Source organism: Vigna umbellata, chromosome 5 (genome assembly GCF_029865625.1).
Source record: "Vigna umbellata cultivar VRB3 chromosome 5, Vumbellata_1.0, whole genome shotgun sequence".
Lineage (NCBI taxonomy): Eukaryota > Viridiplantae > Streptophyta > Magnoliopsida > Fabales > Fabaceae > Vigna > Vigna umbellata.
This window is the reverse complement of record NC_142169.1, coordinates 36,106,808-36,207,901: the sequence shown is the minus strand read 5'-3', so window position 1 is coordinate 36,207,901 and position 101,094 is coordinate 36,106,808. Positions and strand designations below refer to the sequence as shown.

Genomic DNA, 101,094 nt, shown 5'->3' with positions numbered 1-101,094 from the left:
AAAATTTTAGTTCCAATTTTTTTAACTTACTTTCATTATTCCAAACGTTTTCAATTTGATCTATTTTTAAAAACAATCAATCAATAAAGTATTTTTCATCAAATGGACAAAAAGAAGTTCTCCTGTACCTCCAAAATTTCATCTTGTATTTTCATAATTCTAAAAATATCCTTGTCGGCATTCAAAAACCGGTTAAAAAATTTACTTAACTGGTTTTGAACGCCCAGTTTAAGTTTTTTTCTTTTTAACTTTTGATTTTATTTATTATTAATAATAAAAATAAAAAACATATTAAAAATATTAAAAGTTTAATATTTTAAATTAAAAAGGTAAATTTAAAAATTATTTATTTGAATTTTATAATTAAAAATTATTCTATTAATATAATAAAGATTCAATGTCTCCTAAAGTCCCTATTTTCGTCCAAAATCTTAAATAGGTCTCCTTCGGCGTCTCAATTGGATCTTTATTTTTGTAAAATTGGATCAAATAAAGACTTTTCGTCAAATTGATTAAACACCGTTAAATAGGATGATACGTGGCATGCTTACGTGACTAAACTGTGTTTTTTTTTAATTAAAAAATGAAGGATAAATAGTGCTGAAAGGGCAAAGTTGAAAATGAAATAAAATTAAGGGGTGAAATAAAATCAAGTGTCGAAAGGGAGTGTTCTCTTTTCCCCTCTGTTAACTATTCTTAGTGCATCTCTTCTCCTTCAAGGTCCAGTAGACACCACCATATCCAAAATCCTAAAAAAAAAATGTTTCCCTTTTCATCCATACGATTCCTCCAAAACCAGCTTTCCCGAAATTCTCCATGATTCCAATTTCAGCTTCCAATCTTCATCCCATTACCGTTCTTGCTCTGATAATGGCTCGCATGGGAAAGAAAGAAGCTGGAACGATGGTGTGTGGTGGCACTTCCAGTGCGGAGGGCGTCGTCGGTGATGATTTTGGCCGGCCAGAGAGAGTCACAGTTGGACTGGTTTGGTAGAGGCAGGGGTTGCCGTGGAAGGGAGTGAAGGAGAGAATATAAAGAAAAAAAAATTACATATAAACTTAAAACTTAAACTGTGTTGAATTCTGCAGGTCTTCTTTCTGAATCATCATCCCCTATCCCTTCCTATTATTTTATTCCCTCTTCCAAACCTCACTCCTCTAACATGAACAAGGGAAAATGGAGAATTTTTCTCAAACCCCCTCCCTAACGGTATTATCTCAATTTGACGGAAAGTCCTATTTGATCCAATTTTACAAAAATAAGGACCCAATTGAAACGTTGAAAAAGAAGGAGGCCTATTTGAGATTAGAGACTTTAGGAGACATTAAACCTATAATAAATATTTAATTAATTTAAAAGAAAAACTTAAAAAAAATATGTAACCGAAATTACGGTTAACATGTTCAATTTCAAATTAAATGTTTAACCGTATTTTGATTTACGGTCTTTTTTTTTTAATTTTGTAATATCTTTTTATAATTTTTATAACTGAATAACATTTTAATAAAAAAAATGTCAACATATTTCTTTTTAAATTTTAAATATTTATTATATTAAAAAAATATTTTTTAATTTTGGAATTCAAATAAATAATATTTAAATTTAGTTTTTTACTTTAAAATATTTAACTTTTAATATTTTTAGTAAGTTCTTTATTATTAAACAAAAGTAAAAAATAATCTTAATCGAATCGATTAAGTGAATTTCTCGTAATTCAAACGGTTAAATAAATTTCTTAAGGGTGTTGCTCCCTCACCTCCACAGCCTTCTTCCTCCACCTCCCCAATTATCTTTAATTCCAATTATATCTTAAAGTTAAAATTTTTTATTTTTATTATTTTAATATTTTAATATTTAAATATAAACTAATATAAATATACATTATTAAAATACATTAAAAAGATATTCAAAAATAATAAATCAAAATATTAAAATATCTAATAAAATAATAACAGAAACATAAAATTAAAACAAAGTTTAAACGAATGACATCCTTCAACGGATGTCAACATCCGTTTAAGGCGAAACGGATGTCGACATCCGTTTTGCCTTAAACGGATGTTGACATCCGTTGAAGGATGTCATCCGTTAGGCTTCGTTTTCATTTTATGTTTTAGGGTTAAAGGATTATTGGAAAGATTATTGAAAGGATTATTGGAAGGGTTTAGGGTTTAGGGTTTAGGATTATTGGAAAGATTATGACTACGTACCTGGAGAGGAACCACGACAAGCACATTACACCACAAACGCACTGCACCACGTACTGCACCACGTACTGCACCGAAAGCAAGAGGAAGATTGCTTGATAATTCTTTTCACGATCACTGAGCTTTGCAGAAAAATATTTTACTCATACAAGGAACTACGTAGGTTATCAGTGAAATATGTTATAAATGAGTAAAATTAAAAAACAATAATTCTAAAAATAAAAGTTTACTGAGGGGCAAAATAGTAAATGGGAGGTGGAGGGAGAAGGCTGTGGTGGTGGAGGGAGCAAACCCATTTCTTAATCGTAATTCGAACGCCGGTTATATTAATTTTTTAACTGTAATTCGGACGCTAGTTAAGTAAATATTTTAAGCGGAACTTTTGGTATTATGGAGGTGGAAGATGGACTTTTGATGGTGCAGGAGAAACTTCTCATAGACAAAAGGTCACATTAATCAAGGCACATTGGTGGCAATAGCATGCTTCCTTTACATACATATCATATAAGCATACTTCCCTCTCCGTCTTTCCCATCTCAAACTCCAAACTTCCACTTTCATAGACTTTGTCCTGTTTGGAAATGGATTTTCCTCCTCTCTGTGATTCCTCCTCTAACCATGATCAATGTGTTCTTCTTTTCTTTTCATAGTTTTTTACCTTAATTTCTCTCATTCTCATGTAATCCTTCAATTGTTTCACAGTCCTCTTCAAGACACCATCATCAATATCCCCAACGACAATCGTCTTCAGACATCGCAGCCTTGCCTCCTTTATCACATCAACAAAATCAGAATCATCAGACACAAGAATCCATGACATCCACAATGTGGCTTTGCAATGTTCGATCTGCAGCTTGCAGCCTTCTTATACTTTTCCATTTTCATACAATACTTAGCCACCAACTTCACCTTCTTATACTTCCTGTTCCCATGCAGTTGCTTGAAATGGTTGACATGCTTGTCATCAGTATAAAACTTTCTCCCACAAACCCGACAACGATAAGGTTCATTTGACTTGATGTCACCCTTGTTCTCTAAACGATGAAACGCGAATCGGAGCACCCAACCGGTCCAGCAGGAGAAGTAGAATGAGGGTGGGGAAGGAAGAGGTCAAAAGGGGAGCGAGCAGCGAAGGTAACGGTGCAGTGAGGAAGTGCATGGTTGGGCTTCAGTTTGTACACACTTATTAGAGCGGCCCAACTGTTCTATCATAATTTAGGCCCAAGTTACGGGTGTTGCTCCCTCCACCCCCACACATCTCTTCCTCCACCTCCCCTTTACTATTTTGCCCCTTCCTCCACCTTTCCTTTACTATTTTGCCCCTCAGTAAAATTTTATTTTTAAAATTATTGTTTTTTAATTTTATTCATTTATAACATATTTCACTGATAACCTACGTACTTTCTTGTATGAGTAAAATATTTTTCTACAAAGCTTGGTGATCGTGAAAAGAATTATCAAACAATCTTCTTCTTGTTCTCGGTGCAGTACGTGGTGCAGTGCGTTTATGGTGTAGTGTCCTTGTCGTGGTTCCTCTCCAGGTACGTAGTCATAATCCTTCCAATAATCCTAAACCCTAAATCCTTCTCATACTTCCAATAATCCTTTTAATATCCAAGCCTATAATCCTTGCATGAGCCGCAAAACGTAGTAAAATAAAAACGAAACGTAAAAGGAACACTGCCTATGGACGGATGACATCCTTCAACGGATGTCAACATCCGTTTAAGGCAAAACGGATGTCGACATCCGTTTAAGGCAAAACGGATGTCGACATCCGTTTTGCCTTCAACGGATGTTGACATCCGTTGAAGGATGTCATCCGTCCAGTGTTCCTTTTACGTTTCGTTTTTATTTTATTGGTTTATTTTATTTAAAGTAATTTATATTTAAATTTATAATTTTAAATGTTATATATGGTTAGTTTTTAAACGTAATAATTTTGTTAAAATATGAATTTGTTAAAATATGAATTTGTTATAGGTGGAGAAGAAGCTTAACGGAAGAGAGAAAGGTAAACGAAAATGGAAGAGAGGAAGAGGTGCAGAAGGAAGTAAATCAGAAGTTTTAAATAAATTAAAATATTAAAATAATAAAAATAAAAAATTTTAACTTTTGAGGATATAATTGTTATTTTAGAAGGATATAATTGGCATTTTAGAAAATTGGGGAGGTGGAGGAAGAGACGTGTGGGGGTGGAGGGAGTAACACCCCCAAGTTACATAGGCTCATTTTTTTTCTATTGAATGGGTTTATCGATTTCTTCCTAAATGGATGTTTATTGTTACTTTTTGTACCTCCAATATTATTAACTGAACCCATAATAACAAGAAAGGAAGACTGTTATAGAAAAAGAAAACAGAAAATGTGAAAAAAAAAAACTCAATTGGAGATGTTCTTTCCGTAAAATATTTCATATATGTTGGAAAGCTTTTTTTAAAATGTATTTCATTTAATTCAGAAAACCCTTTCCGAAATACATTTCATATAAAGATAATTTAGAAAACTTATTTTAAAAGACATAATGTGTTCCAAAAACTTATTTCCGAATGTGTTTTATACATTTCAGAAATTTTGATTTAAAAATCTCATGATTAAAAAATCTTACTCTGAAATTTAAAAACTTATTCTGAAAATTTCCTACAACAGAGATAATTCGAAAGTTAGTTTTATAAAAGATAAAATAATCATTTTAAAAATTCAAGCGGATACGCCAATAAATTATAAAGGTGCAAGAAGTAAACTCTATGGATGTTTAGTAAGGTTTAATTAGTCTTTATAGGCTTCTGATTCATTTTTTCGTATTATTTGTTTTTAGTTGAATTTAAGTCTTTAAAGGCATCATCAGAGTCACGTATGACACCATAGCTAGATAGCAGTGGTTGCATGCATCCTCCAAACGTGGCAGTCTCTCAAGAACATGGTGGCTTATCTGTCAGTCTCTCACAAAACCACCAAATTCACAATGTTACGCTGATGCATGGAGCAGGACCACGCCATGCACCACCACCATGTATATTTTGTCTGTCATGTCCCATGCCTTGCACCAGAACCCAATGGGATATAGATAACTCAATTATTCTCTCACAATCAACAACTCCATAAAACCTCATCCTGCATAAAATACGCGGCAGCACATCCTTTTCCTCTTACGTGTCCAAACCAAACACATGCAAAACCTCACTATATATACATCTCTCATATTCTACACGCTTTCATCCCACTCGTGCTTACTATTCTACGACCAAGTTGAACAAACGTTAGAGAAAAACTATTAAGGTTAATTACTTCGATGATGGCTGTGACTCTCACGATCCTGGTCACCTTGCTCTCGGTTCTTTCTTCTGCATCGTGTGCTCGATTGGTTGGGGGGAAGACGGAGATCCCTGACGTGAGGAACAAACAGGGAAGTGCAAGAGCTCGGGAGGTTCTCGGTGGAGGAGTACAACCACGGTTTGAAGCTGTCTTCGGTGAACGACAGCGATAACGAGAGAGAGAAGTTGACCTTTACAGAAGTGGTGGAGGCGCAGCAACAAGTGGTGTCAGGGTTGAAGTACTATTTGAAGATCTCTGCTACTCATAGAGGGATTCACAAAATGTTCTCCTCAGTGGTGGTGGTAAAGCCATGGCTTTCTTCCAAGAAGCTCCTCCACTTTGCACCTGCATCCACCACCAACACTAACCAGTGAAGAATATAAGAGAGAGAGAGAGAGAGAGAGAGAGAGAGAGAGAGAAAGAGAGAGAATCCTTGTAGAATAATAACCATGGAGGTTAATTTCTTGACTAGATATGCATGGTAATAATTTTTTCCTACATGTACTTTTTGTATGGTGTGTGTGGGGAGAACGGGAATTTTCGACTAAAATTTGAAATCTATATATATATACATGAATACTAATCATGTGTACCAGAGAAAATATGAGTATTAATATAATTATTGTAAGTTTGTGTCCTAAGAAGTGTTCTGAATATATGTTCTGTAGTGAATGTAACTGGAACCAGGTTTGAGTGTTTATTTGTGACATCATGGTATGTTTGCCATTTTTTGAAACAGCAAGAGGTTTGTGTCTGGTCCTCCCTAGGAACCTTATAAACAACAAAGTGCAGTTGTTTTTTTTTTCCACTATAGTTGATTACATTTTTCTTTATATAATTACATGTTTAATTTTTGAAATCCATAAATAATCGGATATAGCTTTTTGAAATAATCTCAGGTCTACACAAAAGTCTAAGTTATTAAATACTTTTTTAACTTCATGTGTTTATACTTTTAAGCTGTATCAAAATAAGAAACACAAAAGTTTAAACCTGATTATTGATAATCATTCAAAAATAAATTTATTTTTAAAAGTATATTATTTTTATTTATTAAGTATTATAAAAAAATTATATTAAAAATAAACTTAAAGTTTGGCTTTTTTATCAAAATAAAATAGGCAAAAAGAAATGATATATTATGAGAATAGGTGAAGTCGTGCACCCAAGAACGACTTCGATTACAATATAATCGATTACACAGTGTTGAAATCGTGACTCCTGCACAATTCAGTGTTTTCAGTGTGGTAGACAAAAATGCTACTGATAATCGATTATAACACTTCTATAATTGATTACTAGTGTTTTAGTGTTTTAAGTGTGGAAGAACCACCTTGGTAAGCGATTACAAGCTTCTTGTAATCGATTACGAGTGTCCTTATACAAAAAAGAAATTGTGGGAAATTGTGGTTATTATTTAATGAATGGAGACAAATTTGAAGAAAAGAGAAAAAAAATATTAATAAGAAATATTAATAGTAATATATTAATAGTCGATTTGATTACAATTGGGTAAGATTAAGAAATAACTAATGATGAAATGGACAATTTTTCCTGTGACCTTCGTTGCGGCAGTAAGAGCATTTTTTTTGGCTTATCTGGATTGGATTGATCAATTTCATTATGAATCCTATTTGTAGATGGTCTTCTGGATTGCTTGCATCGCATTATAGGATTTGGTATGAAGTTTGGACCTAGTATACGCAGACCAATAATCTTGATTTGAATTTGGTGAAATTGTACTTCATATGTCTTGAAAATGTTGTTAAGACTGTACACTGGATCAATTACATTAAATAATAACCACAATTTCTTTTTTCGTATAACACAAACAATACATAAAATATGTAAACTGCAAAATAATTTTAAAAAACCAACCAAAACACACTGGTGATCGATTACAAGAAGCTTGTAATCGCTTATCAGGGTGGTTCTTGCACACTTAAAACACTGGTAATCGATTACAGAACGTAATCGATTACCATTAGCATTTTTGTCTACTACACTGAAAGTCGTGCAGGGGATCACGATTTCAACACTGTGTAATCGATTATCAGTATATTGTAATCGATTACAGGATCCAGAAGTCGTTTTTGGGTGCACAACTTCACCATTGGTCAAATGCACAGTGTGAAATCGTGCAGGGGGACACGACATTTTCATTTGAAGTCGTTTTGACCTCTCACAACTTTATATTTAATCAAAATTTACCCATTTATATAATATTCTAGGCAAATATGTCTAGTTTGGTGGAAAAGTCCTTAAAGTTTAGCGCATTAATTTATGCAGTATTTGTCAAATCTGACCAGAAAAAGACAAGTGACATATTTATTGCTATCCATCAAAACAAATATTTTATTTTATTCGTTGGAATTTGCTTTGCCAACTCCAAATTACGAAAGGGTGGCAAACACTCATGCCCACAATCTTAAATTCTACTCTTTTGATTTGTTTGTCTTAAAAGATAACATACAAAATTAAAATATGATCAATAACTTCTTTCTTGTAATTGCGAACGCATGTCTCTGCATTATCTAACAATATAAGTTAAAACTGAAAACAGAGGGAGAAAATCAAATAACCCATTTAACTTCAATTGTGATGTAGACGTTTTTTTCTTCTGATATCACTGCTCTCTCTAATTGGACTTTTATGAATACTTAATTACTTCTCATAGTTAGAACTCAATTACTTATGAATACTTAATTTAACTTGCTTTAGTTCATATAATTTTCTGTCATTCACTATTGATATATGCACTACTAATGGAAAAAGTTCATCAAAAAGCCGTATGTAATACCAGACAGCGAATTTATTGTACGGATAATTCCCGTTAGAACTCAATTTCTTTGTTAGTTCATATAAATACATTTTGAATATAACAATTTTATAGGTACGGGAATCATATAATTTAACATAGTTAAAATAACGCAGCTGAATAGTAACCGGTAATTTTTAATTAATTATCTCTGTCATTTATCTTTTCCAGAATTTATACGTCGATGATAGCATAGTATTCAGTTCATAAATTAATTAATTATAATAGATAATATATGTGTGTGTGTGTGTGTTACGTACGCTTAGTACGTAACCATAAAGTTTTCTTCATGGAGATAGAATATAAGAGTTTTAAGATTGTTAGACTTAAATTTATATGAATTTTATGAGATTTGTCATAGTAAGGTTTCTTGGATTTATTATGTTGATTGTTATTTATGATAAGGTTTATGGTTTGTCGTGTTGTTTGTTATTTATAGTAAGGTTTAATAGATTATTGTTATTTGCTTATAAGTGTATATTTTTTTATACAAGAGGTGTTGGTTACGAAGGGCTATGTTTGAAGTATGACAGATTGTTATAGTAAGGTTTATTGAGTTTATCATAACATTTTTACTAAATTATCCATAAATATCTATAGATACTTGATATCTACAGTTAAATGATAATTCAATATTTGCTTATAAACGGTATGATATTATTAATATTCGTGAATATTCACTATTCGTAAAAAAAATAAATAAAATTTAATTTATATTTTATTATGTTAAAATTAATTAAAATTAAAATTAATTTGTATTCGATCAAGTTAAATTTAATTAGAATTAAATTTTATTTTATATTTTTTGGTAATTTTATTTTAAAAGTTTATAAAATATAATTTTTTAAATATTTGTGAGTATATGCGGATGTTGCGAGTTTAAATATATTTTAAATGAAAAGTAAAATGTAAATGAGACAACTATTCATGTTGAATCCAATATGTTTTTGTTTCTAAAAATTTCTTCAATGTGACATCTTTTAACATTAAACAATTAATGTAATTGAAGATAAAATTAATGATTTTATGCAATTAATGTACTCAAATAATTAAACAGTTGTACGAATGTAATTATTTTTTCGTTCACATATTTAACATGAAAATATTGTTAGTAAAATTTATATATCATACATCTCTCTATTTCAACTTGAACATAGTGTCCTTAGCTTAATGAGTATTGGTGTTTTCGTTTTGATTTCTATTTAATTTTGACTTATTTTCTAATCACAAAGTTTTTTAATATAATATATTCAAAGTAATCTTCATTTACTTTTTTATTTGATCTCTATAGCAAATTTCAACATCATTAATTGTTAATAATTACAAATAGTTTATATCAATCTCCGTGTATATTACAAGCACATAGTTAATTTATTATGATAAAAAAAAAGTTAACTAAATTAGTTAACTTTAGTTACTAATATTATAAATTCATAATTTAAAAAATATATAAAGTTACCATTTTAAACTATAACTATATTTAACAATGCTTCTTTATAATTTAAAATATGATATTTTTTACTGACAAGTATAACTTTAGTCAATAAGTAAAAGAAAAAAAATTACATTTAGTTATACAGGGAATGCGTGTGTTTTTTTAATAAACTTATAATAAATTAAGGTACACAAATAATAACTAGTTTACTTTTTTAAAGTAAAAAAATTATGTCTGTTAAAATTTATTTAGTATATACGTGGATTTTACTATTATAATATTATACGTAATTAAGCATCTTTTTGTATAGTGGTTCTCGAAACATGGGATTGATTACACCACTTGAGAATTATGTTTAATCAGAAATATTATTTTTAGGCTTACTATTTATTTTTAATTTTAATATTTGTAATACTTGTGTAATATATATTTTTTAATTATTTTGACCTATGATTTCAATATTTATTAAGAGGAGTCTATTGACACTTCTAAATGATGTTGACCATATAAAATGGTACATTTAAGTTTTTATAAGACAAAACGTTCATATCATTATAAAAACTCATCATTCTCTAACATTATTAATATGATAATACTGATTCCTATTTAATCATGGGTTACGTGATTTAAATTTACACAATTTCTAAAGATCTAAGAAATTACTGAAATTATTTGTCACAAGATAATTCCAAAATTAAGATTATAAGAATCATTAGTACTAAATTTCATAATTATTTTTAATGTATGATTAACATACCTTATATACTTTCACGAAGAAGATACTGGAAGAGAAATATTGACGAGACGACAAATATAATATAATTTTAATTAGTGAATCACCCAAAATTAATGAGAAGAACATTTAATTTGATAATCATATTTAAATTATTAAATTCCATTTTGTTGTTAGATTTTGTTTTCTAGTTATTTTCGAGTTATTTAAGTTGGTAATGAAAGTTTCTGAAAACTTAACTTAGAAGTAGTGACACAATATTGTTATTGACATAATTGAATTTTATAAAAATCCACTTCCATTAATATTAAAGCGATGATGATATCAGTTGTTTAGTGAAGTTTATTTAATATGGTTGAATTTAAGACTTTGTTAAGCACTATAGTCTAAGCTAGTAATAATTTAATGATACACATAATGATAACAAGCAGTTTGGTTTTCAATGTCGGTAAGGAAAAAGAAAGGGTCCAGACCCGAGTTCCATCGGATCCTTGTGTTTTCCGGGTATCCGGATCCAGTGAGACGCTCCAGATCCAACACAAATTCAAAAAGTTAATTTCGCTCTCTATTATCTTTATTCTTTCTTCCTTTCTCTGTCAACTCAACTCTTCTCTCTAATAATTCAAATCCCTATCCCTCCAACGGCTCTTTCCAAACCCCATCATCTTTCTTCTTACCTTTCCCCATTTCGTTCGCTTTCTGTGTTCTTCTCCTCTCTGCCCCAAAATGAAGCACTTCATGCTCCCAAGAAACCCTCTCAGGGACGCAGAACTCGCTTCTGCGGCCACCACAGCCGCCTCTCCTAGCTCCGCCAAAACCCGCCCCTCTCGCAAGCACAAACACTCCAAAGAGAATGACCCTCCCTCCGATCCCAATCTCGCCGTCCCTTCCCCCGCTAAGTTCAAGAGTCCCTTGCCTCCGAGACCCCCCGCTTCCAACCCTCTCAAGCGAAAGCTCGCCACGGCTGCCGATGCCCTAACCGACAATTCCCTCCCCGCATCCTCCGATTCCGGCGTCAAGGTTGCTTTCGCCTATTACTCTTTTCGACTTCTTAGTTTCTAATGTCTTCTATCTGACTTCCCTTTCTCGCTTCTTGCCATTTTTGCAGGTTATTGTGAGGATGAGGCCTCTCTGTCCCGACAAGGACGAAGGAGATCCCACCGTTCAGAAGGTTTCCAATGATTCATTGTCCATCAATGGCCACAACTTCACTTTCGATTCCGTTGCTGACACTGCGGCTACTCAGGCAGGGTTTCTATTTTTAGTCATGCTCAGTACCGTTCTTTTATCCTCTGTTTGAAAGAGATGTTCCCTAACGCGATTTTTCGCCACAAGGACTGTGGTCAAACCTTAATTTAAAACCGTGGTTTATCTTCTTCAGAATTATTGATTTCGGTGTTTGATGCGCTTTGGGATCTTGTTTTTCAGCTGGATATTTTTGAACATGTTGGTGCGCCACTGGTGGAGCATTGCTTGGCTGGTTTCAATAGTTCGGTTTTTGCTTATGGACAGGTTTTTCTTCTTCCCGTTGACTTTTAATTTAACTTTTAGTTTTGTCCTGTTGCTGCCGCTCCTGTGCTGTTGAGTTTGATGATGTTGTGTTTTTGATCTTGCTAGACGGGGAGTGGGAAGACTTATACGATGTGGGGTCCTGCTAACTGTTTGTTGGAAGAAAACGATCAGCAAGGACTTGCACCCCGTGTTTTTCAGCAACTATTTGCACGCATAAATGAAGTAAACATTCCATTTTGGTTTCTTGTAAAATTATTTGAAGTGTTTGCACCATTTTCGTGACGTTTACTAACTGTTGCATTTCTTGCACAGGAGCAAGCTAAGCATTCTGACAAGCAACTCAACTATCAGTGCAACTGTTCTTTTCTTGAGGTTGATTAACTCTAAATTGCTTCTTCCCTGTTGGAGACTTGTTTAACCTTCTCAGTAAGTCCATTTGACACAAAAGGTTTTTTTGCAGATATATAATGAGCAAATCATGGATCTATTGGATCCAAGTCTGAAAAACCTACAGGTAAATTCTAAAACACCATTTGTGTTAATTGCTTTTCTCGTGCTTAGCAATTTTGTGCTGGAACTGATATTTTGTTTTTTGTCCAGATTCGAGAAGATGTCAAATCTGGTGTCTATGTTGAAAATCTTACAGAGGAGCCCGTGTCTTCAATTAAGGATGTAACTCAGCTTTTAATAAAGGTATTTGTCACAATTACCACCGGTGTTGTATTAAGACATATGTTCTCTTTATTTTATGACTCAGTTTTGAGCATTGTCTTAAGGGGCAATATCATTAACCTCAGTAACTAGTTATAGCCTGGTGTTGTACAACAGCTATTTTTTATGCTTTCAAACATGATGCTCAATGGAAAGCAGTGAAGTTGCTAGAAGAAAATGGAGAGATTTTATGTCATGCATTGCTATGATTTTAATTAAATAATAAACTTTTGGTTTCACTTGTGTAAAGTTTTCTGGAAGAGTAAAGACTCTTAAAGAACATTTGTGTAGAAACTCTGCTTCAAACGCTTATTATTGTTTTGCTTCAATTAAACAAATTTAATACAATGTAGGTCGTATGGCTGTAGAGAATGCCACAACATCCCCTTCCATGTAACGTGTTTTACTGATATCTGCCTTTCATATTGCAGGGATTATCAAACAGGAGAACTGGTGCAACCAGTATAAACTCAGAGAGTTCCCGCTCACACACTGTTTTAATTTGTGTAGTTGAATCTCGATGCAAGGTGATACACTATCTCAAGTGTCCATAATGTTCACTTTTAGTAATGATGAGTGGACTGCTGATGTTAATGATAGAATAATAGATCCTATGTTAATGCAGACAGTTGAAAGTGTTTGATTAAGCTAATATGAAAGCTTAAGAAATCTGTTCATCCTGAATTTTTGTCCTTCTCAACAATTGTTTGCCAAAAGAACTTTTCAGTGTTTTGAAGTAAATTCATGTTTGCAGAGTACAGCAGATGGTTTGAGCAGATTTAAAACAAGTAGGATCAATCTTGTTGATTTAGCTGGGTCAGAACGACAAAAATCTACTGGTGCTGCAGGAGAGCGATTGAAAGAAGCTGGGAATATTAATAGATCACTCTCACAGCTTGGGTATGGTTTAACTTGTGAGTGTATTATATTGAGAGCAAATAGTGTTAAAGATAATTACAAATGGTGAATTAAAGCTTTGAATACCAAGCCAGAAACACGAAAAAGAAGAAAATCTTGTATGTGATTTGTCGAGGCTTTAACGAAAGCCCAGAAATAAGCCAAATATCATGGTATCCTTAAGTGCCAGCTTCAGGTGCTAGGATAAATGTTAACAAAGACAGTTCGGTACTGAAAGTTACATTTTCTTAATGTTAGGACACTTATGAATGTAATTTAGATCAGTAAAACAAACAAATGGCAAAACTAGATTATTACAGAGATGCAAGTGTTTTTTTGGAATCATGGATTTCTTTATTATAAGCTAGTACTTTACTGAGGTTAAATTGTACTGCAGGAATTTGATAAATATTCTTGCGGAAGTCTCTCAATCGGGAAAGCAGCGGCATATACCATATAGAGATTCGAGGCTGACATTTCTGTTGCAGGAGTCTCTTGGAGGAAATGCAAAATTAGCAATGATTTGTGCTATTTCACCAGCACAAAGGTAGTATGTGAAGCACTGCTCATTTGAAATGTTTTACCTTCTAATTCTTTTGTACTACAGATTTTTTTTAAATGTCTTGGTCCTGCAGTTGTAGGAGTGAAACATTTAGTACACTGAGATTTGCGCAACGTGCAAAAGCTATCAAGAACAAGGCAGTTGTTAATGAAGTTATGGAAGAAGATGTGAAACACTTGAGACAAGTGATACGGCAACTAAGGGTATATTGTTGTGATAATTTTAAATCACCTTCTGTTTTTCCATTCTTCATTTTGCTTTTGTATATCAACAGGATGAGCTCCACCGAATTAAAGAAAATGGCTACAACCCAATGGGCTCAAGTGGAGGTCATTCAGCAGCTTGGATCCGGCGAAGCTTGAATTTGTTACAGTCCAGCCTCAATCGACCACCACCATTATCGCGTGTTGATGAAGATGGTGATGAGGAGATGGAAATTGACGAGGAAGTTATTGAGGACCATGATGAAGCTTCCTGCAATACCAATATGCCGAGTAATTGTAATATTGCATCTGACAATGACAATGGAATGAACACTGATGAGCAGGATTTATCTCAACCTAGTGAGGAGAAAAATATACCTGGCAGTAAAAGTCTCAGTGAACCGTCATGTCCAATGGGTGAATCTGACATTGGAAGTTTTACAGGTTTTTCAGCCCCAGATGTGCCCAGTGAGTCTCCTAGTGCAGCAATGAATTGTGTCTCACCTGCCAGTCTTAGCATAGTTCAGTGTGATTTGTCCCCAATCCTTAAATCCCCAGCTCCTAGTGTTTCACCTAGAATCAGTACCAGCAGAAAAAGTCTGAGGACATCAACAGGGTTGTCTCCTTCTGAGAACGATCTTCATGTTGAAAAAGATTTGGGAATTAGAACTAGCAATAAGAAAAACTCATATTCTGCATGTAGTAGTCAGACAGCTCCAAATTTCATTAGTAAAACAGAAAATTTAGCAGCAAGCATACGCCATGGTCTTGAAATTATTGATAGTTACCAACGCAATTCAGCTTTGAGGCAGTCAGCAAACAGGTTTTCCTTACGGCCAAGAGAATCTAAATTAGTTTTTCCAATTGACAAAGTTGATGTGGGGCTGCAGACTTCTCTTGATGATAATGTTGGAGAGAATTCTGTTTTATTCACCTGTAGTAATTGTAAAAGCAGAGCACAACTTGAGGCCAACGAGACTGACAATAACTCAAACCTACAGTTAGTACCGTTTGAATGTCCTGGGTCTGTTGATAGGCCAAAGAAACAAGTGCTCAAAGTAGGTGTAAAAATTCAGTTGCATTTCTTTTGTAGAACTTGAATTCATTATATCACTTATAACTCCATTTACTTCTGTTAATTAGGCAGTAGAAAAGGTTTTGGCAGAATCTATAAGGAGAGAAATGGCACTTGAAGAGTTTTGTGCCAAGCAGAGTTCTGAGATATTGCAGCTTAATCGCCTGGTAAATTTCTTTCTTATTTACAACCATCTCTCTTTTTTTTTTTTTTTTTTGTGTACGATGTTATTAATGAATGCTTCCCTTGTACTTGTAGGTGGAACAGTACAAGCATGAGATCGAATGCAATGCTATAGTTACACAGACAAGGGAAGATAAAATTCTTCGTCTTGAGAGCCTCATGGATGGTGTTTTACCCACTGAAGAGTTCATGGCAGAAGAACTAGTGGCTCTTAACCATGAACACAAGGTAGAAATATGTTCTTTTGCCCTTCACATTTATGAACAGTAGTCTGATATTTTATGCTCATAATGTGTGATTACTATCAACAGTTGTTAAAGGATAAGTACGAGAATCATCCAGAAGTTTTGGAAATGAAGATAGAGTTGAAAAAGGTGCAAGATGAATTGGAAAAGTATCAAAATTTCTATAAATTTGGGGAGAGAGAAGTGCTGATGGAAGAGATACAAAGTTTGAGAAGCCAGCTTCAATTTTATATTGAATCTTCATCAACATCATCAAGGAAGCAATATCCTCTATTGCAATTGACGTTGTCTTCTGATCCCAGTACGGCAGCAACCCTCGCTGCCATTCCAGAGTTGACAGATGAGAGAGAGAAAACAAACGAAATTCTAGCATCATCCAATAACGATATTGAAGCAAAGGAAATTCTAGAATCCTCCAAGAACAATAATGAAGCAAAAGAAATTCTAGCATCATCCAAGAATGATATTGAAGCACAATTTGAACAAGAAAGAATTAAATGGACTGAGGCAGAAAGCAGGTGGATTTGTCTTTCTGAAGAACTTAGAGCTGAGCTTGAAAGTAGCAGGTTGCTATCTGAAAAGAGGAAGCGGGAATTAGATGCTGAGAGGCAGTGTACTCAGGAGCTTCAGGAAGCCATGCACATGGCTATAGAAGGGCATGCAAGACTTTTAGAACAATATGCTGATTTGGAAGAGAAACACATCCATTTGCTTGCAAGGCATAGACAGATCCAAGAAGGAATTGAGGATGTCAAGAAAGCGGCTTCCAGAGCAGGAGTAAGAGGTGCAGAATCTAAGTTCATAAATGCCCTTGCTGCTGAAATTTCAGCGTTAAAAGCGGAAAGAGAAAAAGAACGAAGAATCTTAAGGGATGAAAATAAAGGGCTTCAGTCACAGTTGAAGGACACTGCAGAAGCAGTACAAGCTGCTGGTGAACTGCTTTTGCGGCTTAAAGAGGCTGAAGAAACTGTCACTGCTGCACAGGTTAGCAACAATTCAAATACCCGCCATGTTTGGTTTTATCAACTGGATGACTTTTTATTATGTTTAGTTGCTGTGATTGTAATTTCACTAACTGAGCCTCACTTTTTAACATGTAATTGCAGAAACGGGCGATGGATGCAGAACAGGAAGCCGCCAAGGCCTACAAACAAATTGACAAGTTGAAGAAGAAACATGAGAAGGAGATCATCACACTTAATGAGCTCCTTGCAGAAGCACGTTTACCGAAGGGATCGGTACGACCAACTTATGATGACGATGTTGTCATGCCCAGTTATGACGACTCAAAGGAACAAAACCGTTTTAATGATCAGTTTGAGCCATTTCATAATAATGCAGAGTACGGCGAGCTTGCAAAACTAGCAGAACCATCATGGTTCTCTGGTTACGATAGATGTAACATATAAATATATCATCTCATTACAGTGTGTCATTTGTATTAATTTGTCCATATATGATTTGAAAAAAAAGGTTGTATTCTTTCGTTCTTACTTTTTGTGAGCATAAACGAGTTTCCCTCCCCATTGCAGAAGCACGTTGAGTAGACACAATATTTACCCGATATCGATTGTCGGTTGCAAAGTCGATGATGCAGCTCTTCATTCTTTGTTATTCTTAATTCCAATTTATGAAATTATATTATTAACATATTTCCATTTTTTTTGTCTTAATAGCTGGAATTTGGGTTGGAGAAGGAAAATAATTGAATTGAATAACCTTAATATAACTTTTTTGCCTTGTAGTATTCATGTTCTTTTAATAGAGTCATGACGCATTTCCATTCATTTGATATAATTTACATTCATTTTACATATATTATAAGATTAAAATAATGAACTTGTTTCTCGAAATGAATTTTCAAGTATTGTTTAAAGTATTATAAGTCAAACCGTCTTAATATAAACGTCTTAGCATGTACTAAATTTAAAATTAAAACTCATACTTAACGAAACAATAACAAAAAATAATATACACAGCTTCATTGTTGAATTTTTTCTCCTGTAGAACTTCCTTAATAAAATAAATACAACGTGTTTATGATAGGCTAGGCTTTACAAAAAACGATGACATGAAAAAAAATTCTCTATATTTCTTTACTCAAAACAACATATTATTACATTATAAAAAAATAGATTAAATAATCATATAAAAAGTTACAGAATTTCAATAATCTTCTTATTCTCGCAATTAAATATTTTTCATAAAAGAAAACTATATAACTATGATCATATCACGAATAGCCTACGTTGTTTTGAAAATCATCCACGACAATTCTTTTATTAAGGACACATTTTTCAAATAAATTTAAATTTTTAAATTTGAATGAACCGGTTCATAAAAAAGAAACGCTATGATTATTTTCCCAAAAGTTAAAATCATAGAAAAAATTGCGTTTGTGAAAAATTGGTACCAATTACAATTTTCTTAAAACCTTTATGTAAAAGTTCTATAATCGAAATTAAAAGTTATAATAATATATTCAGATTTATTTGAGAGAAATTCAAACGATCATAACAAACGAAGTAAAAAGTTCTAAAGATACATAGGCTAAGCGTAAAAGATGTATATTCTGATATTGAATTTTTAGATAATACTGTATTAGGTATTTCGTTAAACTTATTTTATCATAACATTTGAATTAATTATATTTTAAAAAGTATACAGTATAATAAAAAGTATTTTATATTTTAAATTATTTTGACTTAGCTTTATTAATGTGTATTATTTAAAATTATTTTATAGCGTGCGAGGCACAGATTTCCAATCCCGTTTGAAAAACGATACTACTTTTTTGTTGTTCACTCTCTCTTCGCGCAGCTGAAGCAGAGAGAAGTTGAATAGAAGCATGGCGCCTCCCATTCCGAAAGTTCTGATGGTCAGATAAATTCAGTCCTCTCATGGATATTGTTTCCATGTGGTGTTCTTGCTTGTTGTGGTTGTTGTGACCTTTTGTTTTGTGATTTTCCTTTCAGGTCGCAGAGAAGCCGAGCATCGCTCTCTCTATTGCTTCTGTTCTATCTCGCGCTCAGGTACTCGTTTTCGCATTTCGTATACACACTGTTTTACTTCAAAACCTATATGTGTTTCCTCAATTCAAATCCTATACAGATGTTTCCTCAATGCAACCGAGTCTCATATTACTATTATTATTAAATTAGAATTCACTGCAGATTTTTACACTGTTGTTCAATCACATATTGCCATGTATGATATTTGTTTTTACTTTTATAATTTAATTAGAACACAGTGACAGTTTTTACTCTGATCTAATCTCATATTGTCAAGTATGATAGGTTTGTTAACTTTTATAATAATTACACATACTTGAGATGATATGTGAATGTGACTGATTTTCAGTGTAAATATTTTGCACTGAGTATAAATATTAGCTACGTAAACATTAAACTTTTTGAAGCACATCATGTAAGCAGATGTTTACGAGGAGGGGAAGTACGGAAGTTCATGAATTTGACGGGAAGTTTCTTGGATCGCCTGTAAATTTTAAAGTAACATCAGTTATTGGACACGTATTCAGGTATTTTTCTTATCTTTTTTCGAGGAGATCACTTATAAAGATTTTCATTTAAGCTTTTATTTTTTATTTTGTATATCTTTTGAAATATTATGAGGCATTTGCACTCCATTTGTCATGTATCTCTTTGAAATGGAAGTTGTGTTAGATTAAATGTTAAGGAATATTACGATGCTGTTCCACAGCTTCCATATGATCAAAGGAACGAAAGGATAGTGCATAATATATGATTAAATCACTGGAGTTGTTTGACATGAACCTCTATCTAGGTCGTGGTTTAATTTCATTGTCATTGAAAGTGTAGCAAGTGTCTTGTTTTCTACTAATTTTTTCAAGGTTGGAACAGTTTATGATGCAAACTTTGCTATTTGGTCTCACTGCACGATACACATGTCTTAAATCCTGAGTGTTTTGAGTATTCACTCTGGGTTTTCTATATTTTGTTGATAATCTAGTGTAGATTTTCCTGCTAAATATCAAGATTGGACAGCCACAGATCCGTTAGATCTTTTTCAGGCTCAGGTTATAAAGAATGAGTCAAACCCAAAGGTATTCCTTTAAATATATTTCCTAGTACTATTTCCTGCTTTTCTGTCAGATCTGTGGTTTGTCGGTGAACATGATTCACAAATCACAGTAGAAGAGGCTCAGTTGTTGCACTGGCTCTTCTATGTCTTCTCATAAAATCATTTATACATTATCTGGAGTAATTGGTAGCAAGATAGATCACTTTGTGTTTGTTTTCCTAACTGAAACTGAAACCCAATTTCATGATGCTTTGTATGCTCACAGTTGGTATGAAGTTAGAGGAGACAATAACATTAAATTTTTGGTAGTGATCTATCTGTCTATATACATTTCCTAAAGATTGATGACGGTTTTCTAAATGTGCTTAGAAATTCACTAGGGGGAAATGTTCTGGAACTTTTTTTTTTTAGTTTTCATGTGTTTTTGAGTTCTTCTTTCTTTGAATACTACAAAAGGGCTGCAGGTCTAGGCATACACGGGATTTTTTTTTTCAATGGCAAATAAATATAACTTTCTATCACAAATAATTACGTATTTGTAACATGTATCATTAATAGGTTTTCATAAGTCATTGGAAAGGGATAGAGGTAAGGGTGTGGAAGGTCATTTTGTGTGCCTCAGCTTGCTGCAGAAAAGTTAACTCAGTTCATAAACTTTTAGACACATTCCTTTTAGATGCAAAGTTGTAGAAGCTTTGAAAAAAAAAATGAAGCCAAGAGTTGCTTTAACTCCTAAATATCCTATTAAGTGAATATAGTGGCCTTCAAAAATGGGCAGTGCACACACTTTTCACAGTTTTGTTGAGTTTTAACTAAGCTGTTGGGTGTAGATTGCTTGATCATAAAAGGTCTGGTATCATTTCAAAGTTTCACTTGATCTTGACTGTTATCAAGGGTGATAAGTGTTCATTTTATAATTTCGTTTAAGCTATCTTGTTTATTTATTCTAGCAGTTTCTATGTCAGTGGTGTGAGACATGATAGTGTTTTAAATGCTTTTCACAGGGTGTTGTAAAGGCCTGATTATATTGAAATGAGTTGAGCTGTTTTTTTTTGCCTTCATTTCATTCTATACGTTTTGAAGAGTGTTAATTCCATTGAAGCCTACAAACTTCTTACAAATCGAGTCATAGCACATGGCAATTTCTCATCTATAGTTGACTTTGTGATGATTTCCTGCAGTTACTGACACATTTTTTTTTTTCATTCAGGCACATATTTGTAGACATTTAAGTCAAGAAGCTCGTGGATGTCGTTATTTGGTATTATGGTTAGATTGTGATCGTGAAGGAGAAAATATATGTTTTGAGGGTAACTGTATAATATTTCATTTTAACATATATGTCACTACCCTTGTTATTCTTCTTTATTTTTTGGTGATGATTATAACCAGTCTATGCTATGTTATTGCAATGCAAAGTTAGTAGATGTGAGTTTTTATTGTTATTGAAAAAAAAGCTCTTAGAACAAATCGACTTGTAGTTGTCTAAGGTAGCTTGTGCAGAAAGAATAAATTGAATCTTAAAATGTAAAAAAAGGCTGCCACAGTACCCTTGTTTTAGGATGAACAAAACTCTTCAGCCCAATCTCTGTCCCTTAGAAAGACTATTAGTCAATAATATTCTATAGGTTTGTTTAATACTGGCAGCTTAGTATTTGCATCTAATTTTTTATCCTTTCTTTGTTTTACTTTCTCCTTAAGGTACTATGAAGAAATTGCCAGCTAAGAGTGGCCTTCTGTGCAATATTTCAAGTTGTTTATATTAAGGAGACTTAATATTTTCTATTTTGTTTTTCGTGCTTTATGTGTATCGGTTACACCACCAAAGGTTGGCCTTCCCTACATTTCAAAATTTTCCTTTGCCATTTGCAATGAACATATAATATTGCCTTGTGTTATAATGGACCATCTTGTTTTCGTGCAGATTATGCTTTCAAATTCAGTATTTTTTGGAATGACTTAATCAACTCCAAAATTTCAAATCATATTTTGAACCATATAAAATATTGAATGTTGTTGCAGTTATACAGTGTACTGGTTTCAAAACAAATGACACTTACCGTGCCCGGTTCTCTTCTGTTACTGAGAAAGATGTTGTGAAGGCCTTAGACAACCTTGTCAGACCAAATAAAGATGAGGCGATGGCTGTAGATGCTAGGCAAGAGATAGATTTGAAAGTTGGAGTTGCGTTCACTCGATTTCAAACGAGTTATTTCCAGGGAAAATATGGGAACCTAGACTCCAGGGTCATCTCGTTAGTTTTCTGCTCTGTATTTCATTATTTATTTTTTTATTGTATTTTCTCTGTTTTGCCATATTTGTTATATTTCATTTGTAAAGAATGACAGCCTTTGATTTTTAACCGTGTTGAATGATATTGTGTGATCCATGCAGTCAATCTCTCTCACCTAATGAGATAAAACTTTGTTGTTGTTGACGATGATGATGATGAAGAAGAATCATAGTCATATCTTTCTATTTAGAATTATTTGAAAACAGAATATGTAACTTGTGCATATCCCAGAGTAGCAACAGCTGAATAGAGATTTGCATTATAGTGCTTCAACTGAACCTTGCCACAGGAATTGTGTCAAAAATAAAAAAAATTAGCTACTTGATGTTGATTGCAGTGAGGGTTTACTTAGTTTTTGGCTTGTTAATTGCCAGAGAAAGGTCAGACAGTTGAGACCTCTAAACCACACAAGGCTGCTAATAATGTCTTAAGTTCAAAATGCTTAAAGCCTCATTCTGTTTCTGCAAATCTCAAAAGAAAGAGACCGATCAACTTACTATTCTTCTTGCAATGATACTGTTGATTTCAAGATCAGCTTGGTCTATATCATGAATCCATTTTCTTGTAGCTGAAGCTGTTGGAACAACTAGTAATGTAACGTGATACTAGTTTAATTCTCTTTCATTTTTTTTTTATTCAAGTAGCAATTAATCCCTTTGTAATAAATTAATGACTATGTTATCATTATGTCTTTGGTGTGTTTTGTTTTGTTTTGTTATGCTATTCTTGTTCTTTTATGCATTCCAGACTTGAGATTGGTTAGGTTCCTAGGCTTGACATGCATTGCCTCCTAGAAATGCAAGCTGCAATATCTTCTCTAGATCTACTTGCATCTGAACATTATTTGTTTAAACTTTGATGAAGTTATTGATTGGGGTAATTGCTGCCTATTTCAGCTATGGTCCGTGTCAGACTCCAACCTTAGGATTTTGTGTGCAGCGATATTTACAAATAAACACTTTCAAGCCAGAAAAGTTTTGGAGTTTGCACCCTTACATAATTCAAAATGGCTATGAAATTCAGCTAGAATGGCATCGTGGCAGATTGTTTGACATAAATGTGAACAATTCTATTCCTTTATATTTGTGTTCTTTCTTTGTCTCAAACCAACAGATGAAGGACATCCTTTAGACACTTTTATTCCATTTCAGGTTGCTATGATGTTTCAAAAGCTTGTTTCTGAAGATGGACTTTTGGAAGTTACTGAAATATCAGAAAAACAGGAAACCAAAAGTCGTCCTGTTGGTCTAAACACAGTGAACCTTCTAAAGGTTAAATCACATGCAGAAAATAACATTTTTAAACTATAAATAATGGATATATTTGAATTTTCTTTCTATATATCAGATGCAAAATTTCACTATTATGTAATGATGCTTTATTCTGTGGAGCTCTTTTAATGTTTGTTCTCAAATCGGCTGTAAAAATCAGACTATTTCTATATTTCATTTCGAATTCAGTGTTTATTTCTTGAGTTAGTGCAAAATAACTTGGGTACAATGTTCTTTTCAGGTTGCTTCAAGTGCTCTAGGATTTGGCCCTCAGATGGCTATGCAACTAGCTGAACGGTTGTATACTCAAGGTTTCATCAGGTTTTCTCACAATCTCCTGGTCTTCAACATTAATAATGTTATATTTTCTTAATTTGTAGGATGTACTAATGTTTGATTGGTTTCTGCACATTGTTTCTCAAGTTATCCACGCACAGAAAGCACAGCATACCCTCCTTCGTTTGACTTTCGTGGTGTGCTCTCTGCACAAACAAATAATCCAACATGGGGTAATTATGTACACGGGCTACTTACCAGTGGTTACCAAAAACCTCGTCAAGGAACAGATGCAGGTGACCATCCTCCCATTACCCCAATGAGATCAGCAGCAGAAGATATGCTGGGCAATGATGCTTGGAAGCTGTACCAATATATTTGTCAACACTTCATAGGTACAGTTTCTCCAGACTGCAAGTATATAAGGTAAAAAGTTATACTGTTTCTACGTTTCTTGATTATCGCCTTATGGTTTTGACATCATTCTAGTGTTTCCACAGTTGTCCTGTGCCTTTTGTTTGGATTGTTTTATCTGAGGAAATCTTGTTAATTTATGTTTGTTGTGGATCTATTTGGATTATTAAACATTTTGATAATTTTAGCAATACTGCAGACTGGGTATAAATGTCAAACGTTTTATAACAATGTACTAAACCAGGGTAATATTTCATCATAAATTCATAAATAGATAACTCTGCAACCTATTAGAATTTTCTCTCTTCCAATTTCTTATTGTCCAACTGTATCAAAGTGCACGTGGTAGAATATTCAGGATGTGGCTTCCCCCATGTTGTTGTCATAATCATAATAATATAATGTTTACAGAATATATTGGCATCAGATTTCTGCTTCTTTCTTCTTAACTCAATCTTTGCCTAAACTATTGCAAATATTCACATGCCCTTGCAAAATGGACTTGATAAACATTTAGTTTTTCCTTACATTATTGTCATCATTCCAGGAAAAAGGTTGAGTTTTCCATTGGGGGAGAGTCCTTTCATTGTACAGGGCAGCATGTTGTCACCAAAGGATTTACTTCTATAATGCCTTGGTTGGCCTTAAATGATAAAAATATTCCGTCATTTGTAAAAGGCCAGAAAATAGAAGTATCAAAGTTGGAGCTCTATGAGGTAACTGTGGTGCCTCCTGACTCATTCAGATTCTGTATGCATTATTTTAGATTTGATCCTAACTTCTAGCCATTTCTAGTCTTTTTTGTTGTCTTTTTTGGTGATGGTGTACGGCCATAAAGGGAACTGTTCAGTTTTATATTCAAATAGATAGTTGAATCATATATCCATTTCTGGGAAGAAGAAAAATGTTGAAAGCCATTTTGCATTACAGTTCTGTATATTTTACGGATATCTAACCCCACAAGTTCTACAGGGGAGTACCAGTGCTCCAGATTACCTAACTGAAAGTGAGCTGATATCCCTGATGGAGAAGAATGGAATAGGAACAGATGCTTCAATTCCTGTGCATATTAACAACATATGTGAACGGAATTATGTGCAGGTAATGGATATAGACATGTAGCCTATATAGAATCATCATTGTGTGGATATTCATCTAGTCAAATTGCAGGTACAAGCAGGCAGAAAGCTTGTCCCAACCCCATTAGGCATTACATTAGTAAGAGGTTATCAAACTATAGATCCAGATCTCTGCCTGCCTGATATTCGTAGCTTCATTGAGCAACAAATTACTCTTATTGCCAAGGGTCAGGTAGATCATCGACATGTGGTGCAGCATGTAATCCAACAGTTCACGCAGAAGTTTAGTTACTTCGTCAAAAAGGTTGGCTAATTTTGGTTTAGTGCTTCTTCTTGTGTTGGTGATAATATGGTTGTGTACAATCGTTTTTTCAATTTTCACAACACATTAGACTTATTTGTTTATACTAGATAGTTTCTGTTTATTCTCCTTTCTCCAACCTTAACCTGAAGATCATGTTGTTTTGAACTTGTTTGGGTAAAAATTTACTCTTTTTTTCTTTCTAATTTGGTCAGGTCAGTTTATCCTGTATTTCCCTTGGTTCATTACATCTTTTGCTTTGGTTTTACAATGTATGCTTACTGTTGTTTGTCAAACCTTTTATTAATAACATGCTTTTGTAAGGCTATGAGGTTTTGGACTTCTCCTTTGAATGCATTCTTGAGTTGATGCATACTTGATTTATTCCATATCTATCCGTGAGAAGAAATATTCCATGTCTCTATATTCTTTCCTTTCAAATATTGTCCATAAAGAGTCCCCGTGACATTTGCTACTAAGTTGCACATGGATGTAGTTTACATTGTTATACTAATTCTGTTACTCTATCTTGGTCAGATTGAAGATATGGATGCATTATTTGAAGCACAGTTTTCTACTCTTACTGATTCAGGGCGTATTCTGAGTAAATGTGGTAAATGCTTGAGATATATGAAGTACATTTCTTCTCAGCCTCCACGATTGTATTGTGGTACATGTGAGGAGGTTTATTATCTCCCACAGAAGGGAAACATCAAGGTAGTATTATATAGCCTGTCTAATAATATCAACTCTTGACAAACTGTTGAATTTTGGTAAATTAATATTACTGTGAATTCGTTTCTAGAGTATTTTGTGTGATTGTATTAAGCAGCCTTTTCAACATTTCTCCACATCCTATCTTTCCCTGTTTACAATTTATCTCCTCTTCCTTCCACTTTTTTGTCCTAAGCTAATTTGTTGTTGGGGATGACTTCCTTTGAACCATTTGTGCCTTTTTCCTTCAAAACAATATCATATAACAAATCCTATGAGTTTCAGACCTCTGATATGCAGGCATAAAATGTCATTTCTGTCAGAAAACTATTGAGAGATATCCGTTTCATTTTCAGAATGTGCTATAGCTTTCATACTTGGAGTGGTTAGATTAATTTAACAACTACCATATCTATATAATTGGAGGATGACTATATAAATATCCCTTTTAAGATTACTACGGACATACATTATGTATGCTATCATGCACAGTGGCTTCACTGTTTATTAGATCGCGAGCAAGAGGACTTTTAGTGTACCTTCTCACCATTAAGTTCCTTCCTAACTTGTCTAAACTTGTAATCATCATTATTATTTGGGCTTCTCTCCCTCAGAGAAGTGGAACAAAGATAAGAAAGAAAAGAAAGAAGGGGATTGGGGTAATATTTGTCAAACACTCTGCTCTGGCGGATTGAGTGTGAATATACTTGGGAAAGTTAAAAGTAGTTGAGAAGGAATCGTGGTAATACTATTTTGCAAGAATGATTGATATATTTCACAAATACAGAGTCAGTAGCTTATACAAGATCCAAGCTGAAAGAAAAAAAAAACAATTATACAGAATACAGTTCTAGAAATTAAGGCAAAACAGAATGCAGTTGTAAGAAACTAATCAAAAAATTGTTATTCTCCTAATACATGTGCTGCCCCATTGGATATTTACTGTTTCATTTAGTCTATTTTGCTGCTATGTTGTTTGGTGTGCCAAATGCCATTCATTCACATTTCTTCAACTTTTTCTGCAGCTGTACAAAGAATTGTCTTGTCCTTTAGACAATTTTGAGCTTTTAATTTGCTCTATGCCTGGTCCAGATGGTAAATCATTCCCACTATGCCCATACTGCTACAGTAATCCCCCATTCGAAGGCATTGAAGCACTCATCAATACCGCTAAAACTGGTAGTGCTGGCAAGATTGGCAAGGGATCCGGCATGCCCTGCAGCCTATGCCCTCATCCAAGTTGCCCAAATTCTCTGGTTTCCCAGGGTGTATGTGCTTGTCCAGAGTGCAGTGGAACACTTGTCTTAGACCCAATAAGTGCTCCCAGATGGAAACTTTGTTGTAATATGTGTAATTGCCTAGTTTTTCTTGCACAAGGCGCTCACAGAATCTCCACGACTAAAGAGCGGTGCGGTGAATGTGACTCTTCAATCATAGAAGTAGACTTCAACAAGAAAACAACTCCTCTGGAAGACGGAGCAACCTTGCACCGAGGCTGCATTCTATGCGATGAGTTGCTTCATTCCCTTGTGGAAATGAAACATGGTAGAAGTTTCAAGCACATGAGCTCAAGAGGAAGAGGTAGAGGAGCAAGAAAAGGTGGAAGGGGCAGAGGACGCGGGGGTGGAAAAATCATGGATCCGAAAATGAGTTTCCGAGATTTTTAAGTAATGCCAGTTCTTCATCAGCGTTGTTTGAAGAATTAATGTTTTAGTGTTTTACAGTTACGGTTTTGTTGAAGAAATAATTTGTATTTTTGTACAGAGTTCTTGAAATATTTATTAGTAGTAGGCAAATACTTTCAGTGAAGGCTTGTTACAAAATTTGAGATAGTGTACACAATATGCCCGCCGTAAACTATGTAATTGTATCTGCTGAGAGGGCATATGCGTCTATTTTAATCTTCATAATTTATGATTAAATGTAATGACTGGAATCCCTTGCCAGTATTCCTGTGTGTAGAGAGATTAGGTTATGTCGTGGATTATGTTTATTCTACATCTTTGCAAGACTTTAATTACATTATCATGAAAAAGTTAATATTTTCATATTAGGTCTCAAAATTCCTTATCAATCACACCTAATTAACAAGAAAAAATTAAAATCAAATACTCAATTAAAAAGTTTTTAATTTTCTTAAAACTTAAACCATAAAAATTTATTATGAAATTAATTGAAAATTCTCACATTTATCACGTAATAAAAACTTAATTAAACTTAATTTTAATGTACATAAAGAGATATTAATTAATTCTGAACTTGTTTAATTATTGATTTTGAAATAGAACTATCCTGATTAAAAGACTTAAAATTAAGAGTAACTGATATTATCTGTCATATTTATTATTTTTTGTCTCTTTCCTAAACACTTGTTAAAGTATAATAGTTTCTCCTTGTTTCCATCATTTTGATACAATATTTATTATATTTTTCAGTTTTCTTTTTCTTCAATTGGGCAGAAGTGAAAAAAAAAAAATCAGTCAAATAAATTTTGATGAGAAATATTTGTTTTAATAAATACAATTATAAGTATGAATATCTTTAACTTTTTAAATTGATAAAAGAATAAACTTTTATATATATATATATATATATATATATATATATATATTAATCTAAATTACTAAAATACTGATAATATTTAATCAGATAATATAAAAATTTATTTCTGTTGATTTATTTTATTTATATTTTTAAATTTTTTATTTTCTTACAATACGATTTTTTATTTTCTCATATATGATCGAACTTGTTAAACATTCACAAAATTCAGTTATATTTTTAATATTTTTTTATGAGTGTCTTAATTACACATGAACATGATTTCTTGTCCTGTTTCTTTAGCATGTTGATTTTCTTATTCTTTTTCAAAACATATTCACTTGTGGAGAAGTGGAAAAAGAACACAATATTTTAAACTAAAGTTTAGAGATGGCAAATAAATTCTTTCAGAGTATTATTTTAACACATTCTAATATTAATGAAAAATCCTTGTATTAATCAAATATAAATATAAATACGGATAATATAAAATTTTAAATTAAATACGAAAATGGTATATATATATATATAATTTTTCTTTATACTGGTTTATCTTAAATTACTTACTGCAACATCCTTAATATATGAAATTTGAAAAACGGAAAAAATTAATCGAAACTGTTTTAACACTTTCCGACTAGGAATCTTTCCATTGATCTCGGGTTGCAGAACCGAACACTCATGTTATCTAACTCAGGAACAAATACCAGAATATTTTATGTTGTGTTGGCCAAAGTAACACATAAATAAGAAGAGACGTAACGGGTATTATTGTCATTTATGATCTGGATTTTGTCCTTGTTTTTCCCACTTTCCATTCGGTCTCAGCTCACGACAGCAAAATTATTCTTAAAACGCACCACACAACACCCACCCTTTCAAAGCGCTGCGTCTGTGCTCTCTCCACTACTCTCTTTCTCTCTCTCTCTCTCTCTCTTCAGACTGCGAGTTTCGTTTGGTACTCAATCTCACTCCTTTCACTTCTTCAACTTTCAAACCACAGTTTCATACGCTTCAATTCCGCTATAGAATTTTTAACATGCATGTTTTTAATTCAGGCTCTGTTTTGTTCATCAATTTGGGGTTCTTTGCTCCAATGGCTGCTTCTGGATATATATCTGCTGCCAACTTGAATTGCCTGCTTGGCGCCAGACACATATCCAATCCCAAGCTGGGTTCTGCAGATGCCAAAATTTCGTTGTCGTTTGCTGGGAGCGACTCTATGGGCGTTAATGTGCGACCCGCTTCAATTCGTGCTCCTAAAAGGAACCATTTCTCTCCTCTGCGTGTCGTTTGCGTCGATTATCCACGACCGGAGCTTGAAAACACCGTTAATTTCGTCGAAGCTGCTTACTTGTCTTCCACCTTTCGTGCTTCTCCGCGTCCACTAGAACCGTTGAAGGTCGTTATTGCCGGTGCAGGTAATAAGCAAGCTGTGCCTATGCTTGCATATTTCGTTTTATGCATGAAAAGTGTGTTTTGGCTGCCAAATTTTGTAGGCTATCTTGCTTTAGTTTTTCTGGGTGTTTCAGATTAGGACCTGTTATGCCCTTTTCATTTCATGCATTATCTTCTAATGTTGACGTGTTAAACTTAGGAGCCTGCTTGGGACAGGCATCAGGAATTTCTTCATTTGTGATTAAATAGATGTACACACATATATTCGTTTCTTTAAGTAAAAAAAGTTGCGGAATTACAGCATTTTCAATTTTTAGTGAAATTTCAAATTAAAGGGGTAACCCCGATATCGTGTTTGATATTTAAAGATAAACTTGTCTGTAAAGTAATCTTTGGATATGAGTTTTGATCTCTCTGTCTTTGGTGGGCTGATGCATCTTTCAAATAAGTGCAGGATTGGCTGGTTTATCGACTGCAAAGTATTTGGCTGATGCTGGGCATAAGCCTATATTGCTGGAAGCTAGAGACGTTCTAGGTGGAAAGGTTTTCTTGCTAATTAACCCCTTTGTCAATAAATTGTCACTGTTTACGACTTCTGTTCCTCATTTTAGCGTACTGTTTGATTAGATAATAAATTTGTTGTGTTTATACTATTATTCATTTTCTAAGATTGCTGCTTGGAAAGATGAGGATGGAGACTGGTATGAAACAGGTCTACACATCTTCTGTAAGTTCATCAATTTCTGCTACGCATTCGTTTCCTCAACTCTTTCTTTAATATTTCTGCTTTGAAGTTAATACTATCATGACTTTATTATAATTTTTTTCCATTTGATAAAAGAGAATTAGAAGAAGAGTAAAAAATTGGATGACCAGGAATATTTCTAGAACTATGAAATAAATCATATTATTTGATCAATAAACATGTTTTAATTATTTGAATCCTTGTTTTGTAGTTATCTTTTCTTCATAACCTTTTCCCCTTTCCCGCAGTTGGGGCTTACCCTAATGTGCAGAACCTATTTGGCGAACTTGGCATTAATGATCGGTTACAATGGAAGGAGCATTCCATGATTTTTGCTATGCCAAATAAGCCCGGAGAGTTTAGTCGATTTGATTTTCTCGAAATCCTTCCATCCCCGTTAAATGGTAAGATGTAAGACTTATTATAGTTGTGCATTTTTATATATACCTAACTGAAGTTGAATGTCGCTATAAAAAGTACATTGAATGTGTTTATCTTTGGGAAGCCTATCATGCAGAATTTGCAGTTGTCTACTACCAAATTTGTAATACTGTCTAGCAACTGTCCTGTCTATGCTATGGGTAGTGCCTCAAAAACCAGAATCCAGTATTTTTAGTTTCCTTGGAGGCTTTAACCCAATTTTCTGGTCAAATTTTGATTTTGAACATATGTCAATGAATTCAATAATCATTGGAACCAGAAGGGTTAAATTGATTCCATTTTATGCACGTTAAAAACTGCAAAGCGAAACAGAGAACTAGCAATTTAGCTTGGTTTGCATATTCTTATGGTCTCTTATCTCTATCTCTTTCTTCATCAGTCTGGTTTACAGGACAGGAACATATTTTCTGTTCTAAAGATAGACAACTGATTGTTAAATGTTTACCAGTATTTTGTTTCATTGTAGCTTACGAGCTAAATTTTAACCAGTATTTATAAGTTGCATGCCATGAATCTGATAACAGGAATCTGGGCTATATTAAAGAACAATGAGATGCTGACATGGCCAGAGAAAGTCAAATTTGCAATTGGGCTTCTGCCAGCTATGCTTGGTGGACAGGCATATGTTGAGGCTCAAGATGGTCTTTCTGTTAAAGAATGGATGATAAAACAGGTATAGCAGTTGTATAAGCTTACCAGTAGATTGATAGATTGAAGTAACTTGGGTATATTACCTCGGTCATGACCTAATTCGACTTAAAAATTGCAGAGAATAGTCTTGTTTGCTGTTCATGGAGTCTTGACCATCTTATGACTATTCTGAAATGGGGTTATTTAGGAATAAACTTTCAAATGACTTGATGATGATGTCAATAATGGATCCTTTTATCATTAGAATTTGATTGGTTAACTCAGATGAATGTCATGTTACTGTCTTAATGCTATACATAGTTATCAATTTGAAACTCAAACTAAGATATTTATATTTGTATAAAATAATGTGCTGAGATGTTTTCATTACAGCACTTACAATGAATCAATTAATGATTCATACGTAGAATTTATAATTGAAATTTTGTATAAGTGTGTATCTGTTGTAACCCTTATGCTGGAATTAGGGATGAGGATTAAGGTAGGTGTCATTTCCCAACTCAAGTAGAAATGTTGCTGGTGAGGTGATTGAGACAAGGGTAGGATTTGTATTACACAAAGTTGGTCTATTTTTTATCTAATGGACCAGGCCCCAACCACTTAAGTTGATTATCTCCAAAAACTCGTAGCCCAAGGCCTACAAAAGGAGGAAAGGGAATGAGTTCAGGATGAGAGAAATCAGAAGGGGTTAAGATTCTTTTTTTTTTAAATTCATGGATGAAGTCCAGACTAATCAAAGAGAAGAATAAGAATTCTGTAAAGGGAAGTCATTTTCTAAGATTAGTTATTTTCTATGGTGGAACTCATTTGTGTTTGACTGGAGAGGATTCAAAGTTATTTGTAGCTGCCACAGTTATTCATTTTCTTTTAGGAGAGGAGCATTGTTAGATACTCATTGGGAGTTAGTCATGTGTCTGGCAGAAATGGCATTAGTTAGGTTAGTTGGTTGAACCGTTGAAGAAATAAGGCATATTGTCTATAAATAAGAGGGTTTGAGAGGTAGAGAGTTCTGTTATTTGAGTCAATGGGGCTTGGGCTTTGGGAGGTGCATACACTCGAAGTTCTGCACGTTGGACACTGTATTGAGAGGATAAATCCCTTATTATTTCTATTAAGATACCCGGTTTCTGTCGCTCTCCTTCAAAGCAGAAAAAAGTCCTTGCTCCATAGTCTATTTTAAAGGATTCCAACACTTCATTATAGATGATATGATTAGATTTTCACTTTGATTATTTCTAACATTACCTTTGAATTTCCTCTTTTATCTGGCTAAATTTTCTTCGATTGCTTTTACCCAAAAAGGAATTTGTTATAAACGGAAGTGCAGTACTAAAACTGGTATTACTTTACTTTTTTTTACAAAATTAATTTTTTCCCCTCCAACTTAGTTTTATCAATTAAAACTGATGCTCATAGTCTTTCTGGAAACTTCGGAGAGAAATAAATAAGACAAACTTGTTTATAGGAGAGGGAAGATAAAAAAAAGTACTTTCTTTTTCTTCCTACATCCACATAAGGAGAATTGTCTATGTCTGCATGCCTTTATTAGTGTAGTTAATTTATTTACCATTACAAAATTTATGTCCTGGAGACTTACTGGGATATAGATGAAGTTGTTTTGTCAGGTTTGCCATGTATCTCTGAATTGAAATGCTGGTCATTTTGGTCCAGAGTGTGGTGAAGGGGCTCCTGTGCTCCAAGAATGGAAGAATAAAAAAACTTTCTATATTGTATTTTTTATCTACCTCTTAATTTAATGCTGGCAGTTGCAGTAGTTTATTTTACTGGGAAACATAGAAAGGATATCTGTAGCTATAGTTATAATTTTTAGTTTGTATTACTTGATAATGTTTTAAAATAGATTCCATCTACCATAGGTTGATTTCACAAGTACTGAATGCAACCTTCTCATGGTCAGTGTTGCCAATAATTTAGTATAACAAAATGTTTTCACCTTTTGGTAGGGTGTTCCTGATCGAGTAACTGATGAGGTGTTCATAGCAATGTCGAAGGCACTAAACTTCATCAATCCTGATGAACTTTCAATGCAATGTATATTGATTGCTTTAAACCGATTCCTTCAGGTGTGATCATTTCCTTTTCTAGGCACTGTTCTACTAGCATTATTGTGGAACTTATGATATAATTTTTTCTCTTTCAACTAATTGTTATATTATATTATTAAATCTTCAATAGGAAAAACATGGTTCTAAGATGGCATTTTTGGATGGCAATCCCCCTGAAAGACTTTGTATGCCAATAGTTGATCATATTCAGTCCTTGGGTGGCGAAGTTCATCTCAGTTCACGCATTCAAAAAATTGAGCTAAATGATGATGGAACAGTGAAGAACTTCTTACTAAGTAATGGGAAGGTGATGGAGGGAGATGCTTACGTGTTTGCAGCTCCAGGTTTTTTATTCTTCTTATTTTCCCATTGTATTGATCAATTTGTTTTTCTGGTATTTTTAATCTCCATTCCCCAATTTTTTGAGGATTTCTTTTTCTTGAAAACAGTGGATATTCTGAAGCTTCTTTTACCTGACAACTGGAAGGGGATTCCATATTTCCAGAGATTGGACAAATTAGTTGGAGTCCCAGTCATAAATGTTCACATATGGTAAGTAATGCCTTTTGATGTTAAAAAATATGTCCATGCACATCTTAATTTTAAATCAAACTATTACAGCCACCATTATTTCATTTTCTTGTCAGCAAAATCAAAATTAATTTGTAGTATTTGTTGTGATGTTTGTTTATATAGTAAGCTCCACTGTTGTGGTGACATGCTGCATTGCATCCTGTCTGCAGGTTTGACAGAAAACTGAAGAACACATATGATCACCTTCTCTTTAGCAGGTCTCCCTCACTTTGAAACGCTAGTAATGTCTAGAAATACTGTTCATTTAATGTCTCTCGGTTTTACTGATACACAAGTGCATAATACGAGCCAACTTTTTGTGCTTGATAAATTGAGAAATTGGGCACGTATAACAATCAGAAGCAGAACTTAATATTGTAGTATGAAAATAGTATATAAGATGTCTTCTCTCCAATGTATTGAGGTTTATGATTTGACCTAATCTTATATTCAGGTAGAGTGCTATAACTTACTGAAGAAAAAAGGTGATAAAGTGAATACAAAATTTGTGGACGGGATCCTTTCTTTTCCATTCTTTGCTTAACTTGGTTGAGAGTTTGTTTAAGAATTTATTGATGGCATTTCTGGATAATAAATAAAGTATTTTCATCACCTCACATTTCATATATTTTGTATTTTTCTACGTGCAGAAGTCCCCTTCTGAGTGTATATGCTGACATGTCTGTAACTTGCAAGGTAAGCACTTCTTTCATGTCATTGGTTTGCACTGATTTGTTTCCTCTAACATGCAAAAGTTGTGTCCTGCATGGGGTCTGGGTTAGCACAGCCCTTTGTATATTAACAGTAATATTAATAAGTAAGTAAAGACACTTATGTGAATTGGAGATAGTATAGTGCTTTCTGGATGAACAGTAAACCCTGTCAACTCAAATCATTTCTGTTTTCAGATATTTATGTAATTATTTTTGAAGGTTTGAGGCTGAATTTCTTCTGCATGTTTGTCTGGTTATCATTAAATGTTGGAATGTTGTTTGGGTGACTCTGTTTTACGATGTAATGCAGGAATATTATGACCCAAACCGGTCTATGTTAGAGTTGGTTTTTGCACCAGCTGAAGAATGGATTTCACGTAGTGATGAAGATATCATTGCAGCAACAATGTCTGAGCTTGCCAAACTCTTTCCTGATGAAATTTCTGCCGACCAAAGCAAAGCTAAGATTATCAAGTACCATGTTGTTAAAACACCAAGGTTTGACTGAGGATCCACAGAGGTGGATTATTTGTTTTTTCTTCATTTGTAAACATGGACTAGGAGCATTTTTGTTGTTACTAAACCTGTTGGAAGTTTCATATCTATTACAGATAAATCAAATTCATAATGTATAAATAGATACAAATCTTATCTTATAGGTTTTCGGTTTTGTATTGTTTCAGGTCTGTTTACAAAACTGTTCCAAATTGTGAACCTTGCCGTCCAGTACAAAGATCTCCTATTGAAGGCTTCTACTTAGCTGGAGATTACACAAAACAAAAATATTTAGCTTCAATGGAAGGTGCTGTTCTTTCAGGGAAGCTGTGTGCACAAGCAATTGTACAGGTAAAATCTATCACAAAATTATCTGTGTAACTCACCAAATATTTAGCAAGAAAGTGATAATCTATCTATCTATCTATCTATATATATATATATATATATATATATATATATATATATATATATATAAATAGGTGCTTCCTCAGTGATTTTGTTTGTCTTAATTATCATTAATTCAGCTGGCTGAATAAGTCTACATTTTAAGTTTCTTTTATCCTCTAAACTTGTGTTGCCTTGACTGTGTTATGCATGACATTGGTGTCACTGAGGGTTGCTAAACAAATTGTGCAGGATTGTGAAGTACTTGCTGGTCGAGGCCAGAAAAGAATGGCTCAAACGAGTGTTGTCTGACAGAAACAAAAGAAACAATAATTGAAAATAAACTATGGTATACATACAGGAGCAGCATCACTTGAGTCCATGGTAAGAAAAAAAGGAAGAATAATCTATAGGGAACAAATGACATGTGTCAATATTACTGTATTGGAATCAAATTTGACATTATTCAAACTTGTACATCAAAGTTTTCTTTTCTTTACATTTTTTACTCAGTAGCAAATTATTTCCAGAAGGCCACATATCTAAGCAAACTAATATAAACTATATATGCATTATGCAATAATATAACTATATATATAATGTTTAAAAGATTTGCCTTTAAAATAACATACTAAACATGTTTCTAAAAATATACTTGTAAATTAAAATAAACAAATACCTATTTGAATAATTGTAAGAATAATATTAAAGATAATAAAATTATAAATATTATATTGTAGTTAGATATGCTATAACATTTTTTTTGCATTGATTATGTATACCTGCCATCATCTTTTCTGTATATTCTTTTTTAACGATTTAAAATGAAAAAATCTTCTGCGTTAAATTTGTTTTCTATGTTATAGTTAAACTTTGAATGTATTTTTTCAGTTTAAAAATGAAATAACAGGCAAATTCAAAACCGAAGTATTAAAGATATTATTTTTATATAATTTTAAAACAAATATTATATAAGAAATTAAAATATACTACATATCTTTAAAATTTAAGTAATTATATTAGAAGGTATACTATCACGCACATTATATCACGGTTTCATTAGATCTAATCAAATATAAAATAGATAGTGTTTCGGTATATTTTTCTGGGATCGAGAGATTAAGCTGGTGACATGTGTTTCCCGCTTCCCAACTCTGAAATCGCTTGCCTTCCTTTTGCCTAAGTCGCGCGTTCGTCTTCAGCTCTCTGCTATAGGTCGATCGGTATTGGAGCAAACCGATCGGTCTTCTTCCGGGCGAGGGGAGAGGTACCTGTAAAAGACATTCTGATGCTCAAGTTAGGCGTGTTGGTGAAGAGTTTTTACTCTTAAGAGAATACTCAGTAAAGGACGATCACTGTTTGAGTATTTAAGAGCAAGAAAGAATGAATAAGCCTCAGCAAAATTGTGAGAGAGGCGAATTTAGCATCACGTACCTGACTTGTGGCCCTGATTTTGTATTTATAAACAGAATAAGATATAAACATATTACCTGAAAACCCTACTTATCAATATCTTCAATCAAATATTTATGGATTTGGTTTATCAGATATCTTTACTAGATATCTTTACTAGATCTCTTGAATTATTTTATGGTTCACTAGATTATTGGCTCAATTACCATTTGAAATAGCTTATTAGCTTATTGGCTCAATCACAGCCCAAACCTTTTGACCGGGTTAACCAAAGGCGGATCGATCGGTCTTAGTCACCGACCACTCGGTCAATAATTTATACGGTACAAATAGTATATAAGCTGTCGAGCAAATTATCTAAATGTTAAGAAAATTGTGAGAATTAATAATACTTTTAATTTTTTTTCTTAGCACTTTCGTTTTCTGTTATCTATCAAACTATCTGAATGTTAAAAATACGAGAATACTTTATTGAACATCATTTTAACAATTTAATTGTGGTGAGCAATGAGTTGAAGAGTATAACTTTTTTTGTTGACTAAGTCAAACATAGTTTTAGCTTAATATGAAATGAAAACATGTTTAAAACGTGTAGTTTCATTTCAAAGAGAAAAAAAAACTCATTTTACTTAATAAAAACGCGTTGTTTATTATTATTTTTTAAAAAAAGTAAAGAAAAGAATATGTATTCTTGAAAATTGAAACATAAAAAAAGAATATTAAATTATTGAAATTCAAATTGTATATAAATAGTGTAGAAAGCGCGAGATTGTGGAGGTAACGGTTCTTCTACGATCCCTCAATTTCTTGTGGCCTACGCTTTCATCTCACACCACACACAAACCCTAATCTCAATTCTGAGGATGGCTGCGAACGATGGATTCGACACGCTTCAATACTTGTCGCTCCTCTCCAAGGTCTGCGTCGAGTTGGAGTCCCACACCGGCGCCGCCGACAAGGTCCTCGCCGAGTTCATCATCCATTTGGCTCGTTCATCCGACAACCTTCACCACTTCAACGCCGTACTCAATGAAAACGGTGCCCATTTTCCGGATTACCTTGTCCGAACGCTTTTCACCCTTGTTCGCGCAGTTCTTGAACCCGCTAAGACAGAGTCCAAAGCCAAACAAGAGGATAGTGGCGGTTCTTCGTTGAAACCTCTCAAGAGAATCTCCTCTCCGGAAAAAGGGGAAGTAAAACAGTTCACTGCCGCCGGAAACTTGAGTTCTCCATATAAGGACGAGGAGGGAGATGGGTTGCCACGCCAAGAAGTAGATGATGATGATGAAGATTTCGAGATTGAGTTGAACGATGATGCACCTGTATTCTTGCAGGGGCAAACCAAACACTCAATGGACATGTCTCCTCTCAAGATTTTCAAGAATCCAGAAGGTTCTCTGCTCCGCAGCGCGGCGCTTCAGTCTGCACTTGCTAAGGAACGAAGGGAAGTGCGAGAACAGCAGCATAGTTCACTATTTGATTCAATTCCAAAAGATCTCAATCGAGCTTGGGAAGACCCTATGCCAGAGAAAGGTGAAAGACACCTTGCTCACGAGCTTAGGGGTGTTGGCTTATCTGCATTTGACATGCCGGAGTGGAAGAGGAACAGCGGAAAATCCATTTCCTTTGGGCCAAAATCAAAGCTTTCTATTCCAGAACAGAGGCGGAGTTTGCCAATTTATAGATTAAAAAATGAATTGGTTCAGGCTGTGCATGATAATCAGGTGTTGGTGGTGATCGGAGAAACTGGTTCTGGGAAGACTACTCAGATTACCCAGTATCTTGCTGAAGCGGGGTACACCACACAGGGGAAAATTGGATGTACTCAACCCCGGAGGGCGGCTGCAGTGTCTGTTGCAAAGCGGGTTGCAGAAGAGTTCGGTTGTCGATTGGCGGAGGAAGTTGGTTATGCGATTCGGTTTGAGGATTGCACTGGACCGGATACTCTCATCAAGTACATGACAGATGGTATGCTTCTTAGGGAAATGTTAATGGATGAGACTCTGTCACGGTATTCTGTTATTATGCTTGATGAGGCCCATGAAAGAACTGTTTATACTGATGTTCTTTTTGGACTCCTGAAGCTGCTCCTGAAGCGTAGGCCTGAATTAAGATTGATCGTCACGTCTGCTACTCTGGATGCCGAGAAGTTTTCAGGGTATTTCTTTAACTGTAACATCTTTACAATACCTGGTAGAACTTTTCCTGTGGAGATAGTTTATGCTATGCAGCCTGAGAGTGATTACTTAGATGCATCTTTACGTTCTGTTCTGCAGATCCACTTTACTGAACCTGAAGGAGACATTCTTCTCTTCTTAACTGGTCAAGAAGAGATTGATTTTGCTTGCCAAGATCTTGTTGAGAAAATGAAGGGATTAGGTAAGAATGTTCCAGAGCTCGTCATTTTACCGGTTTATAGTGCTCTTCCTAGTGAAATGCAGTACAGGATATTTGAACCTGCTCCACCTGGGAAAAGGAAAGTGGTTGTGGCTACTAACATTGCTGAGGCTTCTTTGACTATTGATGGGATATGTTATGTAATTGATCCTGGATTTGCTAAGCAGAATGTTTATAACCCTAAGCAAGGTCTTGACTCTTTGGTGATAACTCCAATTTCACAAGCATCAGCCAAACAAAGAGCAGGACGTGCAGGGCGTACGGGACCTGGGAAGTGTTATCGTCTCTACACTGAAAGTGCATACAGGAATGAGATGTCCCCCACTACAGTTCCGGAGATTCAAAGGATAAATCTTGCAACAACTACTCTTAATATGAAATCTATGGGGATAAACGATCTATTGTCCTTTGATTTTATGGATTCGCCTTCACCTCAGGCGCTTGTTTCTGCTATGGAGCAACTTTACAGTCTTGGAGCATTGGATGAAGAAGGCCTATTAACCAAACTGGGGAGGAAAATGACAGAATTTCCTTTGGATCCACCGTTGTCCAAGATGCTACTTGCCAGTGTGGATCTTGGATGCAGTGATGAGATTTTGACCATAATTGCCATGATTCAAACCGGAAATATTTTTTACAGGCCAAGGGAAAAGCAAGGCCAAGCAGATCAGAAGAGGGCAAAGTTTTTCCAGCCAGAGGGTGACCATCTTACTCTACTTGCTGTTTATGAGGCTTGGAAAGCTAAGAACTTTTCAGGGCCGTGGTGTTCTGAGAACTTTGTTCAATCTCGATCGTTGAGAAGAGTCCAGGATGTCAGGAAACAGCTTCTCACTATCATGGATAGGTAGGATATCTTTATATTCTTATAAATTTATAAATACTTCTTATTTGCTTCGGTTTCAGTATTCATTTATTTTTGTTGTGTATTTAATGCTTGAGTTTTTCGGTTTTAGATATTATGTTGACCATGTCTCATGTATAATCCTTTAATTATATATGAAATTGCATTCTAAATCAGCTTTATGAATATTTATAATCCAGGTACAAATTAGATGTTGCGAGTGCTGGAATTAACTTCACCAAAGTGACGAAGGCTATCACAGCAGGATTCTTTTTCCATGCTGCTAGAAAGGACCCTCAGGAAGGTTACAGAACCCTGGTTGAGAACCAGTCTGTATATATCCATCCAAGCTCAGCTTTGTTCCATAGACAGCCAGACTGGATCATCTACCACGAGCTTGTGATGACAACGAAGGAATATATGCGTGAGGTCACTGCCATAGACCCTAAATGGTTAGTTGAATTGGCTCCAAGATTTTTCAAAGCTGCAGATCCCACAAAGATGAGCAAGCGAAAGCGTCAAGAACGTATACAACCACTTCATGGTGTATCGGAACAATGGCGTTTGAGTAAACGCCGTGCATGAGATGTAATTTATCTGCTTCCTCTTGATGCAATGTCTTTTATACTACAATATATAATTGTATATAGTTTTTAACTTAGAAATTTTCCTTGCAGAATGATATAAACGGAAACATATAAATATTTTCATTTGTGCTATTACTCCAAAAGCTTAATATACGATATGCCATTGATTGTAGAATGTTGTTATTGTTACTGAACTAATAACATCTATAGCCATTACCAGCAGTTGTTGCAGATGGTTGACAAAGTCTTCCCTTGCAAAGATCTCCTCTACAAGGTTTCTCATGACATGGAAATCCAAGGAAAACAAAAATATTTAGCTTCAACGTTATATGAGTAAGCATATTTTCAAAAAGTAATAATGTTACATGTATCTATTTCTCGATTAGCAAGGCCATGTTCTTTCCCCCAAAATATATAATATATATAATATCTATAAAGATAATGCCTGAAAAAATTAATAAATAGGATAAATGCTTTCCGTACTATTATTTGGCAATCAGCTGACTCGGATTAAAAAAGATAAAATAGAAATAACATTACATGATCTCATTCAAGTAAAAAGTAAAAATTGCACTATAAATAGAATTAAATTTTTTATAAGAAATCATTTCTAGTATTTTCTAACTTCTGGTCAACTTAAATGTTGATCCACAAATTAGAAATGTTGTCATACATTAATTTAAAATATTTTTTATAAAAGATTAAAAATTAAACTAAACCATCAATAAATAAATCGATAAAAGATGAGATCGTCTAAACTAATTGAAAGAAAATAATGGAAATAGGTTTTATTAATACTTGTTCACCCTTAGTTAAGAATTATCAAATATTATGCTTTTTTATAAATTTTAGTTAATAACAAAAAATTATGTTTAAAGAATATGTCAGTCATAAAGTAAACACAATTCTGCGTGTTTATATTACGACCACAAGTTACTCGTACTACTTACGAGGTAGGAGGGGTAGCATACGAGATTAGCGGTGCAAGAAGCGACACTTGGAACATATCGATTAGGTTGTTCCAATCTATCTATCTGTGCCTTATATTATATCCATCCATTTACCAATTCAATCTTCTTTCTTTCACGTTCAGTGAGACCTGAACTTCTTTGAGTTTATGTCAAAGAAAAAAACAACAAACAATAATGCCCATTTTCTCTGCAACTGCAACGTTCGCTTCCTACACTTCCATCTGCTTCCTCTCAGCTTCACAATCGCAATCACACCTTTCTCCTTTCCTCAATTTCCCCCATAAGTTTACTGTGAAGACACCGTGGCAATGGCAGCACCATCACTACCACACTCATAAACTCTTAATCTCTGCTTCGGGCAACACCCAAATTGACCAAAATCTTGAAAGTGGACTTCTTCAACGCCCTACTCCTCCAGACCCTCAGGATGACGTTCGTCTTGCTCGGGTCTGTCATTCTTATTCATATCATTTACGCAATTTTCATTTTTAGTTTTATCATATAACCAATTTATTACTTCTTGCATATTATAGATATAAATGCAACACAAGATCTTTTTTTATCTTGTTAGACCCAAAAGCCATTATTTAAAGGGAATATAAACTTCAATCGATTATTGCTGCAGCATGTTCTATTTAAATGGTTAAGCTTTGGATTAATGCTAATTTCTATCAATGTATGTTGTGTTCTGATACTTGATTTCTGCAATGAAGTAGAGATCATCAGATTGGAAGGCTGCAAAGGCATATAAAGATAGTGGGCTCATTTATAACGGTAGGGTTGAAGGTTATAATTCTGGAGGCCTGCGGGTTCGGTTTTATTCTATTCTGGGGTTTCTACCATTCCCCGAATTGAGTCCAGTGCATACTTGTAAAGGTATCCATCCATCTATATGTTCATCGTCAATGTTTCTTACATTATTCTTCTTTTCCTTTTTCCAAAATCTAAGGCGGAGTTGAAGGGTTAAAAATTGGTCCTTAACGCTCTCATTTTGCTCTCCCTCTCTCTGTTTTTATGCTGAAGAGCTCATCCTCCCCCATCCCACAGAAGAAACGATCTCATGGCCACTTTAGAAACTGTAGTTTCAGTATATGTAAATAAAACAGGTTTCTTGTAATATCATAAAAGTTGTTATATTGTTGAAAATTGCTTACACTTTCCTTTCAGCATCTTCGTGTTTGTTAAACACTAGTTAATGATCATATCTTACAGCCGTTGACGTTCATGGCTGCCCTTTTACCATCCTTTGGTACCCATAATCCATAATAGTATACAGATAAAAATTATCTGGTTTCCTATGGCTTGTTGTATAGTGTTTGGTCATGTTTTCCTGTCTAAGCAAGCCATTTAATAATCTCTTTGGATAAATTTAGGTGCTTCGTATTGATAATAGCATGTGGAGTTGAAATTGCTGATTTATTGTAGCATTGATTCTTTTGTGTAGAACCAGAGAAACCTATCCAAGAAATTGCAAGAGGCTTAGTTGGTTCAGTCATATCGGCAAAGGTAGATTTAATAATTTAAATAATTAGTACTATATGTTATAACTTTTTATTCTGCTAATCTAACACAATGTTTAGTCCTGAAGCTTCTGCCTAGAAAAACCATTATCCCTTGAATCTTGAAAGCTGTTGCAATTCTTTGCTGCTAATCTAATACAATGTTTAGTTCTGAGCTATTTCAACTTTTCAAGAACTAACTGGACCTTGAAAAATAACAAATTCTTAGATGTTTGCATATGGAAGTATTTATTTAGTGCTTCCTGCATCAGTTTACCATCACAATCTTTGGCTGTACTCTTAATTAGGTTATAGTAGTTCTTTTCTTCAAAATATTAGCTATGTTTATATGAAGGACTGTTTAAAATTTATAAATAATCGCAGTTTTTTCCAATTTTAGGTAATTCTAGCGGATGAGGATAACAAAAGATTGATATTCTCTGAAAAGGAAGGTGCGTGGTCCAAATTTTCAAAACAGATCAATGTAGGTGACATTTTTGAAGGAAAAGTTGGTTATGTTGAGGATTATGGTGCTTTTGTTCATTTGCGGTTCCCTGACGGTAACTACCGTGCATAGCTCATATGTCTACAGTTTTCTTTTTCTTTTTCACTTTATCATGGACAAGTTACTAGTGACATCACAGAATGATGCAGGTCTTTATCACCTTACTGGACTAATACACATCTCAGAGGTGTCATGGGATCTAGTTCAGGATGTCAGAGATATCTTAAAAGTAGGTGATCAAGTGAGGGCCAAAGTTGTCGGTATTGATGGGTGAGATTCCCAATGGTTATGATTTTTAAAGGAAATTTATAAGCAGAGTAATCAATTTGTTCTTCGAAAGTGTATATGACAATTTTTATGTTAGTTGTTGAATTTTAGTAAACTAAAAATAATCATTTTTCACCTTTATAATTCTTTTATGTTGCCATTAAAATGAAATGTAATCTCTTCATACAAAGACTAAATTGTATATTAATAATGACGTACAAGAATTTACTTAAAATAAATGATGAATTTGAAAGAAGAAAACTACCTTTAGAAATTTTTATTTTATTTAAACTTAGGAACCAAATTAACCATTGTGTAAAAACTTCATTGATATTCTTGTTGGTTGACTAAATCCATGCTTCGAAATCATAGGATTTGAGTGCAGTGAAGCTATTTGCTTTGTTGTGAACAAACTATGTAAAAAATTTAAGCCATTGGATGAATGCACATGTGGTTTTATATCTAATATGTCCCTTCAAGCATTAGCATTGAGCTCTTAGGACTTGAAGAATGAAAAATGTAAAGAATACACTGCCTTGTCTACAACCAAGAGTATAAGGATTGAACTATGAACCTCATAGTTATAGAGGCTTGTATACCATGTCATGAATTAACACTATAAAAACTTGATGAACCACATGAATGAATTTTAGATCAAACATTGTTATTTTTCTATATTGATACTTTTCGTCTGCATTCATGGAAATCATTTTTTGACTTATCTAAGTTCTTGCAGTGTAAAATCAAGGCTCACCTTATCAATTAAACAGCTAGAAGAAGATCCACTTCTAGAAACTCTGGACAAAGTAATACCTCAGGTTTGTAGTGTAGGGAACTCTCACCTCGTCTCCTTAATTTTTGGGATGCAGCTTATATATATGTTGAGCAACTTTGCTTAATCCAATTGGCTTTAACATGCTTTACACGATATCAGAGTTTATAGTTCTAGAATAATTACCGTAAGCTCGCCTGGTGTGGCAAACAACTATGAAGTGGGGTGTTGAGAAATCTAACATTGCCTGCCTCAATTAATGAATGTGTTTTATACATTTGTGGGACAACTTCGCATCAAGCCAATTGGTTTTAACATAAGATCAAACATGTATAATCATGAACTATACATTCATATGCAGGCGGAAGGAAATGTTTTGATCAATAATTTCTATATTTCAGGATGGTTCAGCTGATCTTGATTCTCTGAGCGGTGGTGAGGGTGATAGTATTGAACCTCTTCCAGGGCTTGAAACAATCCTTGAAGAGCTACAACAGGAAGATGGGTATGTTTGCAAACTATTTGAAAATTTTAACTACTCGAAATATTGGCAATCAGAGTCTCAGCAATTGAAATTCATCTAGAAACAATCATGAGCGTAGAACGAAAAAGAGGGCAAATCTTGTCCCACACGCTCTTGAAAATACATGCACACTGTGACTAGAAAAATTTGGAAGGGTGAAAGAGAAGACAAATAGTTATTACTAGTTTTCTTGACCAATGTAGGAGGATGGAATTTGGAGGGTTCAAACATTTAAAAATATAGTACTTGGTAAATTATTAACTCTTTGATTTTGGAGTGTGAAAAAAGAAGAAAGAATGTGACTCTTTTTAATTTTATTTCGAGTTTTGAGTAATTATATTACTGCTTGAAGGTTTTGTGCATAGAACCACTGGAAGATTAGTGACTGAATTATTACATTAAAAATAAACATTTGCAACATGCCATTTGTCATTTTGTTCATAAATGCCTATTACCACGTATTTTCCGCCAAAACTGCATTTTATATTTTAATTTTGAAAGTGACATTCATCCTTGTATCCAAATTGTGTGTTTCGTGCCCTTCATTTTGTTAATACTTTTACTTAAATGGCAGTATCAATTAGATGACTTTTCAAAAAACGAGTTAGAATGAATGCATTATGACTTTTCTATGGTGTGACGACAGTATATATGGTGTAAGAATTAGCCGTCAAGGGTTTGAAAAACGAGTGGTCTCGCAAGACTTACAACTGTGGCTTTCTAATGTGAGTTTTCATTCAAAATTCTTTCTCAAATAATGGAAGATGCCAATTTATATACTTGTTTATTTTGGTCATGGTTTTCGTTTCTTCCAATTTTTTAATCTTAGGCACCTCCCACGAACCAAAGGTTTACTCTACTTGCTCGTGCTGGAAGACAGGTATTTTCCTTTCTCAATTGCCACCTCATATTTTTTTAAAATGAAACAGCGTTAAAGGAATGTGCAACACACATTTTGCAATAGGTTTAATTCTATTTTTGTTTGATGAATAAATAAATTTATAATAGTCTCTGACCTTATAATTGAGGAGCAAGTCACCTACTCCTACTTGAGGACCAAGTAACCTAAATTTTGTAGGAATTTTGTCTCTAGTTATGCACTATGCAAGTGAAATGCACCTCAAAACTACAAAACAGGTGCTTAGATGTCAAAGAAACATACAATTTTGGCCTTTAAGTACGAGATGATTGAATTAGCTTCTCTAATAATATTGGAAGGACTCAATTGGTAATATGAGAAGTAATTCATGGTACTGTTATTGATCAATTTACAACCACTGCTGTCAACTGAGTGTTCAATTTAGGAAAATATCAACTGATCACATAATGAAGTATTGTGCGTTGCATCAATTGTCATGTGAGGATACTACGTAAGTTAAGTACAATATTGACTATTATAGTCTAGTATTATGGCACTGCTATTCTCTTAAATAGAAATATTAACTACAATCTTTTAGGTTGATGGTAACAATCTTTTAGTTTGATGGTAAGTGTTTGATCTAACATGAAGCAAAAATAAAACACAGATTCTTATTAACAACTAAGTTGCAACAACCATATCCCATAATTATGAATTTATTTTTCTTAAAAGAAATGCAGAAAAATTGAACTATTATTCTATTTTACCATAACAAAGGATTAAATCATAGATATTTTTACGTCTCTAAGCCTCTGTACATGTTACCATCTCATAAATTTGAATATTTTTAATTAAATTTTTATTAAAAATATTTGTTTTATTTAGTTTTCAAAATATTTTTTTAAAATTCGTGTAAGTACTCTGTTGTTTGATTGTTTGCCATCAAAAACCTTTACTCTTGTCTTCCAGTCTCTAACTTATTGAAGAACTAGTTTCTTTCCTCTCCCATCTCTTCCAAAAAGTTGGAAGAGTAGACAGAAATAATGACTAGGCCGTCCCATGAACAGAAAAATCAACAAAATATTTTTAATAAAGATTCAATTAAAAATGAGATATTTAAAACTTAATCAATTCTAATTATATGTTTTCACGCTTTTAAGGAAATGTTGTTAAAATATAATAAATTTAGCTCAAAGTATTCTAATATATTTTGTCTCTTTATTCACTTATTTTTCCTGACATAATTCGAATATATTACCTATATTTATAATGTATACAAAATGTGACATATGCTTTTCTCATGTGATGCAGGTGCAGGAGATACATTTGACTACGTCTCTCGACCAGGAAGGTATCAAGAAGGCATTACAACGAGTGTTGGAGCGTGTCCCCTGAATCTGATCCACTGAGCTCTTTCTTCACACATTCAGTTATTTTGTACAGTTACATCTCACAAATTTAAGATACGCTAGTATGGTATTTATAAATCTGATATATATCCTCCTTCCTCAACGTATATTCGAAAAATGTTCAAGAATTGATTGATAAAATACTCCTTGTACATTTGCTTCAACACATTTCTGTTTATCATATAAATACATTGAATAGAAATAAAAAGAGTACATATAAATTGAAAATTTCCCATTGAATAAAGGAGGGAGAACGTTATGAATACAAATATGAACAATTGAAGGCTCACCCAGAGACAAATATGTATAAAAACCTATCATTAATATCCGAACATATTTAATACATGTTAGACAACAGAGAATCAGTCACAGGAAACATATAGATAAAACATTTTTATTATGATATGACATTAAAACATATTACATTATGTTTATAATAGAGTTCAGAAAAGGTGTCCCTGTAATATCTAAGCATAACATGTTTAGAAAACACAGAGGATGTTCAGACAACAGAGACCCTGGTGGCTGACGGCGGAGTAGAATCGGCGTTGAGGTCGACCTCCCTGAGGCGAGTCTCAAGACCCTTACCCCTTCCATTGGCCAATGGATGAATTCCATGTTCTGGCCCTGTAATATATTCCCTTCCTTTTCTTTCTTCATCATAGTCTATCCCCATCCGCTCTGCACAACCTACAATCGTAAATAGAAGCCATCAGAAGACACACGAAGGCCTATACCAAGAATTACAAAGTAAGCAAACATATGCATATACTTTTGACTAGGTGATCATAGATCTGGCCATCTCTAGTGAAAGCCATCATGAGCTGAGGTATCCCAAATGGGAGGGAGTGACCCTTGTCCACTTGCCAGAAATGGAAAACTTTGCCGTAAGTCTTGCAGACTGTCTCCATGTCTCGGCGCTGAATGAGAGCAGGAACCTTAGGCATGAAGAGGAGACCACTCTTGACCTCGTACAAGTGAGAGTGCCAGAGAGGCTTCTCCTCGTCGGGCAGTGTTAAGTATAGGTTTTCTGAGATGATGTACTCAAGCCCTATAAGCCTCGCTTTCTTCTCGGGGCTGTCGTATATCAGACACTGCCTCATCTCCTCGTTCTTGTGCGCACAATAGTGGTGTGCCTCCACTTGTCGGGTCATGTCATGAGAGTAAAAGTGAAACCTGCATTACAAACATAACACCGTATTAAGCACCTTTGTTTCTTCACCTGCTGTTCTGTCATGACATGACAATGTCTCATCAGGTATTGTTGAGGAGACAGAATGCAGTTAAGTCACGTCAATTCATAAGCAAAATAGAAAGTCTGAAATGTGCACGTAACAGTGATGGTACGTAGTACCCAGAAGAATAAAAATGTAATGAAAGAAAAGAAAAGGAATATTGAATTGATTTGCTCACGCGCAAAGATGTTGGTGGATTTTGTTTATGGGGTCGAAGTTTTGGATAACAGATGTGGCAGTGTCACGGAGGTAGGTGCCTGTTTGAGTTGGCTCGCCGTCAAGAACTTGTGGGTGGTCGTCGTTGGTCGACATTTTTTGAGATTGATGTGTTGAATCTTTTAGCTATGGTTTTAGTTAGTTATATAGATATGTAGATGATGAAGGAACTGGTACATGGCACTTTGACAACGTTCGAACCATGCAGCTTCACGCGTGGTTCTGAAACTTGACGTGGCATCGCACGTGGCTCTTTCATGTTATACTACGTTTCATGTCATGCTCGAAATGATGTTACCAACTAAACTAATTTAAAATAAACTGAAAATTAAATATACTTTTAGTTACTTAATTTTGATCTAAAATTATAATTTATTTTTGTCATCAGTTAGTCTTTAAATTTTAAAAATAATAAATGCAATTCTTTTATCTCAATTTCAATTGTATTAAAATTGTGAATAACATGTCATATGTTAAGAACCGTGCTACTTTGAAAACCCATTTTCCTATTTCATTGATTCTATTTTTTTCCTTTCCTTCCTGAAATCATTGTGAAAAATTAATTTTTGCAAAAAAAGAAAGAAAGAATATATGTGAGTTACCATAGAAACATTACTTATTAACTTGTTAACTTGTTATAATAAATTTATAATATTATTACTCTAATCACTTCACAAATTTATACAAAACATATTATTCTTTAAAACTCAAATTCTTTTATATTTTATAACAATTTAAAATACTTTATTACATCAACTACTTAAAACATTACTTTCAAGTTCATATCATCGTAATCAAATTAATCACGTATGAACAAAATCAACAATCATCAAAATTAAAAACTATTATGTTAAGTTTCAAGTGTATAATGAAATCAAAACATTTGTCAATCAACACTATCACAAAGAATCTAAACAATTATAAATACTCAAACAAAAAACTTTATAAATCAAATCCAATGTTCGACTTCAACTAACTTAAAATCACCACATATCACAATTTCATCAACTTCCAAAATATTTCAAAGTGTTCAAATTTTACAATTAAGTAGAGATTATACTCTAATTAAAGAGACAATTAAAATCTTAACCAAAATGTTATATTAATTCAAAATTTACACATGTACAACCTTATAACTATACTAATCTCAACTTCAAAAGATTATTCAAAAGAACTACAGAGACATAAAACCCTCAAACATACTTTTGAGAGATGACACGAGAGCAAAGATTCTCGATTTTGGTTTGGCTAAAATTATTGAAATTATTGAAATTATTGCACGAGGAAGAAATTATAATTTGTGTAGATTTGTGCAGTTGTCATTCTTTGGCAAGTAACGAAAAATTTAAGTGAAGAAAACATTTTGGGTAGGGGGATTTGGAGTGGTTTACAGAAGGGAATTGGATGGTGGAACTAAAGATGTTGTGAAGAGGATGGAATGTGGTTTTATATAATGATAAGTAAGGGAATTAATGAATTGGAAGCGTAAATTGCAGTTCTGAGTAAAGTAAGGCACATACACTTGGTGAATTTTTTAGGACATTGTATTGAAGGCGACGAAAAGCTTTTGGTGTATGAGTATATGCCTCAAGGGACATTAACTCAACATCTGTTCTCTTAACGTTAAAATGACAATGCTCCTTTGACTTGGAAGCAAAGGGTAACAATACCTTTAGACCTAGCATGAGGAGTGAAAGATTTGCACCACCTAGCTCAACAAAACTTCATTCATAGAGACATAAAATCCTAAAACATACTTTTGGAAGATGACATGAGAGCAAAGGTTTCAGATTTTGGTTTGCGTTAAAATTATTGCACGAGGAGTAAATTATAATTTAGACATTATTAGAACTTGTGCAATTGTCATTATTCGACAAGTAACTAAAAATTTCAGTGAAGAAAACATTTTGGGTAGGAGGATTTGGAGTGGTTAAAATTGTTGCACCAGGAGGAAATGATTCTGTGTGGACATGAGTGGCGGAAACATTTGGATATTTGAAACCTGAATATGCAGGTATATAGAAAGAGTACGATTGCACGAGTACTTATACGACTTTTTATTTATTTTACTATTTTAAGTAATGAACACTAGGCGATGCGTAAGATCGCACGAGTACAAACTCTTGATAAAAAAGCATGGGACTCACCAACTTGACTACGAAACAACCAAATTATTTTATATTTCAATTAGAATTTTTATATGTTTTAATTTAAACATTAGTTTGAAATACCATTTATAAATTTTTTTAATATTATTAAAATAAAAATTATATATATTTATTTTTAAAAGTTTAAAAACTAATATGTATCCACATAGTAGATAAATTTTAATTTCATGTTTAATTTTAAATACTGAAAACAATATTTAATTCATAAATTTATTAACATTTTACTATGTCAACTATAACAAACACAATAATAATATAGTGAGCAGATTTACCAAAAATTATGATTTATCAAAGATCCCATCGATAATAAAAACACGAACAAAAAATTATTACTTAACATTTCTCAAGTGAACAAAATGACGAATTACTCCAAATGTATTTAAATTAGTTATTTATTCTTTATTGCTTTTATTCTACTTTTTCTCTCTCGCAAATTAGTTTCCTCATTTTCCTAGTGCAGCTGTACTTACAAAAAAGCTACGTGTTTTTCCACTGAGATAATTCCACATAGCTTTTCAACCGGAATTTAACTAAGTTTATCCATTTTGTTGTGTTTATATTTCTTCAAACCAAAACAATAGTTTGGTTGTTTTTTCATTTGACATTGTTTTGAAATTTTTGTTTAAAATAACACAATTTTAAATATTTTTTTAAATGACATATTGTTTATAATATTTATGTAGATAACATTATTTAGGATTTATGATAAAAAAATATCTATGAATACCATAGAAATGTTACTTATTAACTTATTATAATAAAAATATATGAAACTATTAGTCCAAAATGGTTTGATCCAATATTTGGACCAAGTCAATAATTAACCTGAATTAATATTAATTATCATAGAGCTTTGAAAAGAAAAAAAAAATCCAGGAAAGTTCTAATTGCTATGATGCTTATGGAAAAACTAAAGTCATACGTTTGAGTGACCCATGAGAGTTTGATTGCAAGGTGACCAGCAATGACTATATATATATACAATCTATTTTTCGTTTCTTTATAATCACTAAAAAATTACTTTAATTTTCTGTTTCCGAGATAAGTCTTTAAGACCAAATAAGCCAATGAGAAAAAGCTAAAAACACTATAAAACAACACCAAATAATGAATAAAAAAGTGAGCAGTCAAAAGATACTCTAATCATGTCATTCTTCAATACTCTCTAATCACTTCACACATTTATACAAAACATATTGTTCTTTAAAACTTACATTCTTTTATATTTTATAACAATTTAAAATACTCCAATGAATTATACAAAATAGTCAACATCAACTACCTAAAACATTACTTTCAATTATATCACCATAATCAAATTAATCATACTAACTCTAATTATACAGAATTTCACGTATAAATAAAATGATTATGATATATTAACAATTTTTTAATAATTTTTTACAATAGATTATGTGTCACTATTTTATTGATCCGTATATTTGAAACGAACCAATCACAAACTATCATAGACAGTTATAAAAACATTGTCAAAAAAAATTGTTAAAAAAACATTTTCTTAAACAAAATCAAGGATCATCCAAATTAAAAACCATCATACTAAGTTTCGAGTATTTAATGAAATCCAAATATTCATCAATCTCCACTATTACAATAATCAACCATCATCTTCATAAACCTAAACAATTATAAATATTACAAAAAAAACTCTATAAATCAAATCAAATGTTCCACTTCAACTAACTTAAAATCACCACATATCAAACTTGCAAAAATATTTCGGAAGTGTTCAAATTTCACAATTAAATAGAGATTATACTTCAATTAAAGAGACAATTAAAACCTTAACCAAAATTTTATATTAATTCAAAATTTATACATGTACAACCTTATAACTAAACAAGCACCTAAAACTAATTCCAACTTCAATAGATATTCAAAAGAACTTTTCTTACTTGAAAATCTACTTCAACGAAAAAGTTCAAATTTACTTATTTATAAAAAAAAAAAAAACTTTCATCATCAAATTAAGTATCATCAATTTCTTAGCGAATCCAAGTATAAGTCAAAATTCAAAGCTCAAGAGTACATGACTCGCTTTTGCTGATCATGTCACCAAACTACATACGAAGCTGCTATGTAGTATTACTTATTTTACATTTCAATTTAATATATATATATATATATATATATATATATATATATATATATATATATATATATAAACATATAAACATAAGAAAAATAATTAATTTTTAATAGTATTTATAATTTTAAATGACGGATTAAAAAAACAGTACGTAAATTACTTGAGGTACATTCTCTAATTTTTCTATTCTTTACTTTATTTGTTTATGTGAACTGAGTCATTCAAGAAGACAAGAAATTACCAATAAAGTAGTTAACCTAATTTCAGTCTAGTCAATATTAGCTCAAGCTACTTTAATAAGTTTTTTTTTTCTTCAAAAGAGAGTTTCGTGTGGTGAAAGTTAGGAACAGAGATTCATATGATAAACAATTTCTTTTTCATACTTTCACTGAAACACACTCATAAAATAATAGATATGAATTAAGCATCATAAGCAGGATTAATTAATTACTAATTTTCTTTACAAAGATCGTTATCTATGAAACACAGAAACACTATTTTTATTTTTATTTTTTTCTCATTTTCCTTTTTAATTTTTAATATTTTAAAATTAGTAATTTTAGTTCAACTTTCTAATCTAACATATTAATAGTGAAAATATCATTGTCAACAGTTTTCTTTTGACCATTATGTTTTATTTTTCCACCTATAAACGATATGTTGAAGTCAATTATAAGTATCTTAAAAGACAAAAAAGAAATTTCTTAATATGATTTACTTAATTCTGCAATGCAATACAATAGTCAATATTAATACATTAACTGCTATAGTGTTTTAATTTTTTGATTGTTTAACTAAAATCACTGATTTAAAAAGAAAATAGAGACTAACTTTCTCTATTTTTAAATAAGAAAAAAGAATTGAAAAGAAATTTGTATGGTGGTGTTTCACTATTTTCTCTTAAACGATAGTTTCTAAAATAAAATAAAAATTACATGATAATTGAAATTCTCAAATAAAATATATCAATTTAAGAATTAAACTATCAAATATAAATATTATTGAAGAGAATTTTTAAAACGATTTTAAGTCTAACTTAATTATAAAATAATCAATTTATAAAATGAAGTTTAATCTAATTTGCATATTATAAATTCACTTTATTTCTAATTGATACAAAATTTACAACACATTATCACTTTATGATATATAAATGTCGAAGTTTAAACATTAATAATGATTTTGATTAATAATAATTTTGATAGTAACGTTATCAAAAAATAACAAATTTGGTTAATATATATTTTGATATAATTTTTAAAAATAAATTTAAAATTTAACTTAATTTAAATAAAAAAACTAGTTTATAAATTGAAATTCACAATTTTTTATCTAGTATAAACTTATTTTATCTCTAATAAATTTGATTAGAATTTAAACTTAACTATTAGTACATAGTCATCGTATTATCTGTGTTAGAATGTAATAAATTTTATTACAATTTGAACTTAATAATTAATATATAATCTTGATATTATTTGTGTTAGAATGTAATGTTATCGTAAATTGATGAATATGACGTAATGGAAGAAGGGAGAAAGATGATCTCGTGCTCAAAGCATGGCTGATTCAAGACCGAAGACCAACGACTAAGTTAACGTTGACTCTTCCTCTTCTTTTATTCCGTTCTCACTTTCCAATTAATTGTTTCTTTAATTACCAAAACCAAGGACTTTTTTAACTTTTAATAAAAAATACTTATATTTACTTTATATTATATGGATTAATAATTCTATTTAAATATTATCTGCTTTTACTTGGTCAATGCATTTAATAAACCTTTTTTTTAATCGCACAGTTTTGATTTTCAAAGACTATTAATAAAACTAAAATTCAAAGGCATCTGTTAGTATGCTTTTATTTTGTTTGAAAATGCTAAATCTTTGAAAGTGTTCCACACAATATTCAAATTCTATTTTACTAAATTATTCATTCTGTAAAAGGAGCTGAAGTATCTCTGCTTTTTCTACTATAATAGACACACTATTTTAATATATTTTAACAACAATAACTATTATAGTATTATAGTTAAGGACAATTTAAATATATATTTTTCTTATTAACTATTAAGTTATTTTTTAAAGATAAAATTGTAATAGAATTTTAAATTTTAAAATGAATGATGTTTTAAATGTAGTAATCGATGTTAATAATGATATCTCATACAAGAGGTTCTGAAAACAACAATAATTATCTAAGAAAATGAAAAAACTTAATAAACATAATCGATAAGGATTTAATTCTGATTAAAGTTAGGAGACTCAAAACTTTAAACCAATTTCTCTTTATTTTAGAAAGGAAAGAGCTGTGGATATTGTTATCTATTGAAGATTATATAAATAACGGCCTTTAACTTACATGAAAATTATTAATTATATAATAACTATGTTAAAAATTATAAATGAATATCTAATTAATTAATATTATGAATTAATTCTGCATATATCCAGTATCATTGATTAAAAAAAAATCAATAACGTACTTTGTTATTGTAATGATACTTTTTAAAGATAATGAATCTTTGACCATGATTAAAAAATAAGTTACTAATTAAGTATGTCATAATTCAACATTATGTTTAATAAATAAAAAATATATTGGTTAACCGTGTTTGGCAAAAATAGAAGGATTGTTTGATTCTAACAACACACGCATTTTGCCAATTTCTGGTATTGTTGTGAGATCTTATATGATTAGATTAAAACATAAATTATAATGCTTTTTTATAATTAGATATGTTAATTTTGAAATATTAATTGAGTTTGGTTGTTATTTTAATGTGTTGTAGGTTCAAGGTCAAACCGCCGCTGCCGTATAGCAGTCACGTAGGGGAAGGATGACCCAGGTCATTGGGTACTTGTACCTGCCTATGATAAGCCTTATTCTTGATATTATATGATATCTTGCTGAGAATTAAGGAGTGCATGTTTGATGAGCATGGAGAGTGTGTTTCCGAATCAGATAGAGTGTCTGGGAAAAGGGTTTGATTTGACATGTGATTTCCGTTTGAAGTTTGCCAAGGGAAAAGGAAGTAGAAGATTGGTGGTTGTTGATGAAGAGAAAAGGAGGGACATTACTGTTCCTGGTACTGCTGCTACCATTCCCGATGTTTCCGAGGATATTCGCTGTGACAAGGGGGATCGCCTTCGTTTCACATCTGATGTTCTTCAATTCAATCAGGTTCTCTCCATAATTCTTGTTCACATTTTCAATTATGTTTGTTGAAATCAATTGAAGTATATAGTGTCCATCCATAATATATAATCGATTTTCATGATTTTCTTATGAATTAGAAGGTAGTATTTTGTTAGAAGGAGAGTTTAACTCACAAGTCTCGTCTGGTGTATAAGAATATGAAATTGCTGAGTAGAGAAATTGTTTGTGAAATTGCTGAGTAGAGAAATTGTTTGTGAAATTGCTGAGTAGAGAAATTGTTTGTGAAATTGCTAGAGTGGAGAAATTGTTTGTGAGATGTGGCAGATGCTAGTAATCTATGGCAGTGATTTCTTAATGAGAATATGCTACGAACATATATTTAGAGATTGATGCACGCTCCGTCGTGACTTCTTCATACAATAAAAAAAGCTTTTGAATGTTCTGTTTACAAATTCTGAAATGCAAACAAGATTTGAATTTTATGTCGCATACGAGTTTAGTTTATGGTTTGGGACTTTTTTCTTACCTGAATGGTATGTTCTAGTACACTGCGTGAATTTCAATCTATTTGTGAAATTCTGCAAAACTTATCTGGTTGAATTCGTATGTATGTCATGTTTCAAAAACTGTGCCAGTGACGATGCACATGTGACTTTTTCACAAACATGTTTAGTGTATTTTTGTTCTGTGGAGTTTTAAAAATGTTACTTATTAGAAAATAATGAACTAATTGACCAGTTGCTAGAGTATATCCTTGTAGACTATTCAACAATCCAGAATATATATATATATATATATATATATATATATATATATATATATATATATATATATATATATTTAAATTTAATAACAAGTTATTATAGTAAAAAGAGACATCTTTCTGTCACTTTTAAAAATTAAATAAGAACAAATGAACATTAAATAATAAATAGTTAGTCATTTGTGTTATATGTTAGAGGATGCTTGTTATTTAGAGAATGCAATTATTGAAAAATTAGAGTAGGAAAGTCAATTCAAACAAAACAAAACATTAAGATTATTAGAAAAAAATTATGATAATTGTCATACAAATAAAAATAGAATGTATAAAATCAATAGTATGGTGGAGCTCAAAATCAAGGACTTTTTTTTTTTTTTTTAAATCTTATGGTTAGGATTTTTTTAAGAAAGATATTAATACACTATAAATTAGTATTCCGAACAAATTCATGTAAGAGATTAAAATATTAAATTTTAAAAAATAAATTTATAAGTTTATATATATATATATATATATATATATATATATATATATATATATATATATAATTAATGTGAAATTTTCAATTCATTTTGAATTCTTAATTACGGAACTTTTTTTATATAATCATAGCAAAAAAAACTTCAATAGTTTATGTTAAAATGAAGTAAATTGCAACATGCAGAATCCGATCTTTAAAAAAAAAAAGTTATTGTAATTTGAGTATATCTAGAGATGAAAGTGGAATTTAGCCTTTTTAAACTTTATATTATTATAATGGAGTAGTTTTAGTTTAAAATTAAAATCCTGTTATTAATATCTTGTATTTTGTATACATATAGAAAACTGTAAGAATGCGTAAGTCCAAACAAGTGAAACTCTTGAAGTTTAGATTCATCTTGTTTGGTGAAAAATTTGATGATTTAAACTTAACTCGTTTTATTCATTTCAGCTGAATTAAAGACTTAAAGCTCGAGTTTAACGTTTTATTCATTTCAGCTGAATTAAAGACTTAAAGCTCGAGTTTAAATTGTTCATCTTTTTTTATAATTTAATTGATTTTTTAACACTAATCAATTAATAAAAATACGCATTTTTTTTATCAGAGAATATTCTTTTGCAGAAAAAACTAGTGTTTTACATCAATACAATTCAACGTTAACTAATAAAACTCGAGTTTTAAAATAAGAAAATTAACATTTCAATAAACTATTTATGATATATATATATATATATATATATATATATATATATATATAATATTTATGAGCTGTATAACTTTTAATTGTAAACTTAGCTCATTTAAATAATAGTTCAATTTGACTTATACGTCTATTTGTAAGGATGATATTTTGGGACCGGTATTTTGAGAATGACTTAGCTCCTATTTAGTTATAATAATAACAATGAAACTATTTCTTCCTTTTTAGTTGTTCGACATAGGACTAAAGTTTGTTAGAAGATAAAGTTCTTTTATTTTCCTTTATAGGCGCAACTATCATACAGTAGGAAAAAAACTTGCTTGAGTCTGTAAGATATCACTTTGAATTAATTGATTCAATTTGTTACAGTTTTTTTGGATAAGGAATTTAAGCATTGTTACCTTACTCTTCTTTTACTAGCAGATGTCTGAGCTTCTAAATCAAAAGTCGGCAATACAGGGAAAAATTCCTTCTGGCTATTTTAATGCTCTTTTTGATCTGACTGGTGATTGGTATCGTGATGCTCATAACGTCAAGTATCTTGCTTTTGATGGTTATTTCATTTCCCTGTTCTATCTGCACCTTACTGCTTCACACCTCACACTGCAAGAGGAAGTGAAAAAGTCTGTTCCAGCTCAGTGGGACCCAGCTTCATTAACCAGGTAAGCACAAAGCCACAACAACAATTCACCATAGAAAGATAAAACAAAAGTCTCATGGTTATTAAGTAATGTTGCTAATCAATTTTGTTAAGGCAGGTTCATTCAAACATATGGAACACACATAATAACAGGTATGGCTGTTGGAGGTCAAGATGTAATATGTGTCAAACAAAAGCATTCTTCAAAGGTTTCATCTGGTGATCTAAGAAGAAATTTAGAGAACCTAGGAGATTTTTTGTTTCAAGATTTAAGAAGCCCTTCTCAACAGACTAACACCTCCGCAGAAGCCAAACAAAAAGTAATGATATATGGCACTTTATTTTCTATAGTTTTTACAAATTTGTTACTTATCTGTTGATGCAGTCTCTCTTATTCGTTAGGTTCCTGAGGTCTTCAATCAAGTGATGCAATCAAACACAACGCAGTTCACCAGCATTTCAGAAACTTCAAGCAAGGATGTAAGTCACGTAAAGAGAAATATTTGCCATTTGAAATTTAAAATGAATAAGAATTAAAATTTGGAAGTTGTTAATGTCTTAATTTTATGTTGGAACAGGGCCTCACTATCATCTGTTCAAAAAGAGGAGGAGATGTGTTCAAGCATGGTCACTCAAATTGGCTCCAGACAGTGGCTTCTAATCCTGAAGCTATCCTCTTCAAGTTTGTGCCTATTTCCTCACTTCTCACAGGAATTCCTGGAAGTGGCTATCTTACTCATGCAATCAATTTGTATTTACGCTGTACGTTCTTCTTCTCCGATTGACTGATAATTCTATGATGTACTACTTTTATACGTATCCACTTTATACTGTTTCAATGATTAACCGTTAGGAAGATAACCACTAACACAGTTTAACTGTTTTGGACTTAACATTATCCTTGGCACCCTTTACAAAAGTACATGAGTTTCAAAGCCATAATTTCTTGCACATAGTCATCTAGGATTTTCTTACCTTTAAGAAACACGACACTTAGTGATTCATTTGCGCTTTACAGATAAGCCCCTTCCCGAAGATTTACAATGCTTTTTGGAGTTTCAAATTCCAAGGCAATGGGCACCCATGTTTTATGAGCTACCTCTGAGGCATCAAAGGAAAAAGAGTACTTCCCCTTCCCTGCAATTTGGTTTCATGTCTCCCAAGCTTCATGTCAGTTCTACACAGGTGCTTCTCTTAGCCTAACCCTTCCTCCTATTTGAGCAAAGTTGTGCTTATAATTGACATCAATTATGTGTTCATTGATTGTTTGTTAATCATGACATTTTATTCTATGCGAAACAATATCAGGTAGTGAGTGAAGAAAAGCCTGTGGTAGGCCTCCGTTTGTACTTAGAAGGAAGAAAATGTAATAGACTTGCAATACATGTACACCATCTTTCAAGCCTCCCAAAGACAATGATCCACTCTTCAGGCCCATCTTTGTGGCGAGGATCTGATGATAATGAATACTGTGACACCTTTCTGGAACCAATAAGGTGGAAGGGATTTGCAAACGTTTGCACAGCAGTGGTTAAACATGACCCTAACTGGTTGCAAGAATCAGGTGGGGGTGGGGGTGTTTACATTGTGACCGGTGCACAGCTCATTAGCAAAGGGAATTGGCCAAAAAATGTGCTTCACTTGCGCCTCCAATATACCCACATAGCCAATTGCAGTATCAGGAAGTCAGATTGGGGTGGTGCACCTGAGGCTTCAAGAAAATCATCTTTCCTCACAAATTTAAGCACGAAATTTTCATTCACACAGCAAACTGTGACTACTTCTCCTCAGAAGCAGGCTCCCACTTCACTTGACTCTGGTGTTTATCCAGATGGTCCACCTGTGCCTGTTCGTTCTGGAAAACTGCTTAAATACGTGGATACAACCGAGGTTCTGAGGGGTCCACATGATGCTCCTGGACATTGGTTGGTAACAGCTGCTAAGCTTGTGACTGAGGGTGGTAAGATTGGATTGCAGGTCAAGTTTGCACTGTTAGACTACTAGTTATTCATTCCAAGTTAGTTCTCTTTTATGGATATGCGTAGAGAGTAGAGAAACATCGGTAGATTCATTTGTTGCTTAATTTTTTTGTGAACTTATACAGCTCACATGTACATAGGCATATGCTTTCTAATCACTTTGTACAGTGCAGTATACAAAAATGAGAGGTGTTTAACTTTGGCCAATACAAAATTAAAATGTGGCTATATGCATTGGCTTGGTTTGGGGTCTTAATTTACAATTTAATCGACGTTCTACCAACTTGTGAAAAATTTGAAGGAAAAAAACAAAAGTAAGGGAACCCCAACTACTCCAATTCGTTGCAAATGAATCCAGAGGTATATCATGATGATGGCCCATCATAGAATTTCATGGTCCAGTTTATTGCAACATGAAATGGTGGTTCTGTTTTTACGTGGACAAAACCAAATCGAACGTGCACGAATATACGGAAGAAAACTTTCATTTTAATTTGTTTAGGTCAACTAGAACGAACCCATAATTGACTTCATTATGTTGTTGGGTTGCGCCGTGCAATTTATGTCAAACCAACTTCCTATGATCTTTGGTTTGCTTTGTAGTCAAACTCAAACAATTATGTAAGTTTTTTTACTAACCATAAAACAATCGATTCTACTCAATATATAGACTATTGCTGAGTCAAACTGCTTCATTTATTTAAAATAGAAAATAAAGCTTATTTAATTCAATTCAATTTGTTTAGATGTAAGTTCACTGACCAATTAATTTAATTGTTTAGTATTTGGTTATCATTATTAATTTGAATAACGTTTAGTATACATGTTCATTGTTTTCAGTAACTGAATACTTTTTATTCCTTAATATGAAAAGTTAGAAATATTTTAAGTCTGTGTTTTATTTGATGTTTATGTGATCTAACCGAAATTTCCTTAAAAATTTTACAATTTCGTTAGTTAATGTGTACTTTTTTATATATGCTTGAACCCTAAACCAGTGTTTTAACTTGTTAGTTAAGTAATGTTGAAAACTATTCAAGTGCCATTCCTGCATGGCTTGTGCTTGTGATTCATGCAATGATTAATGTCAGTAATTACTGAGCAACTTTACTTTGAAAGAAAGTAAGGTTAAATAATGTCCTTCACCTTTGCTCAAATTATTCCATACCCGACAACACATTATCACAACAATCACAAAAAGATTATCAGTGAATTAACAACATTCCAGTTCCACATAATTCTTTTCTGCTGAAGGAATCATCAACTACAGGGCATGCATGTAATGATAGCACACTGCACACTACAGAGTAGCATCTGCATATTTTGGAAAAAGCTACTTAAAAGTGTTGGTATAATAACATTGTATGCATTTTAAATTAAGCTAAAAGCTATCTACATTCTTGCTTTTTCAAAGAAACAAAAATATAATGAAGATGCCTTTGAATTACTTACTTCTGAATGTATGCATATAATTTTACAGCTTTCTTTTGTTACAGTTAAAAGTGTTCATGATTTGTCAGAAAATATAAGATAACTAGCCTTAAACTTACTGTTCATAATGGTCAAATTATGCATTTAACTGTAATCAACATCAGAATAGAATGTTCTTGTAATTATAATACAGATACATCCTATCCAACACTTAGATGATTTGATACATTAATTTTTCTGGAAAAGCATGATACTGAGGAATTTAGTGAGCATAGTAATGAGCAGTGTGAGAACATGTTAAAACTGCAAGGAAATGGTTTCCCGTGACCCACCCCATGTGTGCAATCATAGCTAGCAATATAGCATTCTGAATTTCTTTAACTCGTAACCACCATCATTACGCACTGATTCAAAATGAGTTGGCATCGATTTGATTCAACACAAACAGAAGTAGGATGTTTGATGACAATTGAAAGAACAACTCAGCCAACACAACAAACTAACAGTAACAAGTTAACAAAGCCTATGCTATAAGCAATTATTGATTACATAAATCATAATTGGTATGAGATCATAAAATTAGTTCAATCTCCAATCACTCACAAAATGGTATAAAGGAAAGTGTTCACGCATTCAAATTTTGGTCCATCATCATCGGCGGGTTAGGGGCCCATTTTTAGTTTCAGCAGTAGTTCTGCTTTTTCCTTTATTTTTCCTTTTTTAGTAAAGTAAGTGCTTGAGACATGTATGTGGGCATTCATATGATGAGAAAAGCTTTTGGCCCCCCAATAGAACTTACGGACCTTTAGGCCATTTGCATAAGAAAGCACATGCAGCAGTAGTTGAGAATACTCTTGAAAAATGTAATTTTTAAGCCTAAAGAGAAATTTGCAATCATTTATAAATCGTCTTATCATGTAGATTTATAAGAGATAGTAATTCAATTTTCTTTTGTTTATCTCTTCAACCTTCATTCACATTCCAATAAATTAACTCTATTGGGGAATCTTAAGTCAATGAGTGCAACTTTAACAGTAAAAATTAAGAGTGATTTTATTTGTCACATCTTGGCATTAGAAAAAGGAAAAGGATGGAAGTGATAACATAAGCATTCGGCACGCACGTTTACAATTGTGCCAACTGCATTTGATTAACAACTAAAACAAGTTGGATTCCAATATGTTCCAAAGAGACACACAAAAGGCCAAAGGAAAGATAATTTTCCAAGTTGCTGAAGGTCAAATCTCATTCAGGTTTTATCCAATTCTTCTGAATTTCGAAGTAGTAATTGACGTCCAAGTAGCATTTTTGATCGTCATCTACAAACTGAAGCAAGAAAATTTAGTCAGTGAGTTCATACTATTTGTTATACAGTAGTATTCCACTCAAAGATTGAAAAATAAATATAATCAACCTTCTGAGTTTGGTCGAATGTGTTACCTTGGTTCTTGCTGCATAGGTTCCCCTGACGAACATGCCGCAAGGGGTGCTTTCTTCTTCCAATGCATACGTATACGGTTCCTTCTGGGGACTAAAAGTTCCCAACATCTTTTTTCTGCTGGCCACTGTTACAAGAAATGAAAAATACTGTCAACATTATTCAATTCCACCCCAAGAAAATAAGTTAAACACCAGAAGCACTGTCTCAGACCTCTAACGCCAGTTTTCCAAATAACATTCGTGTATTTGAGACCAGAAACGATGTTGTTGGAGACAGAGAAGGTGAATTTCATGGCGCACTTGCTTCCTTCCTTGAGGATGAAGAGGCTTTTCTTAGGATCATTTGTAAATGGAATTGGCAGGACGAGATCAGGCCTGTCTGGGCTTGTAATAGTGAGGCTCAAAATCTTCACATCAGGGTCTTTAGTTGCTGCATTCCAACCAAACATTAATCACTGTAAGGGTTATATTGGTGAAATAATAAAGATGGAATTGGTCTAGAAGAATTTGAAAGAGAGAGAGAACTTGAAGGGTTAAAGAGAAAAACGAAGCACCACCTCCAACGAAAGACATATCAACACTGCCCAGAAGTTGCTCCTTCCATTTTCTCAAACTCTCGTCATCCTTTGAACACAAAAGAAAAATCTTTCATCAAAAAGACAGCTGCAAAACCAAAGGGTGTGAAGAAACATTCAAAAACAAAAGGGAAAAGAAGCTCTCACTTTATCTTTCTCAAGCTGTTCCTTGAGGGTGATTTGGGGACCAATATCCAGTTCTCTGTCAGATTCCAACTTGGAATCATCATCATCTTCCTCTGGCTCAGTCTCTTCTGCAACATCAGAGTTGGCACTATCACTGTACGGGGGCTGCTCTGGTTCGCCACCAACAACGTTGCTGCTGTTGTCGTTGTCGGTTGGTTTGTTTTTGAGCTCTTCCACAAAACGAGAAGTTGTGGAAGACACAGCAGCAGACATTTTCAAGGTAAGAGACACCGAAAGCAAACCCTTTTTGAGAGGAAGGAGTGGCAAATTTACAACTTTTGTTGCTAAACTAGGGAATGGGCAACAGAATTGAGAGTAACGGATTGTGAATTTGAAATGTATGAGCATGGTCCTTACACTTATATAATGAATGAATGACAGAATGATTTAAAGGGACACATGCCGATGTGGGCCCGGGAATGTTATAGTAGTCACCAAAAGCAGTTGAGATAAAAACCGCTGATGGTGGAGATCAGATTGCATAGAAACTTGATCCATTTCTATCATTCAATCATTTACATTTCGTGACAACATTTATTTTGTCCGAGGTAAGCTGTCGCTCTGATGTGAGGAATTTTATAAACTTTGGTCATATAGGACTTTGAGCCTTTAATTACAGCGACTCAAAAATATCATATATCAAAATATAGAGGTATATCTTATGTCAAAATTAAAATAATTTCAAAATAAGAGATTAATCAGATTTTGAGACTGTGTTAATATTCATTTAATATAAGGTACTGTATTAAGTTTATTATTCACTAGAATTAAAGATCTTAAAGTAAATTATTAATTAAGAAAAAGAAGTTATGATAGCATGATGTGTAACGTTTAACAAGTTTATCAACTTAATATTATTCGTTTAATTTTTTCATTAAGATAAATTATTATTGAGATATTGTTTGTTTTAGATATTAAGATATTAAGTTGATCTCAATAATAATTGAAAAAAAAAAACACATGCAGACACCTAATATTGTACAAATATGACATATTTTTAAATTTGACAGTGGAAATACTTAAATTGAGTATGAATTATATTTGTTTGCTTATTTATCTCTGTGAGTGAAATCGAAGTGGTGTTCCGAAAACAGAGGGGAAAAGAAGAGAAGTAAGATGGCAAACTCTGTTGTGGTGGCTACTTCAGTCTCTCTGTTTTCCAAGTATGCCCAGCGTCGTCCATCTTTTTTCCCTCTCTCTTCTTCCAATTCAATCGCCAAAACAAACCTAAATTTTAACTCTCAGTGCTATTCCGATTTGCTTCTTTCCCGTTCAAAATCGCCGATTTATGGTCGCCACTTCGTTCTCCGCACTTCAATCAAACAGAGCGAGAGCGAGAACGAGACGGAGTTAGGGCTCGTTGGGGAGGACTCTGCTGTGTTTCAATTGGGCGAACAGAAAATATCTTCGTGGATTTATTTCTCGGCCATTCTGGGAGTGGTTCTCTATGTTCTCAACGTCGCATGGATTGACAATTCAACTGGCTACGGCAAAGCTTTCATTGACGCCGTTTCAACGCTTTCCGATTCTCATGAGGTTACGGTCGTTTAATTTTTTCCAACAATTTCCACTGTTTTGTATTCTGTGTTCTGTTCTGTTCCTACAGCCGAGGTAGCTCACTTACCAGTCGCTGGTGTGTTTAGAAATAAAGACGGATAATTTGTTGTTTTCTTTGAAATTTGGGTGTGTTTGCGCGAATGGATGCGTTTAGAATCAATGAAAAGGAAGGGTGGGTTGACTTTTCATTTTCAATTATAAAAGTGATGTTAATGTATATGACCGACTCTTTCCGCACTCAAAGGGGTCTGAACAAGCTCCAAAGTCCCATGTTTTTTTTTTCTCTTTGAATTGTTGAGAGTGGAGTGCACACATGGCTCAAATGAATAGCTTGTCGTGGAATTGGATTGAATTTGGTAGATCTTTCCCCTTGTCGTTGAGCCAGTTTGAATAAACCTCCTTAACAAGCACTTTGAGGAGAAGTAAAATGAATCAAGGAAGAAAACGAATCGAACTTCCCTATAATTTATAATTAAGTTGTGCTCCTCAAGTTTTTTCTGAAGTTCCTTCTTTGACCTTGTTCCCAAGTCTAGGTATATTGATTTTGACTTGTCGCAGAAATTTAGTTCATTTTATTTTGTTCTCCTACAAGTGTTTGTTAAGTTTATACAGTCTGGCTCTTACTCTTCACCCACTGGTAATTTTTGTTTATCCTTAAGAAAAAGTGGAAAGGTGTTTGTTGAAAAGTACGCCAACTTGCCTGGGAAAAAAGAAGTAAAAGTAAAGTGTGTCAGTTGGAGGGGATGAACTTCCCCCATAATCTGTTCATTCTACATGTGAAAATAGTTTGCAGTACAAACTTGACAGTATCACTAGACTAATCATGGCCAAAGGGAAACAACTTAGTACCATCAACCTTTTCTCTAGGAGCCTGCAGAACTGAGAGGTGAGTGGAACTACGACCATGTATACCGTAAAGAGCTAAGTCCAGTTTTTTACATAATGGCTTGAGATCATTATGAAGGTTCTTATTTTGTAGCCACACACCCTCTTAGCACCACAATTCATATGCAGATCTTTGTTTTTCTTTTAGTTGTACAGGTTGTCTAGTTGTCTGTATCATTCAACTAACTCACTTCAAAGATGTAATAGTATCTGTTAACACATTTGAAGGCTGCAATAGTGCTTGGTTGGTTACTAACTCTTTTCATGGTATTCTGCAGGTGGTAATGCTAATACTGATTCTCATATTTGCTGGTGTCCACAGTGGCTTGGCTAGCTTCAGGAACACTGGCGAGAAACTCATTGGAGAAAGAACTTTCCGTGTACTCTTTGCAGGGTTATCGCTACCCTTGGCTGTCAGTACTATTGTGAGTTACAGCTCTGTATCCCCTAATAACTGATGTCCATCTCTTTTTATTTAATTTAGATTTATAGCATATTTTTGTAACAAGAGAAAACTTGAAGTTGATTCAAACTAAATTACTTTGCTTATTTTCTGTCATGATACAGGTGTATTTTATTAATCACAGATATGATGGACTTCAACTCTGGCAGGTCCAGGATGCTCCTGGGCTTCATCAACTTCTGTGGATTTCAAATTTCATTTCTTTCTTTTTCCTATACCCTTCAACTTTCAATCTTTTAGAGGTAGCAGCTGTTGACAAGCCTAAACTACATCTATGGGAAACTGGAATCATAAGAATAACCAGGCATCCACAGGTATACATCTAATACCGTTTACACTGATAAATTATGCACGTTCATGATTTTTGTGATCTTCATAATTTGAGCCAATAAATAAACTTTTTCTGATTCAAATCTTTCTTCTTTCTTTGGTATTGCATCTCTTTTTTTTTCTATTTTTTTTTCTCTTTCTGCATAAGCTAATCTAGTTGATATCTTCTGAAAACACCCTCTTAATTCTGTCTTGCGCAATGTAAACCCTTGCCCAATTTACTTTTACTTCAGATGCATTTCTTGCACTTGACGTTTGCTCTTCAGATGGTTGGGCAGGTTATCTGGTGTCTTGCTCATACGATTTGGATTGGAAATTCTGTGGCCGTTGCCGCCTCATTTGGCTTAATTGCTCACCATCTGTTCGGTGTCTGGAATGGAGACAGACGACTGGCTACAAAATTTGGGGAGGATTTTGAATTAGTTAAGAGTCGAACAAGTGTTGTCCCTTTTGCAGCAATTCTTGATGGCAGACAAAAGTTACCTCAAGATTTCTACAAGGAGTTTCTTCGACTGCCATACTTGACAATTACTGCACTTACCTTAGGAGCTTACTTTGCACACCCGCTTATGCAGGCTGCTAGTTTCAACCTTCATTGGTAGGCACAACACATCCTGTCCCTTTTATGTAAAATCTACTGTTTATCTATAGACGCAGATGAAGAAATCAAAGAAAAATAAAATAAAATAAAAGGATATAAAAGAAATGAATTGAAAAATTGATAATGACCTTGCACATCAATAACAAAACCTGTAAAACTAGCAGTGCATAATAAACTGCTCCTTCAATATTTGTTTCCCTAAAAATGTTAAATGTTCTCAAATTGCAATCAATCATATTGAAAAATATCCCGAATTAATAAACGTGTGACTGAGAACTCAGTATCATTACTAATTATTATTTAATAGAAATATAAACAGAATTAAATACTGGCCTGCCTTTTTAACATAAGGAGAGGGATATTCAGATCATAATACTGCATCCACCACTGTGTTTTAATAATTGTTTTAACGAAAGTGTTAATTGTCAGATTTTCTTCCGTTTATTTCATGTTATTTTTGTGTAAAAGCACTTTTAAGAATACAAACACTTAAATGGCAACATAGCTGCTTCATCTTAGACTCTGCAACAGGTTACGGTCCAATGAGATGTGACATGTTTAAATGGCAATGCCAAATTTGGAATGGAAAGGTATCTCACATCTTTATGCACCATTGCCCACGTTGCATTCACCCTTCAACTTTCAACTCTCTCTTCAGATCATATTTCGTTCACATCTTGCACCTCAATTTATAGTAGAAGCAAAGATCAAGGATAGTGGTTTCATAACTGGAAAAGTTGTGGTATATTAGCTGGCTATTTGGTGGTGTGCACATTTCACTTGCAGACTTTTCTTTTTCCCATGCTATTTGGTGGTATATTCCACTTGGGTTTCAGAACTAAGACTTGATTATTCACTACGAATTCTTCCACAAAAATTCTGGAAACGGTAATTGCGTAATACGCCAATGTTATGTCATTTTCAGATGATTCTAACATTGCCAAAAATGGTCTCTTAAAGGGTCAGGGTTGGACATTTGCTTATTTCGAAACCACCCTCCTTCCTTTCAGCACTCTCTCCTTCTTCCGAAACACTATCTCCTCTCTCCATTTTATGTTTTCAGTTTTCATTTGAACTTCTCTCTCTCCATTTGGTGAAGGCCTCGAAGTGGTCGTTGAGCAATCTCTCTAGACGTTGAGGAAGTTCTGTTGTCGCTAACCTCGAAGTCTCTCTTTCTCTCTCGAGTTTGTGATTTCAACGATATACATTTAGTGATCTTTGTGGTTGGTCTGTTAAAAGTGTCTCGTTCGGTGTCGATTTTGTCGAAGTTCTGAGCTTTTTTTGTGCAATGGGTTTGTCTGCTGACATTGGTTTTTCTAACAAGGTATGAACTTTTTGTCTTTCCGTATTCGTATTTTGGGGTTGGGTTTTTGCTTTTGACCTTTGTTGATCATTTTGCTGGTTTTTGTTTTTGGGTTGTGACTTTTGTTGGTTATTTGTACCAACAAATATTAATTTTTTTTTTCAGTTGTTTGTTCGTCATTCATTGAAAAAGAAGTGTATTGCTACTTTGAATGGAATTTTGAGTGAGGAGCACAAGTTCATTATTTCGAAGACGCAATTTGGATGGTTTTTAGAAAAATCCCCTTCTGGTAATCGATTACAGGGGTCTTGTAATCGATTACCAGAGGAAAAAGGGTCATTTGTACAGAAACTTCAACTGTACTCCCCAGCTAGACGAATCCTACTCCCCATGGTGGCTATTGGTCTTGTTTGTGACTTTTTGCATTTCTTGTGAATAGGTGATTGAGTTCCATGTGATTGGATGTGTTCCCTGCACCAATGAACACATTAGGCCATTGAATATATGGCAAAAATGTGATGGATCTCATCTAGCTTATATGAAAGCACATAAACGACCTTTTTTTTTCAAGAATTCAATGGCCTAACGTGTTCATTGGTGCAATAAACACCGCCCACCATGAAACTCACTCATCCATATGAACTATTGGAATAAAGAACCCAATTGAATGATGAGGGAACTCCCTCTTCCAAGGAAAAAAACATGACAAAGCTTTGGAGAAATGGCGCATAGAAAGCACTTCAATGGCACAGAGAGAGAAACGACTTCCTCCAAAGACAACGGTGGGCCCAAACGACGAACAAACAACGGTGGACAGAGAACCACTTCAATGGCGGAGAGAGAGTTTTGAAGATCTCTCGGCGAAGGAGAAGAGAGAGTTTCGAAAAGGGGCAAAGAGAGAGTTTCGCAGGGTCAGGGTTTCAGAAATTGAAAAGTGTCAAAAGGTTTCTGAAGATTATTCCAAAGACGCCCTCCAAGACAAAATGAATCTTTTAAACAAAATTTAATAGATAGTGCAACACGTGTCGTTATCAAATTATTGTCAAAAATATGTTGTTAAAGAAGCATTTTCCCTTCTTAAATTTTGAATTTGAAGCAGCGAAAAAGGATAACGCGGAAACTTTAACACCACTTTCCAAATCAAGCTTCTTTTCCTGTCTTTACAAGCAAATTGGACCATGGTTAATCATTAATCAATATTCTCTAACACTTCAATATTTAGCAAAACAATTCTAAAATTACCCCAAAACAATCTCAATTCACAAAAATACATCACTATCTCAGCTATCGATAAATAATCACTCATGTTGGTTTTTTCTTATTTTCACATTACAATTTTTAATTTTAAATCACAATTAATAGATCTCAAATTAATTGTTTTTATTTCCAAAAGTATGTTACAATTTTTTAATATATAATTTTCTATTTATTTTTTCTCAAGTATTTAGAGTAGCTGGTAAGTATATGATGAACTTATGAAGAGTTTAAAAAAATTTAAAAAATCTTTAGTTAATTAAACAAAAAGACTATCTGATGAGTTAAATAAATATCATATCTGCTATAGTTTTTGTTTTGGGATGGTTTGAACTTTAATCAAACATATTAAATGTCTTCCGTAGAAATATCTTTTCTTTTCCATTTTTAGTTATCACTTTTTATTATTATAAATTTTTGTTTAAGTCTGTGAATTATCATAAATTTAGAACCAGAGGATTCCCAACTTTTTTATCAGTAAAAAGGAAACATGCACTCTCAAAGAACTTTGACCTAAACATACTTAACACGCAGTAATTAAAAGTTGTCCTTCTATAATAATACTTTTACCGTAATTAATATTAAAGAAAAACAATATACAACGGAGGATTTTCATGTAAACAAATTATATAATAGAACTTATTCATAACTAAAAAAATCAAAGCGGTTTTTAATTATTTTTGTTACTAATTAAAATTTAATTAAATTTCCGAGTCTTTATAAAATAGTAGAAATCATAAAAAGACATATAATTACAGTTTTAATTTGTTTATTAATAAAACGAAGGAAGTTAATTTGAATTGAGAAAAGCGTCGTAGATCTATGGAGGAATAGGGGTAGTTGGGTAAATTTATGATGTAATATACGAACTACCCTACAACTACGAGGTTGAGGATCTTTAAGGTCAGTTCATCTTTGGACACGTGGCAGTGTTGTGATATCGAATAACCATCTTTCTCTTGGTTTCAATGGCCAATCATGATCCAGACAAAGCTATCAAAATCATGCACGTAAACATGAGCTTTAAAGAGAACTTTAGATCAAATTTGAATTTATCAATGATAAAGCTATGCGGGACATGCACATACAGAAAATGGCTTAAATGGTGTCTGAATTCCCGTGGGGTGTTGGATAGCTGAAGACCCAAAACACCACCAAAGCGGTTTGTTGGGGGATCCTTGGAAATGCTAGATAATGCCTTCACATGGCCAAAGTAAAGACCATTTAAGGGATAGTGCCCTGTCAATTTTTGTTACCATGTAAAATTGAAAAACCACTTTATCTCAATGAATGTCACTCTTCAATGTCATTGCAGAAAGTATGAAATTAAGGTAATTGTGGACCTGCATGCTGCTCCAGGCTCACAGAACGGAAAACCTCACAGTGCCTCAAGAGATGGATATCTAGAATGGGGTGATTCATACATACATGTGATACAGATTTTATATGAGGGGATGTGAGAAAGAGAAGTTGAGAGAGTTAGAGAGAGAGAGACAGAGAGAGAGAGAGAGAGAGAGAGAGAGAGAGAGAGAGAGAGATGGGCATTTACTTCCTTCTCCATTGAAGTACTTAGGGCATAGTTACCCACGTACCCCCAAACCGATCTATATAGATTCATGAATCATTATGTATGACTTCGTATATCTTCCCTTAATTAGGTAACTGCTATTCTACAGACCCAATTCATGCTGGATCTCAGCTTTCTGATAGTCAGCGCAAGGTATGATAACAATTCTCAATTCCTTTTTCAATGTTTAATTGTCATTCTTCCCAGTGATTCCCTTGCTAATTAACCAGTTCAATTATGTCACATGTGAAGGAACACTTGCTAGGTGAGGCAAACACAGCTCTCAGACAAAGGGTAACAAACATTTCAACACTCAAGTTCATATACAGTGTTCTATGATGTGATTTAACGATAAAATTTGAATGTACAAAGGTGTCCTGAACTAAACAGATGCTTTTTGAGTGACTTATGCTGTTTTTGGCAGTTGGAAGGATATCAAATAAATCAATTTCAACTGAATCCCAGTGGTGAAGAAATGGGGTATGAACGTCATCCAGGTCAACACCAAGGCGATGCTCTCTTTCAACCATTGGAGTGTGAGCCAACATTAGGTATCAATTTCCTCTTCATTAAATTCTGATGCGTGGTTGTTTCTGGTTACTAGCAGACAAAAAGGTTGTTGTTGGGATTTGATGTAGACTAGAAACTACAAATGATGTTATGTTGATGAAATGGTGAAGCTACATATATATACATATTTCTAATAATTTGAATTTGTTTCTTTGGTCAATAATTTGTCTACATAATCTCCTTCTACATTATAATAAGCATAAACTGTTTGATATGACTTTCAATCAGTTATATCTGTTTCAATATGCCTGGTTTGTTTGACAAACCAAGATTTTCTTTCTAGATTATATATTGGCTTCTCATTACAAGATGCACACGAAGGGCTATATATATATATATATATATATATATATATATATATATATATATATATATATATATATATATATACATTTTTGGGATGCATAAGTACTTCTTAGTGTGTCTACATGTTCTTTGTAGTTGTGGAAATAGAATAATTTTCTGAATGTTGGTGTGAACGTGCAGCATGCTGAAAACGCTAGAGAGGTATCAGAAATGTAACTATGGAGCGCCCGAGGCCAATGCGTCAACAAAGGAAGCCTTGGTATTGGTAATTATCCTATACACCCTATTTAATTGAGCAGCTGTGTGTAAAAATATAGAAATATTCTCTGATATCATTTGTAGTATCTGGGAAATATACTTCATTAAGAAATTTTCTGGACAACTTTCCAAAACACACAAAGACAACACTTTAATCTCTCAAACTTACATAACATATAACTCACAAAGTACAACCCATTCTCTCTCTTTGATTCAATAATACATGCAGCAACCCCACTCTTTCTCTGGTTTCTCAAGGTGTTGTATACAGCACACACAAGCTCTCCTATTTTCACTCTTCTTTGCTGCACACACCTTCCTATTTTTTCTCTCACAAAACACCATGACTTTGCTACACACTCCTCTCCTTTTTCTCACAAAACGGTGAGGCTTCTCCCTTTCTTTGCATTCCACCACGGTGCACACACTACAAGTGTGCCACATATCTTACAAGAGAACACATACATATTTATAATAAAAAAACTAAACCTAACATCTCCACTCACTATGTGGGTAATGATAATGCTAACACAATACCTAACTTCTTCTACAAATGGGGACCAGCTCGCCAAAGCCTTGAGTCCCACGCCGTCGGGGTGGTCGGGGACCGGCTTCTGTCAGTGGAAGGGCGTCAGGTGCACCACCAACCGCCTCACCTCAATCAACATCGCTTCACAGTCGCTCAGCGGAACGCTACCTCCGGATCTCAACTCCCTCTCCCAACTCACCTCTCTCTCTCTCCAGGGCAACGCGCTCTCCGGCGCGTTGCCTTCCCTTGCCAACCTCTCCATGCTGGAAATCGTGTTCCTCGGGGGCAACAACTTCACCTCCATTCCCGACGGTTGCTTCCAGGGTTTCACTGGCTTACAGAGCCTCAGCGTGGCAGACTGCTTCAACCTCGCTCCATCGGCGATTCCCACCGGGTTGACTCAGTCCTCCAACCTCGTCAAACTCGATCTCGGAACCTCAATGGTACCTTGCCTGATGTGTTTGACTCCCTTGTGAGTTTGCAGGAGCTCCGTCTCTCTTACAACAACCTCACTGTGAGTTTGCCAAAGACCTTCGCGGTTTCTGGGATTCAGAATATCTCGCTCCAAAATCAGAAACATAATGTATCTGATATTCACATGGTCCAATATTTCCAAACACAAGTTCGGGCATGACCCATTTGTCTAAAGTGTGGCTTCAATGAACTTTTTCACGGATCTTATTCCGGATGAGTTAAACAGTAAGTTTCCATCTTCTCTCATATCCCTTTGTAGTTTGCATAACATCTCTTTAGACTAGACCACAATTTTCTTCAGGGTCCCGTTCGTTTGGAATGAGTGTGAAGGTCACTTTTGATTTGAATGATTTTTGTAAAAGGGACTCTAGACCCAGCGATTATCGCATCACCACTTTCTTGATATTGTTAAACATATTCTTTTCAGTTTGCGAGTTATTGGTTTTGTAGTGATCCTAGTGAGGATTGGAATTTCATTGTGTGTTTTAAGGGAAGCTGTGCATTTGGCACCTGTGAATTTGACGGGAATAATTTCACCTATTGCCAATTTAACATATTTGAGAAACATGTATCTCAATGAAAATCATTTGAGAGATAAGTAGCACGAGGCTTGACTAATTTGGCTTAGTAGGAGGTTATTCACGTTTTAAAGAACAATCTATTTGGTGATATTTTAAAATTTTTAACCACGATGATATTGAACACTGATTTTAATATGAAAATCAATCTTCAACATCATCTTGGTTGGAAACTTTGGAATATCATCAAATAAATTGTTCTTAAAAGCATTCAAAACCTCAAACTAAGCCAAATTAGTCAAGCCTCCTCGTATTGATCCCTCAAATGATTTTGATTGAGATACAAGTTTCTCAAATATGTTAATTGGCAAATGTAGGTGAAATCATTCCCGTCAAATTCTCACGAGCCAAATTCACAGTAACAATCTTTCCCTTAGAACACATAATGAAGTTCCAATTTTCACAAGGATCATTACGAAACCAGAAACTTGCAAACTGAAAGGGATGGCCGAAATGTTTAGCAATATCAAGTAAAGTGGTGACGCGAGAATCACAGGGTCCAGAGTCGCTCCTACAAAAATTATTCGAATCAAAAGTGACCTTCACACTCATTCCAAACAAAGGAACGTGACCCTGAAGAAAATTGTCGTCTAAAGAGATGTTCCGCAAGCTAGAAAGGGATGTGAGAGAAGATGGAAACTTACTGTTTAACTCGTTGTCATTCAGCTGCAGATCGAACAAAATGGTGCAATTTGATAAATCCGGAATGGGACCCGTGAAAAAGTTCGTTTGAAGCCACACCTAATACAAATGGATCGTGGAAGCAAGCACCTTACACGATAACCCGAACTCGTGTTTCGGAATATTTGGTCAATATCTCTGAATATCAAATACCTTGGTGGTGACAGTGGAACAACTTCGTCAAGCGGTTCTGGTGATGCACCAACCAGAAATCCAAATGCACCATCGGGTGGTTTTTCACTCTATCCTGCTTGGATTGCGGTTATTTATGTAGTCGTTATGCTTGTGCTTGTTTTTGCGTGTGTCATACCACAAACTGCATTGGACATTAGAAAAGGTTAAGAATTTAGAAAACGATAAGAAAGTTATTCCGAGAATTTAGGGTCAACGTGTTACCGTGTTAATTCAATTTCCTCGACAAGTAACTAAAAATTTCAGTGTTGAAAACATTTTGGATAAAGTGGATTTGGAATGGTTTATAAAAAGAGGAGTTTGATGATGGAACTAAAATTGTTGTGAATAGGATGAAATGTGGTTCTTGTAGAAGAGGAAGTAAGAGAATGAATTGGAGGCAAAAATTACAGAGTAAAGTGAGGCATAGGTTAGAACTGCAATTTCTGTTTCGAATTCATTCATTCTCTGACTTCCCATTCTACCAGAACCACGTTTCATTCTCTTTAGAACAATTTTAGTTCCATCATTCAATTCTCCTATGTAAACCACTTCAAATCCTCCCATACCCAAAATGTTTTTTCACTTAAACTTTGCGTTACTTGAGAAGAAATTCAATTGACATGGTAACAATTTGACCCTGAATTTTCGAAACAACTTTCTTTTCGTTTTCTAAATTCTAAACCTTTTTCCAATGTTCAATGCTAATTTTGGTATAACACATGCAAAAGACAAGCACAATCACTGCGACAATAAAGAGATCAATAACTGCAACAATACCTGCAATCCAAGCAAGAGAGAGTGAAAAACCATATAATGGTGCATTTGGACTTCCGGTTGATGAATCATCATAACCGCTTGACGAATGAGTTCCACTGTCACCACTACCTCCAATATACCGAAGAGAAACATTAAAATCAGTATTCAACGTCACCTTGGTTGAAACTTTGAAATATAACCTTGTTCTCAAATTATTTTTCCCCTAAAAATGTTAAATGTTTTGAAATGCAATCAATCGTTGAAAAATATCCCGAATTAATAGAAGTGTGACTGATAACTCAGTATCATTACTAATTATTATTTAATAGAAATATAAACAGAATTAAATACTGGCCTGTCTTTTTAACATAGGAAGAGGGATATTCAGAACATCATAATGCTGCATCCACCACTGTTTTAATAATTGTTTTAACGAACGTGTTAGTTCTCAGATTTTCTTCAGTTTATTTCATGTTATTTTTGAGTAAAAGCAATTTTAAGAATAAAAACTCAAGATGGACAACTTTGCTTTAACTTGTTTCCATTCCATGATGGTTAGAACTACTACCCTAGTTTGGTCGTATTTTGGCTATTTCCTAAAATGTTATATAGTTATTTAAAATGACTAAAAAGGACAGAGATGGAAAAAAAGTACAGTACTATTTTCAAATTATTGACTCTTTAAAATAATTAAAGATAAGGATTCAACAACTAACTACGGTACTATTTCAGGGCAAGGCACCCAAACATGTCAAGAGTTGAATTCTGTGATATATACATTTTCTTTACAAATATAAATAAATAAATAAATAAAACTTTATTGAAATATAAAAATAATAAAATTATGATAAATTTTGAAAGATTTATCAGAAATGGGATTAGGTATGAAGAGGGGGGATTTGAGATATTTTTCTTATCTTGAACGAAATTTGTTGTTTTAGTTGGCAATCCTCAGTAAAATAAATTTACAACTATTTAAATGTTAATTAGTTAAAAATGATTTTAAAAAGTATTTGATATTATAATGCTCAAAAGTTGGGAAGCATGTTACCGGAATGACTTCAATCATTTCAGATTAATATGCGCCGACATTTTATAAGCATCTCATAATAACACACGATCACATCCATTTCTTTTCAGAACTGTTCCAAACTTCATAATAATTTTTTATTTATTATCATTTTTCAATCAACATGACACAACTACAATTTTCTTTATTCATTAACATTTTTTATTCAATTTCTTTAAAGCATTTGGTAGAGAGAGTTTTGCTTTAAAAATAAGATAAAATAGTGTAATAAGTACGGTGCAATGAGTTCGATTCTTGAGATTATTATAATAGAAGGTAAAGACAAACTAAGACATCAAAGAAAACATATAGGTTCAAATTATAAGTAAAACACACTCATTTTACCTATAATTTTTACAAGCCTTTCATATTATCAGCATAATTTTCGTAATCTTTACAAGTTTGTATATATTAATTATGTCAACCTATGTTTGGATACCTTTTTATAAGGTAGTTCCACTATTATGCAATTTTAACTATAACACAATTGATATCATTAACTATTTTTCATTAAGCAAGAAATCGCAACCATAGACTGGCCTATCAGTACATATATATGTATATAGTAATCACTCCAATTAACTTGAGTGATGCAATTGAAAACTTTTGAGTAGCAACTTTGAGGAGGAAATGGTGCCCATGAGAGCAAGAAGAAAGCCAAATGTGATGAGAAAGAGGTTAAGGAGCAAGACAAGGTTTGATATTTGACCCCAACATGTCTTCAAGTAGAAAGAACATGGCAGAATCAAACAAACGGCAACACTGACAAGGGAACCAGTGAGACTTAGTACATGTTCAAAATATGGAACCGACAGAGCAAGGGTTAGTATGACCAAAAGTGAAAATGAACCCACGCAACCCCTAATAATCATCTTGTTTCTGCCACTCATGGTGCTTGGAAGAGCATGTTCTAGTTGAATTGTCAATGGTGTGAATTCAAGCGCGTATTTGGTCATTGGTGCCACCACGGTTGCCCACAGAGCAACCTTTGTCACAATGCTCTCTGCTGGCATGCTCAGAGTTATTTGAGACTTTACATCCTTACCAAACATCCTCGCACCCATGAACCCCAGTGTCGTGTAAATTGCTGTAACCAGTGCGAAGCTCACAATAGAAACCTGATGAAATTTTCAAACAAAACATCATATACATGATCAAAACTTAAAGTTCTGCTCAAGCAAATAAATATATAAACTTTCATGTGTTTAGCTACCTTGGTAAATTTTGAAGGGTCTTTCATGGATGTGTATAATTCGGGGAAAACAATGTGTCCTCCATAGCCAAAGACGTAAAGGCCAGATACTGATGGAATATTATGGAGTTGGAGGACAGGTATGGCATGATTGTTTCGGACATGTCCTAAAAGTGCAGTGGCAGCTACACAGAGAAAAATGAGGAGAGACATGAGAATGCCAAGTGTTGAAAGGAAAGATATGGAAGAGAGGTCTCTGATCCACAAACTAGGGAGGGCAATGAGAACTGCCACCACTGTTAGGAACTGAGATGAAGAGAATTTAGGGAAGTGGTGCTTGAGATTTGTCCCCAGAAAGACTGTGATCAAATTATCATGTAATGAGATGGTGTAGGAAACAAGGGACATGAAGATTTCCATGTAGATGATTGTTGCAGCCACCAACCTTCCTTTTGATCCAAACGCATGTTTCCCAATATCCACAAAGCTTCTTAACTTTGGATTCTTTCTGAGGCATGTTCCAAGTATGTGAGAACTGTAAGCACACATCACACCTAGTCCTACAAGCAAGAATGCAGACACCCACCCTCCACTTACCACGGCATATGGAGTTGATAGTTGCCCCAAACCTGAAAGATATTAAAAACTTTGCAGTCACTTTTCTGCTAAAAAATACTGAGTTCTTTTTTAGGAAGAATTCAAATTCTGTCACTTAAACCAGCATAGGTTGGCAAATGATCAATTGCTTGATGGGTAAGTTTACAGTGTTGATTGTGCTTTTGTCATTAAACATTAACTTGTTCTTAATTGGTTGGTTGTTATGTCCATTTTTCAACATGCCAGTTGGATTTAGAGACAGAAATGGTGATCCTGCAAATCTTGGATGCACCACCAAAAGTATTTGAGAATATATGTTTCATTATATTCTTCTAGTGAAGTTGGAAAAAAGTAAATCAAGAGAATAATTATTTTATGCAGCATGGTTACCCTTCAAAGGAAACTTGCTAAGGAAAATGAAGTCTGTTAAAAAATTTGAAAACTCAATCATAGATGTGTGAAAAACTCAGATGCATTTTAAAGAAATAAAGTATATAGAATTAAGCACTTTAATGTATTGTATTAACTTAAAAATAAATATTTATAACTTGATTTACATATATTCGGAGTGAAAATGAGAAAATGAAGCAGTATATATGGAAATTTTACCTACGAGCATCCCCACCATGTTGATGACAGCATGAGTAAAGGAACTGTTGGAGTTAGCATGACGCTGAGCGTGGACATTTGCGTCTTCTGCTACATGAGTATGGTCACAATTGCATTGTTTGGTTTCTTCTACGCAACAGTTGCAACACTGCACAGGCAAAACGACCGAGTTTTCTTCACCATGCACTGACACACTTCCATCAACTTCACTCTTTTGCTTCTTCACACACTTATGTTGAAGGCTTATCAGGCTTTTCCATAAGGATTTCGACATCATGCTAATTCAAAAACTTAGAATATATCGAAATCCCAAGGTGTCTTGCTGTAACCAAACGCCATGCAGAACGTGTATTTATAATTGGATTAAGATGGCATGGCATCAGCCATTGTGGAGATGCCTACGTTGGATTTTATTCTCAGAGAATGAAAGCGAACGCTAATTTAATTTAAAGTTTGTTCCAGGAATAATACAATTACTGTGTATAGTGCTAACTGGCCTGCCATTTGTTTTAATTATAAAATTTCAAAAATTTTGGTCCCAAAACAACGGTCTAGATTATATTTTATCGGATATTTTGGCTTCGTTAAAAAGAAAAAATAAATAAACAATGTAAACCCAACTTGTTTTTGGCTAATTTGGATTCATACACTAAAGTCTTGGCACATCAATGTTCATCGAACAATACGCTTTGTATAGCACAACGTGTTGTGTATATATTCTCTGTAGCCAAATACAGAGGAATGATTTGATAACAAGAAGTATTGTGTTCAATTGTGTGAAAACTACAAATACATCAAAACAGACTCATAAATTCAATACACTAAATTTTAAATGTCCTCTCAAGAAAAACATATCAATAAAACATGAAAAACCTTAATCAGAGGTGATAGACTTGTAGATAGTATTAATTAATTGTTTCATTTATGTCTTCCTAACTTAAGAGACATGATGTCTTTAAGACCTTGTTCTTTTGAGTGGATTTGAGGGGATTTAAAGATAAATTTTTTTGTCGTTTATTTGAGTGAATTTGGAAATAAATTTTTTTAATTTGTCACGTCAATACAATTTTATACTAATTCTTACAAATTTTATTTCCAAATTCATTCAAATAAACGACAAAAAAATTTATCTTCGAATCTCTTCAAATCCACTCAAAAGAACAAGACCTAAAGATATATAAGAGAAAAGATGTATAAATCTACCTAACTTGTGAGTACATCTCTACTTTTATAAGGACAGATATATTAATATTTTCGAAAAAGATAATGGAAAGCTTTTAAGAAAAATAAAAACATTGACATAATATCTAATATTATAGAAGACTTTGATATATGATGAAAAGTAAAAGTGTTATAGAAAGAGGAGATTTAGAAGGGTGGTGGAGAATTTGGATAAAGTTAGTTGGATGGTACAAGGTATTAAATTCCATCAGCTAGCCGTTGCTCTGATTCTATTGCAATATTTGGAAGGAATCACATCCTCAGCTCAACCTACTCTTCTTCAGACACAAATACAATTTTCATATTACAATATCAATTTTAAAACATAAGGCGTAGCTTTTAGTTATAATATCATGCACAAACTTTCTCATCAAAACAAAGGATAAATTAATCAATAAACTTGTTCAGTGCCTGTACCACCCTATTGGTGGATGTTATATTCCTTAAGAGTCTTATAATTAAGAAGATTATTTAAGAATAGATTCCGAATTTTCCAGGGATATATGGAAAACAAAAGCACCCTCAAATATTATTTTGATGATAAGTGACTTCAAAATAAAGTTCTGGCTAAGGAGGAACTTTTAAAAAAATATTATATTTAGAGATGCATGGTAGTTACGTGGATAAGCTATCTTTTTATATATTATTTGTTATTAATTGGTAGAGGGAGAAAAAAATTCAATTTCATCTATTTTGGGTCAAGTTGGTCTGTCAATTAAAAACGAATTGATAACCTGTCTTTTTTTTTTATCATCCAAAGTTTAATAACATGGAAACATGTTGAATTTTTTTATTTTTTACATGAAAATAGATAGGATGTCCGAGTTAAAACTAGTTGTCTTTCGAACGATTTCATATATTAATCGAATTGTATCAAATTTTGATCAAATTATATTAAATTTTGGTTGAACTGTATTAATATGAAATATCGTGATACGAGTTTATAAAGTATAGAGTGTTCATGACATATGTTGAAGTTTGAAGAAACAAAAACTTTTTGATTGATATTTAAACATTGTTAGGCTGATCTGCATCTCCATTGGAATATTTAAATATAAGTTGGTGCCAAGACCACAATAACTCTTCATTATTCCAAATGACGTATATATATATCATATTATATCATATTCTTTCCACTATTTTTGTTGGGCAAATATTCCATGGACAACCCTTCAGAAAGAATTTTATTTTGTTAATGGAAAATGCACCACTGCCGCTAATATCTCACGTCACAGATACCCAACATATATAACACGTTAATTTTAGTAACAATTCAAATATTAGTTAAAAATTACACATTTAGGATAATTAAGAAAGTTTAGTCACGTATAAAGATGAAAAATATACAAATATATGAAGTTTTAAGATATATTTTATGTTGAAAATACTCCCAGATCTTTTATATTAGCAATTTATATGATTTTTTTTCTTATACGCCACCAAATTGATGAATATTTCTTTTCAAAAATATGAGAATAATCACTTTTTAAAATATTTATCATAATGGATTGGTTGTAATCCATAAGCATAATTTCGTTACAAAAAAAAAGTTGTCGTTCATAACACAACTTCAAGTTGACCTTTAAAATTGTACCAAAACCGTAGCCATGACTTTGATGTGACAAAATCAAATTTAACGATCACGAGTTTAATTAATTTAAAGTCTTATTAATTCAATAAAAGTAGTAAAACGAGTTCTTTGTATTTGTTTTTCTAAAAAAAAGTGGTACATGGACGATTCCATTTTTTCTTCTATTTCTTTTATTTTTGTTAACTTGGAAGTCTTGAGTGAATACACTATATGCCGATAATCTATACCTTGTGATACTATTTTCTTTATTTTTCGGAGATCAATTTGATCGTCTATTATATTTTTCAAAAATTAAATTGACTGTTAATATATATAATTTCCATTACATATTGAATCATTTTTTAAGTTTAAAATTAATTTATCCAGTTGTTATAATTTTAGGTAATAAATTAATAACAGACTTGCTATAAAATTACTAAAGAGGTTTCAGTAAAAAGAATGCGTGACAATTTTCAATTAATGTTGGTAAGCTAAAAATGACGTTTTTTCGTCACTTTTATAAATGATGTAATTTCCTTTTTGTCATGTCCGCCATGTCCATTATTTACGTTGAGTCGATTTTATTTTTTAAACAAATATTTTGTTTTCTGAGTAAAATCATAAATTTGTTTGGTGAAAAAAAGGAGAGTAGCATAATATATTTAATTAATATGATAAACAAGTGTACTTCATATTAATGTAAATAGAAAATCTAACTACTAAATATTTGTAAACTATATTTTATTGGTTATTGTCATATATGTTACATATCATCTAAATTAATATTAATTTATTCTAAATTTTGGTACTTATTCGTATTTTGTTGTCTTTTACTTTTATCTAAGAATCAATAATACATGCATTGATGATGACCCGCATCTAACACATGATTTAATAACAAATATTAAAATGAATTAGTTTACTCTTTATAATCATGTTCCGATCCTTGTACGTTGATTGTAAATGATATTTTAAGTTAGTTTTTTTTAATGAATGTAAAAAACTTATATTTAATTGCCAATATATTATCATACATTTTTTAGTTTATTAGTGTTCCTATTTCATTCAATATAGACATATTAAAAAACATCAGTTTAATAAAGTTTATATTAAACTTCTTTATTTTGAAGTAATCTAATCATGTGTCTATTAAAATAATATTTACATATTATAATTAGTATGATAATTTGGTATTATAATTATTATTTATAATGAGATATCATTATATCATTATTATCTATTTTATTATTATATATTTGAGGTAAGTATTATTTCAATAAAAACCTAGATCACACAGTCCATATTAATTCTATAAATACAATTAGAATTATATAAGAAATATTCACTTAATAATAATTATTCATACTTACTATTGTTCATAAAAGATCTAAACTTTTTTGCTTATTTGGAGTCTTGTACAGATAAATTTTCCCATTCTAAACAACAACAAAAATTCTATTTTAATCATTAATATTATTTAAGTCACTAATAAAATCTTATCACTTGTCAGTAAAAGATTAACTAGTAAAATCAATTGATGTAGAATGATAAAAATTAAAAGCTATTTTTGAACTAGTGGAATAAACTCTTGTGTAAGATTTGAATAAGATGCATCTTTGTGAGAGAGAAAGCTGATTGTGGACAAACATCCTCATTCTTACATGTTCATCACATGCCTCGTAAAAGACAAGTCATTGACATTCTTTCTTTCTTTCATTTAAAATAACAATTTCATTTTATTTATTTTCTTCATGAATTTGAAATCTGTTAAGCATTGACCATTTCCAAAATAATTGACCTAACTAATTCATAAAACACTCTAAGCTTGACCAGACGTGGGTAATTAATAGTAGTTAATTAAAGTTATAAAAAATGAATTAAAAATATATTTGTTATATTGAATTAACATTTAATTATAATAGTTAAATTGATTTCTTATAAGTTAACAAACGGTGAACTTTCACAATTAAACTTGTATAATAATGTATAAGTGATTTATAAATTATATGATACGATAATATCTATTAAAAGTGACACTAAACTTTGGATGACTTGCCATGATATCATATAGAAAACTAAATCTCTATTTTATATTTACTGATAAGAAGTGAGAACGTGAAATAAAAAAGCATCGCAGTGAAAACGAAGTAATCATATAAAGAGAGCAGTAACAAAGAAAAGGTTAAATAAATAAATAATGGTAGAATGAGACAGTTTTATATTTATGTGATATAAAATATAAAAGTAAAACGGTTATAAAGTATTAAACTTTTTGTATTTTTTTAATGAAAAAATAAATACAAAATAAAAAAAGGTAATATGAAAGTAAGTAAAAAATTTATAGTATATTTTTAAAAATAAAGAGAGTTGTGAAAGTTTTTGAAGATAGAAAATGAAATATAAAAAAAGGAATGAAACGTATGTTTTTGTTCCATAGTTGGAAAGAAAGGATGAATGATTGGCCATAAGAAAGAGATTGCAGATAAGAAGGTTTGGAAGTGATGTGGAGTTGATTCATGGAATAAGAAATGATCACATGCATCACTGTCTCACATTAATTATATATTTTTATTTTGAATTTATGATGATGAGAGTACCATGCACCTATAACCTGCCACCATAGCTGCTTCGTCTTAGACTCTGCAACAGGTTACGGTCCAATGAGATGTGACATGTTTAAATGGCAATGCCAAATTTGGAATGCGATGTAGGTGTTATTATTATTGATGCAGATGTTGTTCATCTTTAAATGGAAAAGCATCTCACATCTCTATGCTGCTTTGCCCATCCTGCATTCACCCTTCATTTTTCAACTTTCTCTTCTTCTTTTTTTCTCTCAATCACTTTCACAATACACTGTGATCAACCACGTTCATCGTGTTCTTTGGCCCATGCACAATGTCAGTGCAGAGTGGTAGACTGGTGGGTCCCATCATGTTTTTATCTCGAATATGGCATCAGACTTGAGATTGTTCACTTCGTTGTTCATCACTACAACATTCATATTCATCATGCACTTCTTCACTTCTTCTTGTAAGATAAAAAGGAATGATTATTAATGCCCAGAAGCAAAAATGGCTAAACTTTTCTTACTTCAAGTTAAAATAGAGTTATTATTGTAATTGCCTTATGTATACAAACACCACACAGGCCCTTATAAGCTTCTGACAAACGGCTAATTTGGCATGTCATGAGGTATTAGAACCATGGATCATGCTGGTTTCCGAACTTTTCCACAAAACAAGGTGTCAAGAACTATAATCCTAGAATCGCATGTTTTGACTGCAAGGGTAACGTCGTGTCTGCTTGATACCTCATGTGAAACAGAACGCCATATTAATCATTTTCAGACTTGTTCTAATAAATTCTCGTCCCTTCAAACACTGTCAATGGTGGAATTTAAGGTTTTCTCATTAGCAATCGAAACAAGGTTTTCTGTCTTGGGTTTCAGAAATAAGACTTGATTATTCACTAAGAATTCTTCCACAAAAATTCTGGAAATGGTAATTGCGTAATACGCCATTGTTATGTCATTTTCAGATGATTCTAACACAGTGCCAAACTGCTCTCTTGTTAAATTTTGAATTTGAAACAGCGAAAAAGGAGAACGCGGAAACTTTAACACCACTTTCCAAATCAAGCTTCTTTTCCTGTCTTTACAAGCAAATTGGACCATGGTTAATCATTAATCAATATTCTCTAACACTTCAATATTTACCAAAACTGTTCTAAAATTACCCCAAAACAATCTCAATTCACCAAAATACATCACTATCGATAAATAATCACTCGTATTGGTTTTTTCTTACTTTCACATTACAATTTTTAATTTTAAATCACAATTAATAGATCTTAAATTAATTGTTTTTTATTTCCGAAAGTATGTTGCAATTTTTTAATATATAATTTTCTATTTACTTTTTCTCAAGTATTTGTAAGTATAACCTACTATTATCGATTAACTTATGAAGAGTTAAAAAAAATTTATAAAATCGTTAGTTAATTAAACAAAAAGACTAACTGATGAGTTAAATAAATATCATACCTGCTATAGTTTTTATTTTGGGATGGTTTGAACTTTAATCAAACATATTTAATGTCCATTAAATGTCTTCCGTAGAAATATCTTTTCTTTTCCTTTTTTAGTTATCACTTTTTATTATTATAAACGTTTGTTTAAGTTTTTGAATTATCGTAAATTTAGAACCAGAGGATTTCCAATTTTTTTATCAGTAAAAAGGAAAAATACAACTCTCAAAGAACTTTGACCTAAACATACTTAACACGCAGTAATTGAAAATTGCGATCTTTTACTAAGATTCTTTGTTTAGTTTTTCATGTAAACAAATTATATATAATAGAACTTATTTATAACTAAAAACTCAATGAGGTTTTCAATTATTTTGATATACTAATTAAAATTTAATTAAATTTCTGAGTCTTTATAAAATAGTAGAAATCATAAAAAGATATATAATTAGAGTTTTAATTTGTTTATTAATAAAAGGAAGGAAGTTAATTTGAATTGAGAAAGGCGTAGTAGATCTATGAAGGAATAGGGGTAGTTGGGTAAATTTATGATGTAACATACGAACTACCCTACAACTACGAGGTTGAGGATCTTTAAGGTTAGTTCACATGATTGCCTGAGCACGAAAAAGTCAGCAGAAAATCAAGTCCTTTCCCACTTCATCTTTCGACACGTGGCACTGTTATGATATGGAATAACCATCTTTCTCTTGGTTTCAATGGGCAATCATGATTACTGGTCACGGATCCTATTTAGGGTTTCTCCGATTTTTGCTTTGGCGCACTCTTTTGAGCACCGTCGGATCGAATCCCACTTTTCAATCAACTGGCAGTGCAGTATCCACTTTACGTGTTCCACAAAACTGCATTTACTCTCTTACCATACTCACAATAAATCTGAATTTCAGCATTTTCTTTCTTTGGATGGCTCCTTATCATCAATGAAAGCACAGGCCACAGGGGATGAATGTAGCAAATTAAGCTAAGAGAAAAAGACAGCTAGAGAGAGAACAACAATCCCTTTTTTTTTCAATAACCATGCATCCATTAGCGTTCCCATTTCCCTTCATAACCATGCTTTTGCTGGGACAATACAATAATACACGTATCTCTCGGTATATATATATATATATATCACGCTTTACAATTTACACCATATATATATATATATATATATATATATATATATATATATATATATATACATACATGTGATCGAGATTTTATATATTCAGAATTTGGTGAGTGGATGTGAGAAAGAGAAGTTGAGAGAGTTAGAGAGAGAGAGAGAGAGAGAGAGAGAGAGAGAGAGATGGGAAGGGGAAGAGTGGAGTTGAAGAGAATCGAGAACAAGATCAACAGGCAAGTGACCTTTGCAAAACGAAGAAACGGGCTTTTGAAGAAAGCTTATGAGCTTTCCGTTCTTTGCGATGCCGAGCTTGCTCTCATCATCTTCTCCACTAGAGGAAAGTTGTACGAGTTTTGCAGCACTTCAAGGTACTTCTATATCTACATCTATATATATGTATATTCAGCAAAAGGTTTAAGAATAAGTAAGAATTAATGGACACGAGTAACATAAGAAAACTACTACAAACCCCCTTCTCTCTCTCTTGGTCTATGTCTGATCACAGATATGTATGTTATGTTTGCGCATAGAACGTGGTAGCACAGAAAAAGGAACTGCAGGACCTAGCTTTTCTTGTTCTCCGCACCTTTCTCTTCTTCGATTTTGTGCGCTTTTAAATGAATTTTGCTTCCGAGATTTCCAAGCCCTCTTCCTTTGATTTTTGCTGTTTTCAGTGATTCAAGAACACCAGCTACCCTTTGCCACCTTCTGAATTCTACTTTTACCAAAACAGCATCGATATTAAAAACTTTATTTTCTTCTTTCACTGTTTCGAGCTTTTCCGTTTCTGTGAATGTCTCGGCGTTTTTAGCATCTTCAGTGTTTCTGCGGCTATGTTGATGTTAGATCTGCAACTGGAAACGCAAAGAGATATCACTGTTGTATTTACTGTTCTATCTCTTCCTTCTTCTTTAATTTTGGTTTTCCTCAAGCCTTCGCCTTTCTCTTTCTTACCCTCTTTCGGTTCTCAACCCACCCATCCCAAATTTCTTTTTTTGCTTCATTTGTTAAGTTCTTCGCAGATCTGGTTCAAAATCTTTTACTCAAAACACTTTCTGGTTTTGCTCAGGCTTCTGTTTCTATGCAATAAGTGTTCGGAAAAGAACCACATCATTAATTTTTTTTTTGTGTCATGTATTATTTATATAATATAATAACAATATTAGCTAGTGTATGCTAATTTTCACTTGAAAAACCTAAATCATGTCCACTTTTTCATTTTCTTTTAACCAAGGCAAGGCACTCTCTAATTTACATCTTTGGCCCTACCTAGGGTTTATTTTATTCCTGCAATTAGTTCTTTGTTTCCACCATTTCTTTCCTTCTCATGTATCATTCGAAACTTCTTTTTTATTTGCCTGAGCATTTTTCTTACATTATTTATTTATTTACTCATTTGTAAGGCTACCAATTCTCTGCCTCAATTTGCTCATCACTTTGTTTCTTTGGTCAATAATTTGTCTACATAATATCCTTCTCCATTATAATAAGCATAAACTGTTTGATATGACTTTCAATCAGTTATATATGTTTCAATATGCCTGGCTTGTTCGACAAACCAAGATTTTCTTTCTAGATTATATATATATTGGCTTCTCATTACAAATTTGCATCTCCCAAAGCTGCTTTTCTGCTGTAAAAACAACAGCGGTGTTTGAAGATCGAAAGAAGATGCACATTAAGGGCTATACATACATTTTTCGGATGCATAAGTACTTCTTAGTGTGTCTACATGTTCTGTTTAGTTGTGGAAATAGAATAATTTTCTGAATGTTTAATCACTATTTGACTATTCGGTGTGAACGTGCAGCATGCTGAAAACGCTAGAGAGGTATCAGAAATGTAACTATGGAGCGCCCGAGGCCAATGCGTCAACAAAAGAAGCCTTGGTATTGGTGATTATCCTATACACCCTATTTAATTGAGCAACTGTGCATATAAAACATTCTTGGTTATTTCCAAGTTGTCGTGGTTTTGGTTTATCCACTACCAAAGAATTTCATTTGGAGAGGCAACAATTATGAGAAAAAACTGAATTTGATCGGCATTTCAGTTGTTTTCAGGAAACACCAGTTTAACCACTTATGCTGGGATTTTACTAGAATTTGTTCTGTTAATTTGCTAAACATAAAAATTAAAAGTAAACTGTTAGGTGAGTGTAGTTCCATCAACATAATGACCACTCAGATGTAATTGAACTTTTGTGTGTATTTTTTGAGTAATTTTCTCACCGTGTGTGGAAGAATCGCTCCTTCATGCTTTGATGATGGTGGTGCGCGTTCTAAACAGGTTAATTGGTTTCATTTACTTCCTTCTCCAATGAACTACTTAGGGCATAGTTGTCCTCGTACCCCCAAAGCGATCTATAGATTCATGAATCATTATGTATGACTTCGTATATCTTCCCTTAATTAGGTAACTGCTATGATTTTGCTTCCATTACTATAGGAGTTAAGCAGTCAACAAGAATATTTGAAGCTGAAAGCACGGTACGAAGCTCTACAACGTTTTCAAAGGTAAACATGCTCTATTATATTATCTAGGACATGCTACATATATATGTATAAAGTTAATAATATATATATGTCTGACTTAAAATCATCAGGAACCTTATGGGAGAAGATCTTGGCCCTCTAAGCAGCAATGAGCTTGAATCACTTGAAAGGCAGCTAGATTCGTCTTTGAAGCAAATCAGATCAACAAGGGTACCAACTAAATTTTCCATCGTTGCCAATTTCAGCTTGAAAATGATTTAGAACAAATTAATTTATCTTCGTCAAAAAGTGTATGTCTGTCAGTGATGAAAAATTCATACGAATATCATATCTAAAAATATAAGTGAATGATCTTTGTCGTATATGTATTATTTTCGTAACTGCATGACATTCTACAGACCCAATTCATGCTGGATCAGCTTTCTGATAGTCAGCGCAAGGTATGAGAACAATTCTCAATTCCTTTTCCAATGTTTAATTGTCATTCTTCCCAGTGATTCCCTTGCTAATTAACCAGTTCAATTATGTCACATGTGAAGGAACACTTGCTAGGTGAGGCAAACACAGCTCTCAGACAAAGGGTAACAAACATTTCAACATTCAAGTTCATATACGGTGTTCTATGATGTGATTTAACGATAAAATTTGAATGTACAAAGGTGTCCTGAACTAGACAGAAGCTTTTTGAGTGACTTATGCTGTTTTTGGCAGTTGGAAGAATATCAAATAAATCAATTTCAACTGAATCCCAGTGGTGAAGAAATGGGGTATGACCGTCATCCAGGTCAACACCAAGGCGATGCTCTCTTTCAACCATTGGAGTGTGAGCCAACATTACAAATGGGGTATCAATTTCCTCTTCATTAAATTCCGATGCATGGTTGTTTCTGGTTACTAGCAGACAAAAACATTGTTGTTGGGATTTGATGTAGACTAGAAACAACAAATAATTATGTTGATGAAATGGTGGAGCTATGTTCTAATAATTTGAATATGTTTAACCGCAGATATCGACCTGATCCAGTATCAGTGATAACAGGAGGCCAGAGCATGAACAATTTCATGGGAGGATGGTTACCATGAAAGAGTTTGAACTGTGAAATGAAATTTTATTTGAAAGGAAAATGGAAATCTGTGATAGTATATGTAATAGACTCTACCTTGTAGGAACAACATAAGCAGTGATTTTGTGTGTGAGCTTTCATAAACACCACATAACTACTTAGCTACCTCCTTGTTTGGATCACCCTTTCTTCCCTTTATTAATAAATCTATTGTTTGCACCCTTTCAATTCACCTTCTCATGTCTTATAATAAACTTATATTTGTATAAATAATACAAAAGGGATGAATTTACAGAAAAGCATAATGAGAACCAGGATAATGAAAAGTTTTTCAAAAAAATATTTTTCAGTTTATAAATAATTATGCAAAACTTAACAAATTAATTTATTGTACATAATGTACATGATTAACAATGTAATTATGTATGAAAATGTACATGATTATCCTCAAGGAACATTTTCGGTAACAATAATGATAACTATTGTGGTAGATGAATGATTATTATTTAATAGAAAAATTGAAAGGTTACGGCGACACGGAATAATAAATACAAAAGTTTTTTCAGAAAATATAATTAAAATTCGAACAAGATAAGCTCTTATGTGCCATGAGAATAATACTTTTTCTTTTTGCTTTAAATACATGAAAATACACTTTTATACTCATTTTTAATTTGATGTTTATTGTCGAAATTTAATTCGTCAAATTTAGACTGCAACAATATGTATATAGAATAATAACTCCTTATATAAGTAAATAATAGTATTACTCAAAATTAGTGTAAACCGTTAAACTTTTAAACATTAATCTCTTGCAACATGTTTTTTTCTTCTTTACTCTTCGTAAGAACGAGTCTCTCTTTGGACAATAGAATATTAATATTTTAAAAATAGACCGTAATGATAAAACAAAACTATAACATTTTTAAATTGAAATTATAGACAATAAGTAATACATATCTTCTGTACCGAGATGAAAAAAATAATGTTTATATGTTTCTAGCTTCTGATAGAAATAATATTCTATTAATAGGAAATGTTAATTTTAAGAAATTTATTCCAATAAATGTATTTAGTTGGTAGATAATAATTTTAAAAACAGTGTTTAATTTAAAAATTGAAGAATTAAAAACAGTGAAATAATGAAGCAGAGAAGAATACTGCTTTATTTTCAACCAGGTAATATTTTTACCATTTATTTCTTAATTATTTCTGTTCCATTTATTGTGTTTTTTTTCTATGTATAAAACAGAGACAGGAGTCTGTTGTAGTTAGATATGGATCTGAATATGGATAGAGTTGAAATGTAGGATTTATGTGTATATGCATGCATGAAGCAGACATGTAATTAAACCTTTTCATTAAGAACAAACATGAGATTGTGACTTTTCAAGCTTTCTTCAACAAAACTACTATCTTCTCTATCCTCCTTGGCATTCCCACCCAAAACACCTTTTTTTCCCTTTTTTTTATATTTTTCATCCAATCCAAACCCCTTTTTCTTGTTTCCATTCAATCATTATAATTACATAAATACATCATCAAGTTCACTTTTTCTCTCTTATGATCACAGCATCCAAGACCATTTCTCTCACCCTTTCTTTCTTCAACGATCAACGTTATCCATTTGCCTCCTATTACTATTCTGTTTCGCCGGATTTTCAGGAACAACATAAGCTAAAACAAAAAACAAGACACGATCATGAGAGGAACAAGAGGAGGACACCAAGACCAACAATCTCGCGCCTTGTACGACCTCTCCGCTCTCGTTCTCAATCTCATCCGATCGCCTCCCACGCCGTTGCCCTTCTCCCACATCGTCCCGCAGGGGGCGTCTCGGCGATCGCCGCCGGCCCAGATATCGCCGGCCGGGTTCGCGTCGCTGCTGCTGGGAATTTCGCTGGCTCTGATGCTGTGTGGATCGGTGACGTTCTTCATCGGGTTCGTGCTGATGCCGTGGGTTCTGGGATTGGTGATGCTCTTCTACGTCGCCGGAATCCTCTCCAGCCTATCCGTCTTCGGCCGCTCCATTCTCTGCTACGCCACCGCGCCACCCTCGCCGCGTAAGGACATTCCCGGTAAGTTCACGAAAACTAAATGAAAAATGTTAATTTTGTTTCCGATTAGTGAATGATAGCTTGTGATACGAGCGATTTATCACACAGACTATGGTCTATTTTCTTATGTTTTATTGTGTTTTTGCTTATAATTTTCAAATTTTTATGAAAAAGTGAAAACAGAGTTAGATTCTTAATATTAATGTTGTTTATGGAAAAAAAATCAGGATGTATTGTTTAAGTTGTTCTACGGTTAGGTTTGTGGTTTTCATTAAGATTGTACCAATCTTGAATAGTATTTTTGAAGTAAACTTTTCAATTTTAATCGAAAAACAGAGTAAACAGTACATTTGAGTTTTATCCTTTTTAGAATTTGTGAATTTTAGTTTATTTTTTCTTTATTGGGATGGATGCGTGACGAATTTACTTTCCCCTTTATGGTCTGAAACTTGCTTGAAGAAATAGCCAACAGGATGCAAAGTGATCTGTTTTGGAGAAAGCTCAACAATAAAGTTCTCTTTTTGACCTGTTTTTGTTTGGTTCAAAGAACGAATCTTTGAAGCTTTGGTTGGTTAGTTGGTCTGTCCAGAGAAGGAACTGGATATCAGGATTGGTTAAAATTGGATAACAATAATTTTTGCATGATTAATTTTAAATTATCAGATCAAATTAATGTTTTATTTAATTCTAGTCATAATCTGTAATGAACACGAAAAAGAAAGGATATGCAAGACCAACTATTATCTTTGAAATTATTTCTACTTGGAATATACAGAGTTAATTGCATCTAGCTAGTTTCCTTTTGAATATTCTTAGTGGGCAATCATTGTTAATTTGTTATTCAACTTTCTGGAAGATTGCACTGTATGCTGAGATGTTCAGAGTAGCTTCAATGGGCTTTGATCAACTTTTTTACCACACGTTCTTTCATACCCTACATATACTGTAGTAGTAGTTTTGATTATCATGTTTTTGTTGCAAATTTCTACAATGTTCCGTTTTAATTCAATTAGTCCATCTTATTGGACTACTGTTTTGAATTTGTTAATCTGCATGATGAGCCTAATCACTTCACTAATTATTATTTTTTTGTTGGATACAGCGTGGTAGCTTAATGAAGTGAGAAACGAGGAGAAGGATGGAGGGTTTTGTGCTACCTCAGCAAGACATTATTAAAGATTACGAAGCTTCTCCTTTTAGCGGATGCAGGAATCGTGATATTTGGTGGATGTGGCTTATCTCTGTGCATAAGAAATAGCTTTGTAAATTCTGAAAAATTAAGGAAACACTGTTACCTTGTTTTATTTTGGCACGTATCTTGCTAATTTCTCAAGCATAGGCTGTTGAATTTCCCTTTGTTCAGATGTAGAACAGAAAGAGAAGGAAAATATGATTTGACTCCTGAGAAACAGAGTTTGCATTGGATCAAGAAATCTTTTTTTGGAATCGGATGGTTGTTGTGTTTGATGTCTGTTGAAGCTGTATATAGCTGATACCATTGATTTACATGTCGTAATTGCTATGTGCTATCGAGGGTAATTGATGAACGATGAAGATTATTATCTTGTCACTGATTAATACCTAATTTAGGTTTTTGTTGCCAAAATGAACTTATAATCCACCCAATATCTTTAGCTCTGATGGGAACATGTATGTTGAATTTGTTGATTGGTAGTCTTTACCAGAAATATTTATGACGCTTTCTTTTTCTCTTTCAGCAAATGATGTGAAATCTGTACTGATAGAGTAAATGGAGTGTTTGAAAATAACATTTAATACTAGTCCCATTTATTTTATTTTTTAAAAAAAATGATCATTGATGTCACCAGTTCTTATAAAGCAGTGAAATGAATTAAAAATCAGTTTCTTTACATTTGTCAATGGAATTTTTTATATAATGACCCTTTAAAGTTTTCTACACCACGATTAAATAGAGGATAAGTGTAGGATAGCTGCATGTGATTCCATTCCCACGTTTGCTTTTGTGTGATATGGTTATCCATTATCCAACAACTAGGATAAAGTGTAAGAACAAGATAGCTTTTAACTTCAAGTTTTTGTAAATTCGATGGATTCTGGTTATGTATCAACATTACAAATCTAATATATTTACAGGTAAAACATACTTATTGATATTTTGGCCATGATTATACTAGTTTTAATAGGAATCTACAAATACATAAGTAAAATAAGAAGAAGGTAAGTGATTTGTATAATTGACTTTAACGTAGGAGTATTTTTGACATATATCTATCGACTCTACTTGGAGTTTAAAGACCAAAAAACTAGGGATAACTTGGTATCAAAAACTTAAGACGACGATTGACAGAATTAACAGCACATATCAAATTCAGAGCTAAATTAAACAGAGAATGGAATTAGCCAGTGTTGATATGCACACCAATAGCAATAAGAAATATGGTAATGAGACCAAAGAAGACGATGGTGTGGATCAAGATAGAGACTCCACTGGTTTGCATGTTCCCAAACTCCACCACTCTGCTTTTTCCTGGAACTTGAATCAGAAGACCAGGACTCAGCAACACAAACAGCACCACTGCTATCACCACAGGACCCCAATCACTCATTTTCTATCAAAATATTCTAAGTGATTCTAAGCTTCTACTGCCACAATTATATATCTAGAGCAGTAGTGCTGAATGGGAAGCTACAAATTAAATAGGAAACTCAAAATCAAAGTGAATGACACTGAAGCAGAGATCAATGCAAGCAAGGAATAAACTGAAGAGAGACACCTAGCAGCATGAGCTAAAGGCAAAAATAGTTTAGTTTTAGTTTGGGTGCATGTCACAGTCAGTGATGAATGTTAAAGCAAGTAATTGAGCATTGCATTACGTGGCCGCATATGCTAAATCCAAAATTTGGTTCATTACTGGGACTTGCTAGCAAGATAAGACGGAATCAATTATTTTTTGTGGCCCAAGTTCAAAAGTCCCACATTGATTAGTGTTGAGTAGGTTGACACGTTACCCTTCAATTTTTTGCTTTATAAGGAAAAACTATTAAGACTTTCGTCACTTGGATAATAAATAAAGAAAATTGTATATTTTATTAAATAATTAAAGTGGATTTGGTAAAATATATTTTATTATCTGAAAAACTGTACGAAGAGGACGTGTAAAAATAAAAAATGTGTGTGCGTCGATTAAGTTATTTCACAACTTTGAAAAAACAAATTGTGAATGAATGTTCGCGTGTGATGTTAGAGAATGAATATTTAATACTTGTCTAGCTGAGTTTATTAAAAGAAGGAAAATAGAAGTAACGTTAATATTAAATTATTTTTAAAAGAATTTCAGATTTTAAATTTTAAATTTATAAAGTAAAAAAAAAATACTAACAGATTATTAATTACATATTAATCTTAATTTTTCTTTTAATAAATTATCTTATTTAAATCATTATCATCATTCATATTAAATTAACGAAATTGGAATTTTGTAAATGACTTAAATGTGTGCAACAAAAATAGATATAATTTTTTTTATGTATATTATTTTTTAATTTTAAAAACTTTCATAAAATATTACCGCAGAAACACATTTGTGGAAAAATTTACCGAAAAAGATCACAAGTTTAAATAGTGGATTTAAACATGCCAAAATAAAACAATTTAGCCGTAAATTCATGATTTTCCAGTAGTTAAAAGATTGCGTTGGAGTGTTTCTTAACAGTATTTCTTCTGGAATAATTATTTTAAATATAATCTTTAAATAAGTTATTACAATTTACAAAAATTAACAATATTTTCATAACTGATCATAGTGATACATATATTTATTCTTCTGTAATAACTGCACCCGTTCTTAGATAACATTAAACGAATCAAATCCATATCAAAAGGAAGATCATGATGCTCAACAAGCATCGAGTCAAATTTTACTTATCAAATTAGAATTTCATCTCGACAATATGATAAGAACATTTAAGTAGCTGTAACTCAAATCCTGTGCAGATGTATCAGAGATGAAAGTGAATAATATTGCTTTCTGAAAAAGTAACCAAATATGAAACAAAAGAAACTAGAAACATATGTAGAAATTAAGGTTGGAACTCAGGAAAAAGACACGTAAACGTTGAAGTGGGTAGAACAGAAAGGCATGAAAAAGAAAGAAGAAGAAGTTGAATGAATCCATGTAACTAGCCGATGTAAAAGTGGACCTTAACAGCGAGCAAGAAGAGGCAGATGAGACCAAAGTAGAGAAGCGAATGAACGAGAATGGAAGCAGCACTGGTCTGAAAATTTCCAAACTCCACGCACCTTGAACGACCAGGTACTTGAAATAGCAACCCTGGCATTAGCAGAATGTATAGCACCACAGACACAACCACTGCCCCACAGTCCAACATTCTTCTTCTTCCACCTTCAACTCCTATAACTTCTCATATATCAGTTCGCAGAATGAATTTCATGACACAAAATATGTCTATATATATATATATATCACTGTTGTGCATGCACGTGGTGGTTGTGATTCAGATTTGGATTAAGGATAACTTGCTTCAGATGATAATATTGTGACTATCTGCTTCATCTTTCACCGATTATTTCATGCTCAAGCAAGGAATTACTTATTTCAGTCACACCTTATTATAGAATTAATCATCTCTGCAACATTCTATAATATATATATGTTATGTTCAGATAGCATGGCTTTGTTTTGGTGCAAACTTACTTTGGGCGTTTTTTAAATATGCTGCAAAAAGATGCAGGGAATTTAATATAAGTTTATAAGAATTATAGATTATTCATGAAGTTTCTGGCATATATATATTATAATAATTGTTGTGTATAAACTATAAATAATATTTTAATCTGATAAAAAGTCAGATTAAAAATGTTAAAACTTAAGAAAAAATAATTTACAAAAGTTACATAAAAGAGTCTGAGATATTTTTTAAAAAATGTAATTACTTCTGGTCATTAAAAATTTAAATAAATCACTCTAATTTTTTTTTCGAAAGAAATGCTTTAAAACTGTATAAATATATTTATATATTACAAAATAGAATACACGATTCGAGAAAAGTTACTTTCTTAAATAAATATTTATAATTAAGTATCTTAATATTTAGATAATTAGTTATATTAATTGTACATTTATTACATTCATTAACTTTGACATTAAAATTTGGGAGAAATAGACTTAACCTTGCTTGCAGGAGAATGAAGAAGTTGCAAATTTGTTTTTGATTTTGTATTTTAAGATTAATATTGCGACTACCGACAAATAGATAAAGAAAATACGATAGTGAGAGAACACGACAAATGACAGAGAATAGCCGTGGACTTCGAAGTGTGTATTTGAACATCAAAGTCCAATAATTATAACACTTGTTTGGCTTTTTCTTACCCTTTCTTTTAGAAATCATTGACAATATATTTATATGCTTCTACAACAACCACGTTCTCATGTCCTGCTTTTTCTTATTTATTCATCACATAACTAATATAATTTCAAATATACGACACACATCTTAAAGCTTTTTTAATGTCTTTATTTGGCTAAATTCTCAAATGAAAAGTGTGATATTATAATTTTAGTGGTTACACTTTACAACTTTAAGAAAAGGAAAAAAAATACACGATAATTAGTCAAAAGTTATCTATAACTTACTGTGATTGGAAAACGAAAAAGATGAAAAGGAAAAATATCTCAGCAGAAAAATTCAACACCAACAAAATGAGTAATTAGCTCCAATATTACTTTTTACTTCTACTTCATCGGCTCAAAGGAAAAAAAAACAAAGAATATATACTCTCAAGTGATTAATATAGAAATTTCTAATATAACTATACCTCACAATGAAAAAAACAATTTAGTTCAACTCTTTCAAAAATATCTATATATTTTACTAGAGATGATTACTAAATTCTAAAATTTTATTTTCAGTTTCGTTTAATTAGTAATTTAGTTTTTATATTTATATATTTATTTTACTTAATTAAATTTTTATTTTTGTAAAATGATTTAATGTGATTTTTTTTAAAATTGATATTTTCTTAATTTAGAAATGTGTGTCAAAACCTAACTTTGTTGCGTGTGAAAAATCTAATGATCTTTTATTTTAAAATTTATTTGATTTTGATACATGATACAAGACAAAAAAAATATATGAAAAGACTCGAATTTTAATACGTGTTACTTTTAATAATGAAATCAATTTAACATAAGTAATTATATTTAGTCTTTTTAACAATGCAAACTTAACTAAGGTTTTTTAGAAAAATAAAAATAAAAGTTTAGTTGACTTAAAAAACAAAATAATATGGAAACTAAATCACTAATGAATTTTTCATAATTCATTAATAAAG

At 32.9% G+C, this 101,094-nt stretch overlaps 15 protein-coding genes and 1 long non-coding RNA gene across 20 annotated transcripts; 11 read left to right on the top strand and 5 right to left on the bottom strand.

Moving 5' to 3' along the window:
- Positions 1-5,405: 5,405 nt before the first annotated feature.
- CYS2 (PHYTOCYSTATIN 2) lies at positions 5,406-6,229 on the top strand. The gene is given in 2 exon segments (XM_047308064.2): positions 5,406-5,607; positions 5,609-6,229. Coding segments are annotated over 2 exon segments (396 nt in total). The 5' UTR covers positions 5,406-5,499; the 3' UTR covers positions 5,897-6,229.
- A 4,885-nt stretch (positions 6,230-11,114) lies between these two features.
- On the top strand, positions 11,115-17,556 carry LOC124820614 (kinesin-like protein KIN-12B). The gene is made up of 16 exons (XM_088115149.1): positions 11,115-11,528; positions 11,617-11,754; positions 11,937-12,020; positions 12,126-12,242; positions 12,333-12,392; positions 12,481-12,534; positions 12,621-12,713; positions 13,163-13,258; positions 13,486-13,631; positions 14,026-14,175; positions 14,264-14,393; positions 14,465-15,451; positions 15,537-15,635; positions 15,727-15,879; positions 15,963-16,880; positions 17,003-17,556. The coding sequence occupies exons 1-16, from the start codon at positions 11,235-11,237 to the stop codon at positions 17,303-17,305; spliced, it is 3,822 nt and encodes a 1,273-aa protein (XP_087971275.1). The 5' UTR covers positions 11,115-11,234; the 3' UTR covers positions 17,306-17,556.
- Positions 17,557-18,649: 1,093 nt separating this feature from the next.
- Positions 18,650-28,304, top strand: LOC124820608 (DNA topoisomerase, type IA, core). 2 transcript variants are annotated; one of them, XM_047292341.2, is made up of 15 exons: positions 18,650-18,774; positions 18,872-18,928; positions 19,331-19,434; positions 19,887-19,980; positions 21,169-21,268; positions 21,981-22,212; positions 23,148-23,310; positions 23,403-23,522; positions 23,764-23,843; positions 23,946-24,224; positions 24,760-24,928; positions 25,185-25,313; positions 25,383-25,595; positions 26,130-26,309; positions 27,332-28,304. In XM_047292341.2, the coding sequence occupies exons 1-15, from the start codon at positions 18,745-18,747 to the stop codon at positions 27,971-27,973; spliced, it is 2,592 nt and encodes an 863-aa protein (XP_047148297.1). In that variant the 5' UTR covers positions 18,650-18,744; the 3' UTR covers positions 27,974-28,304. The 2 variants fall into 2 exon arrangements, with proteins under 2 accessions (XP_047148297.1, XP_087971276.1); XM_088115150.1 differs by lacking the exons at positions 18,650-18,774; positions 18,872-18,928; positions 19,887-19,980.
- Positions 28,305-29,612: 1,308 nt separating this feature from the next.
- On the top strand, positions 29,613-36,815 carry PDS3 (phytoene desaturase 3). Its single transcript, XM_047292350.2, has 14 exons — positions 29,613-29,805; positions 29,906-30,268; positions 30,700-30,788; positions 30,915-30,972; positions 31,239-31,394; positions 31,956-32,104; positions 34,047-34,166; positions 34,279-34,492; positions 34,598-34,700; positions 34,892-34,939; positions 35,372-35,417; positions 35,745-35,932; positions 36,118-36,280; positions 36,569-36,815. The coding sequence occupies exons 1-14, from the start codon at positions 29,628-29,630 to the stop codon at positions 36,626-36,628; spliced, it is 1,935 nt and encodes a 644-aa protein (XP_047148306.1). The 5' UTR covers positions 29,613-29,627; the 3' UTR covers positions 36,629-36,815.
- Positions 36,816-38,517: 1,702 nt separating this feature from the next.
- On the top strand, positions 38,518-42,009 carry LOC124820607 (putative pre-mRNA-splicing factor ATP-dependent RNA helicase DEAH5). 2 transcript variants are annotated; one of them, XM_088114743.1, is made up of 3 exons: positions 38,518-40,970; positions 41,168-41,555; positions 41,778-42,009. In XM_088114743.1, exons 1-2 carry the CDS (start codon positions 38,593-38,595, stop codon positions 41,550-41,552), a joined length of 2,763 nt encoding a protein of 920 aa, XP_087970869.1. In that variant the 5' UTR covers positions 38,518-38,592; the 3' UTR covers positions 41,553-41,555; positions 41,778-42,009. The 2 variants fall into 2 exon arrangements, with proteins under 2 accessions (XP_087970869.1, XP_047148296.2); XM_047292340.2 differs by lacking the exon at positions 41,778-42,009 and having other exon boundaries at positions 41,168-41,689.
- Positions 42,010-42,626: 617 nt separating this feature from the next.
- Positions 42,627-48,523, top strand: LOC124820612 (Nucleic acid-binding proteins superfamily). Its single transcript, XM_047292347.2, has 10 exons — positions 42,627-42,972; positions 43,242-43,401; positions 43,970-44,031; positions 44,425-44,584; positions 44,679-44,799; positions 45,533-45,614; positions 45,970-46,073; positions 46,738-46,816; positions 46,921-46,971; positions 48,262-48,523. The coding sequence occupies exons 1-10, from the start codon at positions 42,700-42,702 to the stop codon at positions 48,343-48,345; spliced, it is 1,176 nt and encodes a 391-aa protein (XP_047148303.2). The 5' UTR covers positions 42,627-42,699; the 3' UTR covers positions 48,346-48,523.
- Positions 48,524-48,725: 202 nt separating this feature from the next.
- On the bottom strand, positions 48,726-49,940 carry LOC124820611 (oil body-associated protein 1A-like). The gene is made up of 3 exons (XM_047292346.2): positions 49,773-49,940; positions 49,132-49,535; positions 48,726-49,049 (listed from the first exon to the last, which is right to left on the bottom strand). The coding sequence occupies exons 1-3, from the start codon at positions 49,904-49,906 to the stop codon at positions 48,862-48,864; spliced, it is 726 nt and encodes a 241-aa protein (XP_047148302.2). The 5' UTR covers positions 49,907-49,940; the 3' UTR covers positions 48,726-48,861.
- Positions 49,941-56,847: 6,907 nt separating this feature from the next.
- LOC124841670 (MACPF domain-containing protein At1g14780-like) lies at positions 56,848-62,027 on the top strand. The gene is made up of 7 exons (XM_088115274.1): positions 56,848-57,268; positions 59,612-59,850; positions 59,947-60,148; positions 60,231-60,308; positions 60,407-60,590; positions 60,847-61,013; positions 61,137-62,027. Exons 1-7 carry the CDS (start codon positions 57,020-57,022, stop codon positions 61,830-61,832), a joined length of 1,815 nt encoding a protein of 604 aa, XP_087971400.1. The 5' UTR covers positions 56,848-57,019; the 3' UTR covers positions 61,833-62,027.
- Positions 62,028-64,265: 2,238 nt separating this feature from the next.
- Positions 64,266-65,802, bottom strand: LOC124841668 (rho GDP-dissociation inhibitor 1-like). The gene is made up of 5 exons (XM_047317981.2): positions 65,401-65,802; positions 65,236-65,302; positions 64,890-65,108; positions 64,679-64,803; positions 64,266-64,564 (listed from the first exon to the last, which is right to left on the bottom strand). The coding sequence occupies exons 1-5, from the start codon at positions 65,785-65,787 to the stop codon at positions 64,484-64,486; spliced, it is 879 nt and encodes a 292-aa protein (XP_047173937.2). The 5' UTR covers positions 65,788-65,802; the 3' UTR covers positions 64,266-64,483.
- A 685-nt stretch (positions 65,803-66,487) lies between these two features.
- On the top strand, positions 66,488-69,402 carry Z-ISO (15-cis-zeta-carotene isomerase). The gene is made up of 4 exons (XM_047317984.2): positions 66,488-66,975; positions 68,160-68,306; positions 68,449-68,658; positions 68,941-69,402. Exons 1-4 carry the CDS (start codon positions 66,556-66,558, stop codon positions 69,274-69,276), a joined length of 1,113 nt encoding a protein of 370 aa, XP_047173940.2. The 5' UTR covers positions 66,488-66,555; the 3' UTR covers positions 69,277-69,402.
- A 3,760-nt stretch (positions 69,403-73,162) lies between these two features.
- On the top strand, positions 73,163-81,362 carry LOC148198221 (uncharacterized). 2 transcript variants are annotated; one of them, XR_015786608.1, is made up of 5 exons: positions 73,163-73,552; positions 73,652-73,693; positions 73,824-73,950; positions 74,456-74,540; positions 81,223-81,362. It is a non-coding gene; the product is annotated as an uncharacterized LOC148198221 (long non-coding RNA). The 2 variants fall into 2 exon arrangements; XR_015786607.1 differs by lacking the exon at positions 81,223-81,362 and having other exon boundaries at positions 74,456-76,221.
- Positions 76,360-81,494, bottom strand: LOC124829874 (Transmembrane amino acid transporter family protein). The gene is made up of 3 exons (XM_047303460.2): positions 81,193-81,494; positions 80,008-80,615; positions 76,360-79,912 (listed from the first exon to the last, which is right to left on the bottom strand). The coding sequence occupies exons 1-3, from the start codon at positions 81,467-81,469 to the stop codon at positions 79,373-79,375; spliced, it is 1,425 nt and encodes a 474-aa protein (XP_047159416.2). The 5' UTR covers positions 81,470-81,494; the 3' UTR covers positions 76,360-79,372.
- Positions 81,495-89,242: 7,748 nt separating this feature from the next.
- On the top strand, positions 89,243-92,928 carry LOC124829873 (MADS-box transcription factor 1-like). Of its 2 annotated transcripts, none has more exons than XM_047303459.2 (8): positions 89,243-89,509; positions 90,952-91,030; positions 91,590-91,657; positions 91,747-91,846; positions 92,035-92,076; positions 92,176-92,217; positions 92,348-92,481; positions 92,644-92,928. In XM_047303459.2, the coding sequence occupies exons 1-8, from the start codon at positions 89,325-89,327 to the stop codon at positions 92,717-92,719; spliced, it is 726 nt and encodes a 241-aa protein (XP_047159415.2). In that variant the 5' UTR covers positions 89,243-89,324; the 3' UTR covers positions 92,720-92,928. The 2 variants fall into 2 exon arrangements, with proteins under 2 accessions (XP_047159415.2, XP_047159414.2); XM_047303458.2 differs by having other exon boundaries at positions 90,952-91,036.
- A 1,215-nt stretch (positions 92,929-94,143) lies between these two features.
- LOC124829872 (uncharacterized) lies at positions 94,144-96,224 on the top strand. Its single transcript, XM_047303457.2, has 2 exons — positions 94,144-94,778; positions 95,860-96,224. The coding sequence occupies exons 1-2, from the start codon at positions 94,403-94,405 to the stop codon at positions 95,865-95,867; spliced, it is 384 nt and encodes a 127-aa protein (XP_047159413.1). The 5' UTR covers positions 94,144-94,402; the 3' UTR covers positions 95,868-96,224.
- Positions 96,225-96,946: 722 nt separating this feature from the next.
- On the bottom strand, positions 96,947-97,514 carry LOC124829878 (uncharacterized). Its single transcript, XM_047303463.2, has one exon. It carries the CDS (start codon positions 97,343-97,345, stop codon positions 97,136-97,138), a length of 210 nt encoding a protein of 69 aa, XP_047159419.1. The 5' UTR covers positions 97,346-97,514; the 3' UTR covers positions 96,947-97,135.
- A 1,068-nt stretch (positions 97,515-98,582) lies between these two features.
- LOC124829877 (uncharacterized) lies at positions 98,583-99,313 on the bottom strand. Its single transcript, XM_047303462.2, has one exon. The coding sequence runs from the start codon at positions 99,126-99,128 to the stop codon at positions 98,919-98,921; it is 210 nt and encodes a 69-aa protein (XP_047159418.1). The 5' UTR covers positions 99,129-99,313; the 3' UTR covers positions 98,583-98,918.
- Between the last annotated feature and the right edge of the window lie 1,781 nt (positions 99,314-101,094).

What these genes read in the sequence shown, in the direction of transcription:
- LOC124820614 (XM_088115149.1), top strand. Translation starts at nt 11,235, where the DNA reads ATGAAGCACTTCATGCTCCCAAGAAACCCTCTCAGGGACGCAGAACTC. An exon ending in AGATCACTCTCACAGCTTGG is followed by an intron (nt 13,632 to 14,025) that starts GTATGGTTTAAC and finishes ATTGTACTGCAG; the next exon opens with GAATTTGATAAATATTCTTG. An exon ending in CTCTTAACCATGAACACAAG is followed by an intron (nt 15,880 to 15,962) that starts GTAGAAATATGT and finishes TACTATCAACAG; the next exon opens with TTGTTAAAGGATAAGTACGA.
- LOC124820608 (XM_047292341.2), top strand. Translation starts at nt 18,745, where the DNA reads ATGGCGCCTCCCATTCCGAAAGTTCTGATG. An exon ending in GTTATTGGACACGTATTCAG is followed by an intron (nt 19,435 to 19,886) that starts GTATTTTTCTTA and finishes TTGATAATCTAG; the next exon opens with TGTAGATTTTCCTGCTAAAT. An exon ending in AGAATGAGTCAAACCCAAAG is followed by an intron (nt 19,981 to 21,168) that starts GTATTCCTTTAA and finishes TTTTTCATTCAG; the next exon opens with GCACATATTTGTAGACATTT.
- PDS3 (XM_047292350.2), top strand. Translation starts at nt 29,628, where the DNA reads ATGATCTGGATTTTGTCCTTGTTTTTCCCACTTTCCATTCGGTCTCAG. An exon ending in GAGACGTTCTAGGTGGAAAG is followed by an intron (nt 30,789 to 30,914) that starts GTTTTCTTGCTA and finishes TCATTTTCTAAG; the next exon opens with ATTGCTGCTTGGAAAGATGA. An exon ending in TTACGTGTTTGCAGCTCCAG is followed by an intron (nt 34,493 to 34,597) that starts GTTTTTTATTCT and finishes TCTTGAAAACAG; the next exon opens with TGGATATTCTGAAGCTTCTT.
- LOC124820607 (XM_088114743.1), top strand. Translation starts at nt 38,593, where the DNA reads ATGGCTGCGAACGATGGATTCGACACGCTTCAATACTTGTCGCTCCTC. An exon ending in CTTCTCACTATCATGGATAG is followed by an intron (nt 40,971 to 41,167) that starts GTAGGATATCTT and finishes TTTATAATCCAG; the next exon opens with GTACAAATTAGATGTTGCGA.
- LOC124820612 (XM_047292347.2), top strand. Translation starts at nt 42,700, where the DNA reads ATGCCCATTTTCTCTGCAACTGCAACGTTCGCTTCCTACACTTCCATC. An exon ending in AAAGTTGTCGGTATTGATGG is followed by an intron (nt 44,800 to 45,532) that starts GTGAGATTCCCA and finishes AAGTTCTTGCAG; the next exon opens with TGTAAAATCAAGGCTCACCT. An exon ending in GAGCTACAACAGGAAGATGG is followed by an intron (nt 46,074 to 46,737) that starts GTATGTTTGCAA and finishes GTGTGACGACAG; the next exon opens with TATATATGGTGTAAGAATTA.
- LOC124820611 (XM_047292346.2), bottom strand. Translation starts at nt 49,906, where the DNA reads ATGTCGACCAACGACGACCACCCACAAGTTCTTGACGGCGAGCCAACT. An exon ending in ATCCACCAACATCTTTGCGC is followed by an intron (nt 49,536 to 49,772) that starts GTGAGCAAATCA and finishes TTTGTAATGCAG; the next exon opens with GTTTCACTTTTACTCTCATG. An exon ending in CTATGATCACCTAGTCAAAA is followed by an intron (nt 49,050 to 49,131) that starts GTATATGCATAT and finishes TTACGATTGTAG; the next exon opens with GTTGTGCAGAGCGGATGGGG.
- LOC124841670 (XM_088115274.1), top strand. Translation starts at nt 57,020, where the DNA reads ATGAGCATGGAGAGTGTGTTTCCGAATCAGATAGAGTGTCTGGGAAAA. An exon ending in GACCCAGCTTCATTAACCAG is followed by an intron (nt 59,851 to 59,946) that starts GTAAGCACAAAG and finishes TTGTTAAGGCAG; the next exon opens with GTTCATTCAAACATATGGAA. An exon ending in TTCATGTCAGTTCTACACAG is followed by an intron (nt 61,014 to 61,136) that starts GTGCTTCTCTTA and finishes AAACAATATCAG; the next exon opens with GTAGTGAGTGAAGAAAAGCC.
- LOC124841668 (XM_047317981.2), bottom strand. Translation starts at nt 65,787, where the DNA reads ATGCTCATACATTTCAAATTCACAATCCGTTACTCTCAATTCTGTTGC. An exon ending in AACAGCTTGAGAAAGATAAA is followed by an intron (nt 65,303 to 65,400) that starts GTGAGAGCTTCT and finishes TTGTGTTCAAAG; the next exon opens with GATGACGAGAGTTTGAGAAA. An exon ending in TGATATGTCTTTCGTTGGAG is followed by an intron (nt 65,109 to 65,235) that starts GTGGTGCTTCGT and finishes GTTGGAATGCAG; the next exon opens with CAACTAAAGACCCTGATGTG.
- Z-ISO (XM_047317984.2), top strand. Translation starts at nt 66,556, where the DNA reads ATGGCAAACTCTGTTGTGGTGGCTACTTCAGTCTCTCTGTTTTCCAAG. An exon ending in CGCTTTCCGATTCTCATGAG is followed by an intron (nt 66,976 to 68,159) that starts GTTACGGTCGTT and finishes GGTATTCTGCAG; the next exon opens with GTGGTAATGCTAATACTGAT. An exon ending in GAATAACCAGGCATCCACAG is followed by an intron (nt 68,659 to 68,940) that starts GTATACATCTAA and finishes TTTGCTCTTCAG; the next exon opens with ATGGTTGGGCAGGTTATCTG.
- LOC124829874 (XM_047303460.2), bottom strand. Translation starts at nt 81,469, where the DNA reads ATGATGTCGAAATCCTTATGGAAAAGCCTGATAAGCCTTCAACATAAG. An exon ending in CATGGTGGGGATGCTCGTAG is followed by an intron (nt 80,616 to 81,192) that starts GTAAAATTTCCA and finishes AATATCTTTCAG; the next exon opens with GTTTGGGGCAACTATCAACT. An exon ending in ACCCTTCAAAATTTACCAAG is followed by an intron (nt 79,913 to 80,007) that starts GTAGCTAAACAC and finishes AAATTTCATCAG; the next exon opens with GTTTCTATTGTGAGCTTCGC.
- LOC124829873 (XM_047303458.2), top strand. Translation starts at nt 89,325, where the DNA reads ATGGGAAGGGGAAGAGTGGAGTTGAAGAGAATCGAGAACAAGATCAAC. An exon ending in AGCAAATCAGATCAACAAGG is followed by an intron (nt 91,847 to 92,034) that starts GTACCAACTAAA and finishes GACATTCTACAG; the next exon opens with ACCCAATTCATGCTGGATCA. An exon ending in ACACAGCTCTCAGACAAAGG is followed by an intron (nt 92,218 to 92,347) that starts GTAACAAACATT and finishes TGTTTTTGGCAG; the next exon opens with TTGGAAGAATATCAAATAAA.
- LOC124829872 (XM_047303457.2), top strand. Translation starts at nt 94,403, where the DNA reads ATGAGAGGAACAAGAGGAGGACACCAAGACCAACAATCTCGCGCCTTG.
- LOC124829878 (XM_047303463.2), bottom strand. Translation starts at nt 97,345, where the DNA reads ATGAGTGATTGGGGTCCTGTGGTGATAGCAGTGGTGCTGTTTGTGTTG.
- LOC124829877 (XM_047303462.2), bottom strand. Translation starts at nt 99,128, where the DNA reads ATGTTGGACTGTGGGGCAGTGGTTGTGTCTGTGGTGCTATACATTCTG.